At 37.4% G+C, this 107,447-nt stretch overlaps 9 protein-coding genes across 20 annotated transcripts in view; 6 read left to right on the forward strand and 3 right to left on the reverse strand.

Moving 5' to 3' along the window:
• reps1 (RALBP1 associated Eps domain containing 1) overlaps positions 1–2,266 on the reverse strand; it is a 21,321-nt gene extending 19,055 nt beyond the window's left edge. For all 3 annotated transcript variants that reach the window (XM_042390595.1, XM_042390596.1, XM_042390594.1), the window contains exon 1: positions 1,523–2,266. In XM_042390595.1, the coding sequence (XP_042246529.1) occupies positions 1,523–1,675 (153 nt within the window). In that variant the 5' untranslated portion in view covers positions 1,676–2,266. The remainder of the gene's footprint in view (positions 1–1,522) is intronic.
• A 4,307-nt stretch (positions 2,267–6,573) lies between these two features.
• Positions 6,574–13,031, forward strand: abracl (ABRA C-terminal like). Its single transcript, XM_042390529.1, has 3 exons — positions 6,574–6,681; positions 8,236–8,298; positions 9,780–13,031. Exons 2-3 carry the CDS (start codon positions 8,238–8,240, stop codon positions 9,962–9,964), a joined length of 246 nt encoding a protein of 81 aa, XP_042246463.1. The 5' UTR covers positions 6,574–6,681; positions 8,236–8,237; the 3' UTR covers positions 9,965–13,031.
• Positions 13,032–16,476: 3,445 nt separating this feature from the next.
• Positions 16,477–28,147, forward strand: heca (hdc homolog, cell cycle regulator). Of its 2 annotated transcripts, none has more exons than XM_042391514.1 (5): positions 16,477–16,873; positions 19,895–20,948; positions 22,873–23,039; positions 26,783–26,981; positions 27,115–27,182. In XM_042391514.1, exons 1-4 carry the CDS (start codon positions 16,735–16,737, stop codon positions 26,977–26,979), a joined length of 1,557 nt encoding a protein of 518 aa, XP_042247448.1. In that variant the 5' UTR covers positions 16,477–16,734; the 3' UTR covers positions 26,980–26,981; positions 27,115–27,182. The 2 variants fall into 2 exon arrangements, with proteins under 2 accessions (XP_042247448.1, XP_042247446.1); XM_042391512.1 differs by having other exon boundaries at positions 16,479–16,873; positions 26,783–26,937; positions 27,115–28,147.
• A 196-nt stretch (positions 28,148–28,343) lies between these two features.
• mtif3 (mitochondrial translational initiation factor 3) lies at positions 28,344–33,262 on the reverse strand. The gene is made up of 4 exons (XM_042390703.1): positions 33,175–33,262; positions 31,000–31,462; positions 30,472–30,623; positions 28,344–29,290 (listed from the first exon to the last, which is right to left on the reverse strand). The coding sequence occupies exons 2-4, from the start codon at positions 31,457–31,459 to the stop codon at positions 29,039–29,041; spliced, it is 864 nt and encodes a 287-aa protein (XP_042246637.1). The 5' UTR covers positions 31,460–31,462; positions 33,175–33,262; the 3' UTR covers positions 28,344–29,038.
• A 5,791-nt stretch (positions 33,263–39,053) lies between these two features.
• LOC121882061 (adhesion G-protein coupled receptor G2-like) lies at positions 39,054–51,085 on the forward strand. The gene is made up of 15 exons (XM_042390023.1): positions 39,054–39,089; positions 39,177–39,329; positions 39,434–39,490; positions 41,081–41,161; positions 41,253–41,418; positions 43,047–43,209; positions 43,690–43,824; positions 43,907–44,017; positions 44,120–44,156; positions 45,545–45,645; positions 45,842–45,963; positions 49,264–49,532; positions 49,646–49,739; positions 49,854–50,137; positions 50,452–51,085. Exons 2-15 carry the CDS (start codon positions 39,212–39,214, stop codon positions 50,607–50,609), a joined length of 1,896 nt encoding a protein of 631 aa, XP_042245957.1. The 5' UTR covers positions 39,054–39,089; positions 39,177–39,211; the 3' UTR covers positions 50,610–51,085.
• A 2,120-nt stretch (positions 51,086–53,205) lies between these two features.
• LOC121882060 (adhesion G-protein coupled receptor G2-like) lies at positions 53,206–62,128 on the forward strand. The gene is made up of 18 exons (XM_042390021.1): positions 53,206–53,240; positions 53,349–53,468; positions 53,663–53,779; positions 54,161–54,202; positions 54,294–54,446; positions 54,551–54,607; positions 55,235–55,315; positions 55,406–55,562; positions 56,374–56,536; positions 56,926–57,060; positions 57,143–57,253; positions 57,355–57,391; positions 58,776–58,876; positions 59,073–59,194; positions 60,579–60,847; positions 60,961–61,054; positions 61,169–61,452; positions 61,768–62,128. The coding sequence occupies exons 2-18, from the start codon at positions 53,399–53,401 to the stop codon at positions 61,923–61,925; spliced, it is 2,151 nt and encodes a 716-aa protein (XP_042245955.1). The 5' UTR covers positions 53,206–53,240; positions 53,349–53,398; the 3' UTR covers positions 61,926–62,128.
• A 2,182-nt stretch (positions 62,129–64,310) lies between these two features.
• LOC121882059 (adhesion G-protein coupled receptor G6-like) lies at positions 64,311–77,185 on the forward strand. 2 transcript variants are annotated; one of them, XM_042390020.1, is made up of 18 exons: positions 64,313–64,372; positions 64,481–64,600; positions 64,790–64,906; positions 66,007–66,048; positions 66,137–66,286; positions 66,391–66,447; positions 68,346–68,426; positions 68,517–68,682; positions 70,318–70,480; positions 70,949–71,083; positions 71,166–71,276; positions 71,378–71,414; positions 72,469–72,569; positions 72,766–72,887; positions 75,342–75,610; positions 75,724–75,817; positions 75,932–76,215; positions 76,529–77,185. In XM_042390020.1, exons 2-18 carry the CDS (start codon positions 64,531–64,533, stop codon positions 76,684–76,686), a joined length of 2,157 nt encoding a protein of 718 aa, XP_042245954.1. In that variant the 5' UTR covers positions 64,313–64,372; positions 64,481–64,530; the 3' UTR covers positions 76,687–77,185. The 2 variants fall into 2 exon arrangements, with proteins under 2 accessions (XP_042245953.1, XP_042245954.1); XM_042390019.1 differs by having other exon boundaries at positions 64,311–64,372; positions 68,346–68,682.
• Positions 77,186–80,015, reverse strand: knstrn (kinetochore localized astrin (SPAG5) binding protein). 2 transcript variants are annotated; one of them, XM_042390025.1, is made up of 10 exons: positions 79,820–80,015; positions 79,625–79,663; positions 79,149–79,205; positions 78,948–79,044; positions 78,577–78,606; positions 78,392–78,491; positions 78,128–78,242; positions 77,970–78,031; positions 77,569–77,643; positions 77,186–77,436 (listed from the first exon to the last, which is right to left on the reverse strand). In XM_042390025.1, the coding sequence occupies exons 1-10, from the start codon at positions 79,932–79,934 to the stop codon at positions 77,308–77,310; spliced, it is 819 nt and encodes a 272-aa protein (XP_042245959.1). In that variant the 5' UTR covers positions 79,935–80,015; the 3' UTR covers positions 77,186–77,307. The 2 variants fall into 2 exon arrangements, with proteins under 2 accessions (XP_042245959.1, XP_042245958.1); XM_042390024.1 differs by having other exon boundaries at positions 79,140–79,205.
• Positions 79,931–97,537, forward strand: knl1 (kinetochore scaffold 1). Of its 7 annotated transcripts, none has more exons than XM_042390017.1 (37): positions 79,931–80,019; positions 81,201–81,235; positions 81,428–81,464; positions 81,569–81,628; positions 81,804–81,886; positions 81,977–82,032; positions 82,121–82,142; positions 82,252–82,295; positions 82,400–82,452; positions 82,629–83,535; positions 83,752–83,770; positions 83,911–83,954; positions 84,063–84,118; positions 84,416–85,094; positions 85,311–85,329; positions 85,470–85,513; positions 85,622–85,677; positions 86,097–86,595; positions 86,884–86,936; positions 87,827–88,426; positions 88,553–90,148; positions 91,199–91,328; positions 91,435–91,493; positions 91,590–91,688; positions 91,781–91,890; positions 92,123–92,213; positions 92,791–92,907; positions 93,010–93,097; positions 93,314–93,376; positions 93,462–93,501; positions 93,667–93,771; positions 94,144–94,244; positions 94,641–94,706; positions 95,695–95,804; positions 96,002–96,123; positions 96,560–96,685; positions 96,886–97,537. In XM_042390017.1, exons 2-37 carry the CDS (start codon positions 81,207–81,209, stop codon positions 96,980–96,982), a joined length of 6,480 nt encoding a protein of 2,159 aa, XP_042245951.1. In that variant the 5' UTR covers positions 79,931–80,019; positions 81,201–81,206; the 3' UTR covers positions 96,983–97,537. The 7 variants fall into 7 exon arrangements, with proteins under 7 accessions (XP_042245951.1, XP_042245950.1, XP_042245949.1 ...); XM_042390016.1 differs by having other exon boundaries at positions 87,827–88,300; positions 88,427–90,148; XM_042390015.1 differs by having other exon boundaries at positions 85,314–85,329; positions 87,827–90,148.
• Positions 97,538–107,447: the final 9,910 nt, after the last annotated feature.

Here is a 107,447-nt window from a genome sequence, read left to right on the forward strand (position 1 = left end):
CCGACAGAAAATATAAATTGTATGGAAAGGTGCACATAAGTTCACATAAGTGTGGCTGCATGAAAAAGAGCAGTATGTAGACACCAATTAATACCCAGGGAGTTGAACTTCATAACATTAGGGTGACTCCTCAAGTGACACAACACCAACAGCCCGCCACAGCTGACTGATCCCTTTCCTGCTGACAAAGGACTTATTCTGTGTATGTGTGGATACAAAGCACCCGTCGCTTTACTCAGCCTGTTACAACACGACACTAGCTGTGTGTGTGTGTATGTGTGTCTCTCACAGACCACCACAGTGTTCGGTGTACATTTTGAAAGTGGAGGATTACAACACTGCTTAATTCTTCCACCACACAGCTCCCCTTGTTGACCTTGAAAAGGATGCTGACTCACAAACTGCAAATATTGGCCTGCTGAGAGACCAGGAGTCACAAGAATGGGCTGCTGCCGTTTAGCAGGCGACTGACAACTCAACAGTTTGAAGACAGAGCAAGGAAGGGACCGGATGGCATCATGTGTGGTGTGACCGTAATAACCAACACAGTAATCTAGGGCGGCAACTAACGGTTGTTTTCGAATAATCTGTTGATTATTTTCTCAATTAATTGGTTAGTGGTTTGGTCTATAAAGTGTCAGAGAGTGGTGGAAAATGTCAATCACTGTTTTCCATAAGCCCACGGTGACGTCAAATGTCTTGTTATGTCCCGATTAACAGTCCACCACCCACAGATATTCAGTTTGCTGTCACAGAAGACCACAGACACCAGGAAATATTCACATTTGAGAAGCTTGAACCAAAGAATTTGGAAATTTTCTTCTTCAAAAAAATGACCTCAAACCATTATTGATTATCAAAATAGTTGGCAACTAATCAATTAATCGTTGCAGCTCCACTGCAATCTGACAGGAAGCAAAATACATCTGTGGTTAAACACATAGCTACAGGGATTGTGACAGAAATAAGTCTCCTCAGACATGGATTTATAAAAGGGTATTTCAGATGTGGTGGTAACTTCTAAATAGCAGATTGACAAGTGGACACTGCAACACTGGGTCTGCAGTTCAACCCGGTGGCGAACTAAATAGCAGATGTTGATTGAATCGGAAGACAGGAAAGAGTGGGCAGGGAGCTGAAGCAAAGGGCAAGATTTGCGAGGTTGTGTAACTTGTGCACATTAGGCGCTGTTCAACACATGCCAACAAGATGATATCTGCAGAGAAAACATGCCAGCTTCTGTTTATGTGTATAAGATGTCAAACAGAGACTAAATGTACAGCTAAGGTTAACTAAGTGGCTGTCTCTGGCTGAGGAAGCTAACACTAGCCAGAAGAAGGTGTGTCTCTTGCTGCGCAGCATTGCTAACCACCACAGCTAACCGTAGCTTAACTGACTGACAGGTCAAGCTCTGACAGCCAGGCAAGTCTGTAAAACACACATGAACACGGCTACGTTTGGGTGCAGTCTTGGGCTCCAAACCATAACAGTTTAAAGCTGGCAGTTCATGTCGCTAGCTTACCTGCAGGACAACTTCGCTGGGTAGCTGGGCCGCCCGGAAAAGGTCAAGAACTCTCCCGTTGGACGCCACTTTCTTGGTGTTGTCCGTGTCGCAGTAAACGAACAAATCCGAGTAATATTTCTGCTCGATATCACTCAACGTTAGACTTTCCATTGTGGCACCAGTCGAACCTTAAAAGCAGACTAGTTGGCTGTTGATTAGCCCGTAAGCCAATGGCTGGGGCAGGATCCAAAAAATGGGCGAGACTTCAGGATCCCAACTTAGCACTAGCTAACGTTAGCAGCAACAATGTTCGCCGTGTCGAACTGGCGTCGTCTGATCCCCACTCTCTGTAACAGTCCCGAATACTAAAGAGAGCTGATCACCATGTAACGAGTCAAATAAGGAATGCTTTCACACACTTATTCACTTCAGTGAACTTGTTGGGCCAGCCAAGCCAAGTAAGTTAGCCAACAGCTGGCTAGTAGTGCAGCGAGCTAACAGCTACCTTGAATCAAAGTCAGCGGCACTAACGTTCAGCTAACTAGTGCGTCCGCCTCCTCCGTCTGGATCTACCGCGAGAATCTCACGTTACGACACGTCTTCTCCCGTTAATCCGTGATGGGGACGGTGCCTCTGCGTTTCGCTGCAGACGAATTCCTCTGCGGGGCCGCTAGAAGTAAAGTTTCAGGGTCTTTGGGTTCCTTCCTCTAGTAATCATAGCCGCCATTCCTACCGCCACTGTCAAGCCACTCAGTTGACAGAAGACTTCCGGTGGGATTCTTCAAATTTGACTGTTTTGGCAAAATTAAATGAAAATGACTCTTTGAGAACAAATGTAGTGACATTTCCACAGGCTGTCTTCCTGTATGGCTCATGGCTGGCAATCAGGTTAAATGGGCAATTTCCATGCTGTTTTTTCCACTCCAGTCTTATTTAAAGATGCAAGGAGTTTGACTCCAGTTTAGTGGCTTGGAACAATAATATGTGTCTGATGTGTTTTTTCCACAAAAAAAGTACAATTACCACATTGCTGGACACAAGACATCTCCTACTTCACTTTAAAGTCCATTCTCAGTGTTTGTGCAATGGAGGCTTCAAGTTATCACAACACACTTCTGTAAGATGCATACTGGACCAGGATTGGCTCCAAAGTAGTTGTGATGTGACAAATCATGCTCATAATCCCACCCCTGAAAGATTTAAGGTGAGCACAAAGAAACTTTCCACTTTCAGCAGAGGAATTTGAAGAACGTCTTCTAGTGTCAAACTCTGCACATACATCATTCTGCACAGGGAAGCTCAAATAATTAACTGAAGGAACAAGAAGAAAAACACATTTTTGAGTGGAGGGGACTCTAAATGTTCTTTGTAGTGTGTTGTATACTCTCCGTGATGAGCCTCACAAGCCAAAATGCATTGGTCTCATAATAAAGTTGTTCTTCATACTACAAGTGTTGATGGAGTTTTGGCCTCTTCAACCACCCTGGTGCCCCCAGACTTTCAGGCCCCCCCGGTATTCTTTATCCAAATTGTTTGTGATAATTTGATTAAACGTAAATTTCTCTTTAACCAAATTACCACCTGCATGGGATCATTGGGGCCTATTGGGAAGAGAGGATAAGTAGTTTATTGTTTATTTGGATCCCCATTAGTTGTTGTCTGGGCAATAACTACTCTTCCTGGTGTCCATTTTCAGTAGTAGTAGGTGATTTTTTGGATTTTTTTGAATGGAGACTAATCTTTTTGCTTTTTGTTCTAGGGCCCTCTAGCAGGTTACAGTGATCTGGTGTTTACATGTCATGTCTTTATTTACAAAGAATCCACTTTAGAAAAGAAATATTCTGATAATGAGCCAAAGTCAAAGTTCACAGTAGTTCTTCTGTTTTCTCTTCCGACATAAGGTCATGTGTGCACATGTGTTTTCATGAAAGTAAAGACCACAAGCAACATTCCCCTCTAAAATCCAACTCATCAAATCATTAATCATCATCCAGGTCCCTCTAAATGTTCAATGTTTAATGCAAATTGCTTACAAGATTAATTCTTACAGAACACTGTACTTAATTAGTAAATAATCAGAAAAATAAATTAGCGAAGAAAAACATAATTAAACAGCAACATTTATTTTCTATCCTGTATCCAGTGATAATTAAATTCATTTAAAACACACACTTATGCTTTTGTTCTGAAGAAAAACACGGAAGACTTCCGGTTTTGTCTTCGTTGACTTGTAGCTAGCTTGATGCCTCATGACGTCACTAGGCTACGGTCCGAGTCAGCGCGAGCTTGCATGGCCTGCAGGGACCCGGATGAGTGATATCAAAATAAAAGCTGCGCGGATACCATGAGGGTTAATTGATAGAAAAAGAATACAGACAATGAAGTATTTACAAATATTAATCAGGACTGGTTCACTTCACTCACTATTGTTCCTCTATTGTGTCTGATTATTATAATATACAATTGATTATAAATTGTATTCAAATAAATGGTAAATGGCTGCATTTATATAACGCTTTTATCCACAGCACTTTACAATGTTTCTGCTTCAAATGCCAATAAATTACTGAGCCATAATCTATTGGTAGTATGTTTGAGACTGACACTGATATGGAAAATTGATAGTAAAAATAAATAAATAAAAATCAAGTAACCATGTTTTAGTTGATATTTGTTTTTATTTTATTTAAAGAAACATAACATAAACAAACATTTTTTATATAAGGATCTTTTTGATTTTCTTAGAGACCAAGATATGTAGCTATGGAGGGACATTTTACTGTTGAAAAAAACAAACTTGTCTGTGCCCTCTAGTGGACAAACTATGTAACAACAGCACAGTTTCTACATTACCTCAAACTGTATCTTTGGCATTTCTGTACTGCAATTTCTTGTTACTTTTCACTGATATTATACATCTTTGATAAAGTAAAATCGGCTTATAATATTCAACAACAACGACAATCAAGCCAATGTATCGTTCTGGCTCTAAAATATTATTTTATATTTTTCAATCAAATTACAAACAGCATAACTTTCAAATTACATTCAAACAATCAAGTTACCTTTATTTTACCTGTTTTTTTAAACTAAAATGAAAGTACACGTGTTTCATATTTTATGTATCACGCATGAAAAACATCATATTGGATTAAAAAGCACACTTTGCAGGAAGACATGGCTTTCTAAACAGTGTAATGAAGTCAATGACAGCATTATTATGTGTAAAAGTCAGTGAGTCAGAGGAACACTGAAGTCAACAATGCAGAGCACGCTGGTGAGACAATTACAATGTCTCAGGGACATTGTAATAAGGAATGGCATGCAGGTGGAGAAAGGGCGAAGGGTGAGGAAGACAAGGAGGAAAGCATAAGAGAGCAAGAAAGGAAGGAGAGGGAAGGAAGATGAAATATGAGAGGAGGAAGGTAATGAGGGAGATGATGGACAAAAGGAGGATCTGAGTCATGTTGATGAGCTGCTGTGGTGTGAGAGCAAAAATGTGGAAAAGTAGGCTTCCTAAACAGGTCAGTAGTGACAACACAAAAAAGAAGTTGGGAGCCATTCAATTCAGAAAAGTGAAAAATGTGTTCACAATGTACACAAATGGGACATTTGAACATCCACACTTGTGAGTTTTTTGTGCTTTTAAGTGCCTACATGCTCATATAATCGGGTAATGTGGTGCACTAGGTGGGCCTTTAAGTGTTAATAATGATAGTGACTGCATTCTAGGTGTTGGTTCATCAGCACATACATTTTGTTCTGGTGGCCTGGTATCAAAAGCTCTTGGCATTTTGAAGTGGGATTTGGCTTTTGTACTCATTGAACATCTGTTTAACTGGCTGTGTCAGCCATCCTTGGAGCACTAGAAAAGGTAATTTGTTTGCAGAAGCAGACCATAAGCACAAGATCTCTCCTACCTCTAAAATGCCATATATGGGGCAGTGCATTTGAAAGCATCGTATTGTGTCACGATGAAGTCAGATGAGCATTCGTGTGGCATTCAAGTACAATAGGAAATTTGGGACCAATGACAGACCCAAATGCGGTAAAACAAAAAAGCCAACATTTAGGAAACCTGCTGCCATATCCCTTAATTATAGGAATGTTTAATAAGTCTGGTGTGTTGGAAACATCTGTTATGTGCAGTCACTGAGGTGTATGCATTGTCAGAGTAGGAAGGGTGATAACTTAAGTGTCTGTGAGCTTGAGGGTTCAGTATTGAGCTTGAAAACAGCAATTTGACAAAAAGAACTGTTAGTAGCTACAAGGTCATTTATTGGAAATGATCCCGAGCTCTCAGATACATCTCATCTTGTAGCCTTCGTTAGCAGGTGGAGTTTCCTTACTAAGCCATGACAATTTCATCTGGAAATTTTTCAAATAAGTGATCTTTTGCTTCATATTTTTTGGGTCAAACGTTGGTAATGTTATCTTGACTTTAAGTTTCAGCATGTGAGCACTTTCATTTGTTTACATGACAGTGTGTTAATGTTTATGTAAAGATTCCATTCAGACATATATTAAAACATATAAACACACTGGTTGGAACAATAATGTGTGTCAGATGTTTTTTTCCACAAAAAAAGTATAATTACTATGTTAAAATCATTAAAATGACATCTCTTCCTTCTCCTTCATTGAAAATCCAGAATATATGAATTTGTAAATATTGTTGATTTCTAAAGTTTTCCTGTTGAACACCAGATGTCTCCTACTTCACTGTAAAGTCTATTCTCAGTGTTTGTGCACTGGAGACTTTCCACATCACACTTGTGTAAGTTGAATATTGGACCACGATTGGCTTTCAAACTAGTTGTGATATCACAAATCATGCTTGTTGGCCCGCCCTTTAAAATCAGATTTTCAATGAGCTCAGAGAAACTTTCCACTTTCAGCAGATGAATGTGAAAACAGCCTTCTAGTGACAAACTCTGAACATACATCATTCTGCACAGTGAAGCTCAAACATTCAACTGAAGCAACGAGAAGAAAAAAATATTTTTGAGTGGAGGAGGACTTTAAGCAAAAACCAGGCTTACGTCATTCCTATAAAGACTTGAGTTGGAAGTTTCCGAGCAAACCTTGAACGCAGCAACTTTATCCACCACCGGCGCCGAATCATCAGGAAGTCCTCCATCATCTTATTAAAACCGAGAAGAACCACAGACAGTCAGGTAAATATAACATGTAAACGTTACATCTAAACTGGATTTGTGTTAAAATCGTTTTTTTCTGGTTGTCTGTCTGAACTCGTCAGTCCTCTGCCAGCGGATCATTTGTCTGACGTTAAAGCTAACGTTACCGGCCAGCTCCTGTCTGCTGCTTAGTGGAATATTTTCCATTTCAAAGTCATCTAAAATGTCGTTGAATTGTGACTTATTAACCCGTCAGTAAGAATGACCATAGATCATTTTAATGCATGGATTACAGCAAGCATTTGTATCCTGTGATGGTTAGCTGGGAGCTGCTAATCAAGCGTTTCCGCATGAATGATAGTCCGCCCTGTTCATGCTGTAGCTTGTTACGTTGCACATTGCTTCCTGGCTTCACAGTCAGTCCTATTAAATACTGTTATAATACAAGCCCCAAACTCCGTTCACTAATCAGGTTAAATAGGGATTGCCTTGCTGACAATCAAATGTAATCATGGTTAGAATAAAAGTTAAGACTTTATTTTAATTACTACCCTCTTTTGGAAAATTCGCCATAGAGTTGATCACCAAGCAGCACTTAACTTCATTTAAATCAACATTATTATAATCATTGTTTATCCTAGGTGCACATGACGTCGGTTAGGTTGAAATTTTTGCTGCTGATGGTGGGTTAAACACAGTGGTGGAAAGTAACTAAGTACATTTACGCAAGTACTGTACTTTATTGTAGTTTCTACTTCACTACATTTATCTGACAGCTTTAGTTACTTTTCAGATGAATAACATAACAATGGATAATATAACAAGCTTTTAAAAGCTGTAGTCGGGGTCACATTTCAGATGTCTATGAGTTGTTAACAGCTCCACCAAATAGTGATTTTTCCCTCTAAACTTCAGATTAGAGATAACGTACAAAAACTGAAAACAGATTTGTGTATCAGAACTTTGTTTTTTCTTCTTTTCTCTCCCATTAATCATCTCATGACCCCTCAGATTTATTTGGTGACCCTTTGGAGGGGCCCGACCCCTAGGTTGGGAACCACTGGACTAAACTAGCTAACTGTATATAAAGTAGTTGAAACTAGCTTCACCTCCAGCAGCTACAACAGTAACATGCTGCTCTAACACTGATGCTTCACTATTAATAATCTAACGATGTCATATATAATAATATATCAGTCAGAGGGACCAAACCACTACTTTTACTGCAATACTTTAACTACATCAAGCTGATAATACTTATGTACTTTTACTGTAGTAGGATTTTTCATGCAGGACTTTTATCTGTAATGGAGTATTGTTACATTGATGTATTGGTACTTTTACTTAAGTAAAGGTTAAGCATATGCTGAACTGAGAAGTATACCTTAATGAAAGAAATGTGATGTTTAGCATTAAAATAGCAGATTTTTGAATAGAGTTTGGCCTGGTGGTGCTACGTACTAGAGAATTGCTGCAATCCTACAATGTATTGTTGCTTTTAAGAAATCAGCAGACTTCCTTCAAACTAACAAAGAATCTGTTTTCTTCAAAATGTTTGTCTCATTCACTTGGTTTTGTTCCCTTCTCTTGCAGCAATGGATGTCCCTCATGAAATAAATTTGCTGGTGCAGGAGATTCAGCGACTTGGCAGTAAAAGTGAGTCCAGGCTATGATTCTGTATACTGGAGGATGACATGATTAATCCTCTGTGTTCCTGGAGTACTTTGGCATAGCTGAACAGTTTTGAAGCCAGTTCATGCCGTGAATTCTAATAAACCATAAACATGCAATCGTCTGATGTTGATCAGTATTTCTAGCTCACCACTCCTAATGCTGGAAACATAAATAAACTGGAGTCAATGCAGTTATTTATACAGACTATACAGAAATTGAGTATCTGAATGCTTGAATAGTCCAATTTTATTGAATTATCACAGTATAAATATGACATTCAAGCCCTAAAAATAAATGTGAAAATCAGCTTCTTAATCTTTTATAATCAGGTCCCTTTCACGCTTTGTACTCGTACTTACCATTAAAATAACTCTTATAAATGTTTAAGTGTCCCTTGGCCTGCCTGTGTCTCTTTTCAGCCTCTCAGTAGAAAATTGTTAAAAATTGATGAGCCTTTTATGTCTCTTTCTTTGGCGCCAATGCTGTGTTCACATCATATCAGAGGTTTCTGACCGCTACAATATCTCCTGCTGTGTGAGGAAAACAGTATGCCAAAAAAACTGGTTGTGAAATGACTGCAAAGCGACGATCACTGGCACTTACATCTAAATCAAATCCAATATAAACATCAACACAGTCGATTTAGCCAATTTAAAAAGAGAGCTAAACACTCTATGTTTGGTTTCACTTGTTAACATACCACTTCAAATATGTGACGTGACAATAATAGCTGCGGTGTAATTCGCTTTTATCTGGTGTGACAACAAGGCTAGGCATGCATGAATGTTTCTTAATCTGCCGACTTGTCTTGAATGCAGCACAAGCGCTCACTGCTGTGCTGTTTCCTCTTGGATTTTCTGTTTTTGTGGATGCTGCTTTTTTTCCGGTGGCTTTCACTGCTTATGTTCACTACATAGTCCTTCAGTTGATTCTAAATAAGCTACTTCTAGGTTGAATTACTATTGTTTTACATTAAAGGATAGGTTCACAAATTTTCAAGTGTGTCTTATAACAACAGTCAGGTGTTCATATGAAGAGTGAAAGAGGTTTTTCTTGCTGTAATCATTCTTCCTGTTCATACCGGCTATTAAAAGATCCCCTTCAAATGTGCTCTCTATGTAAATAATGGGGAGCCATGATGGTGTGTCATTTTGTGCAAAAATACATTTAAAAGTCATATCAAGTGGATATCTGCCACATTTACAGTCTTTTTAGCATCAAATTCCCTCTTTGTGTTTCCTCGGACAGTGTTTCCCTGTTGAGCTGCGGAGGAAGTATAGTAACAAAAAGAGGAACTTTAGCACTAAGCTAGGCTACTTAGCACTAGCACGTGTACTTAACAGTTGATAGAGCATCAGTGTTGTGTTCACAGCTTGTTTGGTGGTCAAAAAAAAATCAGTTACTGCAGCTTTAAGATTATAATCCATCTATTAGGAAATAACTTTGTCAACTTCTTATTTCAGATGCTGATGGGCAAACCAGCGTGAAGTTCGGGGTGCTGTTTAATGACGACCGCTGTGCCAATATCTTCGAGGCGCTGGTGGGCACCTTGAAGGCAGCCAAGAAAAGGAAAGTGATCAGCTTTCAGGGCGAGTTGCTTCTCCAGGGCGTCCACGACAACGTCGATATCATCCTGCTCCAAGAATGAGGCTGCTGTTGGAACCAGACAGCCTCTAGCAGCTGTGGGTCTGACTGAATCTTTCCAGATACTGAGCTTCTGCAGTGTACCGGCTTGTCACCAAGCTTCTGTTTCCAATTATCTTTCTACGTGTATAAGGCTCAGTATTTGAACTCAAACACAGTGACCAAACAGATTAGACCTAACAGTATACTTCTGGACCCAGCTGGCATGTCAGTTTCATTTGATTTCACCGTGCCGAACAAAATCAGTCACAAAAAAAGGTATTTGAGTATATTTTTGGTTCTTCGGGGGCTGACAAACAGCCATATTCACAGTTTCAGATGACAAGGAAAAGTGGTGTTTCTCCCTTTCTCAGGCGCTGCCGTTTTATCAACCAGGGCTTGAAACTGTTGTTTTGATACACTTTTAAGACTATAAACGCACAAATCAGGAATGTAATATTTTGTGTGACGCTTTCATCTGTTAATTTCTGTACATTTTCAGTGTAGGCTAACTAATACAACCAAACGCCTCTCTTTAAGCCCGGTCACACCAGCATTTGAAAGAACAAAATTTCACAGCGAAATCAAAACATTCAGCAACAACAGAGAGCCATAGAATCTAAAAAGGGGGGAAGCTATTGTAGTTTCTTAGCTGTATTATTTAACCTCCTATAAACTGTGAATTTATTGTCCCATCAGCAACCAACTCAATCTTTATTATTTTTTAATGAAATGATGTACAATCCTGGGAGTAAACGGCATAAAACAGAGAAAATAGGAATAAGATGAGGGAGCTATTGTGACTGACTAGCGTTAGCATGTTTACCAACTAGTTCTGCACTGCAAGTAGTCACTGCTGTATGTCACCGAGCCTCTAGAAACACATATTTCATGTAGATGAGCTGATGAATTTGCCACTTCCTGGTGTGACCGGACTTTAAATGGGTTCAGTGGAACACAGAGGACATGATGCTGGTTAGATTTAGCGACTTGTAATCTGTGTCATACAAACTACTTCTTCACTGGTTTAATTTAAGCATTGTGATATTTACGAATTGTTTCTACTGGTTTTTAAAGCTGCACTATATTAGTATTCTTCTTCTCAGTATCACAACATCATGAACTAAAAATCATTTCATACGATGAGTATATTCACATGTAAATCTAGTGCAGTTTTAAAACAACAGGTAGTGTGTGTCCACCAACAGTGTCACCAGATGGCAGTTCCATTTATTGTTTACATGAGCCATTTTTACTACCTCTGGACTTTGTAATAAGACCTTATTAGACGAGCTCCTTTGGAAATCTAAGAACAATTCCTTCATAGAAACTACAAAGACAAGTGCATTTCAAGAGACACTTTTGCACCTTTTTGTATTCATTACAATGTGCTAGAGTAGTTTTTATTCCATCTTTTTATATATGATCAGTGATGAATTTTCTTTTCTAAACAAATTCTAAAACCTCTTGTCATCTTTGTAATATCTAAGGAGAAATAGTCGATAAGCAAATGGCGAATGTATTTACTGTGCAATTTGTATTAGTGTATAATTACAGAGTGATTGGTGCCAAATGAAAATGATGAATTTGTAATGTTTCTCAGGACCAAAATCAACACAACCAAAATATGTTTAATTAATGTCCTGTGGCTTAAATTAGATGTCTTACTAGTGACAAGAGATGTGCATTTATAGTTTTCTTCCCTTTTTTTTTTGTTTTTACCACTTTATATTCTGTACTGTAGGTCAACTGAAACTTGCAGATCAGACACAATCACTTTGATTAGTTTCCCTCTAAACTAATCATTTGTGGGTCTTTTACTGGTTGTTTCGTAGGAAAGAACTCCTTTTCTTAATTTGCCAAAATATCATTCACAAGCACAACCAGCTCGGTACGGAAACTCAAAGTGGTGCAAATTAAATAAATAAATGAGACGTTATGAAACAAATAAATACACAAATAAACACAGACAAAATTTGTAATAAAACATCAAATTGTGAAATAACATAGTTTTTCATTTCATTGACTGAAAAAGTGGCATTCATAGGTAATTGGACAAAATTGCATTCTGAAATAAAACAGACTGCGGAAAAGGGACATTTTGAAATAAAAAATGAAATGAAAAATTTAAATTGAAATTTATTATAAAATTAATCAGATTTAACATTTTATAATCATTAATGATTATATTTCATATTTGGTATGGTTATTTTTTAACGTCTTATGTAATTATGTAGTTTTGAACACTTTGGGACTCCATAGCTTTAAGAGGCTGCCGCAATTTGGATGTGAGAGAAAAGGATAATCTTTAATATCTACCAGAAGCACCAACAAGCTCAGCTGTTGTCCTCATCTGCATAATATCAAGCCTTGTCTACTTTTTAATTACATATCAGGTCTTGTTGGTGTTACAATTAAGAGAAGCACATTATCAACTCTGTGACTCTCCTGGTCTGCAAGTTTTATAAGACCCATTTCATGTCCACTGCTGTCACATCAACTTAGGAATATCTTTTAGGTGTCTGTTATTTTTTCTGACAGATCATTTGTTGAAATCTAGAAAAACTGAAATTATTAATGAGCTAAACTGTATGAATGTCTCTTAAAAGTAGCCTGGAAAAGATCAGTCATGTGAAATATAATCATCAGAATACAAGTAACGAGTTAAGTGCTGTAGTAGCCTGTTTTTCAGAGGAGACAATAGTCAGAAAAGTTGTGGAAATTATGGAATAAATCATGAGTGAGGAAGAAACACGCTGCTTGCATCACTGTCATTTTGGAAATGTAAGATTATCCTGCTGTTGCACTCACTGTGTGCTGCTCTATGAATGAGTTTCAGATGACTTCTTGAACACAAATGCAGATTACAAGGCAACATTTAACAAGAAGGAGAAAGTTATTGTCAGCTGTGCCAATACTTGGAGCCATTTCCACTTTGTTCTATATCTGTGATCTAGTGGGATGCCTGCATGATGTGTTGAAGTGCGTCGTTACTGACTTTTGTATTGGCAATAACACATTCCTAAAAGAACAGGTTTCTGTTTACTGTGGAATACACTCAGAAATAAAATCTTTACACTTGAAGCCTTCAAGCTGCTTTTCTGTGTGTTTTCTTTAGTGACTTAACTCACTTAATTGGATAGACTATTTGTTTTGAATGTGCAGCTGAGATGGGACGCGCACCATCATTTGCATCATCAGAATGTGTCAATTTTTTAATCTTGAGAGGTGCAAAGAGCTTATTTTTGTCATATCTTATTTTTCATTCATTCTAGTCTAGAAAAACCTTTTGGTCAAATTTAAATACCTTTGGTTTCTTTGCTGGTTATTCTGATTTATGTATGTTTTTTTCCTGTGGGGCTTGTTTCAATGTTCCAGTTACCTCATATAATTTAAAGAGTAAATATACTTTCATTGCAATGCTAGAAAGATTTCTCAAGGAATTCAGCCTGGAAATATCATGACTCAGGCTGATGAAATATCTGCTGTCATAAGAGCAGAATAGGGCAGTGAAAGCCTCCCCACAGGTATGTGACATTGGTCACCTCTTCTCATCCACTTCCCCAGTTTCCATTCTCTTAGCTGAGTCTGCTGCTGCATTCAGGTACTGTGGGAATATGTGACACAGCTGCTTTACATCTGGAAGCAGCACCCTCAAAGTGTTTACATGACTGAAATTACTTGAAACAAAAGAAAAAAAGTAAATGAACTGTGTAGCTCCTGATCTCAGGTCTTGCCTAGTAGTTGGATCATTTTATTGCAGTTCACATGTGGTAAGAAAAGGAGCTTTCAAACAAACCTTACACTGTAGCTAAATTGAAAGTAATTAACCTAATTGTTGAGACAGCCACCAAAAACTTGATTTAGGAGATGTTGATTAAGAGGTTAAAGACCCACTGAAGTAAGAGATAATAATCTTATTTGAATGAATATTGGGTACTTTTTGTCCATTTGCTTGTCTAATTATTGAAACTGTTCTCTGTAAACTTTCCCATGAGCGCCATGCGTGTGTTTTAAAACCGAGAAAGGCAATTTAGCATGCTGTAGTTTCAGCTTTATTCAGTAAATAGTTTCGAAAGAGCTGCTCATCATTATAACTCAGCCATCACTCGGCTCTTTGCTGTAATGTCATGGTTTAATGTAAAGACACTGTTATGAGCAAGACTAGTCTGGATTGAAATGTGACTTTTTGTTACAGAAAACCATAAACTGTGTCACTGACTTGTCACTGTAACCGACAGCAGTCAATGACACTCATGAATGCTTATTATGACTGTTTGTTTTTTCTGTGTCGTTTCATTTTGTAGTCCATCTGTGTATTTTTAGCTCCTGCAACCCATGAATTTCCATTTTAGATGTTACAGTTAAATGTGAAAGCATTTGAATGTGAATGTAAATTCATCACCTTGGAAACAGTAGTTTGAAAAAAGAATCATAACTCAAAGTCTACTAGCTCTTTCCAGAGCTTTCAATCACATCTTGTGGTCAATAACTGAGCAAGTGTACACAACAATAGCTCATTTGCATTATCCTATGATATACAAACAAACAAAATAAGGCTGCAATTAACCGTTATTTTCATTATTGATTGATCTGATGGTTATTGTTGTGATTGTCTATTTATCATTTAGTCTATTAGCTGTCAAAATATAATGTTACTAAACAAACTTCCCAATAGGCCAAGGTGATGTTTTCAAGTGTTTGTTTGTTTGTTTGTAACATCCCAAAGCCCAAAGATATTCAGTTTGTTATGTAAGAGCAAAAAAATCCTCTCATCTGAGAAGCTGGAACTCATAAATGTTTTACATGTGTGCTTAGAAGGATTAATTGGTTTTACGAACGTCAGTGGTGGAAGAAACATTCAGATCCTTTACTTAAGTAAAAGTACCAATAGCAATGTAAAAATACTCCATTACAAGTAAAATTCCTGCATTGAAAATGCTACTTATGCAAAAAGTACAGAAGTATTATCAGCCAAGTATACTTAAAGTGTCAAAGGAGAAATACTAATTTCATCCCTTTGACTGATATATTATTATATATGACATCATCAGATTATTAATACTGAAGCATCAGTGTTAGAGCAGCATGTTACTGTTGTAGCTGCTGGAGGTGGAGCTAGTTTCAACTACTTTATATACAGTTAGCTAGTTTAGTCCAGTGGTTCCCCACCTATGGGTCGTGCCCCTCCAAAGGGTCACCAGATAAATCTGAGGGGTCATGAGATGATTAATGAGAGAGGAAAATCAAGTCGCTGAATCTCCTGCACCAGCAAATTTATTTCATGAGGGACATCCATTGTTGCGAGAGAAGGGAACAAAACCAAGTGAATGAGACAAACCTTTTAAAGAAAAAAGATTTGTTAGCTTGAAGGAAGTCTGCTGATTTCTTAAAAGCAACAATACATTGTAGGATTGCAGCAATTAACCCTGGTACATAGCACCACCAGGCCAAACTCTATTCAAAAATCTGCTATTTTAATGCTCAGTTGCTTTAAGGAAAAAGTAAATGCCTTCTTAAACATAACATTTCTTTCATTAAAGTGTACCTCAGATCGTACAGTGCCAATACAGAGATGTAAAAATGTTCCATTACAAGTAAAAGTCCTGCATGAAAAATCCTACTACAGTAAAAAGAACATAAGTATTATAAGCTTGATGTAGTTAAAGTATTGCAGTAAAAGTAGTGGTTTGGTCCCTCTGACTGATATATTATTATATATGACATCATTAGATTATTAATACTGAAGCATCAGTGTCAGAGCAGCATGTTACTATTGTAACTGCAAGAGGTGGAGCTAGTTTCAACTACTTTATATACAGTTAGCTAGTTTAGTCCAGTGGCTCCCAACCTAGGGGTCGGGCCCCTCCAAAGTTTCACCAGATAAATCTGAGGGGTCGTGAGATGATTAATGGGAGAGAAAAGAAGAAAAAACAAAGTTCTGATACACAAATCTATTTTCAGTTTTTGGACTTTTTCTCTAATCTTTGATTTTTGGTGAAATATTGGATCATTTGAACATTTATTGAAATGAAAGCACGTGAGAAATTTAGAGGGAAAAAAATCACTATTTGGTGGAGCTGTTAACAACTCATAGACATCTGAAATGTGACTCCAACTACACACTGCTTTTTGTAAGAAGTCAAAAGCCAAAAAGGTTGGAAACCACTGGTTTCATCTTTAATAATGTGTTGTATTTTATAAGCTTGTTATATTATCCATTGTGTCAAATCTTCATCTGAAAAGTAACTAAAGCTGTCAAATAAATGTAGTGGAGTAGAAGTATAAAGTAGAATCAAATGGAAATACTCAAGTAAAGTACCTCAAAATTGTACTTAAGTACAGTACTCGACCAAATATACTTTCCGCCACTGCCAAATGGTTATGGATTCATTTTTATAATCGTCGTTTCAGTTTCAAAATAAAATAAATAAACAGAAGTATTTAAAGCTGTAAATTACGGGGTTTCCCACAGGACGAGAACGCATCATAAAACGTTGACAACCAATGCCGGGGGTCCTGTGACGTCAGGGGGTGGAAGAAAGCAGCAGAGCAGGAATCAAAACAAGAGACGGACACGCCTTCGTCCTGAAAGGTTATAGCAGCTTTATTCCTCATGACTGTTGCTGTCAGAGCTGCACAGAAGCAGGCCTGTCGTCCACGAGGAGGCGAAAAACAACAGCAGCACACTGCAAAAACACCTCTGCACAAATGGAGTCCACAGAAATGTCAGACAGCGTTGACAGCAGTCGTTGATACGGGTCGAAAATAACACTGACACCCGAATCCTGTAAAATGCCCAACCAGAAGAGCAACAAGGGAAAGAAAAGCAAACGCACTAACAGTAGCGGAGATGAGCAGGAAAATGGAGCCTGTGCGGCCGCAACAGGAGGCGCAGCCGCGGCGGCTGCACCCAGAAACGAGCGCTCGAGCGGTAAGAGAGGAAGCGGACAGATGGAGAAGTTTGCTGATGCTGCCTGTCTTCCTGCGAGGGGAAGCTCTGTGACAGACATGCAATGCGACGTTGCAAATGTTTCTGTCCCCCACTCCACACTTCTTTCTTATCTGGAGAGCAGCCGTGCCAAACTTGGGTTAAAAAATACAGCAGTTTAATGGTTGTCAGATTATCGGCATACACAGGCTACACTGGTCGATCACGACTTCAGGCCTTCTATGAAACGATGTGGGTTTTTTGATCGTCTGTGTTTACATGAAGCAGCAAGTAGCTGGCGCTCAGCTGCCCTGAGATCTCAGTGCTGTGTAGCTGGTTTACAGTCTGTTTTTAAGCGCCACTGTGGTGTGTTTTGGTGCAAGTATATTTGTGGGAACAGCGAGCAAACACGATGGAAATGTACTCAAGCAGGTGTTGCTTGCTGTGTCGGATGTGAGCAGAAGTGGGGAGCTGCTGTTGCTGTTTTGTAAATCCGGTTCAGTCATGATTTAACAGGTTCGATTAGTGCCTGAGGAGCAATACATCTTTAAATTGTCAGATTTATTAAGGGAGTTTGGCACGTCCTCTTGTTACTCTTGGAGAAAACAAAGAATATCACCTATGAACATAAAATTGCTTGTTGTGAGATGTAGTCTTAAGTTTTAATGGCACAGTGCGGTTATTCTGTGAATATTATTACATGCACATTACTGACCGATGGCTGCCAACCTTACACTTGGTGTGTGTGTGTGTGTGTGTGCTGCCGTGCAGGCCTCAGCTGTGTTTTCCTGACGCACACCTTGTCCACACAGTGTTTGGTTGTGGCCTTCCTCAGGGGTAATACTGACACCTCACCGCTTGTCTGCGCACTCAAGTTCAACTTCATCCCATACAGACTTGAAATAGCTTGAAAAAGTCACCCTTGCAAGCTTCTTGCACTCACACTTCATGTGGTACAAATGTAGTTTCTGACTATGACTTTGGAAAACCGTCTCACCTCATATGTGAACTAATCCGCTGCTCATCTTTATGTCTATTACTACTTTGTAATGAGATTTTTTTTATGTGGATCTGTTATAACTGTATTGTGTTATGAGGGTAAAAACACTGATTAGTGCTCTTCTATTATATTACTGTTGAATTATATCAGGGAATGTAACACAAGTTATGGACTTTATAATTACAATGATGAACAAATACTCCCAAAGCAATGTATTTATATTTACTTTTCAGAACTGTAAAAAGTATTTTTTTTAGTCATCATATGCAGTATCCTTCTGAAGTGTAGCTGAAACTACTAATCAATCAACTATTTTGATCAGTGATTTTCATTTTACAAGCAAAAATGCAAAAACATTTGATGGTTCCAGCTTCTCAATTGTGAGATTCGCTGCTTTTTTGTCTTAAATTAAAGTGAACTGAATTATCATTGGGTGTTGGGCAGTCGGCCATACAAAACAAGCTATAATATGTCACCATGGGCCTTTTTAATATTTTCTAATATCTTAGTAATTAACAATTAACCATTTAATGAGTTAACAGAGGAAACAGGTGGCTTCTCCTGCAATGAAATTCAGTCGCGTGTTCTGCCTTTAGAAAAAAAAACAGAACAAAGTTAGGGAAAAAAGCAGCAAAAAGAATCACCTCACATATTGATCTTTTAGATGAATTTATTCACAATCAATAGGCTGGCAATTTATCAATGATTAATCAGTTACTCAAGAACATAGTGAGCAGATACTTACAGTGTAATTGATGGGGGACAAAATCCAAAGTCCTCCTTCTGCACAAAAACAGATTTAAAAGTTTATCTGAAGCTAATATGAAGCTTCAGCATCCAAATGAGTCAAATCAAGTAGATATCTTTCAACGTTTCAGTCTTTTCAGTGCCAAAGTCCTTCTTTTTGTTACTAAACTTCCACTGCAGCTCAACAGGGAAACACAAAGAGGGAATTTGATGGTAAAAAGACTGTAAATGTGTCAGATATCCACTTGATATGACTAACTCAGACTGCTGAAGCCTCATATAAGCTTCACATCAACTTTTAAATGCATTTTTGCACAAAATCGTGAACCTATCCTTTAAGTCAAATATATACATTTACTTTTCAGAACATTCAAATAAATGTATTGTTAAGTCAACTTAGAAAATATCTTTATTACTATAACTGTTGTTTATTCCTGCGTCTCTGTGTCGAAGCAAGATTCATCTCAAGATTCATTCGTGCTGAACTCTTAACTAAATGTAGACGTTTATCAGTTTTTCCAGTAAAATGATGCTAAAAATGTTATGTGGTGACTTAGAAAAGACACAAAAACGCTGACAGTGTACCGGAAAAGGAAGGAGGAAACTATCCCCCTACACACACACACACACACACACACACACACACACACACACACACACCCACAGTGTGTTATCATGAGCTGCTCCTTGTAGAGAGACTGAGTGCCCACATTCGCTTGATTCACATCCAGACTTGACAATAATTGGCAGAGCTTGAATAGAGCTGCTCTCAGGCTTCCGGGTGGGCGGCCTAGTTGAATTTCATAAATTGATGCAAGAGCACAGAAATCCCCCTTTTTTTAAAAAAACATTTGCATTTATTGTTGTGTGATGCTGGTGATGTTGCGAATGTAATATCTGATGGAGAGACAGCTTTAATCGTGTTGTCGTCCATTTAAATCAGTGCTTTGTGGAGATATAATGTCAAAATGAACAACAGAGTAAAACTACTCGATTAATCGATTCATTGTTTGGTCTACAGCTTCTCAAATGTGAAAATTATTTCAGTGTAAATTGAATATATTTGGACTTTGGGATGTCACTGTGAGCTTTATAAACTGTATAAACCATTTTAAGACCAAACAATTAATCAGTTAATTCAAAAATAATCTTCCAGTTAATCTATATGAAAATAATTGTTAGTTGCAGCTGTATCATTTGTAAAATAAATGTCAAATTTTGATGAGAACACATCAAATGATGTTCTCTGGTCTCCCCTTCTGTCTTTACTCATCCAGAGGTCCAGTGTGCGACCCCTCTCGGCTGCAGCCTGGCCCGGTCCATTGACCTTGAGAAGGACGACTACCAGCGGGTGCTCTGCAACAACGAGCTCTGCCCTTACGGGAACTGGATGCATCTACAGTGTTTCTACGAGTGGGAGAGCTCCATTCTTGTCCAGTTTAACTGCATCGGCCGGGCGCGCTCCTGGAACGAGAAGCAGTGCCGCCAGAACATGTGGACCAAGAAGGGCTACGACCTGGCCTTCAGGTTCTGCTCCTGCCGCTGCGGCCAGGGCCATCTGAAGAAAGACACCGACTGGTATCAGGTGAAGCGCATGCAGGATGAGCGTAAGAAGAAGCCATCTGAGAGGAGCACGGGTAGGACGGGGGCCAGTGGGGGCGCTTCGGGACCAGGGGACGGGCTTTTTGAGGAGCCCAAGAAAAGCAAGCCACTGGCAGGAGGAGGAGGAGGAGGTAAAGTAGCTCACAGAGCGTCTAGTCAGGAGCTACCTCGCAGACAATCAGTGGACCGTCAGAACTCTATAGAGAGAGGAGCAGCAGCAGCAGCAGCAGCAGCAGGAGGAGCTTTTCCTCTGGGGCCTCCTCAGAAGTCTCCATGTGACTCCCCGGGACAGTCTCCTCCGACCGGCTTCTCCTCTCCTACTGCTGTCCTCGCAGCAGGAGGCGGAGCAGCAGGTTTTCGGGGTTCCCGTCAGCTGGGAGAGTTCCTCAAATCAGCTGTCCACATGGACACGCAGAGGAAACACCTTTTAGTCGGGGGAGCCCTCAGCCGGAGCGGCGGTTGCTCCATGGGAGTCTCCGGCGGTGGGCCCGATGGTCCCCATCTTTCCCCCGGGTCTGTTCTCCCCCTGCCGCTGTCCTTCGCCCTCCCACTTCACCACCGGCTCACCTCCGGCAGCGTGGGTGATGGCGCCCACCCTCACCCGGTGCAGTTCCTTAGGAGGCTGGACCTCTCGGAGCTCCTCACCCACATCCCTCGCCATAAACTCAACACCTACCACGTCCGCATGGAGGACGATGCCCAGGCAGGCCAGGGGGAAGAGCTGCGCAGGTAGGCCTCTTTTTATTATTTGTTATAAGATTAGTTCTTCTGCCTCTTAGTCCTGATTGTCAATTATCTGATAAACACGTATCTGCATATAGATATATAAAGACAACTATTTTATTGAGATTAAGAAAAACATGTTTTACTCTTTTTCTGCTGTTAAAATGACAAAATTGCCTTGTTTTTATAAGTTTCTTTCATTCAGTACACCTCTGAGCAGCTCTAGCATCACCGTAAAACATAATCTCTGGAGGTTAATTGCTAATTTAGAGTGTTATTGCTCCAAATTCCAGAAAGATCACAGTGACAATTTGCAAAATTTAACAGCCTTGCTTGTGATACAGTTTATTTGGTTTGGAATCCGTCTTAAATAGCAGAGGTTTATCCTCAGTGCCAGCAGCTTTAACCATAACACAGTGAACGCTCATAATGGCTTTGATGTTGCAAAAGGCCAACCAGTATAATGTGATTAACTTTGACACTGTGCGTCCATGACAGTAATGTTCCTTTATGTTTATGTTATAAACAGTGTAAAAAAAAAAAAAAAAGAGGAACACTGCTGCAAAGACTTGATTGAATTTGGGTCTGTGTTATAAATAAAATCATTACTTGGCAAAATTAACCTGAATGCTTAGTCATGATTTATGTTTAAGCCTCTGAAACAGCATTTAAAACACTATGAGACAAAAGAAAATACATTATTAGAAGGTGTAGGGTGCTTTCCATCCTGCTAATTATTCTTCCTCCTGTCCTCCTTTCTCTGTGCTGCAGAACAGCAAATGATCATTTTTAGTCCCATAATATCAGCCTGAGACTAAAACAGGACATCAGACTAGAGCTGCAACTAACCATTATTTTCATTACTGATTAGACAGCCGATTGTTTTCTCAATAGATCAATAATCATGTCGTCTATAAAATGTCAGAAAATAGTGAGAAATGCCTGTTATAATCTCTTAGAGCTCAGTGTGACAGCTTTAAATATTTTTGTTTTGTCCAATCAACAGCCCAAAATCTAAAGATATTCAGTCTACTATCATGTATGACACAGAAGAGCTTCAAATTCTCACAAGCTGCAACCAGCAAATGTTTAGCCTTTGTCCTTAAAAGAGTGACTGAATAGTTGTCAATTAATTTCTGTTTCAGCTGGTTAGATAGGTTGTTATTTATATAACTTATAGCTGTTTTTATTGATCCCTCAGTCAGAAACCAGCCAGACACTGCAGGACATCTATAACCAGTAAATGAGCAGCTGTCATCAGGCACCAGTTATTTCTCTTTTAAAGTGTTTGACAGTTGAGATGCGTCCTGAGTAAATGCCATCCCATCAAAAGGACACTGGAATGTCCCTACATGCTTGTGTCTTTACCTTTGTGTTTCACATCCCTGTTTGGAGGAGCTAAGATGCGAGGAGGAGAGGGAGACAATGAGCCATGTCAACCAAACGGAAAGCACCCCTAGTCATCGGATTGACTCAGCTTTAGGGCTGCAACTAACAATTTCAATTGATTGATCTGTTGATTATTTTCTTGATTAATCGATTCATTTTTTTGGTCTATAAAACATCAGAAAATAGTGAAAAATATTGATCTTCATTTCCCAAAGCCCAAGAGTCGTCCTCAAATGTCTTGTTCTGTCCTGATCAACAGTCCACAACCTAAAGATATGAAGTTTACTATCATAGAAGACTAAAGAAACCGGAAAATATGCACATTTAAGAAGCTGGAACCAGAGAATTTTGGCATTTTTTCTTAAAAATTACTCAAAACGATCAATTGATTATCAAAACATCTGCTTTTCTATTGATTGACTAACTGATTAATGGACTAATCTTTGCGTCTCTACTCAGCTTGTTTAGAAAGATTCACTAAAACCATCGAGAAAAGTTCTGAACCGTTGTTTCATATTGTGTCCATACTCTCGTCCTGTAGGTTTATCCTGTCAGCCCTCAGTGCGAGCCAGAGAAACGTGGTCAACTGTGCGCTGTGTCACCGGGCGCTGCCTGTGTTTGAACAGTTTCCTCTGGTGGACGGGACACTGTTTCTCAGCCCCTCACGCCATGACGAGATTGAGTACGACGTCCCCTGCCACCTGCAAGGTCAGACCCGCTTTCAAGATCATGTCATCACCCGAGGTTATTTCACACCAGTACACGGTGGATGGAGTTGACATCGTTTAAATATTTTGTACATGACAGTTCACATACAGTAAGATTCACAAATATAAAAAGTAAAGACCTACAATTAAAGATTTTTATTTGTCTCATCCTGTGCAAACAAACTGATGCTGAGAAACACATGTTATTTAAAAATATATGAGCATGGGAAATGAGGAAAATAATCTACCACACACCCATCAAATCTGAGACTGAAAGTTTATTCTTGACTTGGAACACTGCAGGTCACGAAACGATCTCATTACTGATTTAATAGCTGTACCGGTGGTTTCGATCGTAACACATGTTCTTCCTCATTAAATGGATTTGTCCAGTTGTTATAATATTGGGTTCAGTTACATTTATTCAAATTTAAACATTTCAACGTTCAAATTTCCATTTTTCTGAGCACTTTAAGAAATGGAAATTTGAACATCTGTAATTCATCGACAAGAGGGCAACTCCGTCTGCTGAGGAAGACCGTGTGATAACGATCAAAAGCTCCAGAAGAGCTACTAAATGGACCTTGTGGTGAGATTGTTTTTTTCAACTATCAAGTTGAATTTGTAATAACCTTAGAAGATAAGAATTCACACATTTTAATTCTGTTTATTCTATATTACTATAAAAAAAACATGTACATGCATTGAGTCATTATACACTTTAATACTTATATTACATATATTTATAGTTTATATTTATATTTCTAATTCTTACTTTTATTCTAATTATTATTGGTTATTGCACAGTAGCCTTTTCAGCAGAGCCTCAAGAGTATGCCTCCCTGCATTTCACTGCACATATTATATAAGTATATGATAAATAAAATCTCTCAATCTTTTGAATCCTTACTAATTAAACTATATTCAGTTTGTATAAAGCAGTGGATACAAACCCTTTTGCCTTATGAGCCCTTAAATGAAGCAGTTTCTACAAGCTGTGAACTGTTCCATCAGTCATTTTCAGATTGTGACATTTAAATCATTTTTCAGTGGGTCCTGAATGCAACAAGGTGCAGTGTTTAATTATCTGAGAAGCAACATTATTGCATAGTGCAACAAAAACACAGGTTGCTGCTAATTAGAGAAAACTGTACATATTTAGTGGTTACAAATAAATCTTCATATGTTACGTTCCTCAATTTGATATTCGTTTTCTACCCAACATGTTCAAACTTAGCTTTCCATTGCGTAAAGGCAACTGGTTAAACAATCAATGAGCCCATCTGTACTGTGTATATAGACATAGAAAGACTCTCCTCTGGCTTCTTCACAGTCCAGCTTGAATGTGAATCAGCACGGCGGCCGCATGAAGCTTCTTTGATGTGCTGGCCCACCAGCTTTGATATGTATGATGCTTGATATGCATCAATATGAAAGGATGATTTATTCAGTTTTTCATGCTTTTTTGTCAGGCTGAATAGAAATGTAGGTACAGTTAAACAATGGGGTTTGATTAAGATTTGGTTTGTCAGTGTGGCTGTTGCTTTCTTTATTCAAAGTTTTTCCCTTTTAAGATAGAAAAGTGTGGAGTAGCGCTGCAGCGATTAATCGATTAGTCGATTGACAGAAAATTAATCGGCGACTGTTTTTATAATCAGTTAATCATTTCAGTCATTTTATGGTTCCATCTTTTAAAAATGTTGATGTTTTTCTTTGTCATATATGGCAATAAATTGAATGTCCTTTAAGTTTTTGGACTCTGAAAACATCACCATGACCTCTGAGAAATTGTGAATGCCATTTCTTTCACATTTCATTGACTAAACGAATAACTGATTAATTGAAAAACAATCTGCAGATTAATCGCTAATGAAAATAATCGAAAACACATCAGGGGCCTTGTTCACTTAGTATCTTATCTTACCACTAGGAGTCCTCCTAAGTCCTCGTTAGCATTCCTAATTAAGAGTTTCATCAATGAACCTGCTCACTCTCTGCACAGTGATTGGTTGACAGGTGACTGGACTGTGTCAGTGAATGTTAAACAGCAGCATGATTAGATAGATAGAATAGGATTGATAGATTCTGTATATGTGTAGTATAGAAAGATTTCATAAATGAAATAAGGTAAAATATTTACTTGTACTGTAGATTGTATTTAACAAACACCATCTAAATGTTGATACTAATACTATTGTTTGGATAACTCTACATATAGAGTCCATTTTACCGGGTAATCCAGCAATGGCCATGAAATCAGCTTTATTCATTTATTTGTTGCAGTTGGTGATTATTTCATTTACATTTCAACTGGCAAACAAAAGCATTAAGAGGGTATTTTGGCATTACGTTCATCAGCGTTGAACTGCATTTTCCAGTGGAGAATTGTGTCAACCCTTATTTCTGGTGTTATTCTATTGTTTTAATGTTTTGGTACACAGATTGAATTGAATCCTGATGTCAAAAAATGCTTTCCAAAGTTCATTATTGTTGAATTTTTCCAAAATCTGGATGCAAGGGGGCACATTACCTGCATCTTATGAGCAGGCGTCAGCAACTTAGGAGTCCTCTGGACTACTTCTAACTTCTCTCAGACTTAGGAGCTACTTTTAGCCCTAAAATGCTTTGTGAATTAGTCTGAAGACCAAAAATGTAGGAATCCTAAAGTTAGGACTGACATACTCCTTATTTTTAGAGTTTTTCCTAAGTCAGCCAGTTACAAGCTACTTTTAGCTTCGGGATGTTCTGTGAATATGACCCCAGAACACCAAAATCATGGCTCTGTTGTGACAGATTTATGTTAGAGTGGCTCTGACTACATTTATGTATACAGTGATTTATACAGTAAGCTGCTCTGTGTTTCCTCTGTAACTTTGGTTTGATGGACTTTAAAGGATGGGTTCTCAAGTCTTTCTTAAAACAACAGTCAGGAGCCCAAATGAACATTGAAATAGGTTTTTCTTGCCATAATCATTCCTCCTGTTTATTACAATGTAAGTGATGGGTGACAAAATTCACAGTCTTCCTTCTGTGCAAATATTTTTGAAGTTTATATAAAGCTAATGTGAAGCTTCAGCTGTTCAAATGAGTCAAATCAAGTAGATTTTCAACTTTACAGTCTTTTCAGTGCCAAAGTTCCTCTTTTTGTTACTATACTTCCACCACAGCTCAACAGGGAAACACTGTCTGAGGAAACACAAAGAGGGAATTTGATGCTAAAAAGACTGTAACTGTGTCAGATATCCACTTGATATGACTTACTCAGACTGCTGAAGCCTCATATAAGCTTCACATCAACTTTTAAATACATTTTTGCACAAAATGACTGTGTGGACACACTGAATTTTGGCCTCCATCACTTACATTGAAAGCACATTTGAAGGAAATCGTTTAATAGCCAGTATGAACAGGAGGGAAAATGCATTTTTATACTTGCTAATCTTTTATTTCTTTAGGAAATGAAATCACATCTATGCGGAAATTCAGCAGCAATATCATCAGTAAGGATCAACTTCTCTGACTTTCTAGTCACTCAGGTTGCTCAGATCCATATATGAGGAGACTCAGAAGCACTGATCTGATTTTGCTTGCAGCGTAGAAGCAAATCAAGCCACAAATATAATCAAAAGTTTATTTTATCGATTTTCTTAGCTTATAAATAAGCCACTCTTGCGGAAAGACAAACCAACTGTTCTTGCTATTTAGTCAATGTAACAACTAACTATATTTTTTCATTTCTAACAGGCAGGTTAATGCACCTCTACGCCATCTGTGTGGACTGTCTAGAAGGCGTCCACAAGATCGTCTGCATCAAGTGCAAGTCACGCTGGGATGGGAGCTGGCATCAACTGGGCACCATGTACACCTATGACATACTGGCTGCTTCACCGTGTTGTCAGGTACAAACACTGACCTCTGTTGAGTGGAGTCAGTTCATCTAAAAGTGGGTAAAAAAAAAAAGCTGTGAATCTACAAAATGTCAGAGGTGATGGGATGCTATTTTCTGTAGTGATCGACACTAATACTGGAGTTTGTTTAATGGACCTGCCTCCCCTCTCCTCTCCGTGTGTCCTCAGGCTCGTCTCAACTGTAAGCACTGCGGGAAGCCGGTGGTGGACGTTCGGGTCGGGATGCAGTATTTCTCAGAGTACAGCAACGTCCAGCAGTGCCCTCACTGCGGCAACCTGGACTATCACTTTGTTAAACCTTTCTCCTCCTACAAAGTACTCGAGGCTTATTGACAAATGTTGTCCATGCATGCTAGTTGAGCTGCTTTTGTTCTTATTTTTTTCTAACACAATCTAGGAAAGATTTTATTTTTTTGGGCCTTAAGGTGGTTTTTAAGTTCTCTCTTCTTCGGTTTCTTTTGTATGTATAGAAAAAGTATGACTCTAGTTTAAAAAAAAAAAGAAAAAAAAGTTCCAAGACAGTATCTCTGCTGTTCCAGGAAGGTGTTGATAAAGTGTGGAACTGACGCTGCAGTCAAGCAAACACATTTATCTGTGACAAGTGAATGTATCTGTACGCCAAATTTGTTTTATTTTTTACCAAAAAAAACCATAAAGATGGATCTCGAATAAAGCAGAGAAAGAGACACGTTGGTGTTGGTTTGATGTCTTTATCACATCTCAAACATTTTCTTAATCAAGGAAAGCAGGGTGTTGTTATAAAAACCCTTGTTGAAAATGAACATAATGGGTGAATGGACTGCCTCATCCATGATATTTTCACATTATTGTGTTAATAAGTCATCATGGGACTAATCAATGATGATCTTCACCTGCTTCACATAGATCAGCAAATTTAACTCCCTGATAATCAGCATCATGATTCCATCAAATCGCCATTTTTTGTTTCTTCACATTAACCCCTCTAGGGGTTTCTGTGTGTGTGTACTCCGACACATTTTGGGTTCAAAAGTCTTATGTGAAGACACACCTCCCATCTTGGAACAAACGTCTGCTCACCACCATTATCCCATTCAAAGACAACTGACAAATTAAAGGAACATGTTTACAGCTATTGTAGCAGCTCGTTGATGCTACTTGTACTTAGGCACAGTTGTACTTTGAGCGAAATGCTAATGTCAGCAGGCTAACATGCTCACAATGACAATATTAACATACTGATGTTGAGCAGGTATAATGTTTACCATGTTCAGCGTCTTATGTGAGTGTGTTAGCATGCTAACATTTGCTAATTAGCACGGTAGTACAGCTGAGGCTGATGGGAGTGTCATTACTGTGTGACATTTTGACCTGAAGATGGCACTAGATGGAACATGAAGGGATCACCAGGGACATTCAATGTCTGTACCAAATTTTTATGACAATCCATCCAAGAAGTTTCACTAAAAAACACAAAAGTCAACCCGCTAGTGTCATTAGAGGAAAGTCATTAGGCTTCCTCCTCTGGGGAACATGAATGTCTGTACAAAAATTCATTTTTGATGCTTCCATACAGGTGTACAGCATGACAGAATTGAATAATCAACATCCTAACATGTATAACACTGATAAGATGACTTCAATTCTGGATCAAGATGGCAAGAAGAAAAGGTCTGAGCGACTTTATCCTACAATATGAGTAAAAACGTCTTCTGACAGGAGTGGTTTCTTACAGGATGATGATGTCTCTGTCGAGAGGGCATGAAGGGTCACTGGAATGGTTTCCTCTGAATCACGGCTTGCACAAATCAAATTTTGGTCTGTTGTTACCTAAAGTCCTACGGCAACTAGCCAGCCAGTTATTTAGCCTTAATGTTGGCTAGTATGCTGTAATATGAGAACTAACTCGTACCAAAGAAAGTTCCTCCGCCTCCTTTGAAGAACATGGCCTATGGTGACTGTTTCAGAGGAGTGAAGCTTAGTCTTCAAGTCACACCAAACTTTATATGTCAAACATGCCCTTAAATATTTTCACACTACGAGAAAATCCTGATTAAGGATTTTACACCAAAACGTGACATTTAGGAACAGATGTCAGCTTGCTTTTGTGGCTTCACTGCTGCGTAGACCCTTCTGTTGTGTCCGTGTTGCTAACAGGCGATGGTGTTTTGGGCTGAGCGGCCTGTGAACTGGAGTTGGCAGACTGCGACGGTGAAGTCTTATTTTTCTTCATTTGCGACAGTTCCTTGGCTGAAGGTGGTCGGATGACACACATGGCTGCTTGACCATCACGTATGACTTTTGGCTTGGAAACAAATCCCACCATTACCTCCATTTGTTGCACTATCTGCTCCAGATTTGTGTCCTGCGGGAAATAAAAGCACATATGTTTAAGATTTGCTATTGAAGAAAACTTTTGAGGGAATTCATTGTCAAATGTGTGACCATAAAACATAAAAGTATAATGGTCCTGCATCTTCTTAGCTGTTAAAGCAAAATTCAACATCGCAGTTTGGCAAACGGCATGAAGAGAAGATGAGAGGACAGCAGAAGCTGCGGTTTGACTGACAATCAGTGACATGCAACTTTTACTTAAGTTAGGCTTACTGGCAACAACAAACTTCACCTACTGAAATGTAACATAAACATGTACAGTATCCAAAGTAACACAGCATGAAAAGTAACTGCAACTTCCAATTACTGTCTATTATTTTCTCGATTAATTGATGAATAGTTACTTCCAGAAAATAGAGCCCAACGTTACAATAGCTTCTTTTGTTTGACCCAAAATCTAAAGATATTTAGTTTACAGCAGCAAATCCTCAATTTGAGAGGCTGGAGGCAGAGAATTTGTTGCATTTTTGCTGAAAACCCCAACAAATACAACTGTGTGAATGATAGCAGTGCATACTAGAGCCCGACCAATAGTGACATTGATGATTGAAAGTTGTTTTTTAAAAATCTGATATATATATTTAACATAAACAGTTAATTTTTGATTAAAATCTCTTAAATTTGGTTATTAAAGAATTTTGACTAAGATGTCCTGAGTGGGACATTTTTCAACTGAAAAGTAAACTCGTCAGTGGTGACACTGTTTCTTAAGTACCTCAAATATCTTTGACATTTCTGTAGTATGGGATGCAGATATATCTTACAGAGTATTTGAGTGTCTTGAAAGGACATTATCTGACTACATTATTTGTCATGTATATAATTCTGAACCACTAACCACAAAAGAAAATATTCAAAAAACAATCACAGGCACAATCGTGCAAAGGTTTTAAACAAGATTTCATTTTCCATGCCTAAAATTACAGTACTTTCCTTTAGCTTGAGCTGTTTTGTATGTAGTTCATTCTGTCAGCTTTGTTCATGAAAGTCAGGAAATCATGTGTTGAATCTTTGTATCTGTGTGTCCACAATATCCAAATGTTTGTTACTGTAATTGTTTTCTAATCTCCTATCATCTCTCAACTGTAGCTATCAAATAAAAAAAGGCAAAAATATGTGAAAAACTTTTAAAACGTGAGTGTTCTTCCTCACCAGGTTGTCTGCGGGATGCATGCGTCCCGACCGCAGAGTGATCCGAACGTGGTGCTTCTTCTCCAGCCAGCTCTCCACTTGTTTCAGTTTGGTTGTGAGGTCGTGAGTGCCGATGCCAGATGTAAGGGTGACTTCTTTCACCTGCACGGGGGCTGTAGAGAGAATACAGTCGAGCCCCGTTTTACAGCCCTGTTGTGTTACATTCTGTTTCACATATGGTTGGCTGGAGGATCTGCTGAATACTATTGTGCTGAGATGGATCTGCCATGTTGAAAGTTAATGACTTACTTCAGCGTAATCGGGCCTCATTTTAAGAAACTTAAATCCTAAACAGAGATCAGTTAGTTAATAATTCCAATATCTTTTTTTTGGGATTCATTTTGGTTAAAATCTGGTTCTCTGAAAAAATGTATGGTCTGCAAATTGTAAGCAGCTCCCCGTCATTATACATACAGTGTATTAACTGGGGGAAAAAAGGTAGTGATGTATTTCTATTAAACTAAAGTCTCGTGCCAGGACACCACATACCTGCTTTAGCTTTCTGTTTCTCTCTCAGCCTCAGCTGTTCCTCGTGGATCTGTTTGCCGCTCATCAGACGGTACACGGGAGGGTCTTTATGTTCACTGAGCACCACCAATTTAAGACCTTTCTCATCCATGATTTTGAGCACATGTGCACGGTGCATGGTGCCCATGTTCTCGCCTGTCTCACTGATCACCTGTATCTCACGCTGCGGGATCTTGCGGCCGACGCTGGTGATCGTGACATGTGCCCGGGGATCCTGCTTTTTTTTCTTCGGTGCAGGAGTCTGTTCTGCGTCGTCTATCGCTGTGGAGAACGGAGACCATCTCCAGGTGGTGGCGGCGGCAGCATTAGATCTTTCAGTGCATATGAGGAACCTTGATGCTGGTATCCTGTAGCCAGGACTGCCTCCACACGCAGCTCTCACCGTGTGGCTTAGCATCCACCTCACGCAACCTGCATACATAGTCTAAAATAGAGAGGAGACAATTGAGCTGCCAGATATGATAATGTGAAGCAGTGCACTTCAGGTAAAGATCACAATCAATCAGATCTCCAACTAACTATTTTCTGGTTTAATTGATTAGTTGTTTGATCCATGAAATGTCAGAGAATGGTGAAAAAAATGTGAATCACTGTTTCCCAAAGCCCAAGATGACGTCCTCAAATGTCTTTGTCAACTCAAAGATATTCAGTTTACTGTCATAGAGAACTAAAGAAAACAGAAAATATTCTCATTTACGAAGCTGGAATCAGAGAATTTGGACTTTTTCTTCTTAAAAATGACACAAAACGATTAACTGATTATCAAAATAGTTAACGATTAATTTAAAAGTTGAAAACTAAGGTTGTCACAATACCAGAATTTTAAGTATAAAAAAGTATAAAAAAAAGTATTAAAAAAATGATACTCGATACCTCTTTTGATACCACGGCAACAAGAGTGAAAAGCCCTAGGCACACAAGATAGGATTTTTTTTTTTTAAATTAAGTTTGCGATGGTTAGTGGGTTTGTTGCTAGAGAGGGTGCTGTAACAGCCACAGGTTCAGGACCAGTTGATTTTCTTCCCCGTTGTTTCATCTGTGCAGACTTGGGTTGAAAATCTGAATACAAATCTGTTTTGTTTTTTTTATAGTTTCTGTACTTTCAATACTATCGAATGTATAATTAATGGAGATCGTATCGTTTTAAACATGTGGTATCAAAAAAGTATCGAAGTGTCAATACCTTACCGTATTGACAACCTTACTGTGAACTAATCGCTTAATCAACTAATCATCGCAGCTCTACAATCAATAATTTATTTCTAACCTGACTCTACAGGTTAGGCAGACTTGACATCACAAAAATACTGAGTGGATGTAAAGTCTAACTTAATCTGTGTACCATTAATGACCTCTCATTTGAAATTGATAAACATAATACATCAACAGCCTGTTTTACAATTATGTTTTAATTTTAATATTTCAGTTTCCTTCCAGCAACACAACTTAAACATCTGCTTCTCCACAGCCAGCCTCCATTCAAATATCTGCCAATTAAAGGTTCCCTTACTTATCTGTTACTGCACACACCACAAACACCCTAACTTAAGACGTTTTTCCAAATCGTCAGGCTCCACTGTGTTATTCCGGATACACCAAACTTACTTCATTACTTACTTTGGGAAATTTTACACCTATTTGGATTTCAGCTGAGTTGGTTGACCTGTCGTTCTGACAAATGTCTGCAGTTAAAATAACCAATGTTAGGACAGTTGTGTCCACATTTAACCGATGGTTCATCAGTAATGTTATGCCGAACTGATCAGAAATGAACTAATGAACTAATGATTCATAAAACGTCTCACAGCAAATACAGTATATCTCACTGGAAGTGCAGTAACCTGTAAACATTAAATTGTCAGGTTTTACATGGGAGCACTGCTTAAAGCTGACAGGGCCATTTACAGTCATCTAGGCTGTGATAGGAAGATATGACATCTGAATTAATGAACTGTAGGTTTCATTGACACTTTGAACAAGTTGTCCTAAACGTACTAACGTGGTCTCCAATTACATACAAACAGAGTCCGTGTGTTACACATCACATCAATGCAGGAACTTGTGCTCAAATAACACACAAATGTGAATTTCGCTCACAGTAAATTATTCTGTCATCTGTTGTTGTTTTTTACTCACTTTAGATCAATGTCATACATTCATGCTCTCTGTAGGCTGACTGTTCGCGTCTTCCGCAATGTTCTTCTTCATTTATTTTTGTTTTCTTCTTCCTTTAGTTTTATTGGCGGTTGGCAAACAGCTTTAAGGTGCTTTAGCGCCACCCACTGATGTGGAGTGTGCACTACAGATCTGCCCTCTCTAATATTTCTACCAGACAAAGAATTACAATCTAAACAATAAACACAATAATCATCATTAATTTTAAAAAGGGAAACATAATACATAAATAAATACTATTAATTTTTCTCAGATTCTATTCATTAATCTTGTTAATCTTAAATACTCTAGGAGGAGTTTCCAACACTTTAGAATACAGAGTAACACATAATATTACTAATATTTTGTTCTCCAATATTTCTTAGTGCATTCTTTAAAACGTCTTTCTCCATACTGAAACATACTTCTGATAATGCAATCAAACATGGTCCACTGTTTCTTCCTCTCCACCATATTCACACTTTCCATTATTATGCTTTCCAATCACATAAAGAGAACCGTTTAGACCAGTATGACCATTCCTCAATCTTGTTATAAGTCTCTCCTCAGACCCTGCAATCCCAACTAATGGTTTATTTTTAAAAAGATATCTTCCTTTACTTTCTTTGTTCCATTCATTCTGCCACCTCTTGATTTGTTCCTTAATCACCACATTAGTATTTAATTTGTGTCAGAATAGATGCAATAAAACCACAATGTTGTCCCCTTAAGGACAAGGCAGGATCCACTGTTAGTTCATTAAAGGGTCAGTTCACAAATGCTCTTGCTTGCCCTCAGGTTTGCTTGACCAGGTTATGAGGTTTCGACATCCACTCGCAGCAGTGGAATTTTTTTTTTTTTTTTTTAATAGTAACATGACTTTTTGGAAAAAGATCAGTTTTTGAAGTATTTCACACTGTGCTATAAGTAAAAGTCCTGCATTCAAAATTTTACTTAATTAAGCTGAGTGGAACTGCAGAACAGGGTTAGGGTATACAACTATTTTAATGCAGCTTTATTGTCTCAGTTAAAGGAATAGTTTGACATTTTGGGAAATACAATTATTTGCTTTATTGTCGAGAGGGGGGAAACAACAGCGAAGACAAGAAGTAGCCTAGTCTGGCACATAACCCCCCCCCCATTAAACCACAAATTGGCAGTTCGGTTTTTATACAAATTTTGTGGACACAGTCAGCTGTTTCCCAGTTTTCCCAGTCTTTATTTCCAAGCTAAGCTAACCAGTTGCTGGTTGTAGCTTCATACTGAACAGACAGTTATGAGAGTGGGGAAAAAAAGGATGTATAAGATGAATGTAGCCTTCAAATAACAAACAATGAGTCATGCAAAATCTAATCCCACAAGACATAGGAAATTTCATTGATAGTTTCATTTCCTGTTTCTGTTTTTAATGTGATGCTATAAATACTTAAACAGCTAGATTTTTATCCACGTAAAGGACTAGACTCACCGGCTCTGTTTTTCAGTTTCAACAGTTCCAGCATGAAAAGATAGAAAGATAAAAAAAAAAAGATATATCAATGTGGAGTGTATCAGGTCAAACTGGATGTTCTGTTCGGGATTTTCCTAATTTCATGGCAACCATTTGATTAGTTCCCAGACTTATATAGGAGTATTGGTGATTCATAGATACAAATAGGGAGAATCTTTCATTTTCTTTTTGGTCCTGTTGATGTCACTGTCACACCCTGTTAGTGTAGGTGCTGGTGTGTGATATTGGTACCGCTCAAAAAAATGTAATCTGAATTTATTTTGAATGATCATGAAGCCCGTTCTTTACAATGTCATGATTTTTTTTTATTGCTTTTTTAGTTATGAGATTATTTGCAAGACATTAAAGGTGCAGTGTGTGTAATTTGGTGGCATTTGGTGGAACAGACTTGGCAGAAATGTAATATAATATTCATAAGTATGTTTTCATTAGTGTATAATCACCTGAAAATAAGAATCGTTGTCAGAATGAGCCATTTATATCTACATAGGGAGCAGGTCCTCTTCCACAGAGGCCGCAATGTAACACTGCCATGTTTCTATAGTAGCCCAGAAAAGACAAACCAAACAATGACTCTTAAGAGGGCCTTTCCTGTTTTGTTGCGAGTTCGTGGCCACCTTAGGTTCTCCTACATGCTTGGAGGGGGAGATGTACTCATTTAGTTGCAATCTGCAACCTCACCGCTAAATGCCACTAAATCCTACACATTGATCCTTTAACTATTTTTTTGTCATGAAGTAAGACTTTAAGTGTATTTTACAGCATACAACAAGCTCTGTACTTAAACCCTTAATTTAGAGAAACAAAAACTCAGCAAGAAAAAAAAAGTTTAATATAGAAGAGCAGCAGAGGAAGGATCTGTCTTTTTGGAAAGACACACATGCAAAAGGTTTCACTGGTACAAAAGACAGAGGAGGCAGAAGTAGAAATACAATACTGAGAAACAGAAACACGGTCTACTACCAAGAACTACAAAGCCACAAAATACTAGTAATATTCACAGAATTAAAGTATACAAGCTAATAGCAGAATTACAATATAGTATAGTATAGTATAGTATAGTATAGTATACCACAGAAGCCTTCAACTTTTGAGTTTATTGATTTGCACTGGTTTGGGCACTGGGCTTTGCACTGATTACTTTTACCTAAATAATATGTTGTGACCTGACTCAAGAGAGACACACCAGTGTCAAGTTTTAACAAAAGATAAGTTTATTAAACTAAATTAAACCAAATTAAAGAGTTAACTAAATATTTCAAGCATGGGGTGTGGAAATCAGTGGTAGCAGTAGTTTATGGTGTGCATGAGTGTAAGATGTGTGTGTGTGTGTGTGTGTGTGTGTGTGTGTGTGTGTGTGTGTATGTGTGTGTGTTGTAAGGTGCAAGAAAGTAAAACAAAGAACTAAATCAACAACCAAATCAAAAGGGCTGCCTGTGGGAGAGAGCAGGTATGCAGCAGCGCAGCATCCGAGTGTCAGAGAGTCAGTGAGAGAGTGAGCTGTGCTGCAGCCAGGACTTAAATAACCTGGGAGCACTGTGGGCGCTCAGATGTTCCAGGTTACACTAGCAGTCACCTGCAGAACAAGGAGAGATACAGGTTAGTACCAGATCAAACCCCAAGATGGCACTAGAGCACATCACGCACAGTGGCGGACTCAGGCTGTCTCAGGGGCAGGGGCAAAAAAATATAAAGGGCACCTGATACCCCCACTTCACAATGTTTTTCTCCCATACAGTGCACCGTGTAGGGCACCTTTTTTCACTGAAAGGGTGAAAGGGCAGCCTATTCTGCACTTCAGTGTGTTAGCCTTAGGGGAACCCTAAATTGCACTTTTTCTTTTTTTTTTCTTTTATATTTTTTGTTCACTAGAAGGGCACCCATAGAGAACCTCCAGGTCACCTCATTACAACAGCATCACAGGGCACTGCATTACATCCTCCTCATTTAAAGGGCACATCATATTTTCTCATTTTTGGGGGTTCTTTACATGGCACCATCACATTTTCTTCCACTTCATTCCAGATTGTCACATATAGAGGCACTCTACAGGGCATTTCATCCTGATTTACCCATAACTGGACAGTGGTCATTACAGAACTTTTGTATTTTTCCTCCTTTGTGCGGGCACCTTAGAGGGCACTTTATCATAATGTGGGGAACTCTTAGAAGGCTTTTTATCATACTGTGGGGAGGACTTAGAGGGTATTTTATCATAATGTGGGGGTACTGCCCTGAGACAGTGACCGTTAATTAAGCATTAAATCATATTTTAAAGGTAGTAGTTTGCAGATATGATCCTTCATAGGTTCATGAGGTTCCTAAGGACATTTTTGTAAATGTAAACCATCTCTTGGGTTTGTAGGCTATTTAATGTTGTGAATACATTACAAAATATTGTATTCTAAGCAGACAATAATATTTTTTTTACAGAAGTTACTGTACATTAACATGTTGCATTACATTACAACCACCATTCATTCCTTGCATTCTGTTACATCATCACTGTACGTTGATCCAAGTGTAACATTATCTTGGATTTTTTTTTTTTTTTGCATTGGAGAGTGGAACCATAATTTGCAAGACAAAAGTTTTGCAGAGGGCAATTATGCAAAGTCAGTTTGGCATATATTCATCTGACCAAAAGGTTCATTACCACTGTAGTGCTACTGTTCAGTGGTTTGACGTTACTTCAACCAGAGACAGGTAAGAATGAAAAGACTTGGGTCATAGTAGGTATAGGTCATATCTTTTTTGGTTGATAGAAAAAAGTATTTTGGAAAAATACTTATTATTGTTTTTCATGTACTGTAGAAGTGAACGGATCACACATCTCGATCGAGACTTAATGCCATCAAATAAACATGACACAAAAGAGTTGGATGACTTGGGTTTTGTTGATGTGTCTTCTGTGGATTTGTTCCACTTTTAAAGGTAAGTAGACAAAATCTCCAAGTAATGAAGCCTGATTGCAACCATAGTATCTCATTGTGTTATTCTCCTGAGAAATTACATTTTGAACAAAAATTCTGAATATCTATTATGGTTATTTCAATATGTAAAGATATTGTGTTAAGAATGTGTATTTTGTGTTTCACTTTTTATCTGATTTTATTATGATCCTCCAGCCAAAGGAGGAAATTTTGTTCTGGATTACAAAAATTGTCCCCCTAAACAGAAGATAATCTTCATTGTTGCTGATAACTTCAATGGTCTCATTGGCAGGAAACAAAATTATTCGCAGAGTAAGTCAAAATCACTATAAATATTTTAATTAGTCATTTATTTTCACAAGTTGTATATATGTCAGGCTTTAGTTTATTTATTACTCATTGTTTTCAAATTACTCCTGTGTTTGCGGTAAAATGTTAACAAATGTGTGTTGCAACATATTTTAACTTGTAGGAGAAACCACAAGCAGCCCAATCTGACCAGTACAACTATGTTGATGAAATTGAATTAGCTTAAACAGACGACTTTGGCTAACATGAGGGAATCCATGTGTGTTTGCCTCTCAGGCACTTCCATATTATACCACATTCAGTTCATGTTGTTTAGACCGTAATTACAAGCAGCATAGTCACAAAAACACATTGACACCAGCCAGGAATTTCTGACAGTGACAACGAAAAGACCATCGCTGGCAATTACATAAATCAGATCCAAACACTAATAGTAGTAATCCAACTAATTCAAAAGAAGCTATACAGAATTTGTTTGTATCTGGTTTCACTTAAACTGCTACAAATATGTAACACAACAGAAGAAGCAAATTTAGGATATTGATCTTAATGTCTTCATTCTGTCACCTCTGTTTAGTTTGGACAAATTGTGATTGGAACAATGCACATATTTATAAATGTTTAAATGAAAAGAAACAAAATAAACACTTGAATCAGCTAACTTCCCTCCAAAATATGACGCATTCATTATCAATATTCATGGACAAATGACGTATTTTTATCAGATTTTGAACAACAAACATTATTTTTAACAATAAATTCCTACTAAAATGTGTCTGTTGTAACATTTTTAAGTAACAAATCATGAATGAACAATGGCAAACCCATAGACACAACGACACACACAATAACGACACTTTGTCCAAACTAGTTTGTTTAAAACATAGTCTGACCTTTAGCCCTGCAGTAGACTGGTGACATGATGGGTGTGCCTGTTTCTCTGTCAGCGATTTTATTATTCGTGGATGTTACATTTTGTGTGTAATTAGTTCTGCTTTTGTGTAACTGCTCTAAATATTGTGTAAAAGTATGTAAGAGATATAAGATTATTATGAGATTATTATGTGACAGTAAAAAAAACTGCCTTCTTTACCACTCAACAGTTGACAATTGCATAATATTTCTGCAGAAAAATGCATCTAAACGTGAGTACAACCTACTAGAGTAAAGACATTTTTAAAAAACTTACATCAGCAACAAAATAAAAGTCTAACTGTATTTCTGTTCTTAAGTAACACGTCGTCTGTGGGGTGCAGAGTGGCCTCAAATGGATGATAAGAATGATTCTCTTGTACTGCGCATTTCAAAGTGGCATATCAACAGAAAAGTGCATCTGTGTGTCCTGAATGGGACGCATTGCAATGCCACAGTATCTCAGCTCACAGGTGATATTACATAACTGTATTTTATATTTCCCAGTGTCATTTTTCAATTCTGAGAGCACCACACAATGACATTTTAATCATCTTCACTGTATATTGCTTGGCAGCAAAGGAATGCAGTGCACAGAAGGAACCAAACTGTGTCTCCAGTCAAATGATCAACGGTAAGCTCATATCTTCTACACTTTTCTACAAGAGTACCTGGCTGCAGCAACATGGCAGACGACAAGCACAATGGTCATCCGTAGACAGGAAGTCATGTGACATTTCGCCCTTTCAAAACAAGAGTAGAATTTATCTCCACAAACTTCTAAACAAAGTCAGGAGAACTTTTTCTGCATCCCTGTCATTTCTCATTTTAAATCTTAAAAATAAATTTAGAATTTACTTAAAAAAACTAAAAAAAACATTTAAAAAAATTTAAATTCATTTTTTTAAACAACATTCTTCTTTGTTGAAGAATGTCCCTTTCTGTTCACACTCTACACCTCAGACTTCAGATACTGTTTACAGTCCTGCCACCTGCAGAAGTTGGCAGAAAGGTCAGAGCTGTCTGTATTTCCTCAGGAGACTAAGCTCTTTCATCATCTGCAGAACAAACCATGTTGCAAATGTTTTATCACTCGGTGGTGGCCAGCCATCTTCTACACTGTAGTGTGCTGGGGCAGCAGGGTGAAGGCAGCTGATGCTGATAGACTCAATAAGCTCATCAGGAAAGCGGGTTCTTTCCTGGGAGTGGAACTGGAGTCTTTGGTGGAGGTGTCGGAGAGGTGGATGCTGAGGAAACTATTCAGTATTATGGACAAAGCCTCTCATCCCCTGCATGCCAAATCATAACAGAAGTTATCTCAGAGCACTTTTCACATAGAGCAGGTCTAGACTGTACTCTTTATTTAACAGATTCCCAACATTCCCACATGAGCAAGCACTTGGCGACAGCAGCAAGGAAAAACTCCCCTTTAACAGGAAGAAACCTCAAGCAGAACTGGGCTCTAGGTGGGTGCCATCTGCCTGGACCATTTGGGTTGAGAGAGAAAGAAGGAGGGAGGGGGAAAGAGACACAGAGTAGCATAATAACAACAATAATAACAATAACAACGGTAATAATAATAGAAATATGACTAATAATAATGATGATAGCAGGCGTGGTCATCAAGCAGGTCCTTGTATGGTCCTCGCCATATTGGGCACTAGTGTTAGCATTTACTCCTTATACTCCTTATACTTTACATTTATTATTCTATTGTTTTTATTCTCATGTTGTTGTCATTTCTGAGCAATCTCCGGCACAAGACTTTCCTTCAGGATTAATTAAGTTCTATCTGATCTAAATACCATGAAGAACAACTTCTGCTGCATATCATCACACACCTGATATGCACACCTGACTTCATGAAGTCTGCCATGTTGCTGCAGCCATGGCGTTTCATTCAGTATGGAGTGGAAAAATCAATTAATAAAATGGAGCTGATAAAAAAAACAATTGAATTTGCACTTAACTTAAAAATTGGAAATGTGGAATTATGAATGAACTTTCTTACAATCACATTTTTAAATCTGAATCAAACAATTTTGGTTTCATGAATTTTACAATTCAGTTTTTTTCTTAACCTCCCCTCCATTTAGTTAATTTCAAAGAAATATGTAAATATTATAAATAATATTAGATCTTATAGCTTTGTCCCACCAGGTCTATATTGGTCTATATTTCTTCTTTACTGGGTGTTACATACTGACTTTGTTTCCATTAATAGGATCTTGCCATGCTAGATGTTTGGATACAGAAACTGTGTGTGAAAATTCTACTTATAATGAAGACCACTGCAAAAAAATGGGTGAGCTCCCTTTAGATAAGCAAAAAAAAAGAATTTGTGAAGGTTTCTGCTTCTTATTTACAGTATATTCCATTAAATGTTTTGTTGTCAGATACGCAAAATCCATGGATCAAGGACAAGTACAGCATCAACTTCACAAGTACAGGGAGCCATTGCCTCAACTGTAATAATCCAGTGAAAAAGCCTGAGAGGACAATTAATTTGAAACAAAATGTAACAGTTGATAAAAAAGGAGAACTTGACCCTGCTCAAGCTGTGTAAGACATACTCCATTAATTTATTAAAGGTGCAGTGTGTAGAATTTAGTGGCATCTAGTGGAACAGACTTGGCAGAAATGAAATGTATAATTAATAAGAATGTTTTAATTAGTGCATAATCACCTGAAAATAAGAATTGTAGTTTTCGTTACCTTAGAATGAGCCCTTTATATCTACATAGAGAGCAGGTCCTCTTCCACGGAGGCCGCCATGTTGCAAGGCCATATTTCTACAGCAGCCCAGAACGAACAAACCAAACACTGGCTCTAGAGAGGGCCTTTTTATATTTTTTGCAAGTTTCGCGGCAACCACAGATTGTTCTACACGCTTGGAAGTGGAGGGTGAGGGGAGGGATATTCATTTGGTTGCAATCTGCAATCTCACTGCTAGATGCCACTAAATCCTACAAACTGGTCTCTAAAGGAAGGAATTTTGGGAAATATGCTAGTTCACTTTTTGCCGAGAGTTAGATGAGAAGAACCTGGTGGAAACAGCAAGCACGGCTCTGTCCAAAGTTAATAAACTTGTGCTACCAACACATCTAAGGCTCTCTTACATGTTAAATTGTGTTTGTTTGATCCATACACAAACAAATAAGTAAAAATGATCATTTTCCCAGCAACCTCATGGTGACAACAAGGCTCTGGGAAATCACTGTTGTTTGCCCAGAAATAGTTACAGCATGTAACTTGCCGTAAAACCACAACATTTTACCAAGCGGCAACCTCTGGGGCTGAAAAATTAAGCCAATGCAGAAGTGCCAAAAACTGCAGTTCCTTGAATGACCACTTGAGGCTGGCTCCAAAAGCAAGTCAATCTCCATAGACCCCCATGTTAAAATGCCCAACTTTACAGCAGAAATGAACATGTCTACAGCCTGGTACAAAAAACGGTTTCGATCTCTATAGCTAATTTCCCCATTCGTGACAACTGCACGGGGGGTGAATTATTTTTATAACTCACCCGTTTAAATTTTATTAAGCCGTAAAATTATGCATAATGAAGGACATGGCTGCTTTGAGTCTGCCAGCTGCTAGGTGGCTTGTTTCAGCCATTCGGCCCTGCTCTTTACCCATTTTGGATTGGCCAGGAGTTAGACAGAGTCACACACTGCCAAAGTGGCGACGGCTGGAGCGGCTGACTTTGAGCTTCAAAACCACTCACCAGAAACCAATGGGTGACGTCACGGTGAATACGTCCATATTTTTATACAGTCTATGCATTTTACATTTCCAATATTTCCGTTTATGTATGGATTAAGCGTACAAGATAAAATGTGTTAATTAGGGAACTTTAGAGGTGTTTTTAGGTGTATTTTTTAAACTTTAGTCAGAGCCAACTAGCTGTTTCGACCGGCTTCCTGTCTTTATGCAATGCTAAGCTAATCGCCTCCCTGCTCCAGCTCCATATTTAACGCACAGATGTGAGAGTGGTATCAATCTTCTCATCTAACTTTCGCCATTAAAAAGCAAATACCAAAATGTCAAACTAATCCTTTAAACAATGAAATTAAAACAGAGAAAATGTATTAGTATTGTGTATATTTAGGTTTTGACACTAAGTACTGATTACAGAGTTGCACATGATATCTCACATATATAAGCCATGCTTTTCCATCTGTCAACAGTAAAATCATGAGCGATATTGCCAGCATCGTTGCTTCTTTCAATGAGTCTTCAGCTGAATTGAATGCAGGAGGGGGAGTCACGGGTGCCGTAGTGAAGAAAACGGAGCCCGAGGATGTAGACGAAGTGTCCCTCGCTTATTTATCTCCGAATGACTCCATGAATGTGGGTGCATTACTTTTATTTGACCTTCATACCATGTCAGCAAAAATTCAAGGTATAATAGATTTCAGAATAACAGTATGTTTTCTGGATGTGATAAGATGTGTTTACCATCTTAGTTTAGCACGTTAGCATGCTAACATTGACTAATTAGCAGAAAAAGTAGAGCTGAGGCTGATGGGAACGTCATCAGTTTTTCTGGTAATTTGACCTAATGAATGTGTGTAGCCAATTTCAGTGGAGTCCATCCAATACTTGTCATGACATTTCACTTCCCTACACTGTCTCTGGTCCTGGGCCCCGAGCCCATTTACTGAAGGCTTAAACCTTTAAAAACAAACAGTTCAATGTTTTAAAGAGGCTAAATAATTTCCAATATTTTAACTGGACTAAATTGAAGTTGATAGTTTCATAATTTTTTCAACTTTAAAACTGGTACACTATATAGTTTTGACAACAAACTTGTTACGCTCTTTCCTGCAGATTATAGACAGCAGAGATTTTCTGCCTTCGTTTTCAAGATCTGTTACAGTGTCAAAACAAGCTTTTGAAAAAGCTTTCGATTCGAATGTGAGTGAAGCATTTGCAGCTGTTTTGCGATTCAACAATATGGCTCAGGTAAGAAAAATACCTGTAATTTCACCTTCATTGATACAGCTTACATATATGATCATGTTACTACTTTGTTGCATTTTTCCAGGATGAGTTGAACAGCACTGTTTTAGATGATGAAGTTGTAGCAATTGAAATGGGAGTTGCTATCACCAATCTCACAGACAAAATATCCATCAATTTTCGGAACTTGAAATACGTAAGTTAAAAAAAAAAAAGTGCTGTATTAAATATGTATCATCTGTACTTCATTATTGTCCAAGAGCACATTGTCAGTGCAGCTCTGTTACTTTGTTTGCAGGAAGGAGTTCCAAGTTGCCGATCATGGAATGGTGAAGGTATTTTTCCCCACTAATTTGCATATTGATGTTGATGCTAAAGCACAACCAGTGTTGGAAAAAGTAGACAGATCCTTTACTTAAGTAAAAGTACCAATACAGCACTGTAAAAATACTCCATTACAAGTAAAAAACCTGCATGAAAAATCCTACTTAAGTAAAAGTACATAAGTATTATCAGTTTGATGTAGTTAAAATATTGCAGTAAAAGTAGTGGTTTGGTCCTTCTGACTGATATATTATTATTATATATGACATCATTATATTATTAATACTGAAGCATCAGTGTTAGAGCAGCATGTTACTGTTGTAGCTGCTGGAGGTGGAGCTAGTTTCAACTACTTTATATACAGTTAGTTTAGTCTAATGGTTCCCAACCTAGGGGCTGGGCCCCTCCAAAGGGTCACCAGATAAATCTGAGGGGTCCTGAGATGATTAATGGGAGAGAAAAGAAGAAAAAACAAAGATCTCATACTGATGTTGCATAATCTGTCTGCTCTCTCATCTGGCTGACCATGTTTTGGGTTATTTTAGAATCTGCATGTGTTAGTCTCACCGATCGTCATTTAATTTCACTTATATTAGGATTTAGACAGCTATTTACAGCTTATAACAGCTTATAACAGCAGTTGTCTTTATGATGTAATATTTTATATGATTGTATTAGAAATGTTATTGTATGTTGGAACATATTTTTGTTATTTGCTTTAGGTTGTTTGTTGTTGCTGCTTGGAGTTACAGGAGGTTGCAGTGAAATTTTTCCCTACACTGCTTGTAAATACACTCTGACAGATATGAAGTGAACGTAGCATTAGCTCCACCTATGCTTCAAATTCTATGACAAGTAACAATGTCTGCTATGAAAAAGGTCTAAATGAAAATGAAAGATTGTCGCTATCGCACAGTGTAGATACGCAATTACTGGGACACCTAAATGGGGAAGAGCCATTATTGATATCATTAGTTTGTAATTTTGCTGCGAAAAAGGTCAATTATGTCTGTTTCTAATAGTAAACTTTATCCAGTGAAGAACTCTTGTGGGATGTAATGCACTACACATACACAATAGATTGCACAAGGCTGTGTAAATGTTATAAAGTATTTCTAGATAGTCTGCACACAACTGTGGTACTTTGGTTTGACTGGAACATGCCCCACATGTGCAGGGATTGGCTCATGTGCGGGCGTCTTTAATAGTGTGAGTGTGTCCTCACAGCGAAATTTGTTTGAATGTTTTGATTTGTATTTACCTTAATCTACATCCTGAGTTTATCATAATAGTATTTTTACTTTAAAAGTTTTAAACTATTTTAAAGAGGGTTGTTGAAACTGATGGATTTATGAACCCTCTGGTTTCACTGTTTACATGCTCTGCTCCTGTCTTGCAGGAAACCTGCCAAACTGGACAGATGATGGATGTGAGACAATACAAGATGGAGACAACATTACATGCCGGTGTTCGCATTTGACATTTTTTGCTATCTTATTGGTGCGTTTTACTTCTATTGTAATATTTGCATGATATACTAAGCTGCATTCTTTTAATTTTCATTCCCGTTAGGGTGCAAATATTTGCATATTTGTATGCCCATGTTAGCTGATTGCACTTCCTAGCTAAACCATTACCAGTGCCAATGCCTGTAACTAAATGCCTAAAAGTGTTTATTTTTCTTGTCCCTTTGCAGGCTCCCCTCAATGAAACCATCTCTAGTTCTGATTTGAACGCCCTCACCATCATCACTCAAGTTGGCTGTGGCTTGTCCATGTTCTTCCTCGGCATAGTCCTCTTCATGCACTTCCTTATGAGGTAACAGTAATAAAACCTTATTTATGTATCACCCTTCAGAGATGCAAAACAGTCAGCTTCACAGAGATGAAAAAAGAAAAATACATGCAAGAAGTAGACATTAAAAACAAATACAGGAAAATATAAGGTAAAATACAAAGAAAGGTGACATTTAAAAGAAAATAAAAATAACTTAAAATGAAAAAATACATACCTGTGACTAGACTAGACACTTGACACTTGATTTTACATTTGTTTTTGTGAGTTTATACATTCAGTTGCAATGCTGCCACAGCAGGGTGTGTCTTTGGACAGGTTTACTACATGCGTAAAAGAAAACCATACATACTTTAGATGAGGAAAGATGTAGTCAAAGATTCTAGGTGAAAGCAAGTTGTAAAAGATGTGTCTTAAACTAATAGATGTTGGTGCACATTATAAAATCTACTGCGTTACAGAGTTTGGGGGCATATATGAACTACATCACAGTAAGCTTTAGTCCCCGAGTGAGGAACCGTTAACGTGTGAGTGGGATGGGAACGTAAACTGTGAGAGGTCATCAATTATGTTACACAATGCATCCACCCAGCACTCATACACATCTCATCTAAATACAGATATGTACACAGGTAAATGAGATTGTTGAAATAGTAGTCTCATTGTTGGAGTGCGATGAAAACAGCAGTGTGTACCAAATGAATGCCGTACGCAAATAAAACATCCGTCATCTTCATCATGTATGGTCACAGAAATATTTTCAGCTCACTACTGCACTGTAAACACTGTTTAGTGAACAAGGAAGTTAAAATAATGTACTGTTTATACATGTACATAAGATTATGTAATATTATATGACTGTGGTTTTAAATAGACTTTTTGCCAGAGTTTGCATTTGATACGTGCATGACTGTTTGTGTGTTTGTTTCCAGTCCAGCAGATAATCTTGAGGATTTCAAGCATAATTTTCATGATGTTTAAATTAGTGACTACATCACTGTCTGTTGTGACGGGATAAATTTTGTGTGAAATCTTTTAAGTAAAGGTGAAGAAGTAAAGGTGATTTAGGTAATTAACTAACTCGTGATCATAAAATGAAATGAATGAAACAATGTTCAGTGTGCAAAGTGTCCTCTCCTGCCTTTGCTCTCTCCCTTTATAAACTAGTCAATAAATATCATTGTATTGTAGAACAGGAAATTCACTGACATTCAGAGTGAAGCTATTAGCATTTTTATTGTAGATTGATTTGAATTCAGCTTTGCCTAAAAGTCAGTTTGGTTTGTTATTGACAGATGACCACAGTCACATTTTACAGTGACGGTAATGTTTCTTTTCTATTTTTACTTAAAATGTTTAGTTTAATATTTTTAGTGATGTAATACTATTATTATGTTTTGGTTCATTCAAGTGAAAAGCCTGAGGGGTGTTCCATCAAGCTGGCAAACAGGATAGCCTGGCTTATTTTGATAAGCCTCGCTAATTTAAGTGAGAGAGTTCTGTTCCATCACTGTGGCGTATATGAGTCCCAGCTCAGTAACCATGGTAACTTAGTCAGCAGAACTAGCCTGCTTCGTGGCAGGCTAACGATCAAGCTTAATTCAGCTGCATGTCAAAGAATGTCTGATGGACGGAAACAGATTCTCAAAAGATGGTTCCATCAAGTGTCTTTTTGCACTTGCATCACTTGTCCGTGTTCAGAAAGATAAAATAGAAGAGCTGTGGGGGACTTTTACAAAAACACTTAAGTAAGTTACTCTCCCCAAAACTTACGACAATAAAAGGGGGGGAAGAAATTTAAGTAAATTTCACCGCTATCTCCGCCTGTTCTGCCACTGAGGAAAATAAGGAACTTGTCATTGGCAAAAGTCAGAACCCGCTGCTTCAAAAATGCGCACACTGTACATTTGAAGCAGCTGTACTGTATTTTGAAACAGTCAATAAAATTCAGTAACTTTATATTCATGTAGGCTAATAAATATACAAATGTCAATTAGATGGTATTCTGCATGAAAAATAAAGAAAAAGAGATGGTTATGATAATCATCTGCTTATAGTGATATTTGACCCAGACCAATGTGATCGCTCTAAGCAGTTTCAACTGTACTTATATCCTTCTCCAGTTTCTTTATCTCCAACTGAAACTTAATTTTTATCTTTCACTGATGCTTGTAAATGGATGTCCTGTGAAAGAGAAGATGTGTCAAAGAGAATGTTAATGTTGGTAAGTTGGTTCTCTTAAGTTGCCTACATCGTAATTTTAAACATACTGCTGATGTTATCTAGCCTAGTGATAATATAACCACAGTCACTGATCTGAATGCTCATTTATTAACAAATAAAGATAAAACCATGAACAGGGACAAGTGGTGCTCTTCCCTTTCACAATGCAGACTCATCAAGCCAGATGGCAGGATCAAACCATCAACCTTATAGCAATAAGTTCGCTCCTCTAACCTTTAAGCTATCACTGCCCACCTACAGGTATACATTTAATCTGTCATCAATTTTGTGCCAAGCCAACTCCTTCACCTTCTTAATTGTAGATGTTTTGCCCTTTTAGGTGAAAACTCGTTTATATACTTCATATAGTTTCATCAGCTAGTTTGTTCCACTGCTGAGAAGAACACCGCTCTAGTTTTCTCTTCTTTTTGCGACATAGTATTGTCTTTTCGACAACTGACTGTTTTGGGCTGCTTATGTACTCCGTGCACACGCACACTTCAAGCTTATTCCAGTCTGGCTAGACTTAGCATTGATTAGACATGGCTAAGCTGCGTTAGTGGAACGGCTTGAGCCTCAAGTGAAAGTTGACGTTAATTCTAGCCAGGCTTTTTCAAGTAAGCGCAGCTTTCTTTAGCTGCGTTGATGGAACACCCCTCAGGTCTCTAGGCTGTTTTTATTTATGATTTATCTGTCCAAAAGTTTTTCAGTTAAATGATTAATTGTTTAGTCTATAAAATGTCAGAGAATGCCCATCACAACTTTCCAGAGCCCAAGGTGATGACTTCAGATATCTTGCTTTGTCCGACCAACAATCCAAGACTGAACGGCTTTCAATTTACAATGATGTAAAACAGCGAAAAGCAGCAAATCCTCTCACAAGCTCAGACTAGTGATTGACATTTTTGTGCGATAAATGAACGAAACGATTAATCAATTATCAAAATTGTGAAGATAACATCATCATTTGTTCATTCATTCCTCCAGTCAACAGTGTAATCATAACACAGTATTTGTCCATCAGCAATCAAAAACATCATGGACACTTTCAAATAAATTCTGACATACATGACCTCTTTATTAATTCATCTCTCCTCACAGGAAGAACAAGACCAGTAAGACCACCTGGCTCCTCATCCACCTCGTGTTGGCCATGTTCATGCTTAACCTCACCTTCCTGATCAACAGCTTTGTGGCAAAAATGAAGAACTCAGTGGGTTGTAAGATCATGGCGGCGTTCATGCACTACTTCATGTTGGCCACTTTCACTTGGTTTGCTGTGCAGGCCTTCCACCTCTGCCTGCAGCTGTACACAGGGGGCAACATTTCAATTCATCGCTACATACTGAAAGCCTCCATCACCAGCTGGGGTAAATTCATATTATTATTTTCTTTTTTTTTAGTTTAAGGAATGATTGAAAAAGGTTGTAACTCTTTCGGACTTGATAACTCATTGCTGTTTATTTCCTTTTTCCATTTCCAGTTCTTCCGAGTATAGTGGTGATTGTCCTGTTCATTTTAGGAAAATATGGTGAACAAGTTATCCACACGGATAACACTGAAAATAATGAAGCCATGTGAGTTATGACTGCATTTTCACAAACACTTTTGCACTTTGTGGATTATATATTTAATATAAATCATCATACCATAGAACCATGTTTACTTTCCTTCTCTCTTTCTGTTCCAAGGTGCTGGATAACAGACAGTGACGTCCACTACATTGTCAACATAGGCTACTATGTTTTGGTCTTCCTCTTCACCTTCACTACCTTCATCATCATGCTGTCCTGGCTCTTTTGCCTCAAGAGAACCAAAGCAGGCAACGCACAAATGAGCAGAAATGGCAAAAATATTGTAACCATACTGGGACTGTGCTGCATGCTGGGCATCACATGGGGGTTTGCCTTCTTCGCCTATGGTGCCCTCCGGATCCCCTCCTACTACATTTTCACGGCCCTGAACTCTTTCCAAGGTATCCACATGGATATAATCCTACAGCTCTATAATAATCTTTCAAATGATGTGTTTATTACATTTTAAATGTTTTGATTTACTCTTAGTTTTGGCTGAAGTAAAGTAATATTTTGCACTGAATGAAATATTCAATGGAAAGTAGAGGATGGATGACTGTGAAAATAAAATCTATAGTATAGTAGAGTAATAAGTGTAAAATAGGGATGAGCTTTAAGTTTTGTAGCAATTCCTTTAAAAATTATCACTCAACACACTTAAATGAGCAGTATATTTCACAGTCTGAACTTATGGGTGACCATCTTTCTCTGTCAGGTTTCTTCCTGTTCATCTACTACTACAACACCAGACAGTGGGGAGAGATAAATGGTGGCGTGAACAAAAACTCAGACAGCAACAGCAGCGTTGCCACTCTTAACACCAGTCTAGACAACCACAAGAACCCCTACACCAACCAGCCAGGCAAAAAATAAAGTCTTTGATGGGGACCAAGGAGTGATGGAGAGCTTGACCTACAGACTACAAGCAAGTACAAGGAATTCAGTATAAAGTGTATCGATTTACTGTATATCAATGTGGAGTATATCAGATGACACTGCATGTTCTGTTCAGGTTTTTCCTAATTTCATGGCAACCATTTGATTGTAGTTCTCAGACTTATATATGAGTAGTGGTGATTCACTGATACAAATAGATTGAATATTTAATTTTCTTTTTGGTAGAATAGGATCTACATATAGCTGCTATTGTAAACTGTTCTGCTGATGTGTGGTATTGGTACCTATCAAAAGATGTAATGAATGATTGCTTTATGATTGAATGATCATCAAGATCATCAGCCCTTTCTTTACAACATGTCATGATTTTTTATTGCTTTTTTATTTATGAGACTATTTGGGAGAAATTCAAGGTGCAGTGTGTAGATTTTAGTGGCATCTAGTGGGACAGACTTGGCAGAAATGTAATATATTATTTATAAGTATGTTATAATTAGTGTGTAATCACCTGAAAATGAAAATCGTGTTTTTGTTACCTTGGAATGAACCCTTTAGTATAGTATAGTATCGTATCGTATCGTATCGTATCATATAGTACAGTATAGTATAGCATAGCATAGTATACTATAGTGTAGTATGGTATAGTATAGTTTAATATAGTGTAGTATAGTATAGTGTAGTGTAATGTAGTGTAGTATAATATAGCATAGCATAGTATACTATAGTGTAGTATGGTATAGTATAGTTTAGTATAGTGTAGTATAGTGTAGTGTAGTGTAATGTAGTGTAGTATAATATAGCATAGCATAGTATAGTATAGTTTAGTATAGTGTAGTGTAATGTAGTGTAGTGTAGTGTAGTGTAGTATAGCATAGCATAGTGTAGTATAGCATAGCATAGCATAGCATAGTATAGTATAGTATAGTATAGTGTAGTGTAGTATAATATAGCATAGTATAGTATAGTATAGCATGGCATAGTATACTATAGTGTAGTGTAGTGTAGTATAGCATAGCATAGCATAGCATAGTATAGTATAGTATAGTATAGTATAGTGTAGTGTAGTGTAGTATAATATAGCATAGCATAGCATAGCATAGTATAGTATAGTATAGTATAGCATGGCATAGTATACTATAGTGTAGTATATTATAGTATAGTTTAGTATAGTGTAGTGTAGTGTAGTATAGCATAGCATAGCATAGTATACTATAGTGTAGTATAGTATAGCATACTATAGTATAGCATAGCATAGTATAGTACAGTATAGTGTAATGTAGTGTAGTATAGTATAGTATAGTATAGCATAGTATAGTATACCACAGAGGCCTTCAAGTTTTGAGTTTATTTATTTGCACTGGTTAAAATCAAACAAAAACACATTAACAACAAGAAAGAAAATCAGTACGAATAGAGTGGAAAAAAGCCTAGTAGGCTTATTGATTACTTTTACCAAATAATATGTTGTGACCTGCCTCAAGAGAGACACACCAGTGTCAAGTTTTAACAAAAAATAAGTTTATTAAACTAAATTAAACCAAATTAAAGAGTTAACTAAATATTTTAAGCCTGGGGTGTGGAAATCAGTGGTATCAGTAGTTTATGGTGTGCATGGGTGTAAGATGTGTGTGTGTGTGTGTGTGTGTGTGTGTGTTGTAAGGTGCAAGAAAGTAAAACAAAGAACTAAATCAACAACCAAATCAAAAGGGGTGCCTGTGGGAGAGAGCAGGTATGCAGCAGCGCAGCATCCAAGTGTCAAAGAGTCAGTGAGAGAGTGAGCTGTGCTGCAGCCAGGACTTAAATAACCTGGGAGCACTGTGGGCGCTCAGATGTTCCAGGTTACACTAGCAGTCACCTGCAGAACAAGGAGAGATACAGGTTAGTACCAGATCAAACCCCAAGATGGCACCAGGGGTCATCACACAATATAAGATATACAGACACAAGTGGTAAGAAATATAAACGTTCATATATGAACAAAATGTAGCACAATATTTCACTTTTTTTCAAAAAATGTTTAAATGTTCTTGTTCACATTGCTATTGCACATTTTCACTGCTCAATCTCCAAATTTGGTGACCTTGAATAAAAACCCTATGCAACATTTGAAAACAGGTTTGTTTTTCAAGACAGTGAGGGTTTTTTTTTAGTATAAAATAATATTGTAAAGGTAGTGGTTTGCAGATATGATCCCTCTCTGAAAAATGTTTAGGTAATGGTTTATGTAAACCATTTCCTGGATTTGTAGGTTATTTAGTGTTGTTATACATTACAAAATATTGTATTTTAAGCAGACAATGATGTTTTTTAAATAAGTTACATTACATTACAACCATCATTCGTTCCTTGCGTTCTGTTACATCATCACTGTACATTCATACAAGTGTAACATTATTTTGGATATTTATTTATTTTTGCATTGAAGAGTGGAACCAGAAGTCATGTGATGACATTTTCAGGAACCATACATTTGCAAGACAAAAGTTTTGCAGCGAGCAGCTATGCAAAGTCAGTTTGGCATATATTTATCTGAACAAAAGGTTCATTACCACTGTACCACTGTAGTGCTACTGTTCAGTGGTTTGACGTTACTTCAACCAGAGACAGGTAAGAATGAAAAGACTTGGGTCATAGTAGGTATAGGTCATATCTTTTTTGGTTGATAGAAAAAAGCACTTTGGAAAAATACTTATTATTGTTTTTCATGTACTGTAGAAGTGAACGGATCACACATCTCAATCGAGACTTAATGCCATCAAATAAACATGACACAAAAGAGTTGGATGACTTGGGTTTTGTTGATGTGTCTTCTGTGGATTTGTTCCACTTTTAAAGGTAAGTAGACAAAATCTCCAAGTAATGAAGCCTGATTGCAACCATAGTATCTCATTGTGTTATTCTCCTGAGAAATTACATTTTGAACAAAAATTCTGAATATCTATTATGGTTATTTCAATATGTAAAGATATTGTGTTAAGAATGTGTATTTTGTGTTTCACTTTTTATCTGATTTTATTATGATCCTCCAGCCAAAGGAGGGGAAAATTATCTGAAAATCAGGAATTGTCACCCTAAACAGAAGATAATCTTCATTGTTGCTGATAACTTCAATGGTCTCATTGGCAGGAAACAAAGTTATTTGCAGAGTAAGTCAAAATCACTATAAATATTTTAATTAGTCATTTATTTTCACAAGTTGTATGTATGTCAGGCTTTAGTTTATTTATTACTCATTGTTTTCAAATTACTCCTGTGTTTGCGGTAAAATGTTAGCAAATGTGTGTTGCAACATATTTTAACTTGTAGGAGAAACCACAAGCAGCTCAATCTGACCAGTACAACTATGTTGATGAAACTGAATTAGCTTAAACAGACGACTTTGGCTAACATGAGGGAATCCATGTGTGTTTGCCTCATGCTTTTGTGTAACTGCTCTAAATATTGTGTAAAAGTATGTAAGAGATATAAGATTATTATGAGATTATTATGTGACAGTAAAAAAAACTGCCTTCTTTACCACTCAACAGTTGACAATTGCATAATATTTCTGCAGAAAAATGCATCTAAACGTGAGTACAGCCAACTAGAGTAGAGAAATTTTAAAAAACTTACATCAGCGTTTCAACAAAATAAAAGTCTAACTGTATTTCTGTTCTTAAGTAACACGTCGTCCGTGGGGTGCAGAGTGGCCTCAAATGGATGATAAGAATGATTCTCTTGTACTGCGCATTTCAAAGTGGCATATCAACAGAAAATTGCATCTGTGTGTCCTGAATGGGACACATTGCAATGCCACAGTATCTCAGCTCACAGGTGATATTGCATAACTGTATTTTATATTTCCCAGTGTCATTTTTCAATTCTGAGAGCACCACACAATGACATTTTAATCATCTTCACTGTATATTGCTTGGCAGCAAAGGAATGCAGTGCACAGAAGGAACCAAACTGTGTCTTCAGTCAAATGATCAACGGTAAGCTCATATCTTCTACACTTTTCTACAAGAGTACCTGACTGCAGCAACATGGCAGACGACAAGCACAATGGTCATCCGTAGACAGGAAGTCATGTGACATTTTGCCCTTTCAAAACAAGAGTAGAATTTATCTCCACAAACTTCTAAACAAAGTCAGGAGAACTTTTTCTGCATCCCTGTCATTTCTCATTTTAAATCTTAAAAATTAATTTAGAATTTACTTAAAAAAAACATTAAAAAAAATTTTAATTCATTTTTTTATTCATTTTCAACATTCTTCTTTGTTGAATTTGCAATTTTTCCAGTGACTATACAGAACATATAATGAAGGCCTATTGTATAACTCCTAAAAAATAAATGGCTATTACTCCATTTTAAGTAACAGTATTCCTCTTTATCAGGCTGAAGTTCTAAATACCCAGCCTGGCCAAAAGTATGTGGAATTTTGGTTTCATGAATTTTACAATGCAGTTTTTTTCTTAACCTCCCCTCATTTAGTTAATTTCAAAGATATGTAAATATTATAAATAATATTAGATCTTATAGCTTTGTCCCACCAGGTCTATATTGGTCTATATTTCTTCTTTACTGGGTGTTACATACTGACTTTGTTTCCATTAATAGGATCTTGCCATGCTAGATGTTTGGATACAGAAACTGTGTGTGAAAATTCTACTTATGATGAAGACCACTGCAAAAAAATGAGTGAGCTCCCTTTAGATAAGCAAAAAAATGAATTTGTGAAGGTTTCTGCTTCTTATTTACAGTATATTCCATTAAATGTTTTGTTGTCAGATACGCAAAATCCATGGATCAAGGACAAGTACATCATCAACTTCACAAGAACAGGGAGCCATTGCCTCAACTGTAATAATCCAGTGAAAAAGCCTGAGAGGACAATTAATTTGCCAGTACCACCAATTAATGGAACAATTTACTTTGCTCAAGCTGTGTAAGACATACTCCATTAATTTATTAAAGGTGCAATGTGTAGAATTTAGTGGCATCTAGTGGAATAGACTTGGCAGAAATTAAATGTATAATTAATAAGTATGTTTTAATTAGTGTATAATCACTGAAAATAAGAATTGTAGTTTTCGTTACCTTAGAATGAGCCCTTTATATCTACATAGAGAGCAGGTCCCCTTACACAGAGGCCGCCATGTTGCACCGCCGTGTTTCTACAGCAGCCCAGTACGGACAAACCAAGCACTGGCTCTAGAGGGGGCCTTTTTATATTTTTGGCAAGTTTCGCGGCCGCAGGTTCTCCTCCTCACTTGGAAGTGGAGGGTGAGGGGAGGGGTATTCATTTGGTTGCAATCTGCAATCTCACCACTAGATGCCACTAAATCCTACAAACTGGTCTCTAAAGGAGAACATTTTGGGAAATATGCTTGTCCGCTTTTTGCTGAGAGTTAGATGAGAAGATGGAGCTAAAGCAAGGATGTTATTGTTCACTTTAGCATGAAGACTGGAACCAGGTGGAAACAGCGAGCACGGCTCTGTCTTAAGTTAAAAAGTTGTCTCCCTGCTCCAGCTCCATATTTAACACACAGATGTGAGAGTGGTATCAATCTTCTCATCTAACTTTCGCCATTAAAAAGCAAATACCAAAATGTCAAACTAATCCTTTAAACAATGAAATTAAAACAGAGAAAATGTATTAGTATTATGTACATTTTATCTTTTGAGAATAAGTACTGATTACAGAGTTGCACATGATATCTCACATATATAAGCCATGCTTTTCCATCTGTCAACAGTAAAATCATGAGGGATATTGCCAGCATCGTTGCCTCTTTCAGTGAGTCTTCAGCTGAATTGAATGCAGGAGGGGGAGTCACGGGTGCCATAATGAAGAAAACGGAGCTCGAGGATGTAGACGAAGTGTCCTTTGCTTATTTATCTCCGAATGACTCCATAAATGTGGGTGCATTACTTTTATTTGACCTTCATACTATGTCAGCAAAATTTCAAGGTATAATAGATTTCAGAATAACAGTATGTTTTCTGGATGTGATAAGATGTGTTTACCATCTTAGTTTAGCACGTTAGCATGCTAACATTGACTAATTAGCAGAAAAAGTAGAGCTGAGGCTGATGGGAACGTCATCAGTTTTTCTGGTAATTTGACCTAATGAATGTGTGTAGCCAATTTCAGTGGAGTCCATCCAATACTTGTCATGACATTTCACTTCCCTACACTGTCTCTGGTCCTGGGCCCCGAGCCCATTTACTGAAGGCTTAAACCTTTAACTTTAAAACTGGTACACTATATAATTTTGACAACAAACTTGTTACGCTCTTTCCTGCAGATTATAGACAGCAGAGATTTTCTGCCTTCATTTTCAAGATCTGTTACAGTGTCAAAAGAAGCTTTTGAAAAAGCTATCGATTCGAATGTGAGTGAAGCATTTGCAGCTGTTTTGCGATTCACCAATATGGCTCAGGTAAGAAAAATACCTGTAATTTCACCTTCATTGATACAGTTTACATATGTGATCATGTTACTACTTTGTTGCATTTTTCCAGGATGAGTTGAACAGCACGGTTTTAGGTGATGAAGTTATAGCAATTGAAATGGGAGTTGCTATCACCAATCTCACAGACAAAATATCCATCAGTTTTCGGAAAATGAAATACGTAAGTTAAAAAAAAAAAGTGCTGTATTAAATACGTATCATCTGTACTTCATTATTGTCCAAGAGCACATTTTCAGTGCAGCTCTGTTACTTTGTTTGCAGGAAGGAATTCCAAGTTGCCGATCATGGAATGGTGAAGGTATTTTTCCCCACTAATTTGCATGTTGACGTTGATGCTAAAGCACAACCAGTGTTGGAAAAAGTAGACAGATCCTTTACTTAAGTAAAAGTACCAATACAGCACTGTAAAAACACTCCATTACAAGTAAAAAACCTGCATGAAAAATCCTACTTAAGTAAAAGTACATAAGTATTATCAGTTTGATGTAGTTAAATACTTAAAATATTGCAGTAAAAGTAGTGGTTTGGTCCTTCTGACTGATGTATTATTATATATGACATCATTAGATTATTAATACTGAAGCATCAGTGTTAGAGCAGCATGTTACTGTTGTAGCTGCTGGAGGTGGAGCTAGTTTCAACTACTTTATATACATTTAGCTAGTTTGGTCCAGTGGTTCCCAACCTAGGGGTTGGGCTCTTCCAAAGGGTCACCAGATAAATCTGAGGTGATTAATGGGAGAAGAAAGAAGAAAAAACAAAGATCTCATACTGATGTTGCATAATCTGTCTGCTCTCTCATCTGGCTGACCATGTTTTGGGTTATTTTAGAATCTGCATGTGTTAGTCTCACCGATCGTCATTTAATTTCACTTATATTAGGATTTAGACAGCTATTTACAGCTTATAACAGCTTATAACAGCAGTTGTCTTTATGATGTAATATTTTATATGATTGTATTAGAAATGTTATTGTATGTTGGAACATATTTTTGTTATTTGCTTTAGGTTGTTTGTTGTTGCTGCTTGGAGTTACAGGAGGTTGCAGTGAAATTTTTCCCTACACTGCTTGTAAATACACTCTGACAGATATGAAGTGAACGTAGCATTAGCTCCACCTATGCTTCAAATTCTATGACAAGTAACAATGTCTGCTATGAAAAAGGTCTAAATGAAAATGAAAGATTGTCGCTATCGCACAGTGTAGATACGCAATTACTGGGACACCTAAATGGGGAAGAGCCATTATTGATATCATTAGTTTGACCTGCGAAAAAGGTCAATTATGTCTGTTTCTAATAGTAAACTTTATCCAGTGAAGAACTCTTGTGGGATGTAATGCACTACACATACACAATAGATTGCACAAGGCTGTGTAAATGTTATAAAGTATTTCTAGATAGTCTGCACACAACTGTGGTACTTTGGTTTGACTGGAACATGCCCCACATGTGCAGGGATTGGCTCATGTGCGGGCGTCTTTAATAGTGTGAGTGTGTCCTCACAGCGAGATTTATTGTTTGAATGTTTTGATTTGTATTTACCTTAATCTACATCCTGAGTTTATCATAATAGTATTTTTACTTTAAAAGTTTTAAACTATTTTAAAGAGGGTTGTTGAAACTGATGGATTTATGAACCCTCTGGTTTCACTGTTTACATGCTCTGCTCCTGTCTTGCAGGAAACCTGCCAAACTGGACAGATGATGGATGTGAGACAATACAAGATGGAGACAACATTACATGCCGGTGTTCGCATTTGACATTTTTTGCTATCTTATTGGTGCGTTTTACTTCTATTGTAATATTTGCATGATATACTAAGCTGCATTCTCTTAATTTTCATTCCCGTTAGGGTGCAAATATTTGCATATTTGTTTGCCCATGTTAGCTGATTGCACTTCCTAGCTAAACCATTACCAGTGCCAATGCCTGTAACTAAATGCCTAAAAGTGTTTATTTTTCTTGTCCCTTTGCAGGCTCCCCTCAATGAAACCATCTCTAGTTCTGATTTGAACACCCTCACCATCATCACTCAAATTGGCTGTGGCTTGTCCATGTTCTTCCTCGGCATAGTCCTCTTCATGCACTTCCTTATGAGGTAACAGTAATAAAACCTTATTTATGTATCACTCCTCAGAGATGCAAAACAGTCAGCTTCACAGAGATGAAAAAAGAAAAATACATGCAAGAAGTAGACGTTAAAAACAAATACAGGAAAATATAAAGTAACATACAAAAAAAGTGACATTTAAAAGAAAATAAAAATAACTGAAAATGGAAAAATACATACTTGTGACTAGACTGCACATTATAAAATCTACTGCGTTACAGAGTTTGGGGGCATATATGAACTACATCACAGTAAGCTTTAGTCCCCAAGTGAGGAACCGTTAACGTGTGAGTGGGATGGGAACGTAAACTGTGGGAGGTCATCAATTATATTACACAATGCATCCACCCAGCACTCATACACATCTCATCTAAATACAGATATGTACACAGGTAAATGAGATTGTTGAAATAGTAGTCTCATTGTTGGAGTGCGATGAAAACAGCAGTATGTACCAAATGAATGCCGTACGCAAATAAAACATCTGTCATCGTCATCACCCATTTCCATGATGTTGAGATAAGTGACTACAACACCGTCTATTGTGAAGAGGTGAATTTTGAGTGAAATCTTTTAAGTAAAGGTGAAGAAGTAAAGGTGATTTAGGTAATTAACTAACTCGTGATCATAAAATGAAATGAATGAAACAATGTTCAGTGTGCAAAGTGTCCTCTCCTGCCTTTGCTCTCTCCCTTTATAAACTAGTCAATAAATATCATTGTATTGTAGAACAGGAAATTCACTGACATTCAGAGTGAAGCTATTAGCATTTTTATTGTAGATTGATTTGAATTCAGCTTTGCCTAAAAGTCAGTTTGGTTTGTTATTGACAGATGACCACAGTCACATTTTACAGTGACGGTAATGATTCTTTTCTAATTTTACTTAAAATGTTTAGTTTAATATTTTTAGTGATGTAATACTATCATTATATTTTGGTTCATTCAAGTGAAAAGCCAGATCTCTAGGCTGTTTTTCAGTTAAATAATTAATTGTTTAGTTTATAAAATGTCAGAGAATGCCCATCACAACTTTCCAGAGCCCAAGGTGATGACTTCAGATATCTTGCTTTGTCCGACCAACAGTCCAAAACCAAACCAAACTTTCAATTTACAATGATGTAAAACAGCGAAAAGCAGCAAATCCTCTCACAAGCTCAGACTAGTGATTGACATTTTTGTGCGATAAATGAACGAAACGATTAATCAATTATCAAAATTGTGAAGATACATCATCATTTGTTCATTCATTCCTCCAGTCAACAGTGTAATCATAACACAGTATTTGTCCATCAGCAATCAAAAACATCATGGACACTTTCAAATAAATTCTGACATACATGACCTCTTTGTTAATTCATCTCTCCTCACAGGAAGACCAAGACCAGTAAGACCACCTGGCTCCTCATCCACCTCGTGTCGGCCATGTTCCTGCTTAACCTCACCTTCCTGATCAACAGCTTTGTGGCAAAAATGAAGAACTCAGTGGGTTGTAAGATCATGGCGGCTTTCATGCACTACTCCTTGTTGGCCACTTTCACTTGGTTTGCTGTGCAGGCCTTCCACCTCTGCCTGCAGCTGTACACAGGGGGCAACATTTCAATTCATCGCTACATACTGAAAGCCTCCATCACCAGCTGGGGTAAATTCATATTATTATTTTCTTTTTTTTTAGTTTAAGGAATGATTGAAAAAGGTTGTAACTCTTTCGGACTTGATAACTCATTGCTGTTTATTTCCTTTTTCCATTTCCAGTTCTTCCGAGTGTAGTGGTGATTGTCCTGTTCATTTTAGGAAAATATGGTGAACAAGTTATCCACACGGATAACACTGAAAATAATGAAGCCATGTGAGTTATGACTGCATTTTCACAAACACTTTTGCACTTTGTGGATTATATATTTAATATAAATCATCATACCATAGAACCATGTTTACTTTCCTTCTCTCTTTCTGTTCCAAGGTGCTGGATAACAGACAGTGACGTCCACTACATTGTCAACATAGGCTACTATGTTTTGGTCTTCCTCTTCACCTTCACTACCTTCATCATCATGCTGTCCTGGCTCTTTTGCCTCAAGAGAACCAAAGCAGGCAACGCAGAAATGAGCAGAAATGGCAAAAATATTGTAACCATACTGGGACTGTGCTGCATGCTGGGCATCACATGGGGTTTTGCCTTCTTCGCCTATGGTGCCCTCCGGATCCCCTCCTACTACATTTTCACGGCCCTGAACTCTTTCCAAGGTATCCACATGGATATAATCCTACAGCTCTATAATAATCTTTCAAATGATGTGTTTATTACGTTTTAAATGTTTTGATTTACTCTTAGTTTTGGCTGAAGTAAAGTAATATTTTGCACTGAATGACAATATTCAATGGAAAGTAGAGGATGGATGACTGTGAAAATAAAATCTATAGTATAGTAGAGTAATAAGTGTAAAATAGGGATGAGTTTTAAGTTTTCTAGCAATTCCTTTAAAAATTATCACTCAACACACTTAAATGAGCAGTATATTTCACAGTCTGAACTTATGGGTGACCATCTTTCTCTGTCAGGTTTCTTCCTGTTCATATACTACTACAACACCAGAAAGTGGGGAGAGATAAACGGTGGCGTGAACAAAAACTCAGACAGCAACAGCAGCATTGCCACTCTTAACACTGGTCTAGGCAACCACAGGAACCCCTACACCAACCAGCCAGGCAAAAAATAAAGTCTTTGATGGGGACCAAGGAGTGATGGAGAGCTTGACCTACAGACTACAAGCAAGCACAAGGAATTCAGTATGAAGTGTATCAATTTACTGTATATCAATGTGGAGTATATCAGGTGATAATTTCATGGCAACCATTTGATAGTATAGTATAGTATAGTATAGTATAGTATAGTATAGTATAGTGTAGTGTAGTGTAGTGTGGTGAAGTATAGCATAGTGTAGCATAGCATAGCATACTATAGTGTAGTGTAGTGTGGTGTAGTATAGTATAGTATAGCTTAGCATAGCATACTGTAGTGTAGTGTAGTGTAGTACAGTATGGTATAGTATACTGTAGTGTAGTGTAGTATAGTATAGTATAGCATACTATAGTGTAGCGTGGTGTAGTGTAGTATAGTGTAGCTTAGCATAGCATACTGTAGTGTAGTGTAGTGTAGTGTTGTATAGCATGCTATAGTGTAGTGTAGTATAGTATAGTATAGTATAGCATACTATACTGTAGTGTGGTGTAGTATAGCATTGTATAGTATATCGCAGTATAGCACAGTATAGTATAGTATAGTATAGTATAACATAGCATAGCATACTACAGCGTAGTGTAGTATAGTATAGTATAGCATAGTATAGCATAGCATACTAGAGCATAGTGTAGTATAGTATAGTATAGTATAATATAGTATAGTGTAGTGTAGTGTGGTGTAGTAAAGTATAGTGTAGCATAGCATAGTATACTATAGTATAGTGTAGTGTGGTGTAGTATAGTATAGCATACTATAGTGTAGTGTAGTATAGTACAGTATAGTGTAGCTTAGCATAGCATACTGTAGTGTAGTGTAGTGTAGTGTCGTATAGCATGCTATAGTGTAGTGTGGTGTAGTATAGTATAGTATAGCTTAGCATAGCATAGCATACTATAGTGCAGTGTAGTGTAGTGTAATATAGCATAGTATAGTATCCCGCAGTATAGCACAGTATAGTATAGTATATTATAGTACAGCATAGCATAGCATACTATAGCGTGGTGTAGTATAGTATAGTATAGCATAGCATAGCATAGCATAGCATAGCATAGCATAGTATAGCATACTATAGCATAGTGTAGTATAGTATAGTATAGCATAGCATAGCATTTGAGTTTATTTATTTACACTGGTCAAAAAAATAAAAAAAAAACACACAAAGAACAAGAAAGAAAATCAGTACGAATGGAGTGGAAAAAAGCCTAGTAGGCTTATTGATTACTTTTACCTAAATAATATGTTGTGACCTGACTCAAGAGAGACACACCAGTGTCAAGTTTTAACAAAAGATAAGTTTATTAAACTAAATTAAACCAAATTAAAGAGTTAACTAAATATTTCAAGCATGAGGTGTGGAAATCAGTGGTAGCAGTAGTTTATGGTGTGCATGGGTGTAAGATGTGTGTGTGTGTGTGTGTGTGTGTGTGTGTGTGTGTGTGTGTGTGTGTGTGTGTGTGTGTGTGTGTGTTGTAAGGTGCAAGAAAGTAAAACAAAGAACTAAATCAACAACCAAATCAAAAGGGGTGCCTGTGGGAGAGAGCAGGTATGCAGCAGCGCAGCAGCTGAGTGTCAGAGAGTCAGTGAGAGAGTGAGCTGTGCTGCAGCCAGGACTTAAATAACCTGGGAGCACTGTGGGCGCTCAGGTGCTCCAGGTTACACTAGCAGTCACCTGCAGAACAAGGAGAGATACAGGTTAGTACCAGATCAAACCCCAAGATGGCACCAGGGGTCATCACACAATATAAGATATACAGACATAAGTGGTAAGAAATATAAACGTTCATATATGAACAAAATGTAGCACAATATTTCACTTTTTTTCAAAAAATGTTTAAATGTTCTTGTTCACATTGCTATTGCACATTTTCACTGCTCAATGAAAAGCATGTATCTCCAAATTTGGTGACCTTGAATAAAAACCCTATGCAACATTTGAAAACAGGTTTGTTTTTCAAGACAGTGAGTTTGTTTGTTTTTTTTAGCATTAAATAATATTGTAAAGGTAGTGGTTTGCAGATATGATCCTGGACATTTTTGTATATGTAAATCATCTCTTGGATTTGTGGGCTATTTAGTGTTGTTATACATTACAAAATATTGTATTCTAAGCAGAAACTAATGGTTTTTTTTACACAAGTTACGTTAACAAGATACATTAGATTACAACCACCATTCGTTCCTTGCATACTGTTAGATCATCACTGTACGTTCATCCAAGTGCAACGTTATTTTGGGTATTTTTTTGCATTGGAGAGTGGAACCAGAGTTCATGTGACTACATTTTCAGGAAATGTAAATTTACAAGACAAAAGTTTGGGCAGCTATGCAAAGTCAGTTTGGCATATATTCATCAGACCAAAAGGTTCATTTCCTCTTGTTTAGTGCTACTGTTCAGTGGTTTGACGTTACTTCAACCAGAGACAGGTAAGAATGAAAAGACTTGGGTCATAGTAGGTATAGGTCATATCTTTTTTGGCTGATAGAAAAAAGCACTTTGGAAAAATACTTATTATTGTTTTTCATGTACTGTAGAAGTGAGTGGATCACACATCTCAATCGAGACTTAATGCCATCAAATAAACATGACACAAAAGAGTTGGATGACTTGGGTTTTGTTGATGTGTCTTCTGTGGATTTGTCCCATTTTTAAAGGTAAGTAGACAAAATCTCCAAGTAATGAAGCCTGATTGCAACCATAGTATCTCATTGTGTTATTCTCCTGAGAAATTTTGAACAAAAATTCTGAATATCTATTATGGTTATTTCAATATGTAAAGATATTGTGTTAAGAATGTGTATTTTGTGTTTCACTTTTTATCTGATTTTATTATGATCCTCCAGCCAAAGGAGGAAATTTTGTTCTGGATTACAAAAATTGTCCCCCTAAACAGAAGATAATCTTCATTGTTGCTGATAACTTCAATGGTCTCATTGGCAGGAAACAAAATAATTTGCAGAGTAAGTCAAAATCACTATAAATATTTTAATTAGTCATTTATTTTCACAAGTTGTATGTATGTCAGGCTTTAGATTATTTATTACTCATTGTTTTCAAATTACTCCTGTGTTTGCGGTAAAATGTTAACAAATGTGTGTTGCAACATATTTTAACTTGTAGGAGAAACCACAAGCAGCCCAATCTGACCAGTACAACTATGTTGATGAAATTGAATTAGCTTAAACAGACGACTTTGGCTAACATGAGGGAATCCATGTGTGTTTGCCTCTCAGGCACTTCCATATTATACCACATTCAGTTCATGTTGTTTAGACCGTAATTACAAGCAGCATAGTCACAAAAACACGTTGACACCAGTCAGGAATTTCTGACAGCGACAACGAAAAGACCATCGCTGGCAATTACATAAATCAGATCCAAACACTAATAGTAGTAATCCAACTAATTCAAAAGAAGCTATACAGAATTTGTTTGTATCTGGTTTCACTTAAACTGCTACAAATATGTAACACAACAGAAGAAGCAAATTTAGGATATTGATCTTAATGTCTTCATTCTGTCACCTCTGTTTAGTTTGGACAAATTGTGATTGGAACAATGCACATATTTATAAATGTTTAAATGAAAAGAAACAAAATAAACACTTGAATCAGCTAACTTCCCTCCAAAATATGACGCATTCATTATCAATATTCATGGACAAATGACGTATTTTTATCAGATTTTGAACAACAAACATCATTTTTAACAATAAATTCCTACTAAAATGTGTATGTTGTAACATTTTTAAGTAACAAATCATGAATGAACAATGGCAAACCCATAGACACAACGACACACACAATAACGACACTTTGTCCAAACTAGTTTGTTTAAAACATAGTCTGACCTTTAGCCCTGCAGTAGACTGGTGACATGATGGGTGTGCCTGTTTCTCTGTCAGCGATTTTATTATTCGTGGATGTTACATTTTGTGTGTAATTAGTTCTGCTTTTGTGTAACTGCTCTAAATATTGTGTAAAAGTATGTAAGAGATATAAGATTATTATGAGATTATTATGTGACAGTAAAAAAAACTGCCTTCTTTACCACTCAACAGTTGACAATTGCATAATATTTCTGCAGAAAAATGCATCTAAACGTGAGTACAACCTACTAGAGTAAAGAAATTTAAAAAAAAACTTACATCAACAACAAAATAAAAGTCTAACTGTATTTCTGTTCTTAAGTAACACGTCGTCTGTGGGGTGCAGAGTGGCCTCAAATGGATGATAAGAATGATTCTCTTGTACTGCGCATTTCAAAGTGGCATATCAAGAAAAAAAATCTATGTGTCCTGAATGGGACACATTGCAATGCCACAGTATCTCAGCTCAAAGGTGATATTACATAACTGTATTTTATATTTCCCAGTGTCATTTTTCAATTCTGAGAGCACCACACAATGACATTTTAATCATCTTCACTGTATATTGCTTGGCAGCAAAGGAATGCAGTGCACAGAAGGAACCAAACTGTGTCTTCAGTCAAATGATCAACGGTAAGCTCATATCTTCTACACTTTTCTACAAGAGTACCTGGCTGCAGCAACATGGCAGACGACAAGCACAATGGTCATCCGTAGACAGGAAGTCATGTGACATTTTGCTATTTCAAAACAAGAGTAGAATTTATCTCCACAAACTTCTAAACAAAGTCAGGAGAACTTTTTCTGCATCCCTGTCATTTCTCATTTTAAATCTTAAAAATGAATTTAGAATTTAATTAAAAAAAACATTAAAAAAAATTTTAATTCATTTTTTTAAACAACATTCTTCTTTGTTGAATTTGCAATTTTTCCAGTGACTATACAGAACATATAATGAAGGCCTATTGTACAGCTCCTAAAAAAATAAATGGCTATTACTCCATTTTAAGTAACAGCATTCCTCTTTATCAGGCTGAAGTTCTAAATACCCAGCCTGGCCAAAAGTATGTGGACAACTGAACATTTTCACCACATGTGATAAGTGATTGTGATACCATGGACATTCATCTGCTACTACAGCCTCCACTGACTCTGGTTTCAGTCTTTTATTTCTCACCATTTAATATACAGTAACAAAGTGTCAGACACAGCACGAGGACACCTCAGGGGACGGTCCTATCTCCCTTTCTGTTCACACTCTACACCTCAGACTTCAGATACTGTTTACAGTCCTGCCACCTGCAGAAGTTGGCAGAAAGGTCAGAGCTGTCTGTATTTCCTCAGGAGACTAAGCTCTTTCATCATCTGCAGAACAAACCATGTTGCAAATGTTTTATCACTTGGTGGTGGCCAGCCATCTTCTACACTGTAGTGTGCTGGGGCAGCAGGGTGAAGGCAGCTGATGCTGATAGACTCAATAAGCTCATCAGGAAAGTGGGTTCTTTCCTGGGAGTGGAACTGGAGTCTTTGGTGGAGGTGTCGGAGAGGTGGATGCTGAGGAAACTATTCAGTATTATGGACAAAGCCTCTCATCCCCTGCATGCCAAATCATAACAGAAGTTATCTCAGAGCACTTTTCACATAGAGCAGGTCTAGACTCTACTCTTTATTTAACAGATTCCCAACATTCCCACATGAGCAAGCACTTGGCAACAGCAGCAAGGAAAAACTCCCCTTTAACAGGAAGAAACCTCAAGCAGAACTGGGCTCTAGGTGGGTGCCATCTGCCTGGACCATTTGGGTTGAGAGAGAAAGAAGGAGGGAGGGGGAAAGAGACACAGAGTAGCATAATAACAACAATAATAACAATAACAACGGTAATAATAATAGAAATATGACTAATAATAATGATGATAGCAGGCGTGGTCATCAAGCAGGTCCTTGTATGGTCCTCGCCATATTGGGCACTAGTGTTAGCATTTACTCCTTATACTCCTTATACTTTACATTTATTACTCTATTATTTTTTTTCTCATGTTGTTGTCATTTTTGAGCAATCTCCGGCACAAGACTTTCCTTCAGGATTAATTAAGTTCTATTTTATCTTAAACACCATGAAGAATAACTTCTGCCGCATGTCATCACAGGGCCTCTGGTGTACGGATGACCATGAAGTCTGCCATGTTGCTGCAGCCATGGCGTTTCATTCAGTATGGAGTGGAAAAATCAATTAATAAAATGGAGCTGATAAAAAAAACAATTGAATTTGCACTTAACTTAAAAATTGGAAATGTGGAATTATGACTGAACTTTCTTACAATCACATTTTTAAATCTGAATCAAACAATTTTGGTTTCATGAATTTTACAATTCAGTTTTTTTCTTAACCTCCCCTCCATTTAGTTAATTTCAAAGAAATATGTAAATATTATAAATAACATTAGATCTTATAGCTTTGTCCCACCAGGTCTATATTGGTCTATATTTCTTCTTTACTGGGTGTTACATACTGACTTTGTTTCCATTAATAGGATCTTGCCATGCTAGATGTTTGGATACAGAAACTGTGTGTGAAAAATCTACTTATAATGAAGACCACTGCAAAAAAATGGGTGAGCTCCCTTTAGATAAGCAAAAAAATGAAATTGTGAAGGTTTCTGCTTCTTATTTACAGTATATTCCATTAAATGTTTTGTTGTCAGATACGCAAAATCGATGGATCAAGGACAAGTACATCATCAACTTCACAAGAACAGGGAGCCATTGCCTCAACTGTAATAATCCAGTGAAAAAGCCTGAGAGGACAATTAATTTGAAACAAAATGTAACAGTTGATAAAAAAGGAAAACTTGACCCTGCTCAAGCTGTGTAAGACATACTCCATTAATTTATTAAAGGTGCAGTGTGTAGAATTTAGTGGCATCTAGTGGAACAGACTTGGCAGAAATGAAATGTATAATTAATAAGAATGTTTTAATTAGTGCATAATCACCTGAAAATAAGAATTGTAGTTTTCGTTACCTTAGAATGAGCCCTTTATATCTACATAGAGAGCAGGTCCTCTTCCACGGAGGCCGCCATGTTGCAAGGCCATATTTCTACAGCAGCCCAGAACGAACAAACCAAACACTGGCTCTAGAGAGGGCCTTTTTATATTTTTTGCAAGTTTTGCGGCAACCATAGATTGTTCTACACGCTTGGAAGTGGAGGGTGAGGGGAGGGATATTCATTTGGTTGCAATCTGCAATCTCACCGCTAGATGCCACTAAATCCTACAAACTGGTCTCTAAAGGAAGAAATTTTGGGAAATATGCTAGTTCACTTTTTGCTGAGAGTTAGATGAGAAGAACCCGGTGGAAACAGCAAGCACGGCTCTGTCCAAAGTTAATAAACTTGTGCTACCAACACATCTAAGGCTCTCTTACATGTTAAATCTTGTTTGTTTGATCCATACACAAACAGAGTAGTTGTAAAGTAAAAATGATCATTTTCCCGGCAACCTCATGGTGACAACAAGGCTCTGGGAAATCACTGTTGTTTGCCCAGAAATAGTTACAGCATGTAACTTGCCGTAAAACCACAACATTTTACCAAGCGGCAACCTCTGGGGCTGAAAAATTAAGCCAATGCAGAAGTGCCAAAAACTGCAGTTCCTTGAATGACCACTTGAGGCTGGCTCCAAAAGCAAGTCAATCTCCATAGACCTCCATGTTAAAATGCCCAACTTTACAGCAGAAATGAACATGTCTACAGCCTGGTACAAAAAACGGTTTCGATCTCTATAGCTAATTTCCCCATTCATGACAACTGCACGGGGGGTGAATTATTTTTATAACTCACCCGTTTAAATTTTATTAACCGTAAAATTACGCATAATGAAGGACATGGCTGCTTTGAGTCTGCCAGCTGCTAGGTGGCTTGTTTCAGCCATTCGGCCCTGCTCTTTACCCATTTTGGATTGGCCGGGAGTTAGACAGAGTCACACACTGCCAAAGTGGCGACGGCTGGAGCGGCTGACTTTGAGCTTCAAAACCACTCACCAGAAACCAATGGGTGACGTCACGGTGAATACGTCCATATTTTTATACAGTCTATGCATTTTACATTTCCAATATTTCCGTTTATGTATGGATTAAGCGTACAAGATAAAATGTGTTAATTAGGGAACTTTAGAGGTGTTTTTAGGTGTATTTTTTAAACTTTAGTCAGAGCCAACTAGCTGTTTCGACCGGCTTCCTGTCTTTATGCAATGCTAAGCTAATCGCCTCCCTGCTCCAGCTCCATATTTAACGCACAGATGTGAGAGTGGTATCAATCTTCTCATCTAACTTTCGCCATTAAAAAGCAAATACCAAAATGTCAAACTAATCCTTTAAACAATGAAATTAAAACAGAGAAAATGTATTAGTATTGTGTATATTTAGGTTTTGACACTAAGTACTGATTACAGAGTTGCACATGATATCTCACATATATAAGCCATGCTTTTCCATCTGTCAACAGTAAAATCGTGAACAATATTCCCAGCATCGTTCCCTCTTTCAGTGAGTCTTCAGCTGAATTGAATGCAGGAGGGGGAGTCACGGGTGCCATAGTGAAGAAAACGGAGCCCGAAGATGTAGACGAAGTGTCCTTTGCTTATTTATCTCCGAATGACTCCATGAATGTGGGTGCATTACTTTTATTTGACCTTCATACCATGTCAGCAAAATAATATAATAGATTTCAGAATAACAGTATGTTTTCTGGATGTGATAAGATGTGTTTACCATCTTAGTTTAGCACGTTAGCATGCTAACATTGACTAATTAGCAGAAAAAGTAGAGCTGAGGCTGATGGGAACGTCATCAGTTTTTCTGGTAATTTGACCTAATGAATGTGTGTAGCCAATTTCAGTGGAGTCCATCCAATACTTGTCATGACTTCCCTACACTGTCTCTGGTCCTGGGCCCCGAGCCCATTTACTGAAGGCTTAAACCTTTAAAAACAAACAGTTCAATGTTTTAAAGAGGCTAAATAATTTCCAATATTTTAACTGGACTAAATTGAAGTTGATAGTTTCATAATTTTTTCAACTTTAAAACTGGTACACTATATAGTTTTGACAACAAACTTGTTACGCTCTTTCCTGCAGATTATAGACAGCAGAGATTTTCTGTCTCCGTTTTCAAGATCTGTTACAGTGTCAAAACAAGCTTTTGAAAAAGCTATCGATTCGAATGTGAGTGAAGCATTTGCAGCTGTTTTGCGATTCAACAATATGGCTCAGGTAAGAAAAATACCTGTAATTTCACCGTCATTGATACAGCTTACATATATGATCATGTTACTACTTTGTTGCATTTTTCCAGGATGAGTTGAACAGCACGGTTTTAGGTGATGAAGTTATAGCAATTGAAATGGGAGTTGCTATCACCAATCTCACAGACAAAATATCCATCAATTTTCGGAACTTGAAATACGTAAGTTAAAAAAAAAAAGTGCTGTATTAAATATGTATCATCTGTACTTCATTATTGTCCAAGAGCACATTGTCAGTGCAGCTCTGTTACTTTGTTTGCAGGAAGGAATTCCAAGTTGCCGATCATGGAATGGTGAAGGTATTTTTCCTCACTAATTTGCATATTGATGTTGATGCTAAAGCACAACCAGTGTTGGAAAAAGTAGACAGATCCTTGACTTAAGTAAAAGTACCAATACAGCACTGTAAAAACACTCCATTACAAGTAAAAAACCTGCATGAAAAATCCTACTTAAGTAAAAGTACATAAGTATTATCAGTTTGATGTAGTTAAAATATTGCAGTAAAAGTAGTGGTTTGGTCCTTCTGACTGATGTATTATTATATATGACATCATTAGATTATTAATACTGAAGCATCAGTGTTAGAGCAGCATGTTACTGTTGTAGCTGCTGGAGGTGGAGCTAGTTTCAACTACTTTATATACAGTTAGTTTAGTCCAGTGGTTCCCAACCTAGGGGTTGGGCCCCTCCAAGGGGTCACCAGATAAATCTGAGGGGTCATGAGATGATTAATGGGAGAGAAAAGATGAATCAACATTCTGATTATTCTAGGTTATTTTAGAATCTGCATGTGTTAGTCTCATCGATCGTCATTTTGTGTCACTTATTTGAGGATTCAAACAGGTATTGGGTTATTTTCAGTTGTCTTTACGCAATTACTGGGACACCTAAATGGGGAAGAGCCATTATAGATATCATTAGTTTGTAATTTTGTGCTGTGAAAAAGGTCAATTATGTCTGTTTCTAACAGTAAATTTTATCCAGTGAAGAACTCTTGTGGGATGTAATGCACTACACATACACAATAGATTGCACAAGGCTGCATAAATGTTATAAAGTATTTCTAGATAGTCTGCACACAACTGTGGTACTTTGGATTGACTGGAACATGCCCCACATGTGCAGGGATTGGCTCATGTGCGGGCGTCTTTAATAGTGTGAGTGTGTCCTCACAGCGAGATTTATTGTTTGAATGTTTTGATTTGTATTTACCTTAATCTACATCCTGAGTTTATCATAATAGTATTTTTACTTTAAAAGTTTTAAACTATTTTAAAGAGGGTTGTTGAAACTGATGGATTTATGAACCCTCTGGTTTCACTGTTTACATGCTCTGCTCCTGTCTTGCAGGAAACCAGCCAAACTGGACAGATGATGGATGTGAGACAATACAAGATGGAGACAACATTACATGCCGGTGTTCGCATTTGACATTTTTTGCTATCTTATTGGTGCGTTTTACTTCTATTGTAATATTTGCATGATATACTAAGCTGCATTCTCTTAATTTTCATTCCCGTTAGGGTGCAAATATTTGCATATTTGTATGCCCATGTTAGCTGATTGCACTTCCTAGCTAAACCATTACCAGTGCCAATGCCTGTAACTAAATGCCTAAAAGTGTTTATTTTTCTTGTCCCTTTGCAGGCTCCCCTCAATGAAACCATCTCTAGTTCTGATTTGAACACCCTCACCATCATCACTCAAATTGGCTGTGGCTTGTCCATGTTCTTCCTCGGCATAGTCCTCTTCATGCACTTCTTTATGAGGTAACAGTAATAAAACTTTATTTATGTATCACTCCTCAGAGATGCAAAACAGTCAGCTCAGAAAAAAGAAAAATGCATGCAAGAAGTAGAAGTAGTGTGGGTGCCTTTAAAACAGCAGCAGTTCTCTTCGGTACACTTACACACAGTTTCTCAGGTACTTGGCAGGTCAGTTGTTCCTGCATCTTGGAGAATTTGCAACAGTTCTCCTGGGGATTTAGGTGTCTCAGTTGCCTCTGTCTCTTCATGTAATCCCAGACTGACTCCATGATGTTGAGATCAGGGTTCTGTGGGGGCTATAACATCGGTTGAAGGACTCCTTGTTCTTTTCGTAGCTGAAGATAGTTCTTTATGACTCTGGCTGTGTGTTTGGGGTCATCATGCTGCCGAATACATTTGGGACCGATCAGACACCTCCCTAATGGTGTTGCATAATGGATAAGAGTCTAAACATCTAAATTGCCAAAACGTTTGCACAGTACTGTATATGTTGGCATGTTCAATATGTGTATATGTTTATTTGTGTATGTGTGTACAGTATGTGTGCATTATACATGTATAATGCATTTTTACTCAGCCATTTAAACGTGTTTAAATAACTCAGGTCTCTTTTAATGCAATTATATTTATTTAAGCACTACACACTTTAGATGTTTTATGTTTTTGTGTCATTTTTTACTTTTATTTTATCTTTCATTATTATCACCTGGTCCTATTAGGAACAACATATCATTCTGCCATATGCACATTCTTATGAATATGGTTAGATTGACAGTTAAATAAACTTGAACTTGATGTAATCTGTAGCAAAGTCATGAAGTGATTTGAAAACAAAGAGAAGCACTATAACACCAGTTCTACAGCTTAGGTGATTTACCTGCTTAATTTTCTCATCATATAACCATACACATTGAGACTTTTTTTATACAAAAGAGAATGGGAAACAAATATTTTCTATCACAATTAGGAGAGACAGAGTGAGCAAATAAAGGGAGAGAAGAGCAACTAGTAAAAACTGATGATTCATAGCTAATGAATATCTATATTTTAGATCACTTAAGTCTATTCTAACTCTCTTGTCAAAAGGGTGCAAAACACTTACATACTAACGTGCAAGTAAACCAATACAACATCGCGGGTTGAGAGCTGTGTTGTTCCACAGCGGTTAATGTAGTGAAAGTTCATGTAAATAAGACAGCTTTCCAGAACAGCAGAACACTGTGGGAGGTTATGTCAAAATATTCACAGTAGGAAAATGAGATCGTTGAAATAGCAGCCTCATTGTTGGAGTATGATGCAAACAACCGTGTGTACCAAATGAATGCCGTAAGCAAATAAAACATCTTATCCATCGTCTTCATCACCTTGTATGGTCACAGGAATATTTTCAGGTCACTACTGCACTGTAAACACTGTTTAGTGAACAAGGAAGTTAAAATAATCAAATGTATTGTTTATACATGTACATAAGGTTATGTAATAAAATATGACTGTGGTTCTGAATAGACTTCATGCTAGAGTTTGCATTAGATACGTGCATGACTGTTTGTGTGTTTGTTTTCAGTCCTGCAGTTAATCTTGTGGATTTCAAGCATAATTTTCATGATGTTTAGATTAGTGACTACATCACTGTCTGTTGTGACGGGATAAATTTTGTGTGAAATCTTTTAAGTAAAGGTGAAGAAGTAAAGGTGATTTAGGTAATTAACTAACTCGTGATCATAAAATGAAATGAATGAAACAATGTTCAGTGTGCAAAGTGTCCTCTCCTGCCTTTGCTCTCTCCCTTTATAAACTAGTCAATAAATATCATTGTATTGTAGAACAGGAAATTCACTGACATTCAGAGTGAAGCTATTAGCATTTTTATTGTAGATTGATTTGAATTCAGCTTTGCCTAAAAGTCAGTTTGGTTTGTTATTGACAGATGACCACAGTCACATTTTACAGTGATGGTAATGATTCTTTTCTAATTTTACTTAAAATGTTTAGTTTAATATTTTTAGTGATGTAATACTATTATTATATTTTGGTTCATTCAAGTGAAAAGCCAGATCTCTAGGCTGTTTTTCAGTTAAATAATTAATTGTTTAGTTTATAAAATGTCAGAGAATGCCCATCACAACTTTCCAGAGCCCAAGGTGATGACTTCAGATATCAGATATCAACAATCCAAGACTGAACAGCTTTCAATTTACAATGATGTAAAACAGCGAAAAGCAGCAAATCCTCTCACAAGCTCAGACTAGTGATTGACATTTTTGTGCGATAAATGAACGAAACGATTAATCAATTATCAAAATTGTGAAGATAATATCATCATTTGTTCATTCATTCCTCCAGTTGACAGCATAATCATAACACAGTATTTATCCATCAGCAATCAAAAACATCATGGACACTTTCAAATAAATTCTGACATACATGACCTCTTTGTTAATTCATCTCTCCTCACAGGAAGACCAAGACCAGTAAGACCACCTGGCTCCTCATCCACCTCGTGTCGGCCATGTTCCTGCTTAACCTCACCTTCCTGATCAACAGCGTTGTGGCAAAAATGAAGAACTCAGTGGGTTGTAAGATCATGGCGGCTTTCATGCACTACTTCATGTTGGCCACTTTCACTTGGTTTGCTGTGCAGGCCTTCCACCTCTGCCTGCAGCTGTACACAAGGGGCAACATTTCAATCCATCGCTACATACTCAAAGTCTCCGTCACCAGCTGGGGTACATTTAGATTAATATTTTCTCTTTTTTTGGTTTAAGGAATGATTGAAAAAGGTTGTAACTCTTTCGGACTTGATAACTCATTGCTGTTTATTTCCTTTTTCCATTTCCAGTTCTTCCGAGTGTAGTGGTGATTGTCCTGTTCATTTTAGGAAAATATGGTGAACAAGTTATCCACACGGATAACACTGAAAATAATGAAGCCATGTGAGTTATGACTGCATTTTCACAAACACTTTTGCACTTTGTGGATTATATATTTAATATAAATCATCATACCATAGAACCATGTTTACTTTCCTTCTCTCTTTCTGTTCCAAGGTGCTGGATAACAGACAGTGACGTCCACTACATTGTCAACATAGGCTACTATGTTTTGGTCTTCCTCTTCACCTTCACTACCTTCATCATCATGCTGTCCTGGCTCTTTTGCCTCAAGAGAACCAAAGCAGGCAACGTACAAATGAGCAGAAATGGCAAAAATATTGTAACCATACTGGGACTGTGCTGCATGCTGGGCATCACATGGGGGTTTGCCTTCTTCGCCTATGGTGCCCTCCGGATCCCCTCCTACTACATTTTCACGGCCCTGAACTCTTTCCAAGGTATCCACATGGATATAATCCTACAGCTCTATAATAATCTTTCAAATAATGTCTTAAATATTTTGATTTAATCTTAGTTTTGGCTGAAGTGAAGTAATATTTTGCACTGAATGAAATATTCAATGGAAAGTAGAGGATGGATGACTGTGAAAATAAAATCTATAGTATAGTAGAGTAATAAGTGTAAAATAGGGATGAGCTTTAAATTTACTAGCAATTCTTTTAAAAAAAATTGTCACTCTACACACTTATATGTGGAGTATATTTCAGTCTCAACTTGTCCTAATTATGGACGACCATCTTTTTCTGTCAGGTTTCTTCCTGTTCATCTACCACTACAACACCAGACAGTGGGAAGAGGTAAACATTGGCGTGAACAAAAACCCAGACAACATCAGCAGCATTTCCACTCTCAACACCAGTCTAGGCAACCACGAGAACCCCTACACCAACCAGCCAGGCAAAAAATAAAGCCTTGGATGGGGACCAAAGAGTGATGGAGAGCTTGACCTCCAGACTACAAGTACAAGGAATTCAGTATTAAGTGTACTGATGTATATAACATTGTAATTTATTTAGTACATTGCTTTAAATCCATGTTCTTAAGTTTTTCTGATCATAAATGGGTATATGTTTCATGCAGTTAAATGACTTTGAAGCCTTTTTCAATGCAATAAAATGTAATATTTTGACTGATTTTTCAATAGAAAAACTGCAAAACATTTAAAACTCAGCTATTTTGAAACCCTTGACTGCTGACTAAGCATTTTTAAATTACATTTTTAGGACCCTCTGAGCTTCAGCCTATATATCTCTTTAGTCATGTATATAAAAAGAGAGTTATCTCACCAACAAGACAAGGGTAACTAAATGAGAAGACATACTCAAAATACTGTACATCCACTTGAAGCCATGCAAACATGCTGTGTGTAAAAGCATATTTTGACTATAAAAGAGTAGAGGTGAGGAATACAATAAGGAAATAAGAATCATTTATTAAGTTTCAATCATACAGACACATTTAACACACATCAATGTACAAAGTTTTTTTTTTTTTTTTAACTAATTTTAGATTGAGATTACTGTACACTTTTAGAGTAAGAGAGCTTCTGCTTCCTTGAGAGCTTTTTCCATTTCAGCAGCCTCCAGGGAAAAGTTCTCCCTTTCCTGCAGCATAAGTTCTCGTGCTTTAGTACAGTCTGTCATTGTTGTCTGGATTTCCTGAAAGTGTGTAAAATAAGGGGCACTTAAACCAACTACACTACAACAAACAGCTAAATTAAGCTGGTCAATGTAACGGCATAGTTTTAAAAAATGGGAACAGCTTCAGAAGTTTCAAACAGTTTGACTCACCTCTAGCTGAGAGCGCTGCTGTGATGCAGTGTCACCAAAGGCCTTTAATTCATTCAGCAGGTCTGCAGAGACACTCTGAAATAAAGATGAAGATGTGTTTTTCCAGGTGGCATCTCTGTAATAGCCAAAACCCTGTGACCCTTTATGTCTAGGATACAAGTATAGTGTAAATTTGAATTATTTTATAACAGTTTTTGTTTGGTTTTCTTTAATTGTGGAGTTATGTGACATGAGACAATTAAGTACAGTAGTTAATAAGTAGGTTTCTGATTTCATTTATTTCCAGTTTTGTGTGTGAACTTGATGCAAATGTGCTTTGATTTGTCTGATAAAGCATAATGACAAATAAGATGTGACTAAATATATTATCGTAAGTGGGTAAAATGAAATAAAATATGTACCATTACTTCCTTTCTTTGATCTTCATTTTGTTGTGCAGGTTCTCCAACTCTCTCCCCTAAAACTAAATATCAAAGAGATCTTATGTTAATTTCTATCAATTAACAACCAGAATTAAGCACATATATAACACATTTTGAAATTGGGGATGCATATTCACCTGGGTCTATTTTTGCAGCGACTAGGAGTACAAGACAGTCCTTCAGGTTTTTCTGTACCTCTGCATTCTCCTTTTCTAGGTCATTGAACTGCAGCTCCAAATCAGTTACCCTTTGCTGCAAAGCAATAATGACTTGTTTGCTTAAAGTGAGCACATTGACATGCATTTTACCAGGAGTCTAATGTATTCAATACTTGAGTATGAATGCAAGCACTGAGTTATGTTACAATCCTACGAGTACTTTATCAAATTTGCTTTCTTCACCTGTGTCTCTGTGAGGTTTTTCTGCAGTTCCTCCTTGGCAGCCATCAAATTCTGATTTTGCTCCATGAGCTCTGCCTGCTGCTCATGCCTTGTGGAGACCCTATGGAGAGGTGCAACATAAACTTGTGAAAACATGGTTGAAGCCTGCAGCATGTTCAGGAAATGTAATATTATGTATGACTTACCCTTTGTAACCTTTAGAAGCAGCATTTTTTCTGGAAGACAAAAATGGAAACAAACATTAAATTCAATAGCTTAGATGTGAACATACAGAGCTCGGCAGCAGTTGAGGGTTTGTGATGCTTTACACAAAAGGATGCCAAAGATATGAAAGGAAATAATATGACACTACTCCGTCCAGGTTTCTCTGGATAGAGCACCCACTGAGTTTATGATGTGGACGTTTACACTTTGTATTTCAAACTAAGTTTTGACTCTCATTCCCTCCCTTCATCCCCTTCATCAAGCCTAAAAGGTTTCATTTGTAACTTCCTGACGGCCAAAGATTGACAACAAGTCTGGTTTTTTTTAACATTTATAATTCAACATTTCTTACCTTGGTACGTTTTCTTTTTGAGGTTTAAGGATACCATCTGATCTTTGGACAGCGTTTACAGTTGCTGTTTTCTTTGTTTCTGTAGGTAACTGCTTACCTGGAAAAGACAGAAGATTGTCACAGCCTTGTTTGACTTTGTTAAATTAAAACACACGTTCATTTGATGACCTCAAAAGTGCAAAAATAGCAAACCCTGCTCGCCTCTTGGAATTTTCGAAGACATTTTTCTGTCCGCAATGCCAGCAATGACAAAGTAACCTGTATAGAGAAATTAGTTTAGTTGAGTGAGTTGAGTTTAGTCTATCCTGGACATCTATGCTTACCCAACTGTTTCAATATAATTCAACTAGATACGCTCTTTTTAAACATGGTGTACGTATAAGGTAAATCGTGGATTACAAGGGTACATTTGCTATTACTCAGGACATAAAAACTAACAAATTTAGGATGGAGTTTGGTGCGATTTTTCAGTTTACGTCTTCAAATAAGTAAACCAACTCGCGTGTATTAGGATTAGTTTACGTACATGTTAAGCATTAAACATAACTGAATTATACTAACATGTGTGACATGGTTCAATAACACAATAATAATAGCTATTCCTACCTTTGTGGATTCGTGAAATATGCGATTTATCAACAGTCAAAATGGAGCAACACGAATTTTTAAAAACGTACCGCCCTCTGTGGTCACCTCCGGCTTGTTTACGTCATTTCCTGTATAAATAGAAGTAGAAGAATAGAAGAATAGAAGGTTTTTATTTTTTTAATTAATCCCAGATCAACGTACGCATTTTATGATACATCATTTGTCGAGTAAACTTTAACGTTACTGTAGTAACCGAAATAAGTAGAGGAATCGATGAAGTATACCAAAGCAACAGGAAGACTGCACTGCGCACGCGCGGAGGCGGCTAAATTCAAAACCCAAGACGTTAGCGTCAAGGCTCGTTGACGTCAGCTCCAATTCATTAAACAGGAGCGACATGAAAACAAATATAAGTTAGAAAATAAGTAATAACATAACCGTGTCCGCTGTAAAATACCAGGATTTAATTTATAACAACTACAAGGTATGCACAATATGTTTCTTTGATGTTCAGTTGATTTTTTTGTTCATATTGTGAATGGCTAGCTAACGCTAGCAGCCGAGTCTACACAAATGTAAGATATGTCTGGAAAAGGTCAATAACGTTGTATTTTCTTTTCTGTCATTATTAGAAATTAATACGAAATGTTTATTTGTTGATTGGAAGAGGTGTATTGGAGCAGAAAACTAGCAGTTGTTAACAAAGGTGAAATTAATTTGACGTTCAGTTTGTCGATACGTTTTCTAACTTCTGCGTAATCTTACGTTAAAATGTCGGCTGCATGTTGATAGTATGAATTGTTGTGAAAGTACGCTATTTTATAGATTATGTCGATGAAGTTAAAGTCACTTAAATCTGGTGCACAGTCATAAAAATAACTATATAGCGTAATTCATGTTTATCCAGTCCTGTATTTCCCACTGATGTCATGAAGAACAATTGTAAAATACAGATTGAATATTAACTTAAGCTGCTGTTGCCTGTGAAGGTCAATGTTTGCAGTATATATTTTTTTATGATTGTTTCCCATTTCATCATACTATAGATACGATAAGCAATGCAGTCCACACATTTCAACAACCTCCGACCCCCACCCGAGGCCACTAACAAACAAACAACACCAACAAAAAGCCAAAACAGCGCTGCAATTATAAAAAATGAGCCAAAATGATGTCTTTACCAACACTCCTCCAAACTTTCTTTTTTAATAACAGAACATCCACTCTTTCTGGCATTTTGCATTTTCCAAATACGAGGTATAAGATGACCAAAAATCATATGATTTGTTTACCGATGACCACTTCTCTAAGGGAATAAAATAAGATATTTGATCAAGAAATAGATTAAAAGTTGGACCAGCCTTGTCTTTCCAACACGACAAAATACATTTTTTGCAAAGTAAATAACGGTGATAACTAATCAATTAATTAACTAATTGTTGCAACTCCGATCTACTGACCAATGGGAAAAGAAAATGTTAGTTGCAGCCCTATTATACTGTTGTACAGCTGATCTAGCTGAAATTCCACCCAAACATTTAACTTGTGGCTGTCATTTTTCTTATTCATTAATAGCTGAAGGCAATACATGCTGTAGGATAATGGAATTTTGCCTTAATTTTGCCTGTATGTAACAGAACAAACATTGTTTTCATATTTTCACAGTTGAAGATGGAGCCTCTAGATCCTGCCAAGACTGAGTGAGTGAAAATTATGTTGTTGAGAAAAAGCAATCATGTACCTTTTGCCTGAACCTCAAAGCTACATTCTACACTTTACCTAAAGGCCCTCTGTACACCTGGCATTGACATGTGTCTTATGATATGACTCTATTTACATTGCACTTAAAATACACCAGTGCTGAATACTGTGTTTCATGTTTTATGTTACAGTGAAACCGGTGGATTCACCAAGAGGCGCATTTCTTCTGTCAGTGCTACAAATAATTTTATGGACTAAGTATACATATTTTTAACTTCGTTGTGAACAAATCAATGACATGAACCATATCATCTGCAATTTATCATTTTCAGATTTTGAAAGCACCACGGAAATCAATCATATTCCCTGACCCAGTGCAACAGGAAAATGCGGTAAATTGATTACTTGACTTGAGATTTTTACCTGACTGTGTTTAAACACTATATAAAATAGTGGAGATTTTTGTTTCTAGTTAAAGTGATACTCCAACCATAATATACTTAAAGAATACAATCAATAAAAGAATAAAACTGAGAGGTAATAACATTAATTATCATTTTTATTAAGGTGAAATGTGCCAAACCTGTGGAAAAGAGGAATTCAAGAAGAGTCAGTTTTGCCGCTGCCAACAATGTTCTTCTGTTTTCAGAGTGAGACACTAGAAAAATCAAAGTCATTTAATTCTTCATATTCCACAAAGACACTGATATCTCATCCTGATCAACACTTTATCTTTACAGGGATGTGAACAATGCCTCTCCTGCCCAAAGTCAATTACAAGAGTTAATGACAACAAGTATGTAACATAGTATTATGTTTAAGTGCTGTATACAATTCTAAAATATTAAGCAGCTTTCTAATACTTGTCCTGTGTTATTCCACAGCAGCAGCAACCACACAAAATAGGTAAGATGACTTATATATCAGATGATAATCTTAGACTTACAGCTTCAAACTTTTAAAATGTGTCTGTTTTAACAATGTATATATTTTACGGTGTGTTTTCTTACATAAGGGTCCAGGTGGCAGTCACTGAAGATGGGATTCAACAAATCACAGGTAGGGATATTAATATTTATGCTTCAAAAAAACTATTACTAAGTGCTCACATTATATATTACAGTGTAAGATGGCTCTTAGTAAATTTGAGTCTCTAAATTTAGGAATGGAGACCCTATTGAATGCTCCTCTACATGCCTCTCAACAAAGGGATAAGGTGAGCTTGGAGTCACATTGGTGTTTCATCACTTTTGTGATTCTTACGATTGTCACAATCACTTAATTGCTCAATTACATTGCTGTAATTATATTTGTTATATTAATGCTTTATTTCATGTAAAACTAAATTTTTTAGTGAGCATTAATTGACATAAAGTTACTTATCTTCATCAGGTCAACTTTGACTCTGGGCATGACTTCGGGGAGAAAACTGTGATGTTTTCTACAGATGATGCATTCATGGACACGACCCACAGTCACACTATAAACATTGCCAACGGTGCAGAATTACTTGCAGATTTCCCGCATCAAAACAGAACCGTTTTCTCCTCAAGTGGAGAAAAAACGATGATGTTCACTGCGGATGATGCATCCATGGATATGACCCAAAGCCATACAGTAAACATGATCAGTGGGCCAGAATCGCTATCCACTGGCAGAAACGTGGATATCAGTCTTTCCTCGTCAGTGCCTGGTTTGGATCCAGGATTTAAAAACTTCCTTGCGAATCTCTCAAAGCCCAGTGGATCCGGTGTTAATCCTCTGATTGCTCGAATGGTTCCGACCGCTGCAGCAACCGTTGACACAAACGTATCCTCGTCAACGCATAATTTGGATCCAGAATTTAAAAACTTCCTCTCGAATCTCTCAAAACCAAGTGAACCCAGTGTTAATCCTGTGATCACCAGAATGACACCTACTGCCGGAGCCTCCTTTGACGCCACTGTGGAGACAAACAGCTCCCTGGCCAAGATGAAAACACGGAGGTCTGAAGTGGATAAAGAAAATCAGGCTCCAACTTCTGTTTCATCTATTATGGAGAAGTCATTAAATAAACCCAGGAATATTAGAGAATCATCCTTTGGAGGTGCACTCTGTCCTGAAGATGATATAAGCATGGACATGACTGAAGCTCAGACAGGCCGCATCGTGGGATTCGCTGATGATGATGATCCTTTTCAGTGTCTTTTTCCCACACAAGAAATGTACTCCCGCTCTGACAGAGGGTCAAAGTCAGCAGAGAACCTGAAGACCTCACAACAGCAGAGCAGTAAAACACAAGGATCATCTGACCCAAAAGGTACTGAAACTTCTATCAGTCAACTGATTAATAAACAGGCTAATTATTTCAGCACTTATGTATATCTTGCCTTGACTTGACACATGGCATCAACATACAGTATGTTTCAGAGATGCTAATATTATTTTACTACATGTCTGCTGTTGTGTTTCCAGTTTGTGGAATAATGTCTCTTGTAAGTTGCTTTTTAACATTTGTCCAAACTTTTTTCCACAGCAGTCGTGACTGGAAATAGGTAAGTTTATTTACACCCTCACTTGGTCTGCCCATTCAACTACATTTTAGATGAGAATATTCAGTTGAAAATCTCACCAAACCAGTCAACATTCGAGTGTGAATGAGTGGCTCAAACCTTTTCTGTCTTGTTCTCTAAAGGGTGCAGAAGGTGATCACTGAAGAAGGGCATCGACACACAGCTGGTATGTTGGCAAATTGAAACAACTGTGTTTGTTTCTCTGCTGCAACAATTTCATTTATGATTGAATAAAGTTTAAATTTCATTAATGCATTTCAATTTCCAAATTTAGATATGACGTCCTTGAAGAATCCGTCTCTACGTGCTTCTCGTCAAAGCATGTCAAAGGTGAGTTTTATAACTGCTTTTCTTTGCTGTTCAAATGAATTATCTGTTTTGCAAAAGTCTGAAAATAATTTTTCATACTGTTGTAACATTAAGTGAAACTAATAACTGCATGGAAAGTACAACATACAGTATATGTAAAGTCATATGCTAGGTTTTGGAAAGTTCTTGGTTTATGTATAAATTGCTGTTAAAATTCTTCAGTATATTTTCAAAATGTTGTGTTTTAATGCTCATTAAAGATGATTTGAACGTACATATTTAGTGAGTATATGGTAACAATGTTTTTTTCTTGTTCAGGTCAACTTTGGCACAGAAGATGAATGCAGAGAGAAAACAATAAGATTCACAGCAGATGATGCGTTAATGGACGTGACTCAGAGTCACACTGTTAACATTGCCAGTGGTCTACTAGCTCCTTCAAACCAGAGTCTTGACGTATTTCGCAGTTGTGGAAAAATGGACCATGCTTCATCTTTGGAAGAGAGACAAGGTGCAACTGAGAAGGATTTCAATCCAGAATTTAAAGACTTCCTCTCGAATCTCTCAAAACCAAGTGAACCCAGTGTTAATCCTGTGATCACCAGAATGACACCTACTGCCGGAGCCTCCTTTGACGCCACTGTGGAGACAAACAGCTCCCTGGCCAAGATGAAAACACGGAGGTCTGAAGTGGATAAAGAAAATCAGGCTCCAACTTCTGTTTCATCTATTATGGAGAAGTCACAGAATAAACCCAAAAATATTAGAGAATCATCCTTTGGAGGTGCACTCTGTCCTGAAGATGATATAAGCATGGACATGACTGAAGCTCAGACAGGCCGCATCGTGGGATTCGCTGATGATGATGATCCTTTTCAGTGTCTTTTTCCCACACAAGAAATGTACTCCCGCTCTGACAGAGGGTCAAAGTCAGCAGAGAGCCTGAAGACCTCACAACAGCAGAGCAGTAAAACACAAGGATCATCTGACCTGAAGGGTACTGAAACTTCTATCAGTCAACTGATTAATAAACAAGCTAATTATTTCAGCACTTATGTATATCTTGCCTTGACTCGACACATGGCATCAACATACAGTATGTTTCAGAGATGCTAATATTATTTTACTACATGTCTGCTGTTGTGTTTCCAGTTTGTGGAATAATGTCTCTTGTAAGTTGCTTTTTAACATTTGTCCAAACTTTTTTCCACAGCAGTCGTGACTGGAAATAGGTAAGTTTATTTACACCCTCACTTGGTCTGCCCATTCAACTACATTTTAGATGAGAATATTCAGTTGAAAATCTCACCAAACTAGTCAACATTCGAGTGTGAACGAGTGGCTCAAACCTTTTCTGTCTTGTTCTCTAAAGGGTGCAGAAGGTGATCACTGAAGAAGGGCGTCGACACACAGCTGGTATGTTGGCAAATTGACACAACTGTGTTTATTTCTCTGCTGCAACAGTTTCATTTATGATTGAATAAAGTTTAAATTTCATTAATGCATTTCAATTTCCAAATTTAGATATGATGTCCTTGAAGAATCCGTCTCTACGTGCTTCTCGTCAAAGCATGTCAAAGGTGAGTTTTATAACTGCTTTTCTTTGCTGTTTAAATGAATTATCTGTTTTGCAAAAGTCTGAAAATAATTCTTCATACTGTTGTAACATTAACTGAAACTAAACTATTACTGAAACTAATGACTGCATGGAAAGCAAGTGCTTGGTTTAAGTACATATATATATATATATATCTAAGATACTGCGTAGAACCCTCAAACTCCCAGGCCTCTGGTAGAGGACCCGAGCTTGAGGAAGACACACCACCACCACCCCCCTGGGAGGGGAGTGAGAGGGGGGATTTTTTATATATACATATATAAAAGTTGCTGTTAAAATTCTTCAGTATATTTTCAAAATGTTGTGTTTTAATGCTCATTAAAGATGATTTGAACGTACATATTTAGTGAGTATATGGTAACAATGTTTTTTCTTGTTCAGGTCAACTTTGGCACAGAAGATGAATGCAGAGAGAAAACAATAAGATTCACAGCAGATGATGCATTAATGGACGTGACTCAGAGTCACACTGTTAACATTGCCAGCGGTCTATTAGCTCCTCCAAGCCAGAGTTTTGACATATACTCCCTTGCAAGCCTTTCCAACCCAATGGCTCCGACTGCTGTAGCATCCTCCAAAGAAACTGTTGACACAAACAGCTCCCTGGCCCAGCTTAAAACACAGAGGGCTGATCTTGGAAAAGAAACCAGGAGCAGTGGGGAATCATTTAATGGAGGTACAATCTGTCCTGAAGATGACATAAGCATGGACATGACAGAAGCTCAGACAGGCCGCATTATAGGAATGATGGGTACAGATGACTCTCTGCAGTGTCTTTTCCCCACACAAGACACGTACCCACCAAGTGGTAATTTGAAGAGGGCAGAGGCGACTTTGCAACAGCAGAGCAGTGAAGGATTGGGATCATCCAACACTAAAGGTATAGCAAACATCCCAGATTCATGAACCAAAAATGTAACATTTGAACTAAAGAACAAATTGTTAATTTGATAATGTGAATTCTGATATATGGCTTTTAAAAACTTTATTTTTGTATTGTGGGATGCCCTTTTATATTTCAAAGTTGTTGTTTTTTCCTGTTGTGTGGAACAAGGGAACAGAAATCATAATGACTGAATTATGAAAAACTTACAGGGTGCTTCACTTTGGGTTAGATAGTTATTTTTGTTTTAATTGATTTCTGTTTATTTTGTATCTCCACATTTAGGTCTAGAAACCTCATTGAAGGCTTCTTTAAAGACCAAGATGCAAAGACATCCGGTGAGTTCAATTATTTTGTTACTTAGATCTTGTAGACATTTTTTGGCAGGACCCCATCAGCGGGGCCAGCCCTATAACCGCAGTTATCCATGAGTGAGTGAGTGAGCAAGTGATTAAGTTTCACCATTGGTCAGCCAGCCGGGTGCTTTCTTCAGTAATACCATATATAAGGTGATAATGATTTTCACTTGCACATTTCGAGCATAGTAACAGCCTATGTTATCATGGAACTGTTTTGAGTCATCAACTAGTGCATCAAATCCCAGAATCTTCCCTTTCCTCATTCTTCAAAGGACAACCACATTAAATGGTACTGTCGTAAGAGTAGCGTAGCTGCTTTAAGGAATAGGGCAGTTCGTAATGTGTGTGCATAGCGAGTGTGTGGTTGAGCAAGTGTGAGAGAGCGAGCGGCGTAAAAGTGACGGTGAATGCAAGTGGAGTAGAGGAAAAGGTTAGCAGTAAGTTGTCAGTCTGGCAGTAAATGTACAGTAGACACAGTGTGTCAGTTATTAAATGCTGCAGCTCTCGTCTGTTGTTTCCCCAATTTAAGGTGGATGAGATATTCTCATTTTAGTGACAATCTCAGCCGCTCCTAAACTGAGAACGGACAAATGTCTGGCTGCTGAGTCTCTTCCAAGTTTTGCTCAGCGACACCCCCCCAACCCCACACCTGCCACCATCCAAAGCAGTCAACCTAGGGGAAACACTGAAAACGTATGCAGAGTGATTGTATGTTTTCTGTTTTAGAAAGGGTTGTCAGACTATTAAAATCAATGACGACACTGAAATAGTAAAATGTTTTATTAAGAACGAAATGATAATACTAACTATGAATGTTATGTTAGAGTACATTTTCATGAATTTCATTCATTTTTGACTGTCTCCCTCAGGTCAAGTTTGATACTCAAGACAACGGCACAGAGAAAACAGTGAGGTTCACTGTAAATGATGCAGCAATGGATGTGACACAAAGTTACACTGTAAACATTGTCACTGATTTTGAACCACTGTCACACCAAAATGTGGACTTTTTACCTACTGGCGGAGAGAAGACAATGAGGTTCACTGCAAATGATGCCGCAATGGATGTGACACGAAGTCACACTATAAACATTGCCACTGATTTGAAGCCACAATTGGACCAAAATGTGCATTTTTTACCTGCTTGTGGAGAGAAGACAGTGAGGTTTACTGCAAATGATGCAGCGATGGATGTGACACAAAGTCACACTGTAAACATTGCCACTGATTTGGAACCGCTGTCACACCAAAATGTGGACTTTTTACCTACTGGCGGAGAGAAGACAATGAGGTTCACTGCAAATGATGCCGCAATGGATGTGACACGAAGTCACACTGTAAACATTGCCACTGATTTGGAACCGCTGTCACACCAAAATGTGGACTTTTTACCTACTGGCGGAGAGAAGACAATGAGGTTCACTGCAAATGATGCCGCAATGGATGTGACACGAAGTCACACTGTAAACATTGCCACTGATTTGGAGCCACAATTGGACCAAAATGTGCACTTTTTACCTGCTGGCAGAGAGAAGACAATGAGGTTCACTGCAAATGTTGCAGCAATGGATGTGACACGAAGTCACACTGTAAACATTGCCACTGATTTGGAACTGCAGTCACACCAAAATGTGGACTTTTTACCTACTGGCGGAGAGAAGACAATGAGGTTCACCACAAATGATGCAGCAATGGATGTGACACGAAGTCACACTGTAAACATTGCCACTGATTTGGTATCAGATTCTGTTCTTTCACAAAAACAAGGTCCTAACATTTTATCCACCTGCGGAAACATGGATTTTCCACCTGTGGAAACAACTGTAAAGAAGAGAGGTGAGACATCAAGTTCACGAAGAAACAGATCCTCATCAGCACTCAGTTTGGATCCAGGATTTAAAAACGTACTGTCCAAGCAGAGTGGATCCTGGGTTAATCCTGTGATCACCAAAGCAGTGGCAACATCCTTTCAAGAAACTGTTGACACAAACGGCTTTCTGGGCCAGCATAAAACACAGAAAGCTGGTGTGAACAATGAAAACGAAGCTCCAGGTGGTGTTTCAGCTATCATGGAGAAGTCTGTAAATAAAACCACAAAGAAAGGAGGATCATCTAATGGGAATTCAGACCATACAGAGGACGATGTAAGCATAGATATCATGGAGGCTCAAACAGGACGCATTTTGGGAGAAACGTGTACAGATGAACCGCCTCAATGTCTTTCTTCCACACAAGACAGGTACGCCAGTTCTGACCGTTCGAAGAAAACTGATATAACTTTACAACGAAGCAAAGAAGCACTGGAACCATCTAACCCTGATGGTGGGGAAATCACAAACCTTCCAGATTCTCCTGACTCAAATGAAACTAAGACCAGGAAAAAGCCTGAACTAAGAAATGAAACTAGTCCTTTATCACAGAAGTTGAAAAATTCCCCCAGTGCAGTTGACCATGATGTTGATGCCTTTCCTTCACGCAAGTCTAGACGAATGAGTTTAGCTGATCTCCAGTCAAAAGCAAGGCGTTTGAGCCACATGATAAATACATCTCCTGATACTGTTGCCATGGACAGCTGCACAGCACCTTTGCCTGAGTTGGACCACGACTTGGACAAAACCAAAACCAAATCCCTGCCTGTTGTGGAGCCTGAACTTGAAATGGGTTTGGCAAACACTGAAGGAAATACACAAGCTCAATGTCCTCCACAAGGAGAGCAAACATCAACTACTACAACTCCTTTCAAACTGAATACTAAACATCTTGTGTCAAGACTCTCCATGGGAGGCTTTAAGCCAAAACTCCCCCAAAGAAGCAAAACTGGCCATCCAAAGAAGGTGGACTCAAGTCATGTGAATTCCATGGGAGAACATACAAGGACAAAAACCATCAGTGCTCCCAATCAACTGAGCAACTTGGACAATGATGTGAGTGATATTTATGATGAAGAGCTTGGTAGCTTTGAAGATTTATCAGAAACTCTGGTCACAAGGAGTCCTCAGAAAGTCACAGAAAAAGTGAGTCCCTCCCAAGAGAGCAACATGGATGAGGCTTTAGAGGATGACGAATTTGAAGAGGACTTTCTCAGTGCTGTTCAAGGAAAAAAGAGACCTTTGCCAGAAGATGAAAATAATACGAAGGATGAGAAGAGAATAAAAGCATCTGTTGAGACAAGCGTTGACATTGTTGAAATGGTAAGTCAAATCAAAATACTGTAAATTCTCAAATAATGTCTGGGGCCTTTATTTACCTCAATGGCAGAGAAAACCATGTTTATATAATACATACCTTCATTTAAGCTAACTAAATGTCCTCCATGTTTACCTGCTGTCTTGGTAAATTTAGGATAATGTATATTTCCACTGCACTAATTCCATCAGTACAAAAACTGTTATGTCATATTCACCACTCTGCTACTATTCTTCTGAAACAGAAATGCTGTATTTATTCACTAATTACTTCTGATCACTTTCATTTGGATGTTTTTCGATTGCAGTAATGTTTCCTCCAATGAAACTCAACACATCTTGCAATGATGTTTCACATAAATAGTTTTACAGTTATTTACAACAATTATTTTCATTATCAGTAAATCTGCTTATTATTTTCTCTATTTATACGATTAATCACTTGGTCTATAAAACGTCAAAAAATTGTTAAACATCACAATTTCCTACAGTCCAAAGTAAATCTACAAATTGCTTGTTTTGTCCAAAAAAAGAGTCGACAACCCAAAGATATTCCATTTTCTCTTACATAAGAGAAGCAAATTCTCACAACCGAGAACATGCTTCAGAAGTGACTCAAAGGATTAATCAATTATCAAAATATTCTGTCAATCGGCTAATGAAGTACTTAAATAATTGTTTCAGCTCTAATCCATTCTGTTCCAGGTAGGCATTTAATTTGAAACATCTTCAGGAAGTGTTGAGTTTAATTGTATTCAGAAAAACAATAGAGTAAAAGTGATTGGAACAAACTGATGAATGAAATCAGTATTGGTGTGAAAAAGTGAAACTCAGAGCGGTAGATTGGTGAATATGATGACTCTGTTGTTGTACTGAGGGAATTTAAGCTGTGGAAATGCATTATGCTGAATTTAAAGTTAACTCACCTCTCCTCAGTGGCAGGCTGTTATTTGAATACTGTCTTTTATTTGAGATTGGCGGTTCTTTATATTACATTACAATTTCTTGATCACTTGTGTTTTTAAAATTTCCCCCTTTGTTTCATTTTGTTGCCAGGGATTACAGTCTCATGTTACGGAGTGTGATGGTAACATTACTACAGCTCCGAGCATGACCACACAGACTATGGATTTCTCCAACAATACTCACACAACCAACAGCAAATGTGAAGCTACATTTGAGTCCAGTAAGTTTTTCTGGTTTCACATAATGTAGTCTGGTCTCATCAAGATCTTCATTTGTCCATGCTTTGTTTAGATGCTGGTTGTGTTAAATATCTTTCTTTTTTACAGCTTTTAAACACAGCCTCTTTGAATCCCAGCTTGAAGACTATGCCAATGATGTACAGAAGGTATATTGTTTTTACATATATTTAATAAATATATCTTTGAAATACCGTATTTTTTCATGTCATTAATTTAATTGCCTTTTAATGTTTTGATTACAGAAACTGGATGACGGCACCATTACAACGTTAGAGTTCTTTAAACTCTTCAACATAGACTTTGTCATCCATAATCCTCGGCAAAGTGTCCTTCCTGGCAGAGTAGGTTAAACTTCATTTATATTAAAATATATACATTATATGAAAAATAACAGCAAAATACACTGATGTGACCGTTTATTTTGTTTTTGCAGCCCAACACGGATCGTACACCAATGGATTTATTGAAAGACAGACACATTATCCGTCCTAAACAGATGGTCTATGAGACAGACGTCCTGAACCTCACAGAACAGGTGGAAGGGTATGTACCTGTGACTATATAATGCAATCATGACAAATCCATCCCATCTAACTTGACTATTTCCATCAGGAGTCTTGAGTGTTCACATCTCATTATTAGCACCCCACCAGAGGCCTCTGTAGTTTGTTCTTATAGGTAGAAACTGTTGTGAGAAGTAGTGTGTGACTGATGTCTGGAAGATGAGATATTACAACAGAAGCTAAGAGACATGCCTGTTTTGTCCTCTTTCCAGGTTAAAGGTCCGAATGCGGGATCTAGACAAACCTCTGAAGATCATTAATAGACCTTTGTGGGAAGAGATGAGAAATTGTTCAGAGAAGGAGGTATTATTTTTCAAACTGGGATTTGTTTTCTTCTTTGTTAACATGGTTGTGTTGATTTTTTCACTTTGCAAGGGCTCAATACACAAGAGCTAAAGCAAATTTGAACCATTCAAAAGGTTTTACAATTTCACCCACCCAACCCAACATTACAGTTATACACCTTTCCAAACAAATTTCTCTAAGGCCTCAAGCGTTAATTCCTTTCAGTTCATTTTGCTCAAATGTAGATGTACTCCCAGCAACCACACAGTCTGCCTGATAATGTGGGTCTTGGTCCTCTCTCAAGTCTAAGATATGTGATATAAATTTGTTACATTTGTATACATTTTAAAGCTAAATGAAACCCATTTATATGAATTGTTTCCTGATAATTGCAGATATTTTACCCCTCTGTTTCCAAGGAGCATTTCTCTGATATCTATGTCCACCAGAAAAGTGTACAAGCCCTTTAACATATTTTTTTTAATTGAATTGGTGGAGCTTGTTTTGCCTTTTGCAGTGTGTGACTAACAGAAATACTATGAATTTGGTTTACAAACTTATTCCTAACCCTAATTATATTTGTTTGAATCCACAGTTCAAATCGTTTGGTGCAAAACTAAAAGAGAGAAACAACTTCTTCAGAAAGACCAGCAAAGTTCAGTCACATGAAATGAAGGAAATCCTGTACACAAATCTTGTTCAGGCTAATCGGGTAAGAAAGAAATACATTGAAATACTGAGTTGCAATATAGGGAATGTTTTGAGATGTGCAGTGTTTTTAAATGGAAAGTAAGTGATATTTTTCATTTTTCAGGAGGAGCAACAGAAGTTGAGAGGGACGATTGAGGAGGCAGATGAGATGATAAAAAGTCTGGATAACTGCATAAGTCAATTAGAAACAGGTATACCTACTGTGGAAAAATGACACATGACTATTCGGTTTATAATGCTACTTTCTCTGTTCAGTTAGTATAAATAGACTGAATAAGTCACTACAGCAAACCAATGCAAGAAGCTGTGTCAGTGTGGACATATGTCAGGTTACAGCATAAAAGTAGAGCAGAAAGTGAAAGGGCAGTAACACCTTAACTGTTTTTTGTTTTTGTTTTTTTTCTCAGAACTTGCAGCAGTTGAAGAGAAAGGCACTGACGACAAACCAAGTCTGAAATTGCTTCAAGAAGGTAACTTGTGATACCACGTCATTTTTATTTATTTTTGTATTTCATGTCCTTGAATGAAGTAAATAATTGAGTTATTCTTAAACAGGATTGAAGCAAATCACAGAAACAATGGCTGATAACGAGCGGTAAGTTGAGAATATTTAACAAGCAACTTTTCCATGGAAAGTGTGACAGGAAGACAGATTATTACCTTTAGGTACTATGTTTACATACTTACTACAGTATAAATGCATAAAGGTTTCTTTTTGTTTGATATATCTTTTCATTGCATTTTATTTTCATTGCCACAGACAAATAGCTGAACTGGAGATGCAGAAGAAGCAGAATTCAAGTAAACTGAACAGGCTGAAAGCTGAGACGAGGAACTTTGAGAGCCACATCGACATGCTGCATACGTCAGTTTCTGATTTTAATGTGTTTTCACATCTTAAGACAGTTGTCTCACTCTCAATTGTTGATAAATGAGTTTTTATAGCCCGACTGATTCTGGATTTTTGGGGCCAATACTGATATTAGGGAATAAAAAAAATCCAATATCGATATACTGGCTGATATTCTTTCCATGTATGTATATATGTATGTATTTTTTTAAAGATAAAATATATATAAAATGCTGCCTATATAACTTTAAAAAAATAAAAAATATTGGACAACATATATGATGATACTGATTATATAGAGGTATATCAGCTTTGTAGTTTATAGCTCTAGTTTTTCAGCTTTTATATTTAAAGAGTGATTAGCTTTTTGTTCATTCCTTTCCTCAGGGTGAATGAATGGAGGTTTGGAGAGAAGAGAGGAAACTGCACTTTCTACACTCTCCTCCATGAAACCTTGTATCTGCATTTGATGTATGAAAACTCCAATGGTAAGATTTTTTAATCGTGGTCTTAAACACACCCAGGGGAGGGTATGCAGTGAATTGTTTTTAACAGTTGACATGCTACAATCATTTTTTTGAGTTGTGTTTAAATGTGCATTTGCATTTCTACAGGCAAATTTTAAAAAAAATTAAAAAAACATTGTTGCACTCTACAGGCTGAAAATTTAAACCATAATGAACCTTTAGCCACACTTCAATCACTCATGTCAGAGTGATTGACATGAGTGTTGACTTTTGCTCCCCATCCAAACTTTTTAACAGTATTTAAAACTGTGTTTAAAAGTGTTTTTACAAACTTGTGGTTTTGAAAGGACTGATCTGTATTTTCACTCACAGCAGAACTTCTCATCTCATCTTTAACTTTATGTTTGTTTTTTGAAGGAAATGATGCTGATAAAGAGACTGATCGCAAAATATCAGACATCACTTTCAAATTTCAACTTGATGGTAAGAAAAGTACAAAATACAAAAAGTATTTCATGTCATCTCTTCTGAATCTTTGTTGATATGCATGTTGTGTGCCTCTGTTTGTACAGGTTAAAATCTTGGCTCATGTCTGTTTCTCATCCATTCACCTCTCTGCTTTCTGTTGCAGATGAATATTACTGTATTGGCCCGAATATAAGACCATATTTAATTTGAAGATGACATTTTTTAAAAAGAAAGTGCATGTCGTCTTAGTGTTGCATTATGAGTTGTTTGTAGCCTTAGTGTTGTTAGGCTAGTGAGTGTTTCTAAGTCTGTTTATAGTGAGTCTGTTAGTCAGCACTAGGAGTGTTTCATTAGTTCAGTTTAACCTGCAGGAGTTGTTGAAGGCTCCTGTAACACATTTTTCTACTGCGGAGGAAATGATTTGTCTCCCAGTGTCTTTACTGAAGAAAAGAACCGCCTGTCAAGCAGCCAAAAATGATTTCTCTCACAGGCAACTAAGAGCTCAAAAACCAGTCTGAAAAATGCCAACTGCCAAAGAAAATCATTTCAACGCTTCCAAGAGCCTGACAGGAGAGTGTGAGACTGATAGCCAGGCTGCACAAATGTGGGATCTACGTTCTACTTTAAAGAAAGTTTTTCACTTTTACAAGAGAAAAGGCTTCAAGAATGAGGACTCGCTTCTCCTTGGATCAATTGTTAAGGAAACTTTCCCAACAGGACGAGTGTGAAAGTGTGCTTTTTCAAAAAACAGGTGTTGGAAAAGTGGGTGTTGTCTTGTATTCGGGGCAATATGGTACTGTAATCCTTGGTCATTACTTGTTTGCTATGTTTATGTATAATGAAAACACCACAGGATACATTTAATCTCCAGACGCAGTCCGAATACAAAGCATGTTGATGTATTACAAGTTGTCTGTTTTTACCATTGGTGTTTTGAGCATGGGGGACATTCTTGTTACTGGTCATTTAAAAACAATTAAAGTACATTTTATTTTCTAACTAGATGAGAAGTCGCAGTGCCATGCTCGCCTTGTTCACAAACTGGTCTCTCAGTACATCGAAGGAGAAACTGCCTGGGTGGAGAAGTATCCAACACATGGACATGTCCGAATGGTAGGTGTGGATGGAGTTGAAAGTGAGACTCAGACATGGCTTTTGTTGACTGGATCACGTGCTGTCACATCTTGTTTAGGGTCAGATTTGAAGATGCTAGTAGCCAAACATTCAGTCTTTTTAATGGTGTTCTTGTCATGGTTACAGTTAAGTCGCACTGAATCTTTCCACTGAGGTATTTTATCTTTTGTATCCAGCTGCTCCATGATGTGGGTTTGGTGGTGAGTCACTGTCGTCTGCTGGGAGAGGAGGTGCGTCTGCTGAAAATGTGGGGCGGTCTCAGACTCGATATCCTGGACATCAGCTGTGTGGACACTCAGTAAGAACTCTTAGCTAGAGTTAGCTAGCCTTCTAATATTTAGATAATTTTATGATGATACATCATCAACATTTTAGTTTATTTTTCCTTCATGAAGTACAGGAATTAGAAACTGCAATAAAATGATTGTGCACATATTGATTTGAAGCACAAATTCAGCCTTCAATTCCATAATAAAAAGAAAACAACAGAAACTCTTCTATAATGTAATGGTTGTAATAATTTAGCCCTGTGCACCAGCAGCAGTAATTTAACACTATATGAGCTGCTTTCACTAGCAGTCTCAAAATTACTTTTTCTTATTGACTTTTAATCATTTACTCAAAATCCTGTTAAGAAAGATGAACGGTCTTTCTTAAATTGTTAAAGTAGAACAGAGTTCACATCTTTTCAAAAACAAAGCTACATAATCTAAAATCCCGTTATCTTATTGCAGAGTACGGATTGTCTTCAGCAGCCTCAAGAAATTCTCCAAGTTTGAGGTTATCTTCTCTGTCAGTTTGACCGGCTACTTCTATGTCCTGCAAGTAGAGAGCTTCAAAAACATCATTGGAAGCACAACGTAAGTATGACTCAAATACAGATGAATACATTTAGTATTAATTAAGATAGACCTCTCTTGGCTTTCCAGTGGAGTGATATGCACCTTTCAACACACTAACAGCAGTGTTTCGGTTAGGTAATTTCTAGACAACCAAAGGCAAGAAAAAACATTAAAGAAACGTGAAAAAACCCACTATTTTACATTTCTTGTATGTGCAGGATCCAGCAGATTGAAGAGATTGTGGCATCGTTCAGTCCAGCCCGGAACGTCTTGACGAAGACTGTCAAGAAGATTCATGATAATCTACTTCGTTGAGACCAGTATGGAATTAAGACTGATTGTCCTCCATCTCTCTTGTACAATATGGATGTTTAAAAATTAATGTTGATAGGCTTGTTGTGTGCCTCACTTTGTACAGTTTATAATCTTTACTCATGTCTGTTTCTCATCTATTCACCTCTCTGATTGCTTTCCATTGCAAATTAATATTATCATATTTGCCCAAATCTAAGACCATATTTAATTTGAAGATGACATTTTTTAAAAAGAAAGTGCGTGTCGTCTTATTTTGGAGGACTAGACAATAGCGCGTTCACAAGATCAGAGATCCTTATTGAATGGAGAACGTAACAATGGCTTATACAGAGAGTGTTGCATTATGGGTTGTTTGGAGCCTTAGTGTTGCTAGGCTACTGAGTGTTTCCAAGTCTGTTTATAGTGAGTCTGTTAGTCAGCGCTAAAAGTGTTTCATTAGTCCAGTTTATCCTGCAGAAGTTTCTGAAGGCTCGTGTTGAAAATTTAAAAACTTAAAATTCTATTAATCAACCTTTTGTTATAAAAAATAAAATGATGTACAGGTTCCAGAGTCTGTGTTTTTTGTCCTGGGTGTGCAAGAAGTAGTGACTTTTCACCATATTTTGTGTCTTTGTAATACAACTGCACTTGTTAAGAATTTGCTTTTTGCAGTAACTGTCATTACATTTTGTTTATAATATTGTAATCTTCCAACATGGGTAACAAAGCACAGAGAAGAGCACCATGAATGTTAATCAATCTGCCAGAATACAGGAAATGTGATTAGTGCAGTTTGGAATAATAAAGGTTGCTTTACTTTAGTGATGATTGATGTACATATTACACTCGCAGCCTTCCTTCACCAGCATGTGTACAACCTGTAGTTTGAAAAATGGGTTTAGCATACAATATAGATCAATAATAGAAATCAATTTGCAGAATGTGAAATCAAGACAGATATGGTGCTTGCGTTGAGATTAACTGATGAAACCCAGCAGCATTAATGAGCTCTAAGACCTCCACTGACTTATTGACTTTCAGAACATTTTAAATGATTCAGTGAAATATATAGTTGTTTTAATCAACATCTCAAATACATAAAAAACAATTACAAACTCCACAATGAACCTCCTCATTTTTAGCACTCATCTGTGTGTTGTTTCTGTTTGGCCAACATTTGGTGAGTGTAAGAAACATTTAAGATGTCAAATATTGTCTGCTGCATTGCACTCATTCTATACCACAAGATATTTTCCTTTGACAGTAACTATGTCCCCACCATTCTCATTCTGTTTTATTTATGGTATATATTTACTGCACTCATCAGTCAGTATATTCTTTTCAGAGAAAGATTCTGTTCATTCAAAATCCTGCAGGCTATCTGGGAAACTTTTTCTCTTCTCATGTGATATAATGGCTAAAATAAACAGGGTGTCATCTGTGTGTTTTATGCAGTGTAAGAAATCTTACACATGGGTTTCTGTGATGAATGATGTAGGCTTTAGAAAGCTGTACCCCCCCCCCCCCCCCTATTCACATAAATGAAACCATTTGAAGCATTACGTGCAAATTAAACATCAAAATGCATCTTCACTGTTCTTGCTGTACCTTGCTTAGGCTTGAGAGGGCGCTATGGGCCTATAAAATATATCATTTCTGCATTTGGCTACTGCTTACCCTGAGTGAAAAATGTATCCTTGTTTTAAGTTCTTATCACATTAGTTTATCACTAATGTTTATCTTTAAATATAGGAAATAGCTTTTAAAGAATCAGCTGTATTTCAGGGGAAAAAAGAAAAAGTTCTGCAGAGTTAAGTGGTGTGTTAAAGTGGTTGTTCCCAACCTTTTTGACCCCTTAAAACAAAGCAATTCTTGCACCCTCTCATCACAGATTATGGTGTTTATATGTAATTATAGTGTAAATATGTGTTGTGAGCAGTTTTTTGTTTTTAGAGGCCTTTTTTCTTATGAAATAATAGGTACTTAAGGCCTCTATAGATAGATAGATAAAGAATCTAAGTATCCAGTATTTCATAAGGGAAAAAAAACAACAAACGTAACTTTGTGAAGCAGAAACAGATTTTTTTTCTTTTCATTTTTGTTTAAATGATCACTCAGATTTATCTTAGGACTCTTTCAATGGGTCCCGACCAGCACAATACTTTTTGCAATGTGTCTGTCAAATCTAAACACCTTTTTGGTTTTGGATTCATCTTCTTCAATGCATTTTCTTTCTTTATCTTTAGGGATTTTAACCGTCTTTCCCACATTTTGAGGCTCAGACAGCTTTGTATTTCTTCACTCTGAGTCAGAACATGATTTATTCCCCTCAACAGTGACTTGAGAACAGCTGCATCAAAGCATCAAATAAAGAAAACTAATTCATGTAGGTTGTGTTTCTTTTATTGAACCAAAACAAACCTTAGTTAATTATTATGTACAGTATTACAGAAAAGTAGAAGATGTGAGCATTTGTATGATCTTACTGCTGCCTCCTGCCCGTTGGCAACAGCTAAGACATGACTGACATGGACAGTGTCTAGAGGTCATTTGAAAGGTCAAACAGCCAGAGACGAGCCTCCGAGAGGGTGGGAGGGCAATGACTGTCCACTCCTGAAGCCTCGACGTCAAGGGTCAAAGTGGACTTTCCAAACCGTCACCCTCGAGTGAGCCATCAGGGGAGACGAGTTCCTCCCTCCCTCCCCCACAAACAACAGCTCCTGTCAAAGCAGATAGAAGACATGCAGGGTTTCCAGGCAGGGGTTAAGTTTGGCTGAAGCAGCATTCAGGTCTGCTGACCTCAGCCTTGGGGTCAACTCAATTTCATTTCAATCGATCTACTGAAGGAATTTTCATTATTTACATTTGTGAAATGGATTCATTCATTAGATCATAAAACAACAATATAAATAAGAATTAGATCATTTTCTAAAATGTATTCAAAGTGATGATCTCATTTTCTGTTTGATTCAATTTCTTGCAGATACCTATGTAGTAATGTTGTTTTTTTTTCATATTCATAAATGTGTTTTTTTCACTGTCTGATCTTTCCTCTATCCTAATGTAATTACACATTTAAAAAATGAATATTAACAACTAATTTCATAAGCATTGGTTTTAGACTCTTTAATCTTTTTATCTAGCACACAGTGTGCAGACAATAGGATTTCACATTGAATAAACATGAAAAAGCAGCCTTAATAGTCCCTGTTTGTTTGTGCCTCTCATGCATTATTAATACGTTCGAGTGTGTTAACAGTGCTGAACATCATTTTTTCTGAAAAATAACAAACTTTGAAAACCTAGAAGTTTAATAACAGTCGTCTGAAGGTTTTTCCATTATGTTCAAAGACTCTTCTACCCATCTGGATGAAAAAATATTGCATCTGTTGTAAGATAAAAAGGATTTCTCATCTATTTCTAATTCAAACAAAGATGATCAGAAATTATGTTATGTCTTTGCTTAATTTGTTCAACAAGAAACAAAATTAAAAATTGGATTTCCATTATAATGTATTTATATATACTAATGTTTCTATTCAGTGTTTTATATTTTAACACAGAATAATGTCTTAATATTTTGCTTGTGTTTTACAAAAAGAGCAAGGATATAAAGTACATTGTTTCTGGCTTGGATTAGAAAATACAGTTACAATCTTTGATTTTTCAAAGATCACTGTGTATTTTTTGGAAAATTGGATGCTTAGCTCTGTGACTTGTATGCAATGTTAACACATGACAGGCACAAGCTAGGGCTACCCAGTTTGATATATTATGTTCACATAATAGGCCCGGGTAAGATTCCAGTTCAAAACACAGACACATAAAATGATTTCTGCTGATAATTGTGGTAACTGTCTCCATCTACTATCTCAGTAATTTCAGTGCCTCAATAGAAAAGAAAATTGGGCATAAAATGTGAGACAGGTATGCTGCCAAATTGGACTGACAATTAACTGAACTTTGATTACAGAGCAGCTGTCTGTTGGGAGCAGCACTATAATTTTGTTGTCTTGAACAATGACAATAAAGCTGATTCTGATACGGTAAACCATTTGCAAGATACATTTTTCAAATCACTCCATGTCATCTTTTTTTACATGAGGAGACAGTCTACAAAAGCATCATCTTTTCACATAAAACTGAAACCTTTGATCTCAACCCTCTTATGATTGCTTGAAATTAAACAATTAGCTGGGAAGTTATACTAACTGTCTGAATCAGTGCTAATCTGTGCTAATCTTGTTTGGACTGGAAAGGAGAATCCAAACCAGTTAGAACACAAATACACATAAGCAGAAACCTGTACGACCACAACAAGTGACAAATGCAGTTTATTGAATATACATTGGTAACTTTTACATTTATTTGATCATGTATGGTCCAATAATCTGAGACCCATTTTTCACTCGACATAAAGTGCATCATATGTGAGAGGTGCAGTGATGTACTGCTTTCCTTCCTGACTGACACAAGTAACAGTTTTATCGTGATTTAGATTAAATTAGATGTCAAGACGCTGCCACTACACCGAAGCTCTAATTCTGTAAAGTGGAACATTTGGCCTCGAGCAACCTGTTCAAATCTGTTTATCCTCAGACCCAAGAGCAGTATTTCACCTTAGTAACCTCATCAGTGTCCTCCACTGACATCATCAACCAGGAGGTTTAAGGTGGTAGAATTGGTTTTGGAAGATGGAAAACGGCTTTAAGGTTTTATTTGTTGTAAAAGTCTAAATACGACCAGGTGCCAGACAAAGTACATGAAAGAAAGAAATTCAAATGAAGCGTGTACACATTTTGTTCCTGTAGGAAGGGCTTTTTTTCATTTCTAATCCTAAAAATGCAATCTACTTGCTATGATTGATGTGCAACATGTCTACATTCACATGGGGTTCATGTAAAATGTAATGTTGTTGACAAAGGAATACTCTGAAATCGAGCTACACCACCTTCACGCTGACTCTATCTCCCCCACATTTTCAATTGCTGAGTTTAAAATGCATTCAATTGTGAAACACTGATATTGCATTTTTTTGCATTTGTGCAAAAATGTGACCTTTACAGTAAAGTGCTTCAACTTTCATCCATGGTGGTTGCTGTTTCGATTAAATGTTAGTGTTAAACTTTTTTGCCACACTGGCCATAATGTCAGTCTGTCAGTCCAACGCTTTGTCCAGACTGAAATATCTCAACAACTATAAGATTAGTTCCGTGAACTTTTCTACTGACGTTCATAGTTCTCAGACGATGAATTCTAACAACTTTGGTGATCGTCTGACTTTTTATTTGGCGCCACCATGAAGTTGAAAATTGTAGTTTTAAGTGAAATGTCTCAACAACCATTAGATGGATTGTCCTAAAACTTAGTACAGATATTTGTGTCCCCTTCAGAATGAATTGAAATAATTCTGGTGACCCAAACTATTTGAGCACCATCATCAGGTCAAAATTCAAATTTGTCCAGTGCTTTGGTTTATAACCAAATCTGTAAGACTAAAAGTTGGGTTTTGGTCGATCAGAACTGGTTCCAACCATGTTGAAAATCAAAAGTGCATACAGTTGTTCTGAAAGGCTACACTTGAAGGCAGAGTGAAAAGCCGGCCGTCATAGAGAGAGGGTAGATACGATTGTTTAAAAAAGTCTCTCCTGGAAGGTATTCACAATGTTGCACGTGACTATTCACATTAGAAGTGAACAACTGGCCAATCTCTGTGTGAAGTGAGTGTGAACGTCCTATTGTCAGTTTCAGAAAGTTACAGAAATGGCCTCCTGAATCCAACGTCGGATTGTGAGGGAGAGGGTTTCCGAAGCTATTTGGCCGGTATGCTGGCCTCTTAATGATGTTTCCATCAGCCTCAGCATGGTAACACACAAAACTAAGATGATGAACATGGTAAACACTATCCCTGCAGCACGTTAGCATTGTCATTGTGAGCATGTTAGCATACTGACGTCAGCATTTAGCTCAAAGCATCGCTGAGCCAAAGTGCAGTCTCACAGAGATGCAAGCATGGGTGTAGACTCTTAGTCTTGTTAATATTTTCATACCAAAGTACTGATTTTGATGCCCTCCCAAGGTTTCATTCCCAGTCTGGCCTTATCTGCATTGGACTGACTTCTATCAGTGTGTCAGTTTTCCATCAGACCAGTTGAATAAGTTGCCATAGCCTTCAATTGCAGAAAGAAAAACTCCAAGAGAGGTAGGATGCAAAGGCTTCTTATAGTTCAGTTAATCTAAAAACTATTGTACTATTGTAGGGTTAATAGGGATGGTTTTCAGCTGGGTTAACCCTAATGGATGAATATTTGCACCGAATTTGTCCGAGAAATGAAACATCTAAATGTACAGAAGCTCACCATTACTACACACATCATAGTTCATTTGCAGCAGCTGTTAAGAGAAGAGAGAGTTCAACAGTTCATTTACAGTAAAGCAACAACCATAACTGTAATGACAGACTCACAGCACCGCCATTGTACTTCCCTTCCTTTGGCCTTGGTGACCATGTTTGTTCATAGACCGACTCAGCCATGTCTTATCATGATTATCTAACTGTGCTGCTGGAGTCCAGCTGTGACAGCTTCACTCATACAGTCAGAACAATATAAAGGCAGCATAGTTTAAACATAGTGCTGGACTTTTAGAGGAGGTCCAGAGGAAGGGCTTGTATTGTAGGCAAAACACAATAGATTCATTTTAAAGGCATTACGTTCACAACACATAATACTATCACCAAGAGTAACATGAAGCTGTCAAGTACTTCAATAGTTTCCAACTATATGCAGGATTTTTATAAGTTTATAGCAGCTGTCAGTTTTTTTGATGACATACATTTTTGTTTGTAGAAAAAATGAAACAATCAGGGTAAAAATTGATGTAGTTATGAGTCACTCTTGGTGCTGCCAACACATAGTGGCTTTAGATTGGCTGCTGCAAAACCTATAAATTTTGCCAGTTAATAAAGTGTGACATTACGATAGCATATTACACTGTTGATTTTGATTATAATTAAAAGATAATGCAAATTTTATGTTTAGTTAGCCAGCTCTTTTGAGTCAGACTTTGTGAAGCCCAGGGACGTCTGGAGAAGCGGAAAAGTCAGTTAGTCAGTTGTGGAAAAGTCAGTTTTATCCTTTAAATCAATACATTTATGCCATGTACAACTTGTTATACCCAATCACGAGCAAAGGTGCTGTTTCAAGAGGTGAGTGGTCACATGTAGCTTTAATGGCCAGCAGACAACATGTAACCAACCACACAAACAGTAGTAAAAAAAACAACACTCTGTTTGAATGCAATAATCAAGAAATTACCCATTAATGCCAATGAATTTCTCATGCAAGAAATACATTTTTAGATGAGGAAAAACACAGCAAGACAAGAAACACATTCATAACAATTAAAAAAAAAAAGCAAAAATATATTTCAATGTTTAGATAACTGTGGATCTCATTTGGGCAACTGACTATTGTTTTAAAGCAGACTTGAAAAATTGTGAACCTGTGCTTTATCTCAGTTTCCTGTCATTAACTGTATTGGAGATTATTTGTTCTTCTTCAATGAAAATTTTCATCAAACTTCGCCAAAACATTCAAAAATAAATCAGTGTGGTGAAGTTAGTGAAGAAGAATGTGGATGTGTATGCATGTACCTGATGTTTGATGAGAGAGAGGAAGAGAGGGGCACTAAAAGGATGGTGTACTGGATATCTTTTAAATGAAGGACATGCATGTTGTGATGTGCTTTGTATTCTACAGTGACAGTTACTCCCAAATAATCTGTATTTGTGTGTGTTTGTGTATCTCTGCACGATGGCATCCTGAAACACAAACGTAGGGTGCCATGGCTGTGCACAGTTGGCTTCAAATATCACAGTTCATGTCACTGTCACACATCAGTTCCCACCACCTCCTATTCACAGCCATCCTGCACACTACTGTAAGCCGCCTGAGGTTATCTTGTTACGGGGCATTAGAGGGCGTCTTAATTGGTCCTTGCAGGCAGGTAATTAGCTCTGATGGCATGTGCTCCCATAGTGATGCGAATGACAGGAACACAGCCGCATCCCACCCCTCACCCCAGTCACCATACACACACACACACACACACACACACACACACACACACAAATAAAGACTACGTGACCCATGGAGTTGCCACATTCTCTGGTCATTCTTGGGAAAAGACAATAGGTCTGGCTTGTTAAAATAGGCTCCCTCTCAGCAGGGGAACAGAGGAGCCATAGCAGCTGTCCCATAGTATCAAGGCTCAATGGTCCTAACAGCCTCACAAACCATCAGCCCAGAGGTTGTTTTTTTTTAACTTTTTTGGCGACATATTGCATCTCATCAGCAGGGAAATACAAAGGAAGTATTCACTTAGAGAAGGAATGTTGTATCATGCACAAAGCCTGTTAAAAATTCAATAAAGAAATGAAGTATGACACTATAAAATACACTTAATTAAACTTAAAGCAACTATAATCAACTATAATAGCAATTGATCACATGATTACTTGTATGTGAAAGAGGTTACTCAATGACAAACTAACAGAGAATTATCACCTGACTGCAGTTCCCATCAACTCTACAAATCTTTTTGCTCATTGTTTTGGTTTTTCGACCCGCAACTTCACTGTTTTTACTCTCATCAGCATCATCAAGTTTTGCGTTTTATGACAACTTATATTGTGATTGTCAAAAACCTGAAGTTTTTTGTTTGTTTGTTTGTTTTCACAAAAATGATCCTGAGATGAACAAGTTTTTACTTACCTTCCTTATAAAACTTTGTTTTCAAATTACAGATATCAGAATTTTTATTGTTAAGTATTACAATATTATTAAATCATCAACCAGCCTTGAGAAACTTCCAGAGTAGATTAATTAAAAATCAGCTTCTCTTTGTCTTCTGGTCCATCTATAGCACATGACTTCAGTGTAACTTTCAGCTAAGTCTGACTGAAACCAACTATTCTCTGCCACAATAGCTTCACTTAGCTTCGGTCAAATGCCATTTCAGGTCTATTTGTATCCATGGAAGACAAACAAGTACCAGTAGCTAGCCCCAGCAAACAGAAAGCATTGTGGGTGAGGTGCCTATTCTCTGGAAGAATAATGATGACAAAACAGGAATTCTGACTTTGTTCGGGGAACACATCCTGGGGCACGCAAGCAACAAGAGAACAAAACAATAATAGCTTTTCCTAAATATATAAGGGTCTGACAGAGAAGGTTTTCCATTACAATGGCCTTGAGAGTTGGGTCTTGCAGAAGGGGGAGGAGGAGGGGATTTCTCTTCACGAGACAACATAGATCGGATTCACTTATTTAAGGCCCTGCCTGGAAAAGAAGTACTGCTGAAGCTAACCAGCAGTCAGTTTTATTCAAGTCCAGTCTCATGCTACACACCTAGCTTCATTGTTTGACTGTATATAGCCTACTGTATTTTGTGCAGCTCTGTACATTTACAGTGATCAGCACTAGCAAATCTTATAATTAATATAAAGTTGATAGAAAACCCTGGAAAAATAAAGTTAAGACAAGGTCAGAGCTGTTTTCAAGTCTTTTGGAGCAAGTTAAGTAATGTTAAGTTTAGAGTCAGTTAAGTCAGGTACACGACACTAGTCCTCACAAGGAAATTGCAAATCAGTTGCAAGTCTTTCAGGTTCATGAATGCTGAATATTAAATGACTTGGCATTTTAACATTTGCTTTTAAAATTATGTTCGTTTTTTACACAACTGATACCTTAAGTCCCTATATTGGCCAATCAGTGCCTGCCTGTCACTTTTTTATGTATTTTATTGTTCAGAGCTTTTACCAGGTCAAAAATTAAGAATTTATTGTTTTTGTTTTCAAACTCACTTCAAGTCAAGTCATTTATTTCAGCAAGTTTCAATTACGTAGAGTTCTCAGGGGATTCACATCCAAGTTGTCTTACACCTGCAGTTATTTATTTTTTCGGCCACTTGGGGGCAGCGCATCAAGCTGTAAAAGCAACAGTGACAACTTTAAAAAGTTGTTAGCAAATGGTTGCATCTAGACACTTAGCAATGTTAGCATTCATTTACAGTCATGTTTCTGGCCATCTGGCGAATATAAATCCAATATTCGCTCTCTATTCTGGTTTGGTCTCCAACTCCAGAGAAAAATATTTGGCTCTTTAGCAACTAAATACCAGTTAGTGACTAGTTAGTCTGCCATTTGGTACTAGGAAGGTAGCGTACAACAGTTTTTTTTTGCTGAAAACAGCTGCCTGCTGCGGCTTGAAACAAGGTTGATGAAAGTGGAGAGAGGAAACCAAAACAGAAAAGTCGCAGACTGTAAAACCAAAACAATTAGCTGAAAGATGCTAAAATGTGTCATGTAGCTGAAGGGAACTGCAGAGTCGGGTGATTATTAACTGTGGATTTGACACTATGACCAACACCTTCCACCTCACGCATAGATCATTGTTATATAAAAAATGATTGATTAGTGCAGCTT

The sequence above is a fragment of the Thunnus maccoyii genome, chromosome 17 (genome assembly GCF_910596095.1).
Source record: "Thunnus maccoyii chromosome 17, fThuMac1.1, whole genome shotgun sequence".
In the NCBI taxonomy this organism is placed as follows: Eukaryota; Metazoa; Chordata; class Actinopteri; order Scombriformes; family Scombridae; genus Thunnus; species Thunnus maccoyii.

Bases quoted from the DNA above. Each gene is read 5' to 3' on its own strand.
- mtif3 (XM_042390703.1), bottom strand. From the start codon at position 31,459: ATGTATGCAGGTTGCGTGAGGTGGATGCTAAGCCACACGGTGAGAGCT. The intron at 30,624-30,999 runs GTATGTGGTGTC...TTCTCTCTACAG, and splicing joins GAAACAGAAAGCTAAAGCAG to CCCCCGTGCAGGTGAAAGAA. The intron at 29,291-30,471 runs GTGAGGAAGAAC...TATTTCCCGCAG, and splicing joins TGCATCCCGCAGACAACCTG to GACACAAATCTGGAGCAGAT.
- knl1 (XM_042390011.1), top strand. From the start codon at position 81,207: ATGGAGCCTCTAGATCCTGCCAAGACTGA. The intron at 91,329-91,434 runs GTAAGTTTTTCT...TCTTTTTTACAG, and splicing joins TGAAGCTACATTTGAGTCCA to CTTTTAAACACAGCCTCTTT. The intron at 94,245-94,640 runs GTAAGATTTTTT...TGTTTTTTGAAG, and splicing joins GATGTATGAAAACTCCAATG to GAAATGATGCTGATAAAGAG.
- LOC121882059 (XM_042390019.1), top strand. From the start codon at position 64,531: ATGACACAAAAGAGTTGGATGACTTGGGTTTTGTTGATGTGTCTTCTG. The intron at 71,277-71,377 runs GTAAGTTAAAAA...CTTTGTTTGCAG, and splicing joins ATTTTCGGAACTTGAAATAC to GAAGGAATTCCAAGTTGCCG. The intron at 71,415-72,468 runs GTATTTTTCCTC...CCTGTCTTGCAG, and splicing joins CCGATCATGGAATGGTGAAG to GAAACCAGCCAAACTGGACA.
- abracl (XM_042390529.1), top strand. From the start codon at position 8,238: ATGGATGTCCCTCATGAAATAAATTTGCTGGTGCAGGAGATTCAGCGA. The intron at 8,299-9,779 runs GTGAGTCCAGGC...TTCTTATTTCAG, and splicing joins TCAGCGACTTGGCAGTAAAA to ATGCTGATGGGCAAACCAGC.
- heca (XM_042391512.1), top strand. From the start codon at position 16,735: ATGCCCAACCAGAAGAGCAACAAGGGAAAGAAAAGCAAACGCACTAAC. The intron at 20,949-22,872 runs GTAGGCCTCTTT...CTCGTCCTGTAG, and splicing joins CAGGGGGAAGAGCTGCGCAG to GTTTATCCTGTCAGCCCTCA. The intron at 23,040-26,782 runs GTCAGACCCGCT...CATTTCTAACAG, and splicing joins CGTCCCCTGCCACCTGCAAG to GCAGGTTAATGCACCTCTAC.
- LOC121882060 (XM_042390021.1), top strand. From the start codon at position 53,399: ATGACACAAAAGAGTTGGATGACTTGGGTTTTGTTGATGTGTCTTCTG. The intron at 54,203-54,293 runs GTGAGTACAGCC...TCTGTTCTTAAG, and splicing joins GCAGAAAAATGCATCTAAAC to TAACACGTCGTCCGTGGGGT. The intron at 57,254-57,354 runs GTAAGTTAAAAA...CTTTGTTTGCAG, and splicing joins GTTTTCGGAAAATGAAATAC to GAAGGAATTCCAAGTTGCCG.
- knstrn (XM_042390024.1), bottom strand. From the start codon at position 79,934: ATGTCGCTCCTGTTTAATGAATTGGAGCTGACGTCAACGAGCCTTGAC. The intron at 79,664-79,819 runs GTATACTTCATC...CTATTTATACAG, and splicing joins GCAGTCTTCCTGTTGCTTTG to GAAATGACGTAAACAAGCCG. The intron at 77,644-77,969 runs GTACATATTTTA...TCTTTATTTCAG, and splicing joins ATCAAAGAAAGGAAGTAATG to AGTGTCTCTGCAGACCTGCT.
- LOC121882061 (XM_042390023.1), top strand. From the start codon at position 39,212: ATGGATGATAAGAATGATTCTCTTGTACTGCGCATTTCAAAGTGGCAT. The intron at 39,330-39,433 runs GTGATATTACAT...ATTGCTTGGCAG, and splicing joins CACAGTATCTCAGCTCACAG to CAAAGGAATGCAGTGCACAG. The intron at 43,210-43,689 runs GTGGGTGCATTA...TCTTTCCTGCAG, and splicing joins CTCCGAATGACTCCATGAAT to ATTATAGACAGCAGAGATTT.